Here is a 142,876-nt window from a genome sequence, read left to right on the forward strand (position 1 = left end):
CGTATCGTATTATATCCAGTTTTTACTAATATAAATGTTGTACAATCATAATATTAAGACCAGTTTTGTTAGACCGTGCCTTCGGGATCTCAGGGCTTACAAAACTGGTTTTAATGCGAGAAATAACTATTTAATAAGTTAAAATCCTAAGTTTGCCTATATAACTAGATCATCCTTTCAACTTTACTTTCATAGTAAATATTAAGATTAATAGGTCCTTTCTTTTAAACCTATTTCTTGACAACAACAACACCCTCCCCCCCCCCCTCCCAACCACATTTTTGATATTTTAAGACTTATTTCTTACTCCTGCGGGGGCTCAAACCATAAGCAAGGCCCTATAAGTAATTCATACAAGGTACAGCCGATTATTCGCTATTAGTAACATGTTCACGATTGAAGGACGTTCAAGCTTTTTTTAAGGGGGGGGGGGTTACAAAACTCTAGAACTTAGGTGGGTGGGGCTGGGGATAAAATGGTGTGTAATATTTGTTTTTAGGGAGGGGGATTTCTTTCCTCTCCCACCCCCTCATCCCCTGTACATCCTTGCCACGATGATTTGCTAGAAAGCTTTCCAATTGTCTTAGATAAGTTTTAAGCTGTTTGTCTGGTTTTAAATTTAAAGGTTTGGGGGTGATTATTATTAGTGTAAGTGCTTTAATATTAATTAAATAATAAATAATGATACCTTTTTAATTGCACTTTCATGACCAGTCACATCAAACGGGAGGCACCTTTTGGATACATTGTTGGTAGAATTTTTGTTTGGGTCATTTCTATTTCTTTCTTGGTCACAGCCAATTAGCTCTATATTTCTACTTGATTTTTGCTGCTCATTTTGCGAATTTGTAAAGATTTTGTCATATTTTGTTAAAGATTGGTTCGTTGCTGATTTTGAAGAAAATTGAAAGTTGCTATAATCTAATGCCAAAGATTGTTCATATGCCGCAGGATTAGGAATTTTAGTTGAATTATTTGAACATTGATTGTGTACTGGTACTTGATAATTGTTTGCCAATTGTTGTTGGAAATGATGTGAATTGTATTGTCCTTGTTGTATATAATAGTTTGGCAACATATTAGTGTAGAATGGTGGATATTGAGACGGGAAGGAATATCTTGGTTCATCTAAATATACAAATAAATGTTTTAAAATCAAGCTTACGCCTTTTAGAAGTACGATATTAAATACACAAGAATGACAATATATTTAAAAACGAAAAAATGTAAGTATGTCATAAAACATTATGTTGCATTACAGCAGCTTTTCAATAAATTTGCTCACTTTTTTTCTACTTTTATACATTTATAATCTGATAATTCAGTTTTGACAATCTACAAGTGTTAATGTTCGTTTGTTCTACCGTTTTAGAGTTTCGCTATTATGGATGTTGTCATCCTTGTTGTATAAAAATTTACCTTGTAAACCAGTATTCATGGGGTAGCTGTTCTGGTATTGATGAGGATAATTCACCTTTGAACATTCATAATGATTTATATATTGTTTTTGTCTCAAATATTCGTTTTTATTTAATGATACTGGCTCTACAAAAAACATTTTCTTCATACAAAAATAAATCCAGGAATAAGGTATAACCAACAAGCGAAATAAATTTGGGGGGCAGATGTATAGGTCGTCAATTCAAAAATTTGTTGACCCCCAAGGACAGCTGAAATTACGTGATAGGTTTCGTGATTTTTTCGAATTAATTTTGTTGTTGGTATAAGCTGTAATAAATCTTTAAATTACATTATCTGAGCATTTGTCACATACAATACAACAGAACATACACATGAATACACGAATATTAGCTATAAGTTATTTATCGCATTGTATCAAAGACAGATTTCCGCGGATATTAAAATGAAAAATAAGAGTTAATCCGAAGGCTCAGGCTAACAAGACTGCATGATATTAATTTTATGATTTTTATTTTATTATTCGTAGAAAACTGGATATAATAGATTCTAGATTCTAGTTTTTCAATATGTCTGAGAACCGGTTCTAATTCAGCGGATATTAATCGGATTTGAAGCCATACTGGAAAAATAGTTCTTTATTTATCAAAAAACTTAGTTTAGACAGACATTTTATAATAAAATTTCTTTTTCCTGTATATTTAATTATTCAAATTATTCAAAAAAGGATGACAACATCCATAAAAGCGAAGCTCTGAAACGGTAGGACAAACGAACATTAACACTTGTAGAGTGTCAGAACTGAATAATCAGAATATAAATGTATAAAAATAGTAAGTAAATTTCTTGAAAAACTGCTTAAATACAAGATAATGTTTAAGGACTTACTTACATTTTGAGACTAAAGAGTTGCTTCGCTCATAACATTGTACTTATATCTTTTCCGGACATACGGACGGACGGATACTCCCTAATTATAGAAAAGTTTCGCCTTTAAAAATTATATTACTCAAAATATGAATAATTAATTGAATATTGCTTTAGTCGTGGGCTAAATCTGATGGATACTGTTTTACATTGTAAATAAGTTAAACTGAAACTATAACTAAACTGGAATGTAGCATGTATGAGAGACCTAGATTTAAATCTGTGACAGGCTTTTTTTCAGTTTCATCCTTTTCAACAGATTCTTCACTATATTTTGTTCCAGGGTTAATGTCGTTTTCATGGCTGTCAGTTTGCAGCCAGCTATATTTTTTTCGCGGTTTTTTCCTTTCCATTTTTTTACTCTGAAATTGAAAAATATGAGATTAAGTTTCCAGTATGGCTTCCGAACCGATACTAACCGCTACGGTTTTCAACTATACTAAAATTTTGTATGTATTATATTGTATTACATACAATTTCCCATGAATATTAAAATAAAATTCACGTCTCCCCCAAAACGTTTCAGACAGACATACTGACAGACGGAAATTTCAAATTATAGAGTAGCTTCGCTACTAAAAATTAAAATATGTATGTTATTACATTTTTGAAAACTCCACATTAATCATTCATGTTGCATATTAGTTAATTCACTTTTAGTTCTTAACTCTTTGGCTGTCTCGAGAATACTAACTGCTGAGTCTGATTCATAGGTGTAAATGTTTGAAAATACTCAGAGAGAGAGAAACTTTCAGCGCCCTAAGTTGTTGGTAAAACTGTCTTTTTATCGGTGTTTCTACAGTTTAGATGAATATTAAAATTAGCAAAACTTTTATTCCATCCAACCATTCACCTCACAAATTACTTAATCGAGAATATTTCAACTTTTTAGTAGCGAAGCTACTATATATTTTTTTTACTTTTTAGTAGCAAAGCTACTCTATAATTCACTTTGTCTGTCCGTCCTGCCGTCCGTCAGTCAGTCAGTCAGTTAGTCAGTAATGCTATGGGGGAAACGTGATTTTCTCGGCTCCTATTAGAGATAGACAGCTAAAATTTTTAGTGAAGATTAGTATGACATTTGCGCATCTAATCTGTACATTTTTTTGTCTGTCTGTCTATTAATTGGGGTACTAAATCGATTTCTAGATTTTTACGTTTTTGCAATTTTCTCAATTCCTGTTCAAGATGAATTGCTGGAATTTTTAGGAATTAAATAAATCCAAACTCTACATATTTCCATCCAGTTTTATTACGATACTCTTATTGGTTGGGGTGCTAGATCGATTCCTAGTTTTTAAAGTTTTTGTGGTTTTCTTAACTCCTGTGGAATTTATAGTTGTTATAATAGTCATTATTTTACATATTTTGATCAAGTTTTATAAAGACTTACTATTTGTTTGGGTGCTAAAGCGAATTTTGATTTTAACGTTTTTCTTATTAGCTTACTGCTTCAAAAGACTATCACACATTTTAAAAAGTTTTTGTGTTTTTTATAATAGAAGTTTTTTTTATAACGTACTCTTTTTTTCCCAGATGTCTATTCATAATTTTTGAGCTTCGCTACTTGTGGATGTTGTCATCCTTGTTATGCATATAAATTGCGAAGCTTAAATATTATGAAGGGATATCTAGAAAAAAATTGATATAGATCAGTGTCATACAATAAACATTAAACTTTATAAAATAGGGAAATCATGAAAACCTTAAAATCATGCAACCTTTAAAATCATGAAAACTTAAAAATCTAGGAATCGATCTAGCACCGCAATTGTAGGACCTTCCATGCTTTTATTTAAACTTAACCCGATACAACCAAAATTTAGAAGCAAAGATTCTCAAAAATAAGCTTAGTTTGGTTCAACTTTTCATCAAAAAACTTTCTTTATTTTATATTATTAATCAACCTCGAAATCAAATTTTATAGGTACAATTCTCAAATTCAAATTAAATTAAAATGTCAAATAAGCAATATTTTTCCTTTTCTTTTCTTTTCTTTCTTTCTTTTACTTTTATTTTAGTTGATTTATCACTTTATTTTACACCCTTATGGTGCATAAGCTAACGTCCTTGTTAGCATCTTAAAATCTTGATGTTTATCTAAGAATTCTTAATCCACTAAACGCCACAGGGATGTAAGGAAATGCCGATGAGAGAGAAAGTCACTAGGTACCTACTAAATGGGATGTTATATCCCATGGGATATAAAATAACATTAAAGTATACAGTCAACTAATCCAGGGAAACGTTGGGGCGGGACAAGGGAAAGATCTAAAACGGGAATAGAAGTGTGGAGAAATCCCATGGCATCGGTAACATAAGTGTACTGATCTCATTCTTGGAAACCCCGAAATTAGTTAGGTGGGTCAGTTGTCAAAGGCATTCTTAGCGAATATCATATTATACTGTATTATTTATTTGTATGTAACTATAGCTAATATTCATGCAAAAATCCTATTATAAGCTATGTCACGACTTGGTGGGCGCTGCAATGACACCTCGCAGTTCAACAACCCTGAAGGTTTAAGCCATCCACTCATATCACAGCTGCTCAGTGTTCATAATTAAAATAAAATCATGTAATCTTATATTTTAAATGTATGTGAATATAGGACTAGAAGTAATGTTCAGTACAGCCCTGAGCTGGTACATACTTAAAAATAAATGTGTAAATGAACTAAACTGATTAAACCACATTCCTGAAATGTTAATCTGTAAACTATGATAATATGTAAATATTATATATTATATAAACTGCTATCTTTTTCAGGAAAGAAACCATAGTAAAAAACATTGTAAACCTTATCAGTAACTCGCCCTAGTTGTATGCACCTTAGGAAATAAATCTTATCTTATCTTATCTTATCTTAATAGTAACTTAATTGATAAATTTATTGATTATTTGATGCTCAGTAAAAATAATGTCCAGTTATTTCGCATTAGTTAGATATTATAATTTACAATATTGTATTATCATAACATGATAATTATACCAAATATTAAATGTGTTTAATTTGTTTCATTGAAATAAATTTTAAAACAACAACCACTACATAACTTTAGATTATTTATACATATGTATATATACTACATATGTATAAATTTATGTATGCACCCAAATTAATATTAAATACTCACTTTTGATTTTATAACCAAATGTATGCAAAATCAAAGTCAAAAGAAGACTGCAAAATTAAGCAGTAATATTTTGGCATAGAATTAAAAGAGTGTGGTTGTTGTCTTTTTTCCCCTTTTTATTTACCCCAATGAAGAACAACAATTTAATTTTCCCTTTTTCTTTCTCCAGCACACAACGGAGAACCCCAAACCCATTAAGCTGCTTAATAGCCCTGCAGGCAAGTGTATCCCCATGTGGCCCCCTCAGTTTACCCCATTATGCTAGTGCCAGAGGTATTTGTTTTGGCAGCTGTATTTTTGGCAATCCACCCTTATTTTTGCAATATAGACTAATTAATTACCCATTAGAGATAAGATATTTGCCAATGTTTCAAAACAATGTAATTTTAGAAATACGATTTTTGCCAACGTTTCAAAACAAATTAAATTTTGTTTATTAAACAATTCAAAGTGATTCCACCCCAAAATAGATAAACATAAATATAATTATAATTATAAATATTATTACCCCTTTTTAAAAGCGAAGCTTTTCTATAATTAGGATCGGTCCGTACGTCCGTCCGTCCGTACGTCTGAGACAGATAGCTTTTTTCGTTAATTTAGGCATGTTAGAATTGTCCTATCGATTTCAAACTTTGCATGGTGATTCCTGTAGTAGTTAGGTATGATTTAGAAAGCGAAGCAACTCTATAATCATTACCAAAATGTTCGTACGTCCATTTTAAACATGTTCATTTTTTTACTTTTTTACCAAAATTTTTTGAACACAGTAATAGTGTCTGACTGATTATGACGTAATAAAAAAATTAGCCAATGAGAGGCCGTTATTGACCAATGGTAAAATTTATAGTGGCCTCTCATTGGCTATTTTTTTTTGTTACGTCATAATCAGTCAGACACTATTACTGTGTTCAAATTTTTTATGTGATCTAATTATCCGAATGTTCTGATTTTAGGTATACTGATTCATGGGACAACAAAGTACAATATTATAAGCAAAGCAACTCTATAATCAAGTCCTAAAAATGTAAGTATGTCCATAAACATTATCCTGTATCAAGAGGTTTTTCAACAAATTTACTCACAATTTTGCTTTGACTCTTATTCATTTATATTCTGATTATTCAGTTCTGACACCATACAAGTGTTAATGTTCGTGTGTCCTATCGTTTCAGAGCTTCGCTTTTATAGATGTTGTCATCCTTGTTTAGATATAGTTGTAATATACGTTGGTCCCATTTCTAAAAATATGTTTGTGTTGACACAATATCCTATTAAAGTTGAATAAATGTATTGTAATTTTCCTACGTATATGTCACACCTTTAAATATATTTTCTGTTGTAACAATATTTTGTAAATTAAATATTAAATTCTAATATTAAATTAAATATTAGATTTCCCAGGCCAGCTTATCATGCTAGACGTCAAAATTATAATGTGGACGTATAGCAGATAATCCCTAATTATAGAGTAAACTCGCTATTTTTACCATCAACAAACTTCACTTTATTTAATGTTGATCAACTTTATTGAATATATAAACGTTGTAATAAGCAATGGATAAAACTTATATTATTACTATGATCCTGGGTTGGATATATAAAGTAACTGTGACGTATCCTCACCTAGGGACTCAAGCCTAAAGCTACAGGGGTGCGAACCTAGCAATGCAAGATTCTAAAACCAACTAACCCTTCTAGCTTTGCATATATTTATTTGCAAACCGCAGCTTGAAATATTATAACAGCTCCCCTTTTTAGCCATTATCCTATTTTAGCTGTCTGTTTATATTATTGATAGAAAGGAGCAAAGCTATTCTTTCATTTATCCCACAATACATTAAATATTTAGTAGTAAAAATGCGCGTGAAGCGCGCCTAATTTTTTTTTTTCTTAGTAATTGTTTATTTTTTGGGGGTATTTACCTCCCCCCCCCCAATTTTTTTTGGGGGGGAGGGGTAAATACCCCCTCCTAAATGGTTGAAGGTGCCTACGGCACCCCCAAGGTAGGGGTAAATTTTAAATGGGGGGGGGGGGGGTAATCCTCACTTTAACCCCCCCTCCCCTTGGTACGACAAAGAGGAATAAAAATAAAAGTCATTACCCCTATTAATTTTATCGGTTTAAAAAGTATTTTTATCATTTTATTTACAAAGATGAAAAAATTACACGCCATTTTCAAACTTTTAATCAATTAGATATGTTTTTAATAAATTTGATGTAAATTAAAATTTAGCTTGTGGTCAGGAATAAGGTATAACCATCAAGCAAAATAATCTGAAATAATATTTGAGGGGCAGATGTAAAGGTCGTAAATTCTACTATGTGTTGACCCCCGACAACAGCTGAAAGCATGTATAGGTTTCGTGATTTTTTGGGAATAAATTTCATTGTTGGTATAAGCTGGCTTATCCTACTCTTTAGCTGGGCCCCTAGCCTTTAGGGGCTTTGCCCCAAGAGGTAATTTAAAAAAAAATACCAGTAGTGGTGCGACCACCAAAGTTTTAATTACATGCCTAAAAAAATTGAACTTTTTTTGTATTTTTTTTGGGGGGGGGGGTGGATAAGGGTATAATTGAACAGGCAAAGTTTAACATCGATAGGACAATTCTAAAATGCCCAAATTACCAATAAAATACGTATTAACTGACCCTAATTCTAAAAAAGCTTCGCTTTTAAAAGTTTGTTTAAATTAAGAGCAAGCCAAAAACTAAAATGTTGTAATTGACAAATTAATGATCAATTATAACATTTAATAATGTGTTTAGGCTATTAAGGCATAGTGTTTAAGTTAAGTTTATGAAGTCAAGTGATGATTTAATTAAATATTTTGTTACAATTCCTATAGCGTAGATATTCTCTGACTGTAATGTTTCCGTTTTGGTTAGTGTGACTGAATAATAAACCTATAAACATGAAGGAGGGAGGGGAGGTTAGGGGCTTGTTCGGAGGAATAATCAGGGGGGGGGGGGGGGTAGTGTAGAGTTTTCTGTGAATCTATATTTCATTTTCAAAGATATATTAAATGAAGGTTTGAATAAGTAAACGCAACAAGAGATTGTAGAGTAACTATGCTATATCTATAATACAAAGTAGAACGATATCTATCTGTCTGTCTGTCTGAAGCTTAAGATCTCAGAAACCGCTGAACCGATTGGGTTCTACTCTTCAGGGAATATGTGGTCCTGTTGTAGTTTTAGGCTATATTCTTGGGGGGGGGGGACAACCTCCCAATCCCTCAAAAAAAAAAAAATCCCCCCCCCCCCCCCCGATAATACTATATCTCTGGCCGCGGCGCTCGGGCCCTAGCCTTTAACCTAACCTAATCTAATTCTTTTTCTCGGCCAGAGTCATAGTTTTGTCGAGGGGGGAGGGTTCCCACAGAAACTGATTTTTTTAAAACGCTTATTATTCCCTTAAGATTTGAGCTGCCCTAAAACTTTTAAAATGTTTTGAGAATATTTTTAAACAAGGATGCTAAAACACTAAGTGATAATCCGCTATTTATCAGAAAATCTAGTCCCAAAATGAGCCTTAAGTAACATTAAAGATTGTACCTAATACATCTTTGTGGGGTATGCCTTGGCCCTAAATAGGTGTAACTCTTGCAATTTCCAAACAAAGGATATTAAACCCGTAATAAACTATAATATTTACAAAGGATACAATCATCACCTATATCGTATAAATAAGTTGTTGGTTATCCATTGAAAAAAATATCCTAATTAAAAAATTAGCCCTGTTCATTAGGGTTCAATAGGGTTATTTTAAACCCTATTTTCTTAACCTATATAAAATAACCAACAACAAAAAAAATCTTATAAATGCACGATATAGTGACTTTTATTTAATGCCACTTATAAATTTCAAACCTTAAAAAGCATAAATTACTAACAATAGTAGTTTTAGAGTAGCTGCGATCAAAAAAATATTCCCTTCAATTAAAGAAACCCTTTTATTCTTGTATAAAAGGATGTATAATTATATATAAGATTTGTAGATTATGCATTAAAAACAAGGACAATCATATCATTCATAGCGCAGCAATGAAAATATTTTAACTGATTAATCAGCAATTATAAAGTACTTTGAAAATCTTACGATGTATTCAGGAAATATAATATTTTTAAGAGGGCCCCCCACCAATTTAAATTTTAGTTTTAAAAAGAAAAATCAAAAAGTAAATCAAATTTTTTGGGGTGTCATTTTTTCTAGTGGCGATTTCTCTTGGGATATTTGTAGTACCCTCCCACAAAATAGTCATATACCATCCACGGGCCCATGAGGAGCTATACATACTGTAAAGAAGAACCACACCGGTTCAGCGGTTAAAGAGATCCTCCGGTACAGACAGACACATAGAAAAAGATGCGGTTACTTTTCTATAACGATTATTAATTGATAATAGGACGTACAGATGTAGCCTGATTATAAAGTAGCAGCGCTACTAAAAGTTTTTAAAGGATTTCCGGATATATTTCAAGTATTATAGCTTTTATTTTATAAACAAAGTTATTCTAAAATGTATTACCTATTATTTGATTTTCCAGTATGGCTTCGAAACCGATTAATATCCGGTGGATTAGAATAGGTTATCAGCTATACTGAAAAATCATGTAAAGCATCGTATAGCAGACAATTTTCCACGAATATTAAAAAAATCATTAAATTAACACCAGTTTTGTTAGTCCAGGCCTTCGATCCCCTGGTGCTTAAAAAACTGGCCTAAATCCTTTTATTTTTCTCTTTAATATCCGCGGAAAGCTGTCTATAATACGATGCGACAAATATCTGTTAGATTAATCTTCACAAATTTTAATAGATAAAGGAAGTCTTCTCTCTTATTTAGGCCAGTGCAGTGGGAATACATTAAAGAAACCGACCATATTATTTGTTAAAGAGTATATTTAATTTTTTATTTCATTTATATAATACTAGCAGCTACGCCCCCTAGAAGCCTCTAGGGGCACTCAACGTTCGACTTATCTCATTTTAAATTTGGGTTTTAAAAGAGTAAAATATTTTTTTGGGGGCGGGGGGCGCGAAAGGGTGGTGAAGACACACTCCCCAAAAATAGTTTAAAACCTTCCCAGGACCTATAAGAAGCTTCATTGTAAAGGAGAACAATATCGGTTCAGCGGTTAGCGAGATCCTTCGGGACAGACAAAAAACGCTTACTACTTTATATAATAGGAAGTCAGCCATAGAGCTTTGCTTGGAGAAATTATATCGTCCAAAATTGACTAAATTTTAGTCTGCTAGAAATTTATTTTTTTTAGTTTAATTGTGCTTGATTAACCATTGAATATGTTGATAAATCTAATACTTAAATCAAAATTTAAGTATAGTTTCTTTATTGAGTGATAATGGTATGTTCAAGAGGCGATTATTTGACCGGTAGAAAACTTGAAGGAAAAAAATTCTAATCAATTTCATTCTGTTTGAAGTAAATCCTTTAAATGAATTAATGTTGTCTTTTTTTCAGGGATTTTAAGGGATAAGACAACGGACGATAAATTTATATACCTCCCCAATGAAAATAAATAAAGATTTAGATAGCACTTTTTTAATTATGCGCATTTTTTCATTGTCATTAGACAATTTTCAGGAATGAAAAAGGAATTAGCAATGACTTAATTTTGTAAAAAAGAATCTACTAATTCACGTACAAACAGACAGTCAACGATGAGTGGATTCGCTATTTAAAAAAAAACTTTTTTATTAGTTTTATTTCCTTGATCTCTAAAGAGGCAGCAATTTACAAGATTTTAAATAACAGACAGACCCTAGGATATTTATATAAAAAAAACATTAATTATCATCTACAGTGTGTTTTTTTATGAGAACTTTTTTGAAAGCAATTTTAGCCCACTTCTAGTTATCACAATTTAATGATTAATGGCTTATTTTCTTCGTTTTTTAAGGCAATTTGAAAATCCGCGAAGAAAAATTTAAAAATCTTTTAATTATGCTGTGACAAACACAAACGTCATGGCACCCCAACCTGCATTTTCTCCTGATCAGCATGTATGGATAATTTTTAAGTATGGCGAAGTGAAAAATATCAAATTGCTTCAGACAGCCTTTCAAAAAGAGTTTTATCCTACTAACCTCAAGAAAGTGCCAAACATTAGTTGTTTCAGACGAGTAATTCAGCGTTTTGTAAACAGTGCAGTGGTGGGAATGCCCAGCCTAAGAAACGTCAGGGAAATGGAATACCTGACGATGACATTAAACAAGTTAATGATTACTTTCAATCCAAGGATGATGCACATCTCAGAGATGCAAGCAGAAAGCTAGGTTTTTCTGTTTACAAAAGATGGCTCATTCTAAGAACAAAGCTGAAATGGAGATCATATACACCTACTCAAAGAAGGAGGCAGAAGATTTGAGCACAAGAAAAATGCTCTAAAACCATTTTTAGATGGTGACCACTAAGTTTTGAATTTTGGATTTTACTGTTCTTTTTAAATAAAAACTGAAATATTTTTTTGTTGTTCTATTAATTGCCTTAAAAAACGAAGAAAATAAGCCATTAATCATTAAATTCTGATAACTAGAAGTGGGTTAAAATTTCTTTCAAAAAAGTTCTCATAAAAAAAAACACTGTATATCCTTAAATTATATCTATTTTTTTACCCATTATGAAATGATGAAAAGCTTAAAAATACGTTCTTTACTATTATAGAAAGTGGTTGGGTCCTTTTTTGTCTATCCGCTAACAAAAACCGTGCAAGTTCTTTAAAGGATGCTTCACATAGGTCGCAACGTAGTTTTCAGTTTAAAAAGAAAGAAATCTAGATATGTTTTACAGATATTTTTCTTGTCCTTCTCACACTTTGAAAACAGAGTCCCCAGATCCTAAAGGTGACATTTTCTTCAAAAAATGTTTATTTATATGTCATTTTTAAAAGCGAACCTTGCTATAATTAGGGTCGGTCCGCCCGTCTGTGAAGGATACCTTTTTTTCGATAATTTAGGCACGTTAGAATTATCCTATCGATTTCAAATTTTGCATGGTGATTCCGTTGTAATTAGGTACTATTTAGAAAGCGTAGCAACTCTCTAATCGTTACCAGAATGTCCGTACGTCCATTTTCAACATGTTGATTTTTTCACTTTAACTACAAATTTTTAAATGATCTAATTATCCGATTAATCTGATTTTTGGTATACTGATTCCTGGGACAACAAAGTACAATATTATAACGAAGCAACTCTATAATCAAGTCGTAAAATGTAAGTATGTCCTTAAACATTATCCTGCATCAAGCAATTTTTTAACAAATTTACTTACAACTTTACTTCGACTCTTATACATTATATTCTGATTATTCAGTTCTAACACTATACAAGTGTTAATTGCCTTTTGTCCTACCGTTTTAGAGCTTCGCTTTTATGGATGTCATATTATCACATTTTACTCTTATAACTTTAGTAGATTAAATTAAGTTTGTAATGCACTACTAGTAGTTACTATTTGACAATTTAATCACGAAACCTTGATAAGTATTATACATAATAATCCAAGTTATTATAAACCATAGGTAATGGTTTAAGATTCGCCTATTGTGCGTATACTCGCCGTTGTTTAAAAAAGAGAATGCCAACATCCAAGAATAGCGAAGCAAAAAAAATCTGGGAATGAAATAAAAAGACAGAAATAGACCAGATGTTCAGTAGTCATAAAAAGAGAGTGCAAGAGAAGAAAAAAGAGAGAAAAAATCAAGAAACCTATACACATAAAATATATACATTTCTTTTGTAGCACAACTGAGACTGTAGACTGACAGACTGACAGACCAAGGAAGTTAAATACTGGATGCTCACACACAAAAAATCAGATGTCCATCTTAGATCAAAAATCACATTTCTCCGGACTGTTAAGGTACTGACAAAGTGGTGTAACTAAAAATCTAGGAAAAATGTCAGCTCGGCTGAAGCTACGAAATGTTAAATTCTTGTTAATCTTGTTTTGAATGGTGCTGAACAAAAATTCAATTGAATTTTGCTGTATGCATGCCTCGGCTGGAGTTTTTGGGGCTGATTTTTCAAAATTACGCAGTTGGCATTTAATTTATTTATAACGCGGCTGTGGGTGCCGAGCCCTGCTTAAGTAGATGTTGCACCTGCCTTGTCTTTGGTATGAATGAAGTTGGCCCCCGCCTTGCAGTCTAGCACCACCATATACCGTACTTGCAGCTATATTAGGGACAGACATCCAGGGAGGGATGGGGCCATTGGGCTGTTTATTACATCAATCCCCAATGTTTTAAATGATTTTTTTTATTTGTTATTTGGGGACTTTTACTGAATTTAGATTGGTTGGTTCTTTAGTTTATCGTCTAAATATTGTAATCTACAAAAGGGGTAATTTTGTGTATTAACATTGGGATGTACTTATTCCTAAATATCCCTGGTTTGACCACTATTAATCATGATAAATAGACATTGTTGGGTAACAATCTTGGCTAACAAGAGCTAAATTATCTAAATTATGGAGAAAATTATAGTTAGAAAGATTTGTGTATTTTTGGTAAACCTCTGGTATATTTATCACATATGTATAATAAGTTTAATATATATTAATATATTACAGGTCTATCCTGATTTTAACACACATTCATAAGCTAGATTTATAAGCATATATCTGTTATATACATTATATACACAAAAACATGGAAAAAAGGGAATAAACAAATTTGCCAAAAAATTTTAGGTTTTGCCCAGATAATGTTTTAGCAACTTTAACAGGAGTTGCTAATAAATCATTGAATATGACGTAATTTGGTTATAAGTGATTCATGTCTTTTTTATTTATAAAATTTTCCTGTAGAGAATGTATTTCCTTTTTTGTATGCATATGTTGAAATCTATCTTACTTAGAATGCGCATTACTAATCCCAGAAATAGATAAATATAGTCATTGGGAAACTCAAGTTACAGAAACTGTAAACTCTCATTTTGAAAACGCATAACTTCCTTCAAAAAAGAAAGGCTTGGATTGTGGAAATCAATTAATTGGCACCATTATTTCAGCCTATTTACTTGTCTGCGTATGTATGTGAGATGAATATTGATGTATATTAAAGATATATAAGGCCGTATTCCCACCCTACCTAAACATTTATACCACCACCAACTAACCAACCCCATCTCAAAGTATCCTTCTCAGCAGCGCGGCGCGTAACCAAAAAAATGTTGTTTCTTCTGTGCGTGCTTGGGTTTGTGTGTGTGTGTGTGTGTGTGTGTGGTTGTGAGTTACAACAAGTTACAGTCGAATTCCTTTCCTCAATTGGTCAAGACGCTGCGTCAACATTAAACACCAAAATAAATTGTGATTTTAGTAATATAATATGAAGAAAATGTTAAAATCAACTTAAATTATTAGATATTTAATCATTTTAAGCTTATACAATTATTTATTTAGAGTTGTCATTTTATAAAAGTTGATGGTTTAGATTAATTGTTTTAGTATGTTGTATTGTCAGCTAGACATATTTGAAAGTTTTAACGTTGCATTTTGGTTACCAAGGCCTTTAGGACAACTTACATCTCAATTCTTCTTATCACCCTTCACATTTTTTTGGTCCTTAAAAGTACAATAAATGGCTTAAGGCTGGGATTATGTAATATACAGTTATGTAAATTTACATAGAAATAGAAAGATGAATTTTAAAGATATTTTTGTTTATAAACTTTAAACTAAAGAATTACTGCGTACTGGGCAAAATTTAATCCTTTCTTAATTGTTTTTATTTTTTATATTTAAGCTTTGAGGTTTAAGAATAATCACCTATTTTTAATTATTCTTGGCAACATTTTTTAATCATTTCAACCCTTTCAAAATAAGTCAATTATGTGCATAAATAGCGCAGTGATAACAAGAAATGATAATGTTTAACAGACATTGCCAATAAATTGCCAAGTGTGATTTTTATTTGGGGTTATGAAATTTTTTTAGTTCTTAAAATTTGTTAATAGGCAAGAAATATATTATAATAGGCGATTATTATTCAGGCAGACATTCGGACATACTTAAGATATAACGTAGTCGTAGTTCTAATTATAGGCTTCAGTGAAGAAGGGAGGGGACAATGGACTATAAATCGTACTAGTAATCAATGTTTTATATTAAATAAATTCTCATTCTTTGGCTCAAAAACTTATGGTTCTATTGGTTGGTTTTATTTAGTAGTGGCCAATCTAAAAGAGGGTTAGAGTTTTAACATAATTAGGGCTTATATCAATTTATCATCTATTGTCTTATCCCTTAAGATCCCTGCATTTTAATGACTTTCTTGTAAAATGGGAGGAGTCGGAATTTACATTAAAATAAAAATCTATTTTTAACCCATATTATTTTAGAAATTAATTAGGGATTTCAGTTTAATTTAAAATTTTGTTGTGTACAGTTCCTCAATATTTAGCGCAGCTTATTTAAAACTAGGGTATGTTCGTTAGTCTGTTCATTTGTTGGTGAGATAGAAGCAAAATATAATTAAAACATTACCTATGAAGTTATTTGTTAACCCTTACAGATCGGGGGGGGGGGGTCATATTGACCCCCCCCTCTAGTTTTTTCAATGTCATTTTTTTTGTAGGTAAGATGGAGAGCTGTGACTTCATGACTTTTTAAGTTTAGTAATTATACGTCGGCAAGAGTTGATTTTATTAGGATATCTGGTCTGTGTCGGTCGTGGTGTCCGGTCAAAGTCGGTTGGGTAGCACCAAAATTAAAAAAATATTCTAAATAAATCTTAATTTCTACATTATGACTTTTGTGTATAAGGTAGAAACCTAAATTTTTTTTGGTGAATACTGAGATATCAATGACCTTATGAGAAATGTGGTGTTATGGCCGTTTGACCGCACCCTGACCGACTTTATGACCGATTTTTGTCCGGCTTTTACTACAGACATATATCATGAATATCGTGGCTTCTATTACAGCTAGAGACCTAAAATTTTTTTTGGTAAATCCTTGAGCAACAACAAACAGATAAAAATAATAATTGGCGCCGCCAACCGCCGTTTTACCGCCGTAATCGCCGAAAATGGCGGTTTCCGTTATTTGCCGTTTTTCGGCGATGATCAGAAAAAGTAATTTTTTTGTTATGAAAAATAAAAGTTCGTCCTAAAATTTGGTCATCCTAGCTGCAAAATTGGCCGCTCTACAGCTGTTTTAAAATTTAGCGGCTGGCCGCTAAAAAGCGGCTAAGGAGCGGCCTGGCCGCTATGACTAGAAAAAGTAATTTTCTCTAAAAATACACATGAACCACCAGAAAAAATTTTACGTCTTTATCTGTAACAGAAGCCGAGATAGAGGGGGGGGTCAATATGACCCCCCCCCCCCCCCCCCCCGATCTATTAAGGTGGGAATAGGGGCCCGATCTGTAAGGGTTAATAAGACTGCATAAAAATAATTTTACTATTCTTTTTTCACATCCTTTTAGCTTGTTTTTGCTTTGGTAATGATAATAATATGAACTAGGTCTCCTTTTACGATAAGAATGAGGAAATAAAGTTAAAATTATAATAAAAAGAATTGTTGTGAAGCTTAATCATTTCTTGGAAATTTGGATTTGATTTTGATTGCATGAGATGAAATAATTATATGATTAACATTTTATTTCGTATAACTATCCTTGATTCTAAATTTTGAGGCCAAAAACTCAAGTTAATTAATAAGATAAAAAAGTACTTTTCATTTACATAATAATTAAAAATCATCAAACAATAATATTATTAAAATAACGTCTTATTTTTTTATTTTCAGAAAAATGTATCTACAATTAAGTTTATTGGTGTGTCTTCCAATTCTTTCTTTACAGTTGACTTCAGGTGATTTTTAATTGGGCTATTGGATATAGAATAAGTGGATATTGGCTTAAAACTTGCCCAATTGAATTGTGGATTATGTGTGTTTCGACCTGTTATAAGTCCTTATTTTCTAACATGTAAAGTAGTAAGGGTTTTTGTTTGAAATCTAAGATCTCAATAACTACTTAGGTAACTGATTTGGTTCTCTATTTCATGTAATCATCACATAGGTCCCGTTATAGTTTTAGTCTATTTCATTTTGATATTTAAGTCTTGGGATGGCTTTAAAGTATTTTTCTATGCCCTTTCTGCTCCTTAAAAAACATAGGTCCTTGAGGACAGAGGCGCAGCCGCTAGTAATTATTATTTGTAATTTAATTGTTTCATCTTTGCGTGTTATTACCGTTTTCGGTCTTGTTTCTTTCCGTTCAACCAAAATGAAGGATTTAAAGTCAGATTTTAATTGGGATTTTGTTGATATAGTTTGGAAATCCCTGAAATTTATTTTTTTATTTTTTTTATTGATTTTAAAGTAAGGTCACACTCACAAATACAATTGGGGATGAGAGGTGGGATAGTCTTAAGGGAAAAGACAATGGCCGAAAAACAGTTGTACAATCACATCCCTAATGATGATTCACAAAATTATCTTAAAGAATAAAGTTATTTGTTGAAACGTTTGGACACTCAACTTAATGGACCAACCAATCAAAATTCAATAATAGTCCCCAAAGTTGTTAAGCTAACGAATAAAAAAACTTTATCATAAAACTTTGGTACTGATGTAAAAAAACAGCCCAATGTCCCCTTCCTCCATAAAGTTTGCTAAGGGATGTTTTGTTGTGTGGTATGTCATACGCCCAAAAAGAGTTCCTGCTACTTTTTACACTTTATTTTGTTGCTAACCAGGGAAAAGGGAATGATATTCTGACAAACAATTCTAAAGAAAAATTTCCCAACCACCCCCTTCCCCTTTTCCTCCCCTTCTTACCCAACCCTCTTCAGTTAAATGAAAAAACAAAATATACCCCCACCATACTTTAAAAGGTTTCTTGATTTTTTGTAGAATTGATTGTTAGAATAGCTATCCCTGGTTGCTAACATTTTATACAAATCATTTTTTGTTGTTGCAATTTGACTTCGGGTTTTTGTTTACTACTTTGATGTCTTTTTTTATGTCTGTTTTTTTTGTTTGAAAGATTTTATATGCGTCTTAAATGGATGCAGAATATAAGTGGATATTATGACAGGGGAAAGATTGTCGTTAATTTAGCTTGCTAAAATGGAACTCGTTTATTGGTCAGTTCGTTCATCTAGTAGGAGGGGAGGGGATGGGGTAAAGAGGGTTGATTCGTTATTAAGCCTATTCAAGCTTAACTTTATTAAAGAACATGGCCTGGCCTTGTTCTTTCTTACAATTAAGCTTCATAAACAGATTACTGTAATTGAGTATTTCTATTATCATAAAAATTTATTTAAATCTCAAAATCATAGCTCATTTTACTTGACGGACCAAGATAAAAACAACTGCCTCTATTAAGAATTAGCAGCTTTAAAGATTACCAGCTTGCAATTTTTAGCAAATATATATTTAATATATCAACATTTATCATCATATTTTAAGCTAAGTGTATGTCTGTTTCAAGTATTAAAGGATTATGGCACCTCTAGAAAATTTTGCCGCAAATTTTTCTTCTACACAAAAAATTAAATGCTTGAAGGATCATTTAAAAAAAATAACATATTTTTTATTAAAAAAGCTCTGTTTTATAAAAAAAATCCTGTACTTCTTTAACATAATACCCTGTAAATTCAAAAGTGGGATAATAGATGCCCTTGTGCCTTAACAAACTGTATACATGTATTCTACCTATTTCTTACCGGGTCTTAAGATATTTTCTTTCAGTCATTAATTTTTCTTTATCTTTAAATCCTAGAACCTAATACCAAAAAAAAATTAAAAATTATTGAGTGGGTATTGCTAGGCAGAAATTCAATATCATTCAATAATAAAAATGGAAATAAAACGAAAGTTGTCAATGTTAAGCCAACTTATCTGGCGCACCCTGTACTTATTTCCAGACTTAAAAATGCATTTAATGTCCTTTGAAGACATTAGGGAACAATGAAAAGTGGGAGGGGACTGAGGGGAGCACGGTTCATATGGTCATCATGTTGTTTGCTGTATTAATAATGGGGGAGGATTAAAAAGGGGGCGGAGTTTGGGAAAATAAAAATAATAATCAGTGGAACCATAAAATTAATAAGACTGTCTGGTAGAGTTTTGGGGAGGGATAAATTAAAAATTGGGCGGTGTTGGTTAGAATGATTTAGAGGGGGGGGGGGGGGGAGAGAGAAAAGGTATATTTGTTATTGTTTCCATTGAATATACTAATAATGCCAAGTGGCTACTTTTAAACAACAAATTGCTTCGCTCCACAGGTAATCATTAAAGACTTCCCTTCCCTTTGGATTGTTTATAAGTTTTGTTAAGAAAATTTGAATAAAACAGTTCAAAACTTCTCTAAAACCATTCGGCTTTGCCATTCTACAAAAACAAAGCGATAAACATAGACAACCAGCTGTTTTATTATTTAGTTTATTTCATATGTTCAAAAGACTTTAGTAGAATAAAAATTTTAAAAGTAAAATAAAATTATTTTAAAAAATGAATAAACCAGTTAAGTAAAGAATCACTGTAGATAGAAAGAAAAAGATAGTAAGTAGTATTTTATGTAGCTGTACTTTTTTTATTGCAATGTGAATTCTTATTTGGAGGCTTATACATTATATACATTCAACATAGGCCTTATGCAAAAAAGGTACAAGGGTGTTTTAAAAATACACCACTGAAATAATATAAACAAAAACGCTTCTTTGTTTTCAATGAAAAGAGGGATATTGCAATGCATAAAAAAAAAACATTAGAGCAGGGTTTGGGGGCTTAATATTATTGATATTAATGTTTAGACAAAAAAAATATTTTTAAAGCATCCCCATAGTATAAGAAAGGTAAGCACGTGCAGATTTTGTTGAGTTCTTGTTTTATACTATGTACCATTCATATATGTGTGTGTGTTTATATGTGCTTTTTTGTGTGTATCTGTAGATATACTGGTTTTATCTATACTATAATGCATATACATTATACATATGGGTATGTTATGTTTTTATACCATGGTTTAAGTGATATGAAAACTTTCAACAAAATATATTTTCTATGCTGATTTTTTTTGTAACTCTATTTGGAATACTAGCGGCTCCGCCCCTAGCGACTAGGGACTCTGTAGGATCACGGATGAGGCAATAAATAATACTATAGCCTAATACCACCCCCTAATATAGACTTAACCCTTAACGGTCGGGGGGGGGGGGGGCGTTGAACGCCCCCCTATCCGGTTTTTTCTATCTCATTTTCTGTGTGTGAAAGATAAAGAGCCCAAACTGCTTGACTTTTTAAGTGTGGGTATGAGACATAACTGAGAGTTGAAATTTTTTTAATATCTCCATCCTGGCGGGCACAGGATGCCAGCAAACCTGGCAGGGTCATCCAGGTAAAGAGCAAAAAATTTTTTTTTGACTTAAACAAAGCATTTTATCTTACCAAAATACTAAAATATCCTCTAGTAGTACATCCTCATATTAAATACAGATGTTCAAGTCAATTTTATGTTCCAGGTATGATCCTGCAGGTCCTGATCCTCCAGGTCTCCAGAAATCTTTAAAAGGCTCCTGTGGACGCAATTTTTGACTTAGAGACTTCAAATTTTAAACTTAAGCTCATCTTACATGTCTACATAATGTATTAAAATTTCATAAAGATCTGCCGCCGTTTTCCCGCCGACCGCCGACTGCGGCGGCTGGCAGCTGCCAAGTACAGCTGCGGCAGCTGAAATTATATTTTGATATTTCAAATATAAAATTTACATAAAAATAAACATTTTCTGCAAAAAAAATTTTATTCTAGCTTCAAAAATAAAAAAATTACAGCCTTTTGAAATTTTTAAGTAAAAAAGGACCTAAAAACAAAGGTTGTTAAATAAAAGGGTGAATGAAGCGAAAATTGACCTTGACTTACTTAAGGTCCGAAATTCATCATAACACAGGGGACTTGCACAACATTTTTTAGCCCTCTAGCTCTAATAGAAACTGAGATAATAAGGGGGGGGCGTTGAACGCCATCCCCCCCCCCCCCCGACTGATTAAGGTGCGGCAAGGGGCCCGACTGTAAGGGGTTAAATTTAAAACAAATTGTCTTAAACCATTCAGAGACATATGTCAAGTCTTTGAAAAGAAGAACTTACTAGGTTCATTTTAAATGGAATCTTACACTTATATAAACCTCACTACTATATAAAATAGAATGGAAGCATGGCATACAAGTCAAATACAAATTTCTAAGATTATTTTGAATAAGATTTTATAAGATTGAATAAAAGTGCCCATAGCTGAACAAAATTTAAATCCTTGATACTTACTCGACATAAGATTAACATCATGTGACCCTATTCTAATAATGGCATTAGAGCCAAAGTAAGATTTTATATACAGTATCTTATAAAAGGAGGGCTATTTTACCAGGAATAAGGTATAACCAACAAGCGAAATAAATCTAAAATAATATTTGGGGGGGGGGGGGGGGCAAATGGAGAGGTCGTCAATTTTACGATGTGTTGCCCCCCAACGACAGCTGAAAAACACATATAGGTTTCGTGATTTTTTTCCGAATTAATTTCGTTATTGGTATAAGCTGCTATTTTACATTGAATAATGATAAATAATGGAATAACCAGTGATCGAAAGGTATAAGACAATGGTCGATAAATTGATGTACATCCCCAATGACGACACACAAAATTACCCCTTCTGTAGATGACAATTAGTAGTTGAAACTTTGAATACTCCTTTTAATAAACCAACCCGTCAAAATTTAGTAAAATCCCCAAAGTTGTTAAGTCAACGAATAAGAAAATGTTATTGCAAAACTTTGGGGACTAGTGCAATAAACAGCACATTGTCCCCTTCTCTCTGGGAATAACACAATTTTAATGACTTACTTTTTCCTTTAACCCTAAAGACGAATAAAGTAGTTTCAACAAAATTGTACTTTCAATATAAAGATAAAAAATGCACCTTTGTTTGTAAAATCTGAGCAAGGCAGGGCTGTGGCTAACTGTCAACCCCAAACCTTAAAACATAGATTTCAAAATTATATACAAGAATTTTTTATCACATTGTATTATAGACAACTTCCCGCGGATATTAGCATTAAAAATCATAAGATTATAACCAGTTTTGTTAGCCTCGAAGCAGGGGCGTCCAAGCTTTTTTATTTGGGGGGGGTAATTTTTATTTAGGGGGAGGGGTAAAATGGCTTTACCCCCTTGAACGTCCTTGCCTCGAAGGACAGAAGTCCTGTGCTGTTAAAAACGATATTAATTTTATGATTTTATTTTTATATTCGTTGGAAAATTGTCTGTAATACGATGCTATGCATAATTTTTTATCATGCCTGGGAACCGTATCTAATCCAGCGGATATTAATCGGTTTCGAAGCTATTCTGTAAAAAATATTAAATTCAAACATAAATTTGTAAGAATTTCTTTGTTGATTAGGTTACAAAATTACCCTAAAGCATTGTAAGATAAAATCTAATATTAGTTTAATTATTTTTGACACATAGATTTTTTAATCATATTTTTTTTAGATGGATGTGATACTTCAGAAACCTGTGTTCCAATCAGGTAAGAGGAAAAGATATACACTTAGGGATGAAGGGAGGGTCCCCAATGTTTTCAACACTTTTCTCATTTGATACCTTAAAAAAGTTTGGAATTTTTATTTATTCTTGATTGGGTAGTACAAACTAGCAGTCTCCAAACTTTTCCAAAAATATTGTGATTCATCCCTTGGGGTAATATTGTTTTGTCATAATTGGGGATTGACATCAACTAATCGGCTATTTTTTAAGGACATGTGATCCAATCATCGAGGAGCTTCAAACTGCTAAAGCAACCACTAACAAGTAAAGAGTTTTTTTAATATAAGGTGTTCAAAGTAAATTTTAAAAGATTTATCATAGTAAAATAAAAGTGAATTGGCAGCTTATTGCTCATTGTTTTGTGGGATAATGATGAAAACCCTCCCAAAAGTCAACAAACTAATAAGTCTTACTTAATTTTTTTGGATATAGACAAAAAAACAATGAAATACATACATAAAATGGGTTTCGTGATAATGATAAATATTCTTGCGACTAAATTTGTCACAAGATATTCTTTAGTAAATAGTAAAATAAAACATAATATTTAAGCATGGGCGTGTGGCCTAATGGATAAGGCACCAGACTTCGGATCTGGGGATTGCAGGTTCTAGTCATGTCACGCTCGGTTTCTTTTCATTTCTGATAAAAAAAAATAATTTCCAATAAGCAAGAAGTTTATTCGAATGTCCAAAAGAATATTTGTTGCTGAGCATTGATTGTATTTTTGAAGAAGAATAGTAAATTAAAATCTAAAGCAGTGGCGTGCACAGGGTCTTTCCAGGGGGGTGCACAAAGCATATTGAATATTTGGACACACCTCTTAACCAAAATCTAAAGGACAACCTGTATTTTATGATTGAATTTTTTTTTTTACTTGACTTCTTGAGGCATCTAAGCCTATGTTTACGTTATAGCCATGACTATAAGATTATTTTCAGACTTACCAAAGCTGCAACTAGCCGTTTCATTTTACCAAAGAATAACTTGCAGCTTAAATTTAAAAAAAAAAACAGTTATTAAAGTTCCATACATTTCATTTTTTTTGGTCAAGACACAGTTGTTTTGATTTATATTTTTCTTTTGCTAGGAAATAATCTACAGCCGCCGATTTAACTGTTTAATATGCGGCTGTCGTGCCATGTATTAGATATTATTCTCACTTAATATGATAGTTAACAATTTTTAGAGACAAGAAGAGAGAGATTGTGAATTACGTAAAGAGCAAGATTTGTGGAGCCAGAAAAGACAGGCTCATCTGTTGCCCAGGAAACTTTTTTATCTTTCGGGAATTTTTCATAAGAATTTTGCAGAGATAACCTCATTTAAAAGTATTAAAATACATTTTACTACAGAAGGTAGAAATAGCAAAACATAAGATTTTCCCTCTTCGGCTTTCCTTACATTTTATTTAAAACATTTATCATAGTCTTTACAAAGTTCAAATAACAAATATACCATTTTGTAAGCCAAAATATATGAGCTTTCTAACAAGTTTAAGAAATATAGTTGTTTTTAAGAAATTTTCTATTTAAGATTTTTAAAAAATAAACAGAATTGATATATATTTGAATGCTTTAATTAATTGTCTCAAAAAAATTTTTTAAATGGATTACTAACAACCCATTAGACCAAGATTGTACACAAGTTTTAAAGGTACAATAGCAAATAAATACTAAATATAGCTGTCTAAAGTGCCCTATAAAATGGGGATAGATGTCACTGCTGTTGGCCTACCTATTCCTTAGACGTCAGGAAATACCCTATACCCCATCTCTTTTATAGGAGGTTTCTTTTCCCCTTCCATTTCTCTTTTCCTCTACTATGACGTCAATAGAACAGGTAGGCCAAAAGCTGTGCCATCTATCCCCATTTTTCTAGGGCACTAAACACGTCTACAAATCCCTAAACGTCTAAAAAATATGTTCTTTACAAAATCGCACACCTAGTAAGTCTATCTTCGCAATATGCATTAAAAGATAAAAATGGTTGTTGATCAGATGAAAATGGAGTTGGACAGGTTAATCAGCAGCAACAAGGACAAGCTCAACCACAGCAACCCAGAGGTAAGTAACAACAGCGCAGCTCCTGGTACTACAAACTAGTATACGCATGCAGGGATTTTTCATAAGAGGCAAAGTTTTTCTTAAAATATTTCTACTGATCAAAAATAATTATGTACAGAAGACGTGCACTATTTATAGAATTGCATTAATAAAATTAAATCATCATATATCCACGTGAAAGTAAGATTTTTTTGTTCGATCATTCTCAATAAAAAATAAGTATGTCAACATTAAATAAACCAAAGTTCTGAAATCACAGGGAACAACAAACGAACACGAACTAGAGTGTTAAAACTTAATACGCAGAATATTGATTTAAAGGTAAAGATAACATTTAAATCGATAGCACTAATCTGATATGCCAAAAATAAAGAAAAGAGCTACCGATTATGTCGGACATACAGACCTTTATTATAGAAAAGCTCCGTCTTTAAATGGGAAATTAATAAATGTGGTTGGTTACGAATGTGCTGTAGTTTTGCATTGTTGCTAAATGTTAAATGTGCAAAAAAAAATTATAATTAAATTCAATCTTGGCATTTAGAAAGCTTTTAAAGAATTGGTGCTTTCACTCAAACCTATATCTAACCACCACCAACCCCACCCCCCCTCTTACACTCTACACATTTATTTTTTAAGATAAAAATAATTCCAGCTTCTGTGGGGGGGGGGGGGGGGAAAGGCCTAAGGGGTTAACCAACCTGTAAGTCTTTATCAACCTTTTCTGTACCTACCCAACCTAAAAAAAGAATCATACGTTATTTTTAAAGTTTGTCTTTGGTCCAAATGCAATATGAGGGAAAACCTTACCCTTCCGGGGCCCAAAGAGTATTAACTCTCCTTATCCTCCAAACCATTTTGATTAAAATACATTTTTTTTCTCCATAGTCGTTCTCCCAAAAGTTCTTCTGTGGTCCACATGCAAAATGAGGGAAACCGCCAAAGAAATTTTCCATGATTTTTATTCTCACTGCGCAATTTCTCGCCTGTTAACTTTTTATCTCATGCTAAAGAAATTCCAGAGTCATTTATTTAGTTGCAGGGAGGGAGTGGACTTTGGTCTGTTTATGACACTAGCCCCCAAAATTATTTAATAAGGTTTTCTTATTCGTTGGCTTAACAACTTTGAACACTTTTAATGAATATTAGTTGATTCATCAAGTTGAGTGTCGAAACATTTCAACCACTTATTGTCATCTACAGAATGGTAATTTTATGTATTATCAATTGGGATATACATCAATTTAACGGTTATTGTCTTCTCCCTTTATATCCCCGTTAAGATGTGTTTCTCAAATAATACTGATATTTATCATTATTGCTTTACAATTTTCAAATTGTTAATTAAACATCAAATATTCTATTACGTAGTAATTCGTTTGCTTGTTTATTTGGTCAGGTTAGGTTAGGTTATATTATTAGGTACTTGGAGAAATTCAGGGGTTAGGCATAGAACAAAATACTACTACCTTATTTTCAATTTATTTTAAAGATACGATGGATTCAGTGATCGACAAGTACATTAATGGAAATCGCCGTATAACAACCATAACCTACACAAATGGCTTTGCCTCTAGACTCTAGGAGGTTTCTCTAAGAACCAAAATAGCCTACAACCAATATGTAGCTTATCTTCAGCTTATCTAGAAATCTATATCTTTAGATATAAATTCCTAAAATATCCAATTTATCGTCCATTGTTTTATCCCTTTAGATTCATGCTGTGCATTTTCTTAAATCCCATTTAGAAATTTCTATCTCTACTACGTAGATTCTAGTTGAAATTGTGATATCCCTTTTCATTGTTGAATATTTTCATTCTGGTGTGAGAACTTTCTAAATGTCTAGGTGTGGTTGGAAGACAATAAAAATTAAAATTGAAAAAGAAATTAAGATCATTGTTGCACAAATATTTTAGCAGTTGTTAAATAAGTACTATTATACACAGGGATCTAAAGAGATAAGACAATGGTCGATAAATTAATGTACATCCTTAATGATGATACACAAAATTACCACTTATGTAGATTACAATTAGTGGTTGAAATGTTTGGAAAAATCAACTTAATGAAGCAACCAATCAAAATTATATGAAAGTCCCCTAAGTTGTTAAGTCAATAAATATGAAAACTAGTGTAATGAACAGCCCAATGTCCCCTCCCTTCCGACAATTTTCTAATGCTTAGCTTTTACATGTAATTATATCTTTGGCCGCGGCTGCGCTCCCATTCTCTAGGGGTATCTTAAATTTTAGACGAAAGAAATTCTAACAAAACATTTCCAGTGCCTAAATAAAGCTTCTTTAAATAGTATAACTTTATCGATTCCGTCGTTTTCGAGATCATACACGACTTTAATCTACCTTAAAAATTCTTAAATAGACATTTCTATTTAACACATCTTTAATTAGGATATGAACATAACAAATTTTAATAATATTGTACTTAATTTTCAGAGGAGTTTATGGGCGAGTTTGTCAACATTTTCCATGACATCGCTGGAGAGGTGTATGCTGTTTCTGATAATCAATTATTAATCAAGGTATCTAAATCTATCTATCTAACTATCTATATATCTATCTTTGATCAAATGTTTCAACGATTTTTTCAAAAACGAAAGAGGATATTTCATTACATAATCTAAATTACAAACATTTTTTTAAAAATACTTGAGAGTTTCAGGTTCAATCTTCTTCCAGGTTTTCTCTGTGTCTAAGTTTAATCTCTGATCTCTTATTTAGCAGATTGTTGTCCTTGCTTTGAATGATATTAACTTTCTCATGATAATTTATCGAAGGAAAGCAACAAAATATATATTTACTTTTAGGATTTCACCTATGACGGAGAGGGGCCTGATGCATTTTTCCTGGCGGGAAGAGATGGAAATAAACCTAACCCCAGATCTACAAATGGTAAGTGTAAATATTTCCTAAAGGGGGGGGGGGGGGAGTGTGTATAACAAAAATAACCCTAGAGCTACTAAGGGTAAGTTGAAAATTTCCTGAGGAAGAGGGGGGGGGGGGATAATAAACCTAATCCCAGATATACAAAATGGTAAGTATAAATATTTCCCGAAGGGTTAGTATAAATATTTCCTTGGATGTTGGGTAGTGGGTACCACAGTGTAATTTACAGTTTAATGTTCCCTCCCTGCTATTTTGTAAAATGGTTGCAATATACATATATGAATTCTATACTAATATCATGTCAGGATAGGAGTGGACATTGGATAGTAAATTACAATTGTACCCACTAAACAACGTTATATTATTCATTGGCTCAAAAGTTTTATTGAAATTTTATTGGTTGAATCCAAATCAGTTGTGTCCAATGCAAACAAATAATTTTAATCTACTGAAAGGGTAATTTTGTCTATCATCAATGGGGATGTATATTAATTTTTCATCCTTAAGATTACAAGCTAATCATTGAACCTTTTTTAAGGCGACATATAATTTTTTTATCATCATTGAGGATGTATATCAATTTATCATCCTTAAGATTACAAGCTAATTATTGACCCTTTTTTAAGGCGACATATAATTTTGTTTATCATCAATGGGGATGTATATCAATTTATCATCCTTAAGTTCATTAACTAATCATTAAACCTTGTTTAAGGCGACATAGTGCTGGCCTACCCCGACAACGGTGTGGAGTACGAGTACCTGGACACCAACATCCCCATCCTGCCCAGGTTCAACGGGAACAAGGACATCATCCTCACCCTCCCCAAGGGCATCACTGTCAATGATCTCAAGTAAGTCAATATTTATTAGTCAGGAGATCTAACACTGGCATTGATTGATTGATTGATTAGCCATAGTCTCTTAGGGTTTGGACCTAAGTAGTCATGGAGTAAGCTGAGACACTTTTGTATAGCCACTAGGGATAAGGGTAGTACTGATATTATGTACTTGACTATTAAGTATCCAAACTTACTCAATAATCCCCTTCTTACACAACCAGGGGAAGTTGCGTGATTGTATTCAACTGAGAAATTCGAGTTGCCACATGGGGACTAGAACTCGAACTCTCATCACCGTAACTCAGTGCGTTACCACTGAGCTACGACGCCCCCTGGCATTGTAATAGTAAGCAAAATCCTGTAAAATATTAATGGCTAGCCAAGGAGTTACAAGGTTTCTTAGCCTTTCATAGATAGAATAGAATTTTTTAGACTTAGAAAACCCTAACTTCAAGGCTAGCCCAAGAAAACTTATAGAATTTTGCCCTATATTTAGTGTAGGGAATGCGTTGATTAATAAGCAGGCACCATTCTCTGTGCATGCATAATAAGGACTTTCAGACAAAAGTATTTTTGGTGTATTCATATTCACAAAGTATTCCTTTAGAATGCCACCCCTTTAATTTGAATTAAATTGAAAATAATGGGGTTGGGATAGTTTTCGTGCGCATGTATTTTTACTTTAGGTCAGGTAAAGTTGAATTCTATTTGTTACATGGTAGCACAACAGGTATTGGCCTCGCATGGGTTAGACATCGAAAAAAAAACTACTTCTCCCTTTAATTTATTTCAAAAATAAAGGGATATTGGGGTGGGGGGATTCTGTTCTATAGCCTTTTTAGGGAAAGCACCATATTTGTAACTTATTTTTATTTTCAGGTGGCTTTCAGTATGGTGCAGAGACTACAAAGTTAATTTTGGCCACGCTGCATTCTAAGCATCAATGCTGAAAAAAGTCATTTTAAATTTTGCATTATTATAACAACATATCTGAATTTTACTTTCTGTTAATACTCTCTAAAAGCAAAATTTGCCTTATAAACTTAAAATAAATAATCCATTGTTTTGCTCATACATTATTGTATTTCCTTTTTATGCATTTTTTCATCTTTTTTCGTAATTGTTTTGCTTGTTATTATTCAACTTAAATTTAATATTAAAAAAAACATTATTAAGTTTCATATCTATCATTATAAACATATGTATTTTTCTGCCATTCAATTAAAAAAAGTATATTCATGTAAATAACTTTATTTATATGTCTTTTTTATTAAAATAAATTTAATAAAGTTCTTATATGTGAATTTACAAATATATAATGTTCATGTAATTTATCAAATAAAGACATAATTTGTTTTACATTTAAGTTTTTTATTCAAATTCATAAATTCGGATTAAATAAGGATGATTTTTAGAAGAAATGATATTATACATAAAAAATACTGCTCGACAGCCACTATTTTCACTTTGCACACGCAGCTAGATTACAGCTGGAATATTTGGACAAATTGCAGCGACAGACATGTTATAAAACCGCGGCCTGTATTTTATAGACCAAACCAGTCGAATGAAGCTTTTTATTCAGCACTATTTAATGATGTAAAGCATAAAGTAAAAGAAGCTTCACCCCAATAAAGGTATCCCCCGCCTCCCCCCCCCCCCCACCCCCCAATTAGTGATTTTGTTCCGAAAAATATTTTTATGAAGGGAAAATTTATCTTTTCTCAACTCTTATAGCCATAGGCAAGGGTTGACGCACCTCCTCAACCTCTCACCTACCAAATAGCCTAAAACCTGCCCTGAGCCGATAGTTCAAGTAGTTTCCAAGATCTTAGCAGACAAACATGTCAAACTTAAATCTAAAAAATGTAAACTAGAACCATCCATAAATTAAGACATTCTTCCTTAAAATAGATAATTTAATCGGTTCAGTGGTAAATAATTATATAAAGATTAATTAAAACCATATTATATAAAAAAAGAATGTTTTCAAATTCTTTGTTATTATATAATTTAAACATCGCTGCATATTAATTTTGTCATTCTTGTTCATGATATTAATATATTTAAAAAAGAAAGCTACATTATTATAACACATAAATGAAGAATATAAATAGAAAGACAGGTAGATTACTGAACAACCAGTGCAACCTGCTAAAAAATATAATGCTTTTCAACATTGAATATACCAAAAGGAAAGCTATTAAAACCAAATTCCATTCTAGCTTGTTCAGTTCTTTAAATACTTTAGTGCATTAATAATAAATAAGAAGTTATAAGTAATTCTCGAATATATGTAAATTGTTTTGATATTTTAAAATATGGGCATATGTGCAAATTGGTCACCCTATATAACAGGGGGGGGGGGGCTGTTTATTATACTAGTCCTCAAAGTTTTATAATAACATTATCTTGTTCGTTTGCCTAATAAAGTTTTGAGGACTTTTATTGAATTTTGACTAATTGGTTCATTAAGTTGAGTGTCCAAACGTTACATCCAATAGTCGTGTGCTACAGAAAGGGTATTTTTTGTGTATCATCATTGGGGGTGTACATGAATTTAACGGCCATTGTCTGATCCCTTTAGATCTCTGTCTATTTGTAGTATTTTTGGTTTTAAAACTTTAAAAATTAAAATAACAGCTTTATAACCGACTTAGTAAAAAGCCTTACTTTTTAATTTTACGTAATTCCAAATTTAAATTTTGTAACTTATAAAGGTTATATAGCAGTATTCTACTCTACACTTATAAATAGTATGTATTACATACATATTATAAACTTTAGGTATCTTAAGGGATATGACAATGGCAGATAAATGACTGTATGTCACCTAGAATAAACAAAATTACCCCTTCTGCCGATTAAAAATATTTCTGGAGAAGTTTGGACACAGCTAGTTGCTAGTTTTCACGACCCAATTAAGGTTTAATAAAAGTCCCCCAAAGTTATAATAATCAAACGAATGAGAGATTGTGTTTATAAAACTTTGGAGACCAATATACTCTACCGTCCAATATCCTTTCCATCCCTGAAAATCTTTAAACACCACTTAAGAGCACTGAAACGGCTTGCACGACTGAAATAATCTTCAGATTATGTATTCCAGTATGGCTTCGAAACCGACTAATTTCCGCTGGATTAGAACTGGTTCTTAGCAATGCTGAAAAAGTATGTATAGCATCGTGTTGCAGAAATTTTCTACGAGTATTAGAATAAAAATCATAGAATCAATTCAACTAAAAGCTAACTAAAAAAGATTTTATCTTAAAACTTTTTATCTTAATAAAGGCGGAAATATGACTATAATACGATACGATAGATAACTATTCCTTCCGTGTTTAGAAATAGTAATGTTATTATAATTATGTCGACATCAGCAACTGAGGCCCTGGAAAGGGCTGGCATGTTCTTTGATGATCTTAACAGGGATAATAATTTACAAAGATTATACTTGCGTAGCCCAGAGAGATGGGACAATGGGCTGTTTATTACACTAGTCCCTAACTTTTTATAATAACGTTTTCTTATTCGTTGGCTTAACAACTTTTGGGACTTAAGTGGTTTTTGATTCGTTGGTATATTAAGATGGGTGTTTAAACGTTTCAACCGCTAATTTTTAATCTACAGATTGGTTAATTTTTGTATCATCATTCTACATCAATTTATTTGCCATTGTAGTATATCTTTAGTTCCCTAGCGTAGCGTAGCCGGTGAATTTTTGTCTATTATATAAAATCTTTTTGTCTGTAGCTTAAGAATAACGTATCTTATTGGGTTCGCCTTTTTAAAGAGGCTTCACATAAATAACCGGATGGCCTTAAGCTATTTTATTTTTAGATTTAGTCTTTGGGTGGTTTTAATACAAAGCCCCGTTTCTTGTGTTCGATCGAAGATTTTTTGTCTCACTAACCGATTGACCAGTTAGAATCTTCTTTTGTCAAGTTAGAGTAAAAAATTTTGGCTTTAGAATAATATTTGAAAAGCATTATTATAATTCAAATTCTATATTGTTATCTTTTGTAATAGAATCCGAGTATTAGACGAAGAAACATCATCTCAGGTAAAAAATATTGCCTCTAGGGGCACTTGGGAAAAGAAGAGGATCTCTTTCTTTTCAATTTTAGATTAAGAAAAAGTGAAAACATAATTTCTCTGGACCAATAAGATGCTTCACTGTAAAGGAGAAACCATATTGGTCTTAAGATAGAGACAGACAGATAGATATACAGACATCCTGTTAATTTTATATCAGGATTTTGTCAGGTTTAGGCTAGTTTTTTTCAGTTTAGCTACTTGATTATCATTTCATATCTGGTGGATATTGCATATTATAAGTTTGAAATAAATGAATAGCTCAATTACCTTTAAACTCTGCTAAGTATTAGCAAACAAAAAATTTGACATTTTCAAATAAATCACTTTCTAAATGACACAAAATTACAAGTATAGCTACTCTATAATCATTTAATTTTAGGCATCAGAGTTAAAAGAAGTGTGTGAAGAGTTTCTAGGAGACATTGAAGGATTTCAAAAGATTGCCGACAGTTTCATTGCCATTTTTGATGCCGTCTCTAAGGTAAGTCTAGCAAAAACGAGTATGTTCAAAAGTAACACAGTCCATTTGAAACAAAATAACAACATTTTCAATATAAAATAATTAACACAATTTTAGTAGTTTCCCTCAAAGAGACTAGATAAGCACAGATATAATAAAGTAAAAAATATTTTAATTGAGATAGTTTTTCTTGTGCCTGTTTTAAGGTTAGGTTAGGATATATTGTATACAGGTCACCAAATGTATAGGCCCCGTGGGGTTAGAGTCCTCCGCAGGAATTTGCAAACCACCCGCCCATTGTTTTCAATTCATCTTAATAGTTAGGGGTTCTCTGCAGACCAGGCACTCTGGTGGACGTCAAACTATTATTAAGTTATGAAATTAGTTTGATTTTTATTTTTAAATCTGTCTATCAATGAACACATTACAGCCAACTTTAGTATTCCTTGATAGGAGGCTTAACCATGCAGGGTTTTATCTCACCAAACCTAACCTATCCTTGAATTTAGGAAGTTGAGAGAGAGAAAATGAAAGCCATTGGAAGCAGAAACTTATTGAAATCTTATGCTAAGCAAAGGGAAGCACAACAAGACCAACTCAAAGCTTTAATTGGTAAGAATATTTCTAACTATGATGAATATAAGCAAAAGTAGCGCATAACAGTTTTAAAAAGTACAATACTTGATCTTGAAAGGAAACTGGTAGACAGTCTAAATATTATCCTTTAGGCAAACTTAGAAAATGGGGTATAGTCCCTTTCGTGGCAACGCACCTTATGAAAATGTTAAATTCTTTGGTGTCAAGTAATCTTTGTTAAGTACTGGAAAACTACAAGACGAATGCTACTAATGGACTTATTTTGTTTTTAGTTGAGAAAAGAAGTGAGTTGGATAGGCTTACAGTTCAATACAATGCTTTAGCCAGGTTTTAATTTTTAATAGAGAAGCTACTCCATAAGTGTTTGTATCTTTCCATCTGTCTGTCTGTCGGTAAAATTCCCTGCCCTTCAAGTTAGTTTATTTTTTCTTCCCTCCCCTAAACCTTTTCCTCTCCTCCCCTAAACTAACTCTTCATAACAACATATAAACAATTTTTTTCTTTTTAATTTTTTAAAAATCTTTCTGGACGAAACTGTCCTTGTAGCAAATAGCCGCGAATAATACGAAATTATAAAGTTAATGAAAACACCTTTTTTAAATTGATTATTACTTTTAGAATGGAATCTGAACAGACAGAATTTATGGAACAATTAATGTTACAAAAATAAATTTTAGCATAATAAAAAAAGTGACAAAAAAAGACAATTAAAGTTATGAGTGAAAGAGACAACTTTAGGTGAATCAAATACTAATAAATAAAAATGGCTACTGAATATGAATTATCACATTATGACTTATATGACAAAATCGAGGTAATCAGAAATTTTATTACTCCTAAGAATAACTAACCTATATGAATGAATATAGAAATACGTGGATATTATGACAGGGTAAAATTTTTCGTCAATTTAGGTTGCTAACATGGACATCATTAATTGGTTAGTTCGTTCATCCAGCAGGAGGGGAGGAGATGTGGTAAAGGAAATGGATGAGAGGAGCGTTATTTTAGCAAGCTACAATTTTCACTTGATTATAGTACATGATAATCTGGTGTAAGATCCATGTAATAATAAATACATTCATATATGTACAAAATTTTACAGTACAAAATTTTACAGTACAAAATCGGACACTGAATCAACCCCGTTCGTTCCTTTCCCTGATTTTATTGAATTTAAAATGATTATTATCTGTTCTTCCAAATTACACTGAAACGAGAAAATAACTGAGTTGCATATATTTAGATAGAACTGGGACGAATGCTAGAGTTATCAAAGAAGCATCATTCTAATTCTAATATCAGACACAAACTTCTGGTGATTATTCTATTGTTTACATTTATACTGCGTCATAAAAGATTATTTAAAATGTTTCCTACGTTATGTTATCCTTTTAAAGAGTAGATTGTTGCCATACATCAACGTGTTAGTTGTCAATGGACTAATCAGCTTAAATTCCATTTACCACTATGCCTTATTCAGGTCACATAGTTCATATAAACCCAATAATGTAAGTAACGTGCTGTGAGGGGGGATCTAGGGGTTGTCAACACCCCCCACAAATTTAAATTTTTTTATCCCAATGGTTTCACAACACCTGTTGAATTGCTATACACGCAAATGAATGCAACCCTTTTTATGTCTGCGAATTACCCAAGGTCTTAAAATCCACAATTTTAAATTTATTTTCATTTTGCATAGAATTAAAGAGTTTTTTAAAGAGCTACTATAATACTTAATCCTGTTGGTCTGTAATGAATATAACTGAATTTAGGATGTAAGTAATGCGTGGGAAGCATATTCAAAATCTCAAAGCCAACGCAGAAGAAAAATTCATTCGATGCATAGGTAAGCTACAGTGTTAAGCGACATAAAAAGGCCTAGAAATAATCAGAATAGCCAAGATCCAATTATGCACATGGAAAGCTATACTGAAGAAAAAACGCGTATTTTTGCGCATTTTGGTGCACTGCTAGATAACTGTGCTGCAACATTGAGTAATGACTATTCCAGATTATTTGTAGGTATTGTTTTGTCAGTGCGAGCATAATCTATACGCTCCACCGTTTGGCCGCTAGCAGCATTTAAAGTTCTTAGATTTTTGGAGATATTCGTTACCAGGAACATTCCACTGCACCGTGAACTACACTAGCTCCAAACATTCTTATCTTATGTATAAGATGGCAATTATCAAAGAAACATTTTTACATTGTGCTCTAGAAAGATTAGCATTAACATTAATGGATGTTTTCAACGGAGGATTTTTTTCTCAATGTTTTTCAGTTCGAAGATTTTTCTCTCAATGCTTTTTAAATGTGTGTAAAATAAGAAACTTTTTAACAGGGAATTTGACAGGATAGATGAGTTATCAGGACGAATGGCCATGGAAACTGAAAGACTGCGTTCAATTAAGGTACACTTCAATTATATTTTGTTTTTAGTATTAAGCAAGGCAAAGGAAAGAAATACTTTTGTTTAAGCCTAATTAACATATTAAGTAATTAGTTTTTGTTGTATTTTATCAACCGTGCATTTCATGGAGGCCTTTTTAAAACCATTTTATTGAATTTTACGAACATTTAATATTTAATGTTACTGTCACACTCAAGAATCTAACTCAATTGACAATAGCTCCAAAGTTGACTTCTTTAGCCTATTACATTAAAGTATATGCTAGCTTTTTATAGTTGCTTCGCTTCTTTGTATATTGGTGACCCTACAGTACCTATTGTTCTTGTTAGGACGAGGCAATGATGAGAATAAAGGAGCTGGAACCTGATATCTTTGATAATTCCTACAGATACACAAGGTAAAAAAACTGCATCCCCCGTAATTTCAATTTTTTAAAAAGTAATTGGTGGGGGGGCTATACACAAATAATCGTCTAGGAAAAGCAAATAATAATTATATAGTTCTTGTCAAGTTTGTCAAGTGAAGATTCTCCTGGTTGATAAGTTTCTACTTTTTAATCCACAGCCTTAACTTAATTTCCATATGTCTCAAACTGACCAATTAATTAATTTTTCTTGAAGATCATAATTTTTGTTTTAGATTATCTCCCGAGGTACCCTACACAAATACAGAGGTAGAGGACAGACTTAGGTTTGTAGAAGATCAGCTCTATACGAATCCACACCATGGTCAGTTCAATAGGCAGGACCATTTATACACCAATGAACATTATACTACACAGGAATAGATATTAACTATGAATTTAATTCTGTAGAGAAACATTATTTTAATATACAGTGTGTTTTTTTATGAGAACTTTTTTGAAAGCAATTTTACCCCACTTATAAATATCAGAATTTAATGATTAATGGCTTATTTTCTTTGTTTTTTAATGCAATTAATAGAACACCAAGAAAATATTTCAGTTTTTATTTAAAAAGTACAGTAAAATCTAAAATTCAAAACTTAGGTGTCTCAACCTTATGCTCAAATATTCAACCTTTTGCAAGAATGGCTGCTAAACACTTCAAAGTTGAGATATAGAGCTAAAAATGTATACAGATACTATTAGGGACATGTACTAGAACATATCAAAGTTTGAAGGTCATATCTCAACCAGGGAGGGAGTACTGGCCCCCCAAAGTCGACTACAGAAAATCCAATTTTTTTTCTTGCAAAGGGTAGAAGATTTAGGCATAATAAAAATGCTCTAAAACCATTTTTAGATGTTGACACCTAAGTTTTGAATTTTAGATTTTACTGTACTTTTTAAATAAAAACTGAAATATTTTTTTGGTGTTCTATTAATTGCATTAAAAAACAAAGAAAATAAGCCATTAATCATTAAATTCTGATAACTATAAGTGGGGTAAAATTGCTTTCAAAAAAGTTCTCATAAAAAAAACACACTGTAGAATATACGTGGATAATGTGACAAATGAAAAATTGGCGAATTTAGTTTGCTAAAAAGAACATCATTTATTGGTCAGTTTGTTCCTATAGTAGGAGGAGAGGTTATGGGTTAAAAGGAGGGATGGGGGTTCATTATTTTAGCCAGCTTAAAGTTTCCCTTTGTTATAGCATATGCTAATCTGGTGTCAGATCCAAGTTATATAAATCCATTTTTGTACTGCTTTTTAGGATTAAATAAATTTCAGCAACTCACTTTCTACGGAACGATCTAAATGTAGAGTAGCAGTGCTGATTTAGCCGTGTTTGGTTTAAGAGTAATATGGTTTAAATAAGAATTGAAAAATTGTAAATTGATATCTAACATTAATAGGGTAAAACAGATGGAATGCATCATACACAAGATCATTATAATCCAAAAATTCATGGAACTGGAAAACCAATTAGCCTAACAGAGTTTATGGCGAGGTAATAATCATGTAACCTTTTATAAGCTTTATTGCTAAAAGTCTAACCCTCTTAAACTGTAAAGTTTTTTTCATTCTTTATAAAAGTAAACTTATGGATGTTGTCCATAAGAAGTTAAGCATTCTAAATTTAGAGAGCCAAAAGCAAAGAAAACGTTATATAAAAATGCAAGACTGACACACAGACCGACTGACATATTGGACATGTAGGCATAGTAGCCTTACCACTTAAAATAATGATTATTTTAGGTCTAGAAACAATGAGACATACAAGCATCCTTATTATGATGGACAAGGTTATGAAGATCAAGTGTATGATCAACAAATGTATCATGGAGGTCAACATCAACGCCCTGGTTATCCTCAACAAATGCCTCAGGAATAGATCAATGGCTCAAAAAAAACAATATTTAGTAGCAAAGCGTAAAACTGATTACTCTAGTTGTTTTAATCAAAGATTTCATTAAAATGAGATCAATTGATCAATCTAATGAAGCACCAATAACTATAACATATAATTAATTCAGTTTTAGAGTTATAGCCAAATAATCTAAAAACCAGATTTAACTAAAAAAATTAAAACAATTTAGATATTGCAATCTTGATTAAATTTAGATAATCAGAAAATAAGTATGGTGTCAAAGTTAGCCTAATCTGCTAGGAGTATCACTTTTGTCCCACCGTTCTATGCACTAGTGATCAAAGTAAATAATAGTTGCATTGGTTATAGTCCCAATTCCAAGTCCAAGACAACCAAAAGAATAAATTGTAAATTTCATACCTACATATGTGATAAGACATAAACATAGCATCCTTATTGTGCCATTCTACCAAACAGGAAAGAAATCATGTTGACAGCAGGACTAGGCCAGGCTACAGAGAACATCCACCAAGACCAAGATCTCAAACCCCGTCTAGTGAATCTTCAGCAAGGGAAAAGAACTACCACAGAAAACAGGTGAATCCCAAATTATAATATTTACCTTTTTACAAAAAAAAATATCACAAAACAAAGTTCAGATTTTATAATTAAAGCTAAGTTAGTTAGAAATATTTTTTTAATTCTTTGTGTGATGTTGCTTTTTAATATTAAACTTAGATTTTGTACAAACTGCCAAATGAAAGGTCTAAGATACCCAGTAATCACCTGATACTTTTAACATTATGAGCCATAATTTTATTTTGATATTTAGGATTCTAAAAAGCATTGGCCACAATGGGAACAACATTCAGAACTACCCCCAGGTTCAGAAATAGATAAATTCAAAATTATCAATTGATTAGTGCAGCTGAAATCCTAAATAAAATATGAATTTTTCAACATTTAAAATTTTTTAATATATCAAGGTAGAAAGTATTTTTTACAGTCATTCATCCTTATTTGACAGAATCCAACAATATGCCTAAGGTCACTACTTAAAAGTTGCTTAACATCCCCTTGAACTAAAAATTCATATTTACTTTATTTCTGTCTGCCTTCAGATAATATGGAAAGATATTCATCTAATGTAAACCTAAGACAATTATTAGATTATGAAAATAATCCTCAAAATGAGAGTAATAGAAAGTATAAGCCAAGAAAAAAGAAAGATTATCAACATAATCAAAAACAAAGTGGCAAACATAGAAAAATTGTCCAACAAACAAAAACAGGTGATTAATTATTATTATTTACTTGATGATCCTTAAAATAAAGTAACTGATGAACCGATATGGTTCTCTTTTACAGTGTAGCTTCTCATAGGTCCTGGGGGAGGGTACCCTAAAACTCTTTTTAAAAAATAGCTAAAGATCTAAAAATAAATACAAAGAGCTGATCTTAATATAGATTGAAAAGAAAACATTTTATGTGCCGCTAGAGGCCTCTAGGGTTGTAGCCATTAGTTAAAATAAATTCATGTGTTTTCCTATTATAGTTCCTGCGTTAATAATGAGCAAACAATACTTTGTATATTCATACAAAGGGGGAGGTAGGTTGTGCTAAAATTCCTTAAAGGTATGAGTTTTAAGGCTTAAAAACAGGAGTAGAATGATAATATTCACAAAAATAAATAAATAAAAATTTTTGTTTATGGTTCTATTCAATAAGGAATACACATATTTAGTGAATATTATCGTTCTACTATTGTTTTTAAGCCTTAAAACTCACACCTTGACGGAATTTTAGCACAACCTACCACCCCCTTTTTAAATTAGATTCTGAGATATCTGATGATGATACAAGCCAAGATGCTAACGATTTATCAGAAGTTGAATCTCCGCCAAACAAAAACAAAGCTGAAGTAAGGAATATTAAACACCAGCAAAATAGGCTGGAGAAAGAACCCACAAAAGAGAAACCAGTAGAGACAGTAAAAGAAGTTGCTGATAAAGCTGAGGAATGTAAGGATAAAGAGGATTCTGATATTTCTAACATTGTGGAGCCTGAGGCTAACTATATGATAGGTATGTGTAAAAAATATTCGTGTTTTTAATTTTTAAAAACGTGGGTAGTATAAAGTTATTACAAACTTTATCAATAGGTTATTTTAAAATTGCTTTTGTAATGATTTAAGAAAAATGTACAAGATAAAAAATATGTGGGTTCCCTCAAAATGATAAGAAAAGAACAGAAACCCGCTCCCTACCCATCATTTAAATATCATTCTAGGTTATATTGGATACAGGGTAGCTCTGCTTGGTTATAGCAACTCAGTGGCTAGGCATAAAGAAAAAATATTCCTACCCCCCCCCCCCCTCCCCCTATTTTATTAAGGAGGAAGAAAGGGTTTTATGCTCACTAAGCTCTTTAAGGAAAAAAAAAAAATGGTAATACATCATTTATTTCAAATTTAGGATCAGATGTTGATGTTGACAAACTATATTCTCCCAGAAGTGACACAACCTCAGGCACCAACAAAAAAACTCCTCAGCAAACTAAAAAGTCAATTCCCAATGAACCTCCCAAAACTGCTAACAGACAGGATATACCTACAGAACAAACAAAGCCTACTGTAAGACCACCTGTTAATAAGGATAACTCCTCTAGTGAGTCCTCTAATCATATTGAAGTAAAAGCAACAATTCATAAGCCTGAAGTTAAGGATGATCCTAAAGTACAGAAAAAGACGGATACTGCGACTAAGAATCCTGCAAAGATGAATACAGCTGATTTAAGTCAGAGCCAAGCATACAAGGTATGGAAATATTATGTAATATTGTATTTTGATAATCCTTTAATGACTGCAGTTTTATTATGTGGTTATCTAATTCACTAACATTTGAGATAAACAAGAGTGAGTGAAGTCTAACATTTAAAAATGAATCAGTTAAATAAACAAATTTTAAATAAAAAGTAGAAAAATTTTATTATTCAATTAGTATATTTAATTACATACATGAAAGTTGTTTCTTATTTGGTCTCTTGTTGATTTATTTTGTTTTACAGAATTTGCTAGGTGGAGTGAAACCACAAGGAGCCAAGAGTAACACTGCACCAATTCTTGATGATACTACTACTGAAGATGAATTAGAAATGGCACTTGCCCCAAAACATCATAATAAACATCAACCCATGAAGGTAAAAAAACAAGTCATTAAATCCATGCATAAAAGAAGCAGGATGTCTGTGTGTAGCAAAGTATCTCGGTAACTGCTGGTTTTCCTTTCCTCCACCCTCCCAAGAGAAATCGCCCAGGGAAAAACCACATCTCCCCCCAAACGAACTTCACTGAAGTACCCTTAAAACGTACCTTAAGAAATTGACTTATATATAGCAATTGTAACAAGCTAAAAAAATGTAATTGCAATAAGCAATACATCAAAATATAGATTATTTTGTGGGATATTAGGTAAATGTAATTGTAAATCATTAATTAATGAAGCAAAGTTAATGTGCCTCAACAACCATAGTAACTAAGTTTTCTGCATTATTATGTGCATGTATTAGATGGATTAAGTGGTGGTAACTGCTCTTAGACATAACTTCTAGTCTTTTGTCGGACATACCCTCATCACTGAGAATTCAAATATAAAACCTGTTTTTTTTTAGTTTGGAAATGAAGACTCTGAACAAGATTTTGACGCAACTCCAAAACACAATTACCCAAACAAGCAGGGACAAACCTCGCGCATCAGCGGGGGCATGGGCGGAGTCGGCGGCATGGGTCATCCAATGCCGCTGTTCACAGGTGGTGGTGCCACCGGGAATAATAAGCAAATGAGCAGCGGCGGCGGTGGTGGATTTAGCGGTGGTTTAGGCGCCCGTGGCCGGCTGACGCATCCTGCGGCGCACACAGCCGCCGTTCTGGCCCTGAACTCTGGCTCCGACGGCGGAAACAGCCCGAGTAAGTTGGTAACGGGTGGAGATGGAAATATTTCGGCACCAGAAAAAGATGATGACGACTTTTGGGACTAATTTTTTTAATTAAAACATTATCTAAGTGAGTCAATCTAGAATTGAAAGAACATTTATTAATTAATTTTTAATAAGCAGTTTTATTGGCTAAATATAAATATAAAAACTTAAATCTCAATTAAATTTGTGTTAATACTATGCAAATTCATGTTAATAATAATATATATAATCATGTTTATAATACATTTGTCAATTATTAAGTGTTTTAGTGTTGTTTAAAATTTTGAAATAAAACAAAAAACGAAATTATTTTTTTTTATAATTTCTATGAAACTTCTTAAGGGTAGGTATAGAATTTGTAATCATAACAGAAATTTTTTTATCACATTTAAAATTCAAATCACAATGATATCATATGTAAATTAATTTGTTTAAAACTATTTAACATGTAGGTATAGGCAATTTACAACATGACTTGTGCCTTTTTATCACCGGGAAGATTTTTAACAATAAACATTGAAAAACACAGAAAGGGTTGTCCCAATAATTTTACATTAGATTATTCTTCAGACTACCTATAGGGGTGTATATTCTGCATAGGATTCTGCTAAGGAAGGGGGGGGGGGAATGAAAAATATGTGAGGGATGGGGGAAATGGAAAAATAAAGTGAATCTGACATCAAGTTTGAACATTTTTCGACAGATAAAGGTGAAGAAAAGCTGGTTTACACCCAAATTCTTCAATAGTGAATGACTATTGATTTGTAGCTCTAAGAAGCTATATTCTAAGGTATAAAAGCTATTAAGAAAAGAGAAATAAGAGGGGAAAATAAATATATTTGCAGATGGGAAATAGTGCAGAAAATACACACACCTATTATTCTGGCTAAATATTTTCTATTAGATTCATAAAATGGTCCATTTTACAATATTTCAGCAATTTATCGATTTAAAGTTTTTCTCTAAAATTTATATGTTAAGAGAAAATATTTACGTCAAAGTTAATAAAATATTAAAAAATATTGATTTTTTATACTAATTATGAACAATTTAAGACATATAAAAGATTATTTTTAACAATGAACTAGGATATATTTAATAAAAAAATATGTTTAAAATAACAATAACTTTTTTTAACAAAAATATATGAAAATACTGGTTGAGTTCTCTAATTTTGCATAAAATGGTAATTTTTTTCCTAGATTTTTATTACAGGAGCGAATAAAGGGAAAAGTAGGTTGCGGGTAAAATCCGTAAAGGTTGTGTGTTTCAAGTTAAAAACAGTAGTAGAACGATAAAAATTTATGTTAACTTTTTAAAAAAATTGTTGTCTATAGTTCTTTCAATAAGAAATACACATATTTAGATAATATCATCGTTCTACTACTGTTTTTAAGCCTTAAAACACACACTTTAACGGATTTTACCCGCAACCTTCTTTTCCCTTTTTTTGTGTGCTTGAAGTGCACCATATAATCTCAATAATAATAAATATTGAATCATGGACAAGGGACGGACCAGGATTCTGACAAACAATTCTAAATGAGGGGGGGGGGTGTAAAATATTCCCAAAATTACTTTTGTTTGAGGATTTTCAATATCTTTTGAAAGTATTTCTGTTACTTTTTTCCTTAACAACAAGTTAATTATTTTCTCTTTAAATAATGTGCATTTAAAGGAAGAAAAGGGATATTGGACTGCAAATTACACTGGGGGGGGGGGGGGGGGTATGTGGTGACTCTGTAAAAAAAAAATTTTAGCGACGGCGGAAAATAGCGGTGATCGGCGGGAGCGGCGGTCCCGCCGCCTTTTTATGAAAGATACGAAAAGTTTGGGTAATTAGTGGCACAACAAAAAAGATTTCATTTAATTATCTCTAAAACTAAGGGAGTAGCGCCCAAAACAAAATTGCTGGTATGTCGTGTGAAGAGTTACCACATTTTACCCCGCCCCCCCCCCCCCCCCCCCCACCTTCAACTATAAGTTGGTTAAAATTAGTGAGTGTCCAAACTTTTTCACCAATAGTTTTACTCTTCAGAAACATAATATTGTATATAATCATACATAAATTTATTGTCTTATCCCCTAAGATCCCTGAGTTCTTAATGATAACTTAAGTTAGCGATTATCATCACACAGTGCCCAGTGACCAGGTAATAAAGGTATCCAGATCCCAGTTGTTAACTTTGATTTCTTCACGAAGCATGGCTAGCTCTCTCTCCTACAAAATATGACAGGTTTTAAAAGCGCAGCTTTTCTACATTTAGGGTCGGTATGTCCGTATTAAGGAACAATTTAAAAGGCGAAGTAACTTTATACTTTTTACCAGAAAGTTATTTTGTAACATGATAGTTTTTTTATTTATTAGAATAAAAGATTTTCCACGTTATAATCAGGGCTTTGGCATCTGAACAAAAAGTTTTATCAGTAACATTATTTTTGTATTAAAGCTAAAACTTTTCTTAACAAAGGCACACGAATATATAGCCTCTAATCCAACATAAAAAAAATACAAAGTAACTCTACCTGGATACCCTCCCATCCATCCATTTCTCCAAGAACTCGTAAATTTGGACAACAGGTTATCAGGGACCTTGAAAAAGTTTTAAAAAATTAACAACTGAGAAATGGGGCATAGTAACAAAAGTTTTATGTTCACATTTTCTTATTCGTTGACTTAAAGACGTTAGTTACTATCATTAACTTTTAAAGTTCATTAAGTTCAGTTTACAAGCGTTTCAACCAATAGTTTTGACCTACAGGAATGGTTATTTTGTTTATAATAATTGTGGATGCACATCAATTTATGTTTCATTGTCCTATTTTTTCCAGATCCTTGCTTTTATAAGGGAAGAAATTGACAAATTTTTATTTTCACCTGACAGCGTTCATACTGAGTTCATAGGATCTTAATATTCGGATTTCTTCAACTTTCTTCAAAGCATTCCTACAATTTTGTATTTTCAAAATATCTTAAAACCAAAATTTTACAGGGTATTTATAAATGTACTAGCGCCTACCCCTTGTCTATAGGGGTTCTGTATTCGAAGCGGCACAGAGGGGCGAGAAAAAATAGCTTAAAACCATCCCAATACTTAAATCTGAAAATATAGTGGCCTGAACCCATCACAGGACCTATGTGAAGCTTAAAGAGAACTCAGTCGTTGTTATTGAGACCTTCAGACAACAAAAAGCTTACTACTTTATAAAATAAAATAACTGTTGCAACTTCATGTCATTTTAATTTTTAAAGGAAAAAAAAAATTAACAAAGATTTAATTGCCTCTAATTGTTGATTTAGAAAAGGCATCATGAACAATAAAATTCACCGTTCTAAATATGCATGGTGACAAAGTGGGCAATAAAAGTTTACCTGGCAAGAACATTGGCAACAATATCATCGTTGAACCAAGCTGAGGATCCAAATTGCACCATCTGAATATACAATAAATTTTGAACTATTTTAAACATTAAAGTTGAGAGAGGGTGATATTTTTAACGGAATGTCCGCGGGTAGGAAAATTAAAAATTATAGAAGTAATTCCTTCTTTGAAAGCCTAATTATTTTTATTTTCTTTTTCATGGACAATTGTTTTTAATACGATATGTTTTTCAATTTGTCTTTTAAAAGAAACTATATTAAAAAATTACCTTAAGATTTGGAGCATTTATGAGAAGAAATTCAATGACATTCGGAGCACTCTCCGATACACAAACCAGGGTTTCCAAATATTGGAATGGAGGTTCCCTAAATATTAAATATTATTTCTTGTACTATTGAACACCAATCAGGGTTTCCAAATGTTAGAATTGCGGCTCCTTCAATATTAAACATAAATCAGGGTTTTGAAATAATGAAATGTAGCTTTTCAAATGAAACCATTCTCCGATACAAAAATAGGATTTCCAAATGTTGGGATGGGGATCCCTGAATAATTGAAAAAAAACTGTCTTTACCTGAACGGATAACTGGATTGAGAAGAACCAAAATTTTCTACAAAATCACAACTGAAGAAAACCAACTTCCTAAAAGCAAATTCGTATTAAAAGTTCAAGATTTGTAATTTTGAAAATTTTTCTTTCATAAAATCCTAATGCAATCATGTTATCTATCTATCTATACCTGAGTGAAGGACATGTCTCTGCAATGCTGCACAATGATAGCATATCAAGCTGGTCAACATATTCCAGGTATACAGAGGAATATCTATCTATCTATACCTGAGTGAAGGACATGTCTCTGCAATGCTGCACAATGATATCATATCAAGCTGGTTAACATATTCCAGGTATACAGAGGAATATCTATCTGTCTATACCTGAGTGAAGGACAAGTCTCTGCTATACTACACAGTGAGGGCATATCAAGCTGATCCACGTGTTCCAAGTGAAGAAGGGTCAACCCGCTTCCACGTTCTCTGCAACCAAGAAATTAATATTATCATTTGAGTTTTAGACAAATACGGTAGATATTCAAAATTAGCTCAATAACTCAATTACTGATAGGTAATGATGTTTTTTTATATATATTATTACCTTAAAAGGCGATCCACTCTATCACTGTAAAAGTTGCATGCTGTAATAAAATCAATCAAAATTCATAACATATTTAAAGGTTTGAAAGCTATTATAAGTTCATTGAAGTAGAACATCTGTCATTCACATAAATATAACAATGAATATGCTCAATTATAGGATGGGGGTCTGATATAACTGTATGAATAAAAGTGACTGGTGATAAGAATGTTGATTGATTGATTGCCTAAAAGTTTGAGTTCTTCTAACTTTGTCAGCTTAGTAAGAGGGGTAAGAAGATGACCGTCCTCGTCAACATAAAGATTCACGTGCTTCGTGTCGGGGCAGGTTCTTAACATACAAAAACTGATAAGGTTGATAGTTTACTCATGTTTCTTTTCTTTAAATAATATCATATGGCAAAATTCCTTACTTTGAAAAAGTATCAACAATAAACCCATTTATCAAATGCTTATTATAGTCTAAAGAGCATAAATAAAAAATAATTTAGTGCTTTCTTTTAATGTGCCTATCGAGCACAGAAACCCTCTCTTTCCCCTTATATCTAAAATAATTACAGAAGAGGGGGAGGGGGTATTATTGTCATATGCTTAACAAAGATGCCTTAACCTGCAGGGGTACCCTGTACCCAAAAAAACATAAGCTATACTGACCTAAAAAATAAACAAACAGACGAAAAACTACCCCACCAATAATATTTTCAAATATCTTACTTGACATAAAGTTCTAAATTTTCCAGATTCATATCTCTGCTGTGCAAACTTCTTAGTGGGAGTTGAAGTTCAGAGGTTTTAAACCTATATTAAATACATAGCATTAGGATTTTTATCATTCTCCTTTTCCCTTATATTCCTAACCAAGAAAATTAAACATTGTAGAATTGATGTACATCAACTTGGATAATAAACAAAATTGCACCTTAAAATTATTAGTTGATATGCTTGGAAATTTCTAGTTTAGTTTAAATAAATTAATTAAGATTTTATAAATGTACCCAAAGTTTTAAAGTCAACCAATAAAAAATGGTGTTCATAAAACTTTGGGCACCAGTGTAATGTAAAATGCCCACTCCCTGCCTAAACCTTAGCTTAATTAACCAAGAAATTGTAATCCTATTAAATAAAGTAAGCTTTTTTTTGTCTGTAACGAAGGATCTCACTAACCGCTGAACCGATATAGTTCTCCTTTGCAGTGAAGCTTCTTATCGGTCCAGGGAAGGTTTTTTAACTATTTTGTGGGTGGGTATTTCCACCCTTTCAATGAATATTAACCCCCCCCCCCCAATAAAAAAAAAATATCTTCTTTTAAAATCTTTAATGAATCTTATGTGTCCGCTAGTGACTTTTAAAGAAACATTGCCTTAATCATGATATTATCACCTGTTAAGATAGTCTAGAATCTGACCAAAATTATCACATCTTCCTATACTGTGAAGATTTGGAAGTCCTAGCAGTAACTGGGCATATCCTGGAGAAAATAATTTAGAATTAAAGTGGTTTTGTCCCAAGCCTCGTGGGGAATCTCAAAATGAAGTAAAATAGCCTTCAAAACCTTAAATTCTTAATACTACAAAATTGAAGTGTTATGATTATTATGATATTAATGAAGCAACAGACTAAAAAACATTTCATATTTTAAATTTTTAGATAAATGAATTATTTTATAAATGAAATACAAATAAATTAACCTTGTATAGATGTAGAAGTCTGGAAAAGGTTTAAAATTTCAATATCTTTGCATAACAATAACCAAGCAGTTCCCTGAAAAGTAGAGGGTAATAATCAAAATGGGTATTTAAAGTATCTATAATTTTTAAAAACTAAGTTAATTCAAAACTAAATTGGACATACACAGATTTTTCAAATTGTTATATCTCTGACCAATCATAATTTGTTGTAACTGTTTTTCTGACCAATCATAATTGATTGTAACTGTTATTCTGACCAATCAAAATTGCTTTACCTGAAATTCTGACCAATCACAATTGAATTTTTCCTGATATTTTGACCAATCAAAATTAAGTGTACCTGATCAGTAACAGTACCACTACTTGATATATCCAGATATTTTAATTTGTTACAATTCTGACCAATCACAGCCAGGCTGTCGTTCTGACAATCATTTGTCAAACTCAAACTAAATAAAAATACGATTCTATATTCATAAGCTTAAAAAATATGAGAACTTTTATACATATTCTTAATTTGAAGGTAACTTCTAAAGTTACGAGAGATGACTACCTTTCATGTACAGACATACAAAACCCAAAAAAGGTTAAGAAATGATTTTGTGATACTTTATATGGAAGAAAATATTTTAGATATAATGAAAATTGACTCAAGAAACGAAATATTCTTTATAGACAGGCACACATACATTCTACTACTTTGCCAGATAGACACCAACTGCATAGAACGACTAAAAACTATTCTCTAATAGCAAAAAATTGTAAATTCTAACCTTGTTAAATTGCAAAGATATTTAATTGAGTGAAAACTTCTCTTTCTTGCACTTTCTCCGTTACCAGAGCCCATACTATAAAAAAATTGAATTATTTATCTAAGTGAACTTCTACATACATGAACATATACAGTTGTGTTTATAGGAACAGAACCTTTTATACCTAATCAATAAAATCTTGAAAAAGTATCTTCTTAAATAGTTAAAAGTTAATGGAATTACACCCTTTCAAGATTATGCCCTTTTTACAAAGTAACTATTAATCTATGTTAGGTAACTAGGTTGGATTCTTTAATTCTTTAAAATAGCTTGTTTCCAAACTCATTCAAAAAGGTGGGGGGTTAATGAATCAGTGAGCAAATGGCACTTAAAATTTGAATTTCCATCTGAAATTTTGCATGAGTAATCCTTTGTAGGTCTAATTTTCCTAAATCGAACAAAAAGTTTAAAAAGTAACGGCTAACGGCTAACGGCTGGCGGCTCAGCCGTTTTGCCATTTTTTGGATATCTATATTGCAAATTAGTCACGAAACCTATCTCCACATAATACTCTTTTCCACTCCAAAACGCTATCAAACGGTTCTAGACGGTAGCTGTTGGTACTAGAAGTTTTAAAAATGGTTATTGCTATCATTTAACATGAATTAAACCAAAATATGTGTTTAAAAGTTGATTCCTATGTAATTAATGATGAATTAACCCTGAAAATATGCAAAAAAAAAACGGCTAAACCTTTCCAACTTTTTGTTCGATTTAGGGAAAATAGACCTACCAAGGATTACTCATGCAAAAGTTCAGATGGAAATTCGAATTCTAAGTGCCATTTGCTCACTGGTTACGAGATGGTTGCATTAACCCCCCCCCCCCCTTTTTTTTGAATGTGTTTGAATAATCAAAACAAATTTTAAAGAATTAAAGAATCCAACCTAGTTACCTAACATAGATTAATAGTTACTTTGTAAAAAGGGCATAATCTCGAAAGGGTGTAATTCCATTAACCAAGGATTACTCATGCAAAAGTTCAGATCGAAATTCGAATTCTAAGTGCCAATTGCTCACTGATTACGAGATGGTTGCATTAACCCCCCCCCCCCCCCCCTTATATTTACTTAAGTATCTTATTTCGAGACCGATTCTAAATGCTTGATTAACACCAGGAATCTTTTTAATTAAAAAAGATATTTTCCGTTTTTAAAGCTTTAGAGCTACTTATATCTGTTATTATCCTTTTGTTCTGGTAAGCTACCTTAATACTTGGAGGCCTGAAAATTTATCCAGCTTTTTATACAGCGCGTCTCGTAACATCTAAAATTTATAAAAGATTTTTGAAAACAAGGACGTCAACAATCATAGAAGAACATCTATTTATCTTGAAAATAAAAACTAAACATAACAAAACATCGTGAAAAAAAACTCCTTTTGATTTACATGAAAGTAATAAAAGAATCTTGAGAGATAAGACAATGGACGATAAATTGATGTTCAACAACAATGATGATAAACACAAGAACATAATATATGGAATTAAACTTAACTATGGGTTGAAAAGTTTAGACACTTCTATTTTAGGCCATCCAATAAAATTAAATAAAAGTACCAAGGGTTAAAACTAAAAAATGTAAGAATACGTTTATAAAACTACTGATAAAATTTTTATACTAAACTTCCTAGGTAATTTTCTTTGTGAAGAAGCTGAACTTCAGTATTTTTATAAAAAGAAAATCTCACCTTTGGTAGCTTAGAAAGATCCAAAGATTTCACTTTTTCGTGGATTATCAGGTTTACAAAACGGACTGAAATAAAAAATTAATAGATTATCAAACAAACATAAGTTAATAATATTTTCTTTTTTTTCTTTGACTTAAATCAAAGGCATTAATGCATGACAGTTAAAACCAGTAAATGACCATTAGGCACTTTGCGTGCCTTTCATATAAATGGAATTCAAACTAAAAATGATAGTTAGTTGCGCCTGTTCTATGGGTGAAGGCATTCCCCCCAAATTAATATTATTCCTTACCAATAGTATGAATTTGATGAAAGCTTTCGGGTGGTGAATTTGATCTTCGAAATATTGCTTTGGAATTCAAAACAGCCTAAAAATAAACTAGAATCTATACCAAAATCGTATCTTAATTAGAGTTTATATGCAGGGATCTAAAGGGATAAGACAATGGCCGATAAATTGATATACATTCCCAATGATGATAAACAAAATTATGCCTTCTGTAGAATAAATTTAGTGGTTAAAACATTTGAAAACTCAACTTCATTAACCAAAATTCACTAAGGTCCCCAAAGTTATAATACCAACAAATAAGAAATGTTATTAAAAATGTTGGGGACTAGTGCAATAAACAGCCCATTGTCCCCTCTCTCTCTCTGGTTCATATGTCTGTTCGGCGTCAGAACAATAATAATAATATTATTATTGTCAAAAATTAAGTCAAAATATTTTCTTATTGATTAGAACATAAAACGATTTGTCTTTGGAACTTTGTTTTTGTACTATTTGAACTTATTAAACACAAATGCTGAATAATTAGAATGTTCCAACAAATTTTATATCATCATTACGTAAGACAAGGACAAATATTTAATTATATGGCAAGAAAATGACTTAGTCAAAAAAGGGGGATGTGGAAAATAACCATTTGGGCAGGGGGGGGGGGGGTTTACTCGAGAACCCTTAGAGCTAGAGGGAGCTAATTTTGGATATAAGCTTCTATGGGGCCAAAGTTACTTTTAAAATTATCGTCGACCCCCCACCCCCCCCCAAAATTTTTTTTTTTTGGGGGGGGGGGGCGGGTGGATTATACTATAGGATGTTTCTCATAAACGACTTGAGATAAATGGAGCAAACCTTGGGATACAAGTTTTGTAGGCCTATATTTGATTTTAGAATTATCGTTGACCACCCACCCACCCCAAAACCCCTAATTTGGGGGGGGGGGGGGCGGGTGAATTATACTATAGGGTGTTTCTCATAAACGACTTGAGATAAATGGAGCAAACCTTAGGATACAAGTTTTGTAGGCCTATATTTGATTTTAGAATTTTCGTTGACCACCCACCCACCCCAAAACCCCTAATTTGGGGGGGGGGGGGGGCGGGTGAATTATACTATAGGGTGTTTCTCATAAACGACTTGAGATAAATGGAGCAAACCTTAGGATACAAGTTTTGTAGGCCTATATTTGATTTTATAATTATCATTGACCACCCACTCACCCCCAAACCCCTAATTTTTTTTGGGGGGGGGGCGGGTGGATTATACTATAGGGTGTTTCTCATAAACGACTTGCAGCAATTTTATATTGGGTGCTACTCCCTTAGTTTTAGAGATAATTGGATGAATTCTTTTGGGCTGGGTCACTAATTACCCCAACTATTGGTATCCTTAAAAAAAACGGCTGCGAGACCGCCGCTCCCGCCGCCATCAAAAAAAATTTTTTTATTGCATTTCTCGCTGAATTAGGCAATTTGGAATCATTTGAGACCATGTTATTTTTTTCTAAAATTTTTCGCCTTACAAGCAACCCTGCGGGGGATTTAGTCATTTTTTTCAAATTCTCGAAAAAAATAACATGGTCTCAAATGATTCCAAATTGCCTAATTCGGCGAGAAATGCAATAAAAATTTTTTTTGTGGCAGCTGTAAACGGCTGCGGGCGGCGGGAGCGGCGGTCCCGCCGCCGTTTTTTTTTAAAGATACCAATAGTTGGGGTAATTAGTGACCCAGCCCAAAAGATTTCATCCAATTATCTCTAAAAATAAGGGAGTAGCACCCAAAATAAAAGTCGAAACAAAATTGTAAGTAAAGGGGGGGGGGGGGGAAATGTGGTGACTCGTCACACAACATACCAGCAATTTTATTTTGGGTGCTACGACCTTAGTTTTAGAGATAATTGAATGAAATCTTTTGGACTGGGTCACTAATTACCCCAACTACTGGTATCTTTATAAAAAACGGCTGCGTGACCGCCGCTCCCGCCGCAATTTAACGCCGCCACCAAAAAATTTTTTTTATTGCATTTCTCGCCGAATTAGGCAATTTGGAATCATTTGAGACCATGTCATTTTTTTCTAAAATTTTTCGCCTTACAAGCAACCCTGTGGGGGATTTAGTCGGCGAGAAATGCAATAAAAAAAATTTTTTGTGGTGGCTGTAAACGGCTGCGGGCGACTCGTCACACGACATACCAGCAATTTTATTTTGGGTGCTACGACCTTAGTTTTAGAGATAATTGGATGAAATCTTTTGGGCTGGGTCACTAATTACCCCAACTACTGGTATCTTTAAAAAAAACAGCTGCGTGACCGCCGCTCCCGCCGCCCCCTGCCATTTACCGCCGCCACCAAAAAAAAATTTTTTATTGCATTTCTCGCCGAATTAGGCAAATTGGAATCATTTGAGACCATGTTATTTTTTTCAAAAATTTTTCGCCTTCCAAGCAACCCTGCAGGGGATTTAGTCATTTTTTTCAAATTCTCCAAAAAAATAACAAGGTCTCAAATGATTCCAAATTGCCTAATTCGGCGAGAAAGGCAATAAAAATTTTTTTTTGGTGGCTGCTGTAAACGGCGGCGGGAGCGGCGGTCCCGCTGCCGTTTTTTTTAAAAGATACCAATAGTTGGGGTAATTAGTGACCCAGCCCAAAAGATTTCATCCAATTATCTCTAACACTAAGGGAGTAGCACCCAAAATAAAAGTCAAAACAAAATTGTAAGTTAAGGGGGGGGGGGGGAAATGTGGTGACTCGTCACATGACATACTAGCAATTTTATTTTGGGTGCTACGACCTTAGTTTTAGAGATAATTGGATGAAATGTTTTGGGCTGGGTCACTAATTACCCCAACTACTGGTATCTTTAAAAAAAACGGCTGCCTGACCGCCGCTCCCGCCGCCATTTACTGCCGCCACCAAAAAAAAATTTTTTATTGCAATGTCGCTGAATTAGGCAATTTGGAATCATTTGAGACCATGTTATTTTTTTCAAAAATTTTTCACCTTACAAGCAACCCTGTGGGGGATTTAGTCATTTTTTTCAAATTCTCGAAAAATATAACATGGTCTCAAATGATTCCAAATTGCCTTATTCAGCGAGAAATGCAATAAAAATTTTTTTTTGTGGCGGCTATAAGGCGGCGAATGAAAAAAAGTCGAAACAAAATTGTAATTAAAGGGGGGGGGGGGAAATGTGGTGACTCGTCACACGACATACCAGCAATTTTATTTTGGGTGCTACGACCTTAGTTTTAGAGATAATTGGATGAAATCTTTTGGGCTGGGTCACTCATTACCCCAACTACTGGTATCTTTAAAAAAAACGGCTGCGTGACCGCCGCTCCCGCCGCCCCCCGCCATTTACCGCCGCCACCAAAAAAAATTTTTTTATTGCATTTCTCGCCGAATTAGGCAAATTGGAATCATTTGAGACCATGTTATTTTTTTCAAAAATTTTTCGCCTTCCAAGCAACCCTGCAGGGGATTTAGTCATTTTTTTCAAATTCTCCAAAAAAATAACAAGGTCTCAAATGATTCCAAATTGCCTAATTCGGCGAGAAATGCAATAAAATTTTTTTTTTGTGGCAGCTGTAAACGGCTGCGGGCGGCGGGAGCGGCGGTCCCGCCGCCGTTTTTTTTAAAAGATACCAATAGTTGGGGTAATTAGTGACCCAGCCCAAAAGATTTCATCCAATTATCTCTAAAAATAAGGGAGTAGCACCCAAAATAAAAGTCGAAACAAAATTGTAAGTAAAGGGGGGGGGGAAATGTGGTGACTCGTCACACAACATACCAGCAATTTTATTTTGGGTGCTACGACCTTAGTTTTAGAGATAATTGAATGAAATCTTTTGGACTGGGTCACTAATTACCCCAACTACTGGTATCTTTAAAAAAAACGGCTGCGTGACCGCCGCCATTTACCGCCGCCACCAAAAAAAAATTTTTTATTGCATTTCTCGCCGAATTAGGCAATTTGGAATCATTTGAGACCATGTTATTTGTTTCAAAAATTTTTCGCCTTACAAGCAACCCTGTGGGGGATTTTCAAATTCTCGAAAAAAATAACATGGTCTCAAATGATTCCAAATTGCCTAATTCGGCGAGAAATGCAATAAAAAATTTTTTGTGGCGGCTGTAAACGGCTGCGGGCGGCGGGAGCGGCGGTCCCGCCGCCGTTTTTTTTAAAAGATACCAATAGTTGGGGTAATTAGTGACCCAGCCCAAAAGATTTCATCCAATTATCTCTAAAACTAAGGGAGTAGCACCCAAAATAAAAGTCGAAACAAAATTGTAAGTAAAGGGGGGGGGGGGGGGAAATGTGGTGACTTGTCACACGACATACCAGCAATTTTATTTTGGGTACTACGACCTTAGTTTTAGAGATAATTGGATGAAATCCTTTTGGCTGGGTCACTAATTACCCCAACTACTGGTATCTTTATAAAAAACGGCTGCGTGACCGCCGCTCCCGCCGCAATTTAACGCCGCCACCAAAAAATTTTTTTTATTGCATTTCTCGCCGAATTAGGCAATTTGGAATCATTTGAGACCATGTCATTTTTTTCTAAAATTTTTCACCTTACAAGCAACCCTGTGGGGGATTTAGTCATTTTTTTCAAATTCTCGAAAAAAAATAACATGGTCTCAAATGATTCCAAATTGCCTAATTCAGTGAGAAATGCAATAAAATTTTTTTTTGTGGCGGCTGTAAACGGCGGCGGGCGGCGGGAGCGGCGGTCCCGCCGCCGTTTTTTTTAAAGATACCAATAGTTGGGGTAATTAGTGACCCAGCCCAAAAGATTTCATCCAATTATCTCTAAAACTAAGGGAGTAGCACCCAAAATAAAAGTCGAAACAAAATTGTAAGTAAAGGGGGGGGGGAAATGTGGTGACTCGTCACACGACATACCAGCAATTTTATTTTGGGTGCTACGACCTTAGTTTTAGAGATAATTGGATGAAATCTTTTGGGCTGGGTCACTAATTACCCCAACTACTGGTATCTTTAAAAAAACAGCTGCGTGACCGCCGCTCCCGCCGCCCCCTGCCATTTACCGCCGCCACCAAAAAAAAATTTTTTATTGCATTTCTCGCCGAATTAGGCAAATTGGAATCATTTGAGACCATGTTATTTTTTTCAAAAATTTTTCGCCTTCCAAGCAACCCTGCAGGGGATTTAGTTATTTTTTTCAAATTCTCCAAAAAAATAACAAGGTCTCAAATGATTCCAAATTGCCTAATTCGGCGAGAAATGCAATAAAAATTTTTTTTTGGTGGCTGCTGTAAACGGCGGCGGGAGCGGCGGTCCCGCCGCCGTTTTTTTTAAAAGATACCAATAGTTGGGGTAATTAGTGACCCAGCCCAAAAGATTTCATCCAATTATCTCTAACACTAAGGGAGTAGCACCCAAAATAAAAGTCAAAACAAAATTGTAAGTTAAGGGGGGGGGGGGAAATGTGGTGACTCGTCACATGACATACTAGCAATTTTATTTTGGGTGCTACGACCTTAGTTTTAGAGATAATTGGATGAAATGTTTTGGGCTGGGTCACTAATTACCCCAACTACTGGTATCTTTAAAAAAAACGGCTGCCTGACCGCCGCTCCCGCCGCCATTTACCACCGCCACCAAAAAAAATTTTTTATTGCATTTCTCGCCGAATTAGGCAATTTGGAATCATTTGAGACCATGTTATTTTTTTCGAAAATTTTTTGCCTTACAAGCAACCCTGCGGGGGATTTAGTCATTTCTTTCAAATTCTTGAAAAAAATAACATGGTCTCAAATGATTCCAAATTGCCTAATTCGGCGAGAAATGCAATAAAAATTTTTTTTTTTGTGGCGGCGGTAAATGGCGACGGGCGGCGGGAGCGGCGGTCCCGCCGCCGTTTTTTTTAAAGATACCAATAGTTGGGGTAATTAGTGACCCAGCCCAAAAGATTTCATCCAATTATCTCTAAAACTAGGGGAGTAACACCCAAAATAAAATTGCTGGTATGTCATGTGACGAGTCACCACATTTCCCCCCCCCCCCTTTACTTACAATTTTGTTTCGACTTTTATTTTGGGTGCTACTCCCTTAGTTTTAGAGATAATTGGATGAAATCTTTTGGGCTGGGTCACTAATTACCCCAACTATTGGTCTCTTTTAAAAAAAACGGCGGCGGGACCGCCGCTCCCGCCGCCCGCCGCCGTTTACCGCTGCCACCAAAAAAAATTTTTTTATTGCATTTCTCGCCGAATTAGGCAATTTGGAAGGGTTGCTTGGAAGGCAAAAAATTTTTGAAAAAAATAACATGGTCGCAAATGATTCCAAATTGCCTAATTCGGCGAGTAATGCAATAAAAAAAATTTTTTTGGTGGCGGCGGTAAATAGCGGGGGGCGGCGGGAGCGGCGGTCACGCAGCCGTTTTTTTTAAAGATACCAGTAGTTGGGGTAATTAGTGACCCAGCCCAAAGGATTTCATCAAATTATCTCTAAAACTAAGGTCGTAGTACCCAAAATAAAATTGCTGGTATGTCGTGTGACAAGTCACCACATTTCCCCCCCCCCCCCCCCTTTACTTACAATTTTGTTTCAACTTTTATTTTGGGCAATTTGGAATCATTTGAGACCATGTTATTTTTTTCTAAAATTTTTCGCCTTACAAGCAACCCTGCGGGGGATTTAGTCATTTTTTTCAAATTCTCGAAAAAAATAACATGGTCTCAAATGATTCCAAATTGCCTAATTCAGCGAGAAATGCAATAAAAAATTTTTTTTTGTGGCGGCGGTAAATGGCAGTAGTTGGGGTAATTAGTGACCCAGCCCAAAAGATTTCATCCAATTATCTCTAAAACTAAGGTTGTAGCACCCAAAATAAAATTGCTGGTATGTCGTGTGACGAGTCACCACATTTCCCCCCCCCCCCTTTACTTACAATTTTGTTTAGACTTTTATTTTGGGTGCTACTCCCTTAGTTTTAGAGATAATTGGATGAAATCTTTTGGGCTGGGTCACGAATTACCCCAACTATTGGTATCTTTTAAAAAAAACGGCGGCGGGACCGCCGCTCCCGCCGGCCGCCGCCGTTTACAGCCGCCACAAAAAAAATTTTTATTGCATTTATCGCTGAATTAGGCAATTTGGAATCATTTGAGACCATGTTATTTTTTTCGAGAATTTGAAAAAAATGACTAAATCCCCCACAGGGTTGCTTGTAAGGCGAAAAATTTTTGAAAAAATAACATGGTCTCAAATGATTCCAAATTGCCTAATTCGGCGAGAAATGCAATAAAAAAATTTTTTTTGGTGGCGGCGGTAAATGGCGGCGGGAGCGGCAGTCTCGCAGCCGTTTTTTTTAAAGATACCAGTAGTTGGGGTAATTAGTGACCCAGCCCAAAAGATTTCATCCAATTATCTCTAAAACTAAGGTCGTAGCACCCAAAATAAAATTGCTGGTATGTCGTGTGACAAGTCACCACATTCCCCCCCCCCCCCTTAATTACAATTTTGTTTCGACTTTTATTTTGGGTGCTACTCCCTTAGTTTTAGAGATAATTGGATGAAATCTTTTGGGCTGGGTCACTAATTACCCCAACTAATGGTATCTTTTAAAAAAAACGGCGGCGGGACCGCCGCTCCCGCCGCCCGCCGCCGTTTACAGCCGCCACAAAAAAAAAATTTTATTGCATTTCTCGCTGAATTAGGCAATTTGGAATCATTTGAGACCATGTTATTTTTTTTTGAGAATTTGAAAAAAATGACTAAATCCCCCACAGGGTTGCTTGTAAGGCGAAAAATTTTTGAAAAAAATAACATGGTCTCAAATGATTCCAAATTGCCTAATTCGGCGAGAAATGCAATAAAATTTTTTTTTTGGTGGCGGCGGGCGGCGGGAGCCATTTTTTTAAAAGATACCAGTAGTTGGGGTAATTAGTGACCCAGTCCAAAAGATTTCATCCAATTATCTCTAAAACTAAGGTCGTAGCACCCAAAATAAAATTGCTGGTATGTTATTTTTTTCGAGAATTTGAAAAAAATGACTAAATCCCCCGCAGGGTTGCTTGTAATGCGAAAAATTTTAGAAAAAAATAACATGGTCTCAAATGATTCCAAATTGCCTAATTCAGCGAGAAATGCAATAAAAAAAATTTTTTTGGTGGCGGCGGTAAATGGCGGCGGGAGCGGCGGTCTCGCAGCCGTTTTTTTAAAGATACCAATAGTTGGGGTAATTAGTGACCCAGCCCAAAAGATTTCATCCAATTATCTCTAAAACTAAGGGAGTAGCACCCAAAATAAAATTGCTGCAAGTCGTTTATGAGAAACACCCTATAGTATAATCCACCCGCCCCCCCCCCCCCAAAAAAAAAAATTAAGGGTTTGGGGGTGAGTGGGTGGTCAACGATAATTATAAAAGCAAATATAGGCCTACAAAACTTGTATCCTAAGGTTTGCTCCATTTATCTCAAGTCGTTTATGAGAAACACCCTATAGTATAATTCACCCGCCCCCTCCCCCCCCAAATTAGGGGTTTTGGGGTGGGTGGGTGGTCAACGAAAATTCTAAAATCAAATATAGGCCTACAAAACTTGTATCCTAAGGTTTGCTCCATTTATCTCAAGTCGTTTATGAGAAACACCCTATAGTATAATTCACCCGCCCCCCCCCCAAATTAGGGGTTTTGGGGTGGGTGGGTGGTCAACGATAATTCTAAAATCAAATATAGGCCTACAAAACTTGTATCCCAAGGTTTGCTCCATTTATCTCAAGTCGTTTATGAGAAACATCCTATAGTATAATCCACCCGCCCCCCCCCCAAAAAAAAAAATTTTGGGGGGGGTGGGGGGTCGACGATAATTTTAAAAGTAACTTTGGCCCCATAGAAGCTTATATCCAAAATTAGCTCCCTCTAGCTCTAAGGGTTCTCGAGTAAACCCCCCCCCCCCTGCCCAAATGGTTATTTTCCACATCCCCCTTTCAATTACGTTTTAGTTTCAGAAAAAAAATGCAATTTACTGTGTCATATATTCCAAATAATTAGGTAGGGAATCGGGATCTTAAAGGATAAGACAATGGACAATAAAGTGATATTGTACATTCAAAATGATTATACAAAATTACCCATTCTAAAAACGGCGATTATTGGTTTAATAGTTTGGACACTAATAGCTTGTAAGAACCAATAAAATTCAACAAAAGTAGATACCCTAAGTTTTTAGGCTAACTAATAAATCAAAGTGGTTCAATTTCCACTTTCTACAAGTATATAATAAAAAAAAAAAGAATATAATTGTACCATAAGGAAAAAGGATAAGAGGATGAATACTCACCCCTTTTTCATGGTAAAATACTACTTCCCCAACCCTAAATTTAGAAGCAGACGAAAATCAAAAACCGCCCAGGGCTTTTTGTAAGTCAATCATAAATAATAATGTAAATAAAAAGAAAAGCGATATTTAGCAAACAGCCGTGGGCGGTCAGAATCAGCTGAATGTTCATTATGAAAAAAATTTCCCCCTTTTTAGAAATAGAAGGATTCATCTTTCATGAACAAATTTTTTGAAATAAAAATAAAATTCTATGTAATTTTTAATTAAAACATTAAAACGAAAATATCTAATCTAATTTTCTTGCCCTAAATATGGAAATAGTAAAAAGTAAAAAAATATTTTTTTTTAATAATTTTTAATCCTCCCTTTTGAAAAGTAGTGGAATAGCAATAAATTTTAGCGCGGCAATAGCGCTGAGTAGGCCTCTAGGCCCACTGCCTATTTTCGTCTTCTAGTTGCTTCGATTCCTCTCTTTTATTTTTTTCTCTATGAATTGTACTAAAAGTTGTGGAGTAGCTTTGCTGTAAAAAATAAAATTATCTTAAGTCACGTAGTCAGGAATATTATCGATTACAACAATTGTTTCTAAGTAAGGTTTATTTTCAACATGTTTTTTTTTTAAATAATATCTCGTCAGGTTTTCTAACTTTATTAAAAATTAATTAAATTCCTTTGTAAAGATCATATGAGATTTTTTTTCTATTTAGATAGGTAAAGATGGGTTGAACTGATACCAGGGTTTGTGACTATATATTACCTGACTTAGCCACTGTGTAATATTATCCACAAGTATCTGGAACTGATACCAGGATGTGTGACTGAATATTACCTGACTTAGCCACTGTGTAATATTATCCACAAGTATCTGGAACTAATACCAGGATGTGTGACTGAATATTACCTGACTTAGCCACTGTGTAATATTATCCACAAGTATCTGGAACTGATACCAGGGTGTGTGACTGAATATTACCTGACTTAGCCACTGTGTAATATTATCCACAAGTATCTGGAACTGATACCAGGGTGTGTGACTGAATATTACCTGACTTAGCCACTGTGTAATATTATCCACAAATATCTGGAAATGATACCAGGGTGTGTGACTGAATATTACCTGGCTTAGCCACTGTGTAATATTATCCACAAATATCTGGAAATGATACCAGGGTGTGTGACTGAATATTACCTGGCTTAGCCACTGTGTAATATTATCCACAAATATCTGGAAATGATACCAGGGTGTGTGACTGAATATTACCTGACTTAGCCATGCACTGTGTAATATTATCTACAAGTATCTGGAACTAATACCAGGGTGTGTGACTGAATATTACCTGACTTAGCCACTGTGTAATATTATCCACAAGTATCTGGAACTGATACCAGGGTGTGTGACTAAATATAAGGTTCTGCAACCAATCAACCTAAAATTTGTAACATTTGATGTTTAGTATTGGCTCATATAGTCACTTGAATATGGAATAAAGTGCAAGCTAATTTATAACTAGGGTCGTCGGTCCATCCACCCGAGTAAATTGGATTCTCTCCCCGAGACTATGGAGATTTTCGATCTTTCTAGTGTAGATTCCCCTAACTATGGGGAGTATTTTCCATTTGATAATATTGACAGCCAAACAGCATCTTGACTGTTTTCAAAAATTTCAAAATTTTGCATATTTTTTTTATTATTCTCAACTTCTTTACAAATTATGTCAACTTTCAATGCTGAGCTTGCGATACTTGTTGACATAAATGTCCTTGTTATAATGGAAGGGGAGATTTTGGAAAATATACGCCTCTAAAAAAACAAGAAAACAAATCCAATTACCTGTGCGTCGACCCACTGGGAGGCATGCTTGTCCCCTCCACATTCCTGCCTGCAAATAAATATTTGCATGGGTAAATCCATAGGCATACTAAATTATGTGTGTCTATCTGTCAGTACCAAAGGCTAACCGCTGAACCAATATGGTTCTTTTTTACAATGTAGCTGCTTATAGGTACTGTGAAGGTTTCAAAATTTTTGGGGTCGGGTGCTTTCACCCTTCCAGAGAAAAATAACCCCTTTCCCTCAAGTACATCTAAATGCCTCTATTATCTATCATAGTCGCTAGTAAAAACATAATGAAAAATGCTGAATAATTGCAATCATTTTATATGTAAACCAACCCCTTTTTTAATTTTTTGTATTATAAAAATGAATCCTATATCTATACCTTAATGAAATATTGTAGCTGTGTTTTACAACTCCTTTGCTGTATATGTCCACATAATTTCTTACACCAACTGAAAAAAGTAACAAGTATTGTTTATGAAACTTAATACCTAGGTAACTAATTTCAATTTTAAAGGTACCTCAGGTAAGAATTATATTGTCCCTCCCAAACATTTATCTAACATTTTTTGTATTTAGTTAGACTGTAGGCAGGTTTTAGGCTAAACGTATTGTGGGGAAAGACGAGAGAATGATAGGCCAACTGCCAAAATAACTAGGTACCTATTAACTGCTATAGAAAAAATCAGGTAAAAAACTTACATATTGTTAGCTCGACTAAACTCGGAACCTGTTTTCTACGTGGCATTTTTTATCTAATCACTGAAAAGATATAAAAAATTATAGGTATTAGAACAATATCATCACACATTTATAATATAAAAATTATGAGAAAAAAGGGACTACAATTTGACTAATAAGGCGGGGTTATAATAACATCAACAAAGTCTTTTTATATCTTCGAAAAACTTGGTTAAATCCTGTTTGATTGGACCAGGGGTGGGAACAAAATGTCCTCCATCGTGTTCTATAACCACTGGATTGTTGAAATATTGTAGTAGCTCCTAGATATACAATTACTTAAATAAAATAATAAATAGGAAGAAGCATTGAATAGAAGTAAGCCTCAATACACATTACCATGTAAAAAGTATAGTCTTTAAGTTTACAATCGCGCATTCAATGGGAGGATTGTCTATATTGAGTGAGGGGACATTATCTTATTCGTTGGATTGAATTCCTTGGGCACTATTACTGAATCTTGATTGCTTAGTTTTAAACTCGTAGTATCTTTTCTTTTTAACCAATGATACTAAATACAGAAGGGGTAATAATATATATCAGCATTGAGTATGTACAATATGACAACGGACAGACAGAAAATCTTTTAAATGTAAGTAATCGTTCCTGGCTCATTTCAGACTCAACAACTTTATCATTTTGTCCATAAATGTGAAGAGTTGGAATATTAATCTTCCTCCCAGTGCTTGCTACTCTAGAATATTCTTCCTGATGGTCACCACATCTAAATATTGATGTTCTTTTTATTAAGAAAATGGATCATAGAATGAAAACGAAGTTGCAGGTTTCGTCGTATTTTTACAGTAGCATTTAATAGGCTAATTATAGGTTGGGTTAGGTCAGGTAAATGTAAATGATTGCCCCGCAGGTTTAGAGCCTCCCGCAGGGGCTAGAAATAGGAAAAATGCTACGGTGAAAATACGACGAAACCCGCTTCTTCGTTTTCTTTACATGATCCAAGAAAATCCATATTATTAAAATAATTACAGAAACAAATACAAAATTAACGAATTTGAAGATAGTTTTTTTTAATAAAGGAGTGAATTTACAAATAAAAAGAAATAATGTAAATAGTTCATCCCCCAATCATTTTAAGATAACATTAATATCCTATCCCTTGTAGAGGAAGCATTAACATTCTGAAGCTATCCTAAACCATACAATACCTAACTATGCCTTTATCATTCAAAACCTTGTTACAAAAATATAAGTAAATTATTATACCTGGAAATAAAAGCTGATACCAGGATGCAAAACTTTACACCTCCCAAATCAACTTTACCAAGTTCCTGCTTGGCTAGAAGCAGTCCAGCAAGGGAAGCTCCCTGGGAAAAATAGATTTTTCATTAAATTTTTTTAAAGAGTTTTCGGAAATTTTTAGGTGAAGTTTTGTGACATATGAGTGACTTCGCCCCTAGCATCAAAGGGTACGGAAGGGGGTATAAAGGTAGCATCAAACCTACGTGAAGCTTCCCTAAAATGTGTTCAGCGAGATCTTACCTAACAAAGAAAAAATCTTACTAGGTAGGTATTTGATCTAGAATTTCAAAACAATATTTCAATTCAGTGATATTTTTGATATTACAATTTGAAAGAAATTGTAGATTCATGTACAAGGTTAAATTATATAATTTAAAAAGATCTATTTCCTGTGAAAAGGCAAGTATTCCATCAAAGGGTCCTTCCTCCTAATTAGATGACCAATCTTTGTACAAAAATATAAATTAGGTACATATTTTTTATATTTAATGGCTAAAACTCTGTAGGTAAATAAAATGTATTGTTCATCTACATGTTAGTAAAGATAACAACATTTTGCTGTTATTTTTATTAATTATAATAACTATGATAATTTAAAGGCCAATTGTAAAATAGTTTTTATTATTATCATGAAAGGGGTAGTTTCACGAAATGCATTTGAACTTAATTTAGTGAACCGCATATTTTATCCTGGTTAAATGGTTAAACTACATTTATATGGCATATATTTGAAAAAATTTCAATTTTCTACCACATAGTTTTTGAAATATCAAGACTTAAAAATCATCTTTTTAAATTGCATATATCACAAAAAGACAATTTTCAGGTCTTGATATTTTAAAAACTACACGTGGTAGAAAATTGAATTCATTTCAAATATATGCTATTTAAATGTAGTTTACCCCATTAACTAAGAAAAAATATGCGGTTCACTAAATTAAGTTCAAATGCATTTCGTGAAACTACCCCTTTATTATACTAGTTTTTATGATTACAACAAAATGTACAAAAATATTATTGTTAGCTATTGGTCATTCCTCTATTGTTTTGAGCACTACGTCCAAGCTTTCTGTAAAGCCACAGTCTGTAGGGGACACATGGTGGGCATTGTAGGTTTTCTCGGGGGTGCTGAACCACCAACCATACTGTTCCTGGAGAGTGGTCAAGAATTAATCTTCTAGGATAATTTTTGTTTAGTTTTTAGGTGGGGAAAAAAGATTAGTAATATGTTACACAGTATAAAACATGACTTCTTATTATTCTTGATTATTTAAAATTAATAAATTGGTTACAAAAATCAACGTGCGTCCAAAGAGGGGCACAACGTGCGTTCAAATAGGGGTATTCGCAACCGCCCCCCCCCCCTGTAGCGTCTATAATAACCCAATTTTTGAAAAACTATTTTTTTTATCGATTAATCCATCCCTGATCCTCTTCTATTTCTCCTCCATCCGCAGTATTAAGAACCCTGTGGGGCGCCGTCACAAAGCTATAATCAGCAAACTTTGTAGTGGCCTTCCTAAAGCTTCCAGTCTTGGTCCTAAATCCTTGTCCCGACTGTCTATAGCCATGTAGGCATAATAGCTTTAGTTTTCCGCCGCTGCCACTTTTGCTTTCATTCATGTTTTCATTTTTCTCTTTTCTATCTAATTTTTTGGATTTGTTGTCTTGTGTCAGTAGAGCATCTTTGGGGTTAGGAAGAACAAAGCCCTGCAGGGTTGATCTAGCCCATTTCGAAAGAATTTGATAGTTAGCTTCATTAAATCCCTTTTCTAGGATATAAGAAGCTAGAAAAATATCTTCACATTGAGCAATTTTATTTCCACTAAGATTATTTGTATTTTTTACATGATTTTCAAGAATATCTAACGATTTCAAATAAGGCTTTGACTGGTTGTTATAATGTTTAAGTTCACTTTCCCAGAAGTTGGTCCATCGCAACAGGCTGACTTCTTCCTCCAATTTAGGCTGATTTTGACCAGAATAAAATATTTTGAAAATTAGACCTGGCACGGAGTTTTCAAGGGTTGTTAATTTGCCTGCATCTAGTATAACATTGGATTTACAATATTTTATCAAGTTTTGAAACTTTATTAGGTCCATTTTAATACTTTAAACCTTCAATTATTATTGTTTTCAAGGCAATGGGCCTGAAATCGTTGTATGTCTGCTAGGAAATGAGCCTCTAGAAAAATCAGCTGTTTTTGTTTTGGACACTTTCTCACCCCTCTCCCTCAATGCTCTCCTTGTGCGCTCTCCCTTTCTCACCCTCTCTTTACGCCCTCTCTCTCTCTCTCTCTCCTTTTGTCCTCTTTTTCTCTCTCTCTCTCTCTTGTTCCTTCTCTTTCTCTCTCTCGGTATCTCTTTTAACTCTATTGATCATTTACTCCCTCGATTTTGTGCGTGATTTTTAATGCTTTTATATTCTAATTAGAGATTTATTTTGAAATATTGAAAGAAAAAATATTTATATTTAATTTTGCTTTTTTTCCGGTAACTGTGTTTATTTAATTATTTGGCAACCCTGTCTCTGTGATTATACGTAGTGATACGCGGCATTCTTGAATGAGACCGCGCACGGCACGGCTTTTTTCTTATTTCTCAACAATTTTAACTTTATTTTGCATTTTTCTAACAAATAAACAAAAATAATGACTTAAAGTGATTTTTCAGTGGATAAAATAAGGAAGTTATGGTTGTTTTATAATGTCCGATTATCCAGATTTTAGAAAATCATTTCCTAAAGGTAACTTTTTTGTACATAATATGTTGAACGTATAACAAAAAGCGAAGCTTTCCTATTATTATAGTGGTCCTTACGTATAGGATAGGTTTATTTATGATTTTAGGTCTGTTAACATTGTCCTTTTTATTTTGAACTCTGCATAATTAAAGCTTAACTACTCTATAATTAATGTATATCCGGAAAGTCTGTAGGTCCATTTAAGACACAAATTTGTTTATTAAAGGTGTAATTATGTCCGAAGAATCTTGTATGTGTAATCGAGTTTTGGGGGACGGATTTGGAAAGACAACTTAATTAAAAGTGTTGATTAATATGTGTCGACGTCAAAGTGTTGTTACTCGATCTGTATTTGTCCGATGTTCGCTTTTCTCATTTATTGATCTTTGCTGTTATACGTATGGTTGCTGTTATACGTATGGTGGCATTCATGATCAATGAATGGCTTTAATGTTGAAGTAATTTTATTCATGTAAATATTATATGAAGGTGATCCAGACGGCCCAACTAGCGAAGAATTAAGAGAGAAGTATCGTTTGGTAAGAATTATCTGATAATTTGATTATAATTGTTATATGAGAAGATAATCCTTTAAAGAACTTTCTTAGTCCTTCGGTCTGTCACTCATACTACAAAAGAAATATGTATTTTGTGTAAGGTTTCGAGATTATTTATCATTCATTAAATCGAATAACTTTTCTTTTTATTATAACTGATCACATTTTCTATAATTCACTCTGTCCATTTCTAAATAATATACTTTTGTGTCAAAGCTTTAAAACAACAGTTTGAACTCATCAAAACTTTCGATGATATTGCACCAAACAATGCTTAACATTTGAAAGTTTTTTTATATAAAACCATAGTGAAACCTAACTTTTTAGTCGATAAAGCAAATATTAAACATAAACCTAGTATATTTACTAAAAAAATACTATGGGTCAATGCTGGAAGATGCTTAGAATCACTTGCTCTGGTTCGTGGATAGTCCTCTTTTTCTTTGGTTCATACCACAGCTCCTTATATTTAAGATTTTATAAACTTTAAAACTTTGTCTACCTTGTGTTTATTTTAACTTTTTTTTCAGAAATTTCGAAAGGGCCCCAGTAAGTTTGAAGGACCAGTTGGATTCAGGAATCAAATTATTTCAATATTATACCCAAAAGAAGTAAATCAGTAGCTAAGATGTTTGGATGTTGTAGTTTACATTAAATAAGCTTTCTTCTATTCTTCTGAATTTCACCCTACACCCTTGGGTGGTTTGTATCTATTTTAGAGAAATTAGTGTAATTTGATTTAGCATTCCCTTCTTAATTTTCAGTGATTTTGCTTAATTTGATTAATATCTTGTTTGGAAAACTTTTAAATCTGGTCTAGTGAAACTTTTTTTTTGCAAAATGATGATAATTTGAAAATATTAGGCAAGTTAATTACAAGAGAAAATTCGCTGACAGATATCCTAGATTTGCTATTGCTGCGGGTTCTCTTACGTTTATGTCACTATTTTTTGGGTAAGATTTATTTCTTTTGTTGATTTATCCTAAAAAAAATTTTTTAGAATGATTCATGAATCTCATTGATGCATAAATCTAGTGCAAATGTTTCTTTTAAAGTCGAAAAGTTCGTTAATAGACACTTTATATCAGAGACATACATGCAGTAGTTGGGTTCTTGGAACCCAACTGGAACCCAACTTTTCTCCTCCTTATGAAGGGCCACCCTAGTAAAAGGAGGGGCCAACCTCTTCGCAAGGAGGGGCCAACCCCAAAAAGGAGGGGCCACCCCCCAAAAAAAGAGGGGCCATCCCCTAAAAAGGAGGGGCCACCCCCCTAAAATGAGGGCTAAACCTCTAAAAAAGAGGAGCAACCTCTTATTTTAGTTCTTTTTATGATTCCTAATTAAATAATCAGAATTATGTTCTATTTTAAGGTGTTATAACCCTGAAAACGAGGGGCCACCCCATTAAAAAGGAGGGGCAACCCCCTAAAAAGGTGGGGCAATCCCCTAAAAAGGAGGGGCCACCCCCCTAAAATGAGGGGTCAACCTCTAAAAAAGAGGAGCAACCTCTTATTTTAGTTCTTTATATTATGATTCTTTATTAAATAATCAGAATTATGTTCTATTTTGAGGTGTTTTAACCCTGAAAAAGTGGGGCCACTCCATTAAAAAGGAGGGGCCACCTCCCTAAAATGAGGGGCCAACCTCTAAAAAAGAGGAGCAACCTCTTATTTTAGTTCTTTATATTATGATTCTTTATTACATAACTTACATATTACATATTACATATTTGGGGGGGGGAGACTTTTTTTTTTGGGGGGGGGGGGTAGTCGACCCCACTATTTTTGGGGGGGTTGGGGGTGTCTTACCCCCCAAGAAAATAGTTATAAACCTTCCCAGGACCTATGAGAAGCTACCCTGTAAAGGAATACCCGATCGGTTCAGCGGTTAGCGAGATCCTTCTCTACAAACAAACAGACAGACATCGTTCTAATTTGTATTATAGATTAGAATTATGTTCTATTTTAAGGTGTTATAATCTTGAAAAGGAGGGGCCACCACATTAAAAAGGAGGGGCCAACCTCCAAAAAAGAGGAGCAACCTCTTTAATTTTAGTTCTCTATACTACACATTGCGATCTTTAGACAAAAGTAAACTTCAATATCTAGGCTTGTATTTGAAGAAATGATGTAATTTTTTTGCTTAAGCTCGGAAATAACTTAAATTTGCTTCTGTTAACTTCTAATGTGCATTTGGTAAGCACGTCTGGCTGTTTTGGAGGAGCAAAGCTACCCTATTTTTAAAAAATCTATAAATTATCATAATTTTAGTTAGGATAGGAATATTTTAGCAAAATCAACGTCTATGTAAATATTTCTTATATGCAAACAAAGTTTGTGTTAAAGAATATAGCGTCAGATGCGCCCAGTTCGAGTCCCGGTATTTTTAGGTAGGCCTAGTATAAGTAAAATAGGACACTTATAATGCATGTTTTAAAAGGGGGGAGGCGGATGTGACACTTTTTAAAACCAAAAGTAAAACGTGCATTATCTCAGCCCATAAAAGAGTTACAGCTCTAAAATTCGGCACAGCAGTAACTGGAACCACTTGATGAACCGTGTAAATTTTTTGGACTTTTATGGGTATGATCATCTTATGGTTTCAAAGTCTTCTTCTAGTTTTGTAGTTACCCCCCTGCCGCCAACCACTAGGCCTCCCGGGATCAAAAAAACCCATAAAAATGAACCTAACCTTTATTTTCTCAGAAACCATTTAATCAATAGAGATGATTTCTTAAACTTAAGCTTTTATGCTTATAAACTAACTTTTAGTATAGAAGTCACCCCACCTGCGCCAACCCCTTGCCCTCCGGGGCTCAAAAAACCCTAGAAATTGACCTAACCTTATTTTTCTCAGAAACCATTCGACCAATAGAGATGATTTCTTAAACTTAAGCTGTTATGGTTATAAACTAACTTCTAGTTTAAAAGTTACTCCCATGCCGCCAACCCCTAGCCCTAAGGGACTCAAAAAAAACCTAAAAATGAACCTAACCTTAATTTTCTCTGAAACCATTCGACCAATAGAGATGATTTCATAAACTTAAGCTTTTATGGCTATAAACTAAATTTTGGTTTAGAATCACCCCTCTGCCGCCAACCCATAGCCCTCCGGGAATCAAAAAAAACCTATAAAATGAACCTAACCTTTATTTTCTCAGAAACCATTTGACCAATAGAGATGATTTCTTTAACTTAAGCTTTTATGGGTATAAACTAGCTTTTGGTCTAGAAGTCACCCCCCTGCCGCCAACCCCTAGCCCTCCAGGTCTCAAAAAAAAACCTAAAAATTAACCTAACCTTAATTTTCTCAGAAACCATTTGACCAATTGAGATGATTTCTTAAACTTAAGCTTTTATGGTTATAAACTAAATTTTGGTCTAGAAGTCACCCCCCTGCCGCCAACCCCTAGCCCTCTGGGGATCCAAAAAAAACCTATAAAATGAACCTAACCTTTATTTTCTCAGAAACTATTTGATCAATAGAGATGATTTCTTAAACCTAATCTAAAAAGCTAATAAACTAACTTCTAGTTTAGAAGTCACCCCACTGCCGCCAACCCCTAGCCCTCCGGGGCTCCAAAAAAAACCTAAAAATGAACTTAACCTTAATTTTCTCAGAAACCATTTGATCAATAGAGATAATTGCTTAAAGGAAGCCTGCAAGAAATACCACGCTTTAACTGCTGAAAGACTGCCACAAGTAGTCCAAATACCCCAAATTTGAAGCCTTCAGCTTCTATAACAAAAAAGTTCTAGGCATTTTAAAATGACATTTTATGTACAATAGAAATTTTGAAAGAATTGCAATGCTCATGTTGAAAACTTTGAAATTAAACTACGTGGCCTAGAAACAAAATTATAAGCTTATTTTTGTCATAAATTTAGGTTTCCAGTAACTAATTATATCTTTACAATAAATATACCCATTTTTATAGTCAAATAATTTTTAAAAATTAAGTTTTACTTGCGTTGTACCGAATGTACTGTAGCCAATCAGAAGGCTGAATCAGCTTAACAACCAATCACAGCTAAGATTGTATTAGTTTACCCCTTTGTTTCCGCTATGATTTTCGTTTAAAAATGCAATTTAAATCGAATTTTTTCATAGATTTTGACTATGAAATGTGGTGTTTGTATTGTAAAAAGGCAATCTAAGTTTCTGACAAAGATAAGGTTATAATTTTATGTCTAGGCAACGTAATTTAATATTGTTTTTTCTTTCATGAGCATTGGAAATCTTTCAAAAATTCCATTGTACATAAAATGCTATTTTGAAATGCCTAGAACTTTTTTGTTATTGAAGCTGAAGGCTTTAAATTTGGAGTATTGGGTCTTCTTGTGGCAGTCTTTCAGTAGTTAAAGCATGTTATTTCTTGCAGGCGTCCTTTAAACTTAATCTATAAAGCTAATAAACTAACTTCTAGTTTAGAAGTCACCCCACTGCCGCCAACCCCTAGCCCTGCGGGGCTCCAAAAAAACCCTAAAAATGAACCTAACCTTAGTTTTCTCAGAAACCATTTGATCAATAGAGATGATTTTTCAAACTTAAGCTTTTATGGTTATAAACTAACTTTTGGTTTAGAAGTCACCCCCCTGCCGCCAACCCTTGGCCCTCGGGGGCTCAAAAACCCTAAAAATGAACCTAACCTTAATTTCTCAGAAACCATTTGATCAATAGAGATAATTTTTTATGTGTATAAACTACTTTGTTTGGCAGATATATGGTTATAAACTAAATTTTATTTTAGAAGTCAACCACCCCATAGCCACCCTGGGCTCAAAAACCCCCTAAAAAATATACTTAAGCTTAAATTTCTAGTAAATTTTTTTTAGTAGGATTTCAGAGGAATAACCTTACCTCAGTTTTCTCAGGAACAGCATTATTAAATGTGCAGATATTTTGGACTTTAGTTGTTATGGGAAAAAAAAGTTGGGACTCTATACTTTGTTAATTAAAAATTTTGTTAAAGCAAAGCTACCCCTCTGCCGCCAACACCTAGCCCTCCGGGGATAAAAAAAAACCATAAAATGAACCTAACCTTTATTTTCTCAGATTCTCAGATTTCTTAAAGTTTAAACTGAAACTTTTATGCTTACAAACTAACTTATAGTTAGAAGTCACCAGCCTGCCTCCGACACCTAGCCCTTTGGGGCTCAAAAACCCTAAAAATTGACCTAACCTTATTTTTTTCGGAAACTATTTAATCAAGAGAGATTATTGCTTAAACTTAAGCTATAATGCAAATAAATTAACTTCTAGTTTAGTTGGTCACCTCCCTGCCGCCAATCCCTAGCCCTCCAGGGCTCAAAAAAACCTAAATTGAACCTAACCTTAATTTTCTCAGAAACCATTTGATCAATAGAGATGATTTCTTAAACTTAAGCTTTTATGCTGATAAATTAACTTTTAGGTTAGAAGTCACCCCCTGCCGCCAACCCTTAGCCCTCCGGGGCTCAAAAACCCTAAAAATGAACCTAACCTTAATTACTCAGAAACCATTTGATCAATAGAGATAAATTTTTATGTGTATAAACTACTTTGTTTGGCAGAAATATGGGCTCAAAAACCCCCTAAAAATACACTTTAGCTTAAATTTCTAGTAAATTTTTTTTAGTAGGCTTTCAGAGGAATAACCTAACCTCAGTTTTCTCAGGAACCGCATTATTAAATGCAGATATTTTGGACTTCAGCTGTTATGGGAAAAAGAGTTGGGACTCTATACTTTGTTAATTAAAAATTTTGTTAAAGCAAAGCTTTTCTTTAATAAGGTTTGGTCTGTGAGGGTTAGCTTTTTTTCGTTAATTTGACATTAGACTATTGATTTTAAACTTTGCATGATAAGGAGGGGTTTTTAATGCAACCATCTCGTAATCAATGTATAAATGGCACTTAAAGTTCGAATTTTGATCTGAAATTTTGCATGAGTAATCCTTGGTAGGTCTATTTTCCCTAAATCGAAAAAAAAGTTGAAAAAGTAACGGCTAACGGCTCAGCCGTCTAGCCGTTTTTTGGCTATTTTTAGGGCAAATCTGTCATAAATTACGTAGAAATCAACTTTTTGAAACATATTTTTGCTTTAAATCATGTAAAGTGATACAAAAAAAAAACATTTTTTAGATTTCTAGTACCAGCCGGTAGGCTAGAACCGTTTGAAAACGTTTTGGATCGGAAAAGAGCATTATGTGGAGAGAGGTTTCGTGATGGATTTCGCTTGAAAATACCCAACAAATGGCTAAACGGATGAGCCGCCAGCCGTTAGCCGCTACTTCCAACTTTTTGTTTGATTTAGGGAAAATAGACCTACCAAGGATTACTTATGCAAAATTTTAGATCAAAATTCGAATTTTAAGTGCCATTTATACATTGATTACGAGATGGTTGCATTAAAAAACCCCCCCTTACTATAGCATTTAGGTACAATTTAAAAAACGTAGCTACTCTATAATCATTAACAGAAAGTCCAAATGTCCATTTAAAACATGCTGATTTTTAAAATTAAGGTTAGGTTATTTATAGGGTTTTTTTGGAGCTTCGCAGGGCTAGGGGTTGGTGGCAGTGGGGTGACTTCTAAACTATAAGTTAGTTTATAAGCATAAAAGCTTAAGAAATCATCTCTTTTGATCAAATAGTTTCTGAGAAAATTAAAGTTAGGTTCATTTTTAGGGTTTTTGAGCCCCGGAGGGCTAAGGGTTGGCGGCAGGGGGTTGACTTCTAAACTAAAAGTAAGTTTTTAAGCATAAAAGCATAAGTTTAAGAAATCAACTCTATTGATCAAATGGTTTCTGAGAAAATGAAGTTCATTTGTAGGGTTATTTGAGCCCCGGAGGGCTAGGGGTTTGCGGCAGGGGAGTGACTTCTAAACTATAAGTTAGTTTATAAGCATAAAAGCTTAAGAAATCATCTCTCTTGATTAAATAGTTTCTGAAAAAAATAAGGTTAGGTCAATTTTTAGGTTTTTTTGAGCCCCGGAGGGCTAGGGGTTGGCGCAGGTGGGGTGACTTCTATACTAAAAGTTAGTTTATAAGCATAAAAGCTTAAGTTTAAGAAATCATCTCTATTGATTAAATGGTTTCTGAGAAAATAAAGGTTAGGTTCATTTTTATGGGTTTTTTTTGATCCCGGGAGGCCTAGTGGTTGGCAGCAGGGGGGTAACTACAAAACTAGAAGTTAGTTTATAAGTGTAAAAGCTTAAGTATAAGAAATCATCTCTATTGGTCAAATGGTTTCTGAGAAAATAAAGGTTAGGTTCATTTTTAGGGTTTTTTGGAGCCCCAGAGGGCTAGGGGTTGGGGGCAGGGGGGTGACTTCTAAACCAAAATTTAGTTTATTAGCATTATAGATTAAGTTTAAGCAATGATCTCTATTGATCAAATGGTTTCTGAGAAAATTAAGGTTAGGTTCATTTTTAGGTTTTTTTTTGAGCCCTAGAGGGCTAGGGGTTGGCGGCAAGGGAGTAACTTCTAAACTAGAAGTTAGTTTATAACCATAAAAGCTTAAGTTTAAGAAATCATCTCTATTGGTCAAATGGTTTCTGAGAAAATAAAGGTTAGGTTCATTTTTAGGGTTTTTTGGAGCCCCGGAGGGCTAGGGGTTGGCAGCAGGGGGGTGACTTCTAAACTAGAAGTTAGTTTATAACCATAAATTAAGTTTAAGAAATCATCTCTATTGGTCAAATGGTTTCTGAGAAAATAAAGGTTAGGTTCATTTTTAGGGTTTTTTGGAGCCCCGGAGGGCTAGTGGTTGGCGGCTGGGGGGTGACTTCTAGGCTAAAAGCTAGATTATAACCATAAAAACTTAAGTTAAAGAAATCATCTCTTTAGGTCAAATGGTTTCTGAGAAAATAAAGGATAGGTTCATTTTAGGGTTTTTTGGAGCCAGGGAGGGCTAGGGGTTGGTGGCATGGGAGTAACTTTTAAAATAGAAGTTAGTTTATAACCATAACAGCTTAAGTTTAAGAAATCACCCCTATTGGTCAAATGGTTTCTGAGAAAATTAAGGTTAGGTTCAGTTTTAGGGGGTTTTTGAGCCCTGGGGGGCTAGGGGGTGGGGTTAGGGGGTTGACTTTGAAACCATAATATGTTCATACCCATAAAAGCTTAAGTCCAAAAAATTTACACGGTTCATCAAGTGGTTCCTGAGAAACCCCCCCCCCCCTGCATCAAAAAAGCTTCAGTTACGTCCCCCTTTAATATTCATTATACAAAAATATTTCTTGAAGTCTAAAAAATAACTACCTAAGTAATAATAAGTAAAAAATATCAATCATTTTAATTAACCAATCAAATTGATCAAAATTCAGTTTAAAAAAAAAAATTGTAAATATTTCTTTCTCACAAAAAACTATAAAATTGCTTTAAGATTGTTAAGAAGGGGATTCTTTGACTGTCTTCAGCATAATATCTAATTCTAATAAAAATTAATTACCATTGTATTAGTGTTATTTTAGCGCGAAGCGCCAAAAATTGTTTTTAGTGATTTTTTGGCGCGTAGCGCCAAAAAATTTTTTTAACACCTAAATGCAGACCTATAAGAGGATATTTTTCTATAAGGAGGAGAGGGGCCACCTAGTGGAACTGAGGAGCTGAAAAGTACTGCATGTATGATCAGAGACCATGATATTTCTCTAATGGACCCTTTGGTCCGCATGGAATTATATCAATCAAATTAGAAGTTGCGTAAACTAGAAGTTTTTTGACTCGCTTAAACATTAACTCCCCCCCCCCCCCCCCTCCAACCCCATGTTAATTTAATATAATTCAAAATTAGATTTAAATTTTTTGTCTCTTTCTCGCCATTTTTTGCCATTTGTCTCAGACTAACTGTATATCTGTTTTTTTTTTTATTTTAGTCCAGTTTTGTTCAAAGTTTTCAAAACACCCTCGATTGACGAGCAGTACATCCAGGAGCTTAAGAAACAACGTTTTGTTGACGCTGGCGTGTATCAAAATCCATTTACCAAAGGTTGGAGGACTACAAAAGAAGACAGAGTAGACTAATAAGGTAAACACTTTCTATTTTATTAGGTATATTTTTATTTTATTTAGCCAGTAGTCCAAAATAATCACCCACAACCCTTTCTTTAACTATTTGTTTTTAGGAAAAAGCTATTTTGATGTTTGTTTTACTAGTTTTATTAGATTGGTTATGGTGTTAAATAGAACTTGGCGTTGAAAATATAAGCATCTTAGAAGACGTCCAAGGGTGGGTGTAAAGAGTTCCCCCCCCCCCCCCTAAACTTTGAAACCCCTCAAAATTAAAAGGTTAGACTTCCCTCATATACGTAGTTGGTAAACAAAAATAGATGGCCAGAAAAATTAAAATTTTAACTTTTCCCCTAAAATTATTTACTTCTTGTATTGAGATATTTACATCTTTTTATTTTTTTTATGTAGATCTAAAATATGGAGAGTGTCCGTACAGCAAGAGCTAGATTGGGCAAGTAAGGATTTTTTTAAACTAATTTTGGTTTTACTTTCTACGATCATATTTGTCCTTGCTATTTTTAATTTATCTTATAGTCTCATTTCTGGTTTTAACAGTTTCAATTGTTACTATAAAAAAATAATTCGACAAGATCTTTTAAAATTTTGTTATGATGAGGCATGTAATCTAGGTACCTATACTTCTTCAAATTAAAAAAATTATTTAATGCTTTATCGTAAATTAGCGTCTATTCCCCTAGAACCTTATAAGGCTTTAACTTAAAACACAACCTTTACGGATTTTACCCGCAACCTACTTATCCCTTTCTAGATTTCCTATGGGATATTATCTCTGCAAACGAAAGAATATCTTGTTTTTAATTTCGTAGAGGAATCAGTTTTCATGAAAACTAATCTTGCTTTTATAATATGGTTTCTAAATTATAATTCATTCCAGATATCCGTTGTTAGTGGCTGAATGTGGTCCCCAGACAGTCAAATATGGTCGCTGTGTTGGCAACGCATTCGGTAGGTTCAACTTATTAGGTTCAGTGTAGGCATAAAAGCAAAATCCAGACAATTAAAATTATTATATAATAAACTTGAGCATCTAAATACAATTAGACGAAAAAACAAAATATTCTGTGTATTCAGAATTGCATGTTGCATTAAGAGCAGGGTTCCGGAGCCGGAGCCGGGAGCCGTGAGCGGCAACATTTTTGGTGGAGCCGGAGCCGTATTTTTCGTTAAAAACGGCTCCGGCTCCGGACTAGCTAAAAATGATTTTTAAAAGTAATATTATAATTTGGCAACGGTCTATTTCCATATAATAAACTGAAAAACTATTGTTACTTAACAATTAGACACACATCCTTCTACTTTTATATAGCTTTAATCAAATAAAAGCAAAACATTTTATATTATTTATTTTATTTTATCAAATTTAATAATGAAAAAAAAATTGATATATTAATTTTAAGGTAGGAGCCGGAGCCGCATCAAAATTATACGGCTCCGACAAATTAAGAGTATTTTTTTTATTTAGCTGTCTAAAATCATAATATCCAAAATGTCTTTGTATACCTATTAAGTTTCGGGAACAGTAAATAGTTTCCTTCTTACACAAATGATGAAAAGCATATTACTTTAAAGGTTGACATGCTATTATGGTCAAATTACGTTGAATTTCTAAGTTTATTTACATCATGATTTTCATCAGGTCTACTTGATAAAAACCCTTATGAAAACAATGTTAGTATTCTTTAGTATGATAATATTTATTTTAGATGAGGTCCGCAAGCACCAATGTTCTCAAGAGTTTAAAGAAATGATGGATTGTCTGCGGGCTGCGGCCAAAAATATGAAAACCAAAATATGATTCATACAGTTAGTTATTTATTGCATCGTATTATAAACAGCTTTCCGTGGATATAAAAATGTACAATTATAGGATTAAACCCAGTTTTGATTGTACATTGTTATATTCGTAGAAAACTGGATATGATACGATACGATGATTTTTCAGTGTGGCCGAAAACCGGCTATTACCGACTGGATATTAATCGGTTTCGAAGCCATACTGGAAAAATATTTACATTCATATAATCAGTGACGAGGATGTGGAATCTAAAGAAAAACTATTTGTAAATTGACTTATTTAAAGTGCAAGTTAGTTTGCCTTTAGATAAAATATCCCTCAAATGCAGCCAATTTTACCTCCTTTATTGTATGGTAATAAACTGAAGAAACCAAAACAAAAATTTCACTAACAAGTCATTAAAAATATGTCAAAAACACTAGTAAACATATATTAGTTAATTAGTCAAAAATGATATTACTACAAGAATAATGTTTTTAATAATTTCAGATGTTTAGGTTTATAAAAAGTGTGTTGCCACAATGTAGTAGTGCCAACAGATTGGGGTTACGAGATCTACACACGGTTAGAAAGAAAAGATTTTATAAGAATGTCAGTGTTGTACAGAATAATTCTAAGTTTGAGATTAATCTAGGTTGGTGATTTTTTTTAGTACAATCACAAAACAACAAGGATGACAACATCCATAAAAGCGAAGTTCTGAAAGGTTAGAAAGCTAACATTACCACTTGTAGGTAGAGTCTCAGAACATGTTTTAAATGGACGTAAGGGCATTCTGGTAACGGTAATAGAGTTGCTACGCTTCCTTGATCGTACCTAATTGTTATTGGAATCATCATACAAAGGTTGAAATCGATAGGACAATTCAAACATGTCTAAAATTAACGAAAATAACTTAACATTACGGACGAACCCTAATTACAGAGAAGCATCGCTTTTAATAAGTATAATTAAGCCAATAAGCGATGCAAAGAATAACTAAAAAATAATCAAACCAATGTTTGTTGGGTATTGATGGAAGTTTGATTTTCAAACATGTTTTAATGGCCTTGTAGGATATAAAATACCCTTACCTAAAGATGTTTTGTTTGTCTTTGTCTAAAATTCAATACTTTATTGTTATAAAGGACAACCGTCTTTTATTTTTATTACTTATTTTGTTTAAAACCTCGGTTTATTTGATAATAAAATGAATATTATAATTTATATTAATTAATAATTTAGATAACAAAAAACTAAAGACTCCTTGTGGATCAACGTTTCAGGTTAGAATTTTATTAAAATCTGCATGATTTATATTATAAAGAAGTAAGGTTTTGTGTTTGTTTTGATACATAGGATCTCGGAAATAGCTTTATTATTTGGTATATGTATTTAGGAGAAACTAAGGGTCGTAATAGGATATTGTGAAGCCTTTAGAGGCTGGGGGTGCTATCGCTAGTTATTAATAGTGCAGCTCTTCTATAGCAAGTGTCCGTCTCCTTTCTATAGAAAACATTTTGTAGTAACTAACTTGGTTAAATATTTTAATATATGCCATTTGAATGTTTTTATTATACTATTACAGAGTACCTACAAAAGTTTTTAATACATAATGTTTATTTTGCGCTTTGGTTTGTGAATACTATCAGTGTTACTTGACCTTATCCTAGCGGTTGCGCCGCTAGCATCTAGAAGGGAAGGGTAGAAATAAAACCAATTCAAGACTTTAATCTGAAATACAAATTAGCCTAAAACCATCCCAGGACCTACGTAAAGCTCCCTAAAATAAAAAACTCAATTAGTTCATTAGTTACAGAAATCTTAAGCTAAATACAGAAAATACTTTATGTACTACTTTGTATTATAATTTATAAATGTGTCTATTATTAAGGTTAACAACGAGGCTCTAGCACATATAGTGGCCAACGAATGGCTGTCACAGGATGAGGAAATTTTTCTGAATCAGATGCATGTCACTGGTCTCTGCAATACTAGCATTGATAACCCGGGCAAAGTTGATAATAAAATACTGGTCAGCTCTATTTTAAGTAAGTATTGATGGCATTGGCTACTGATTTAAATGTTTCGTACTGACGAGGCTGTTGTTCAGACAATTCTGCTCATTGGCACTTTTTAAAATTGCAATGGGTTGATTTTTAAATGAATATATCATTGAAACTACTTTGATGAAATTAATCCTTTTTTACCTGTCAATTATTGATTAGGTCAAAAAGACAACCAACTCTTTTATTTTACATTCTTTTTTCTGAACGCCCTACCTGCATGGTAATGATCCTGTTTGTGACATGGCCTTGCCCTTACTATTAACTATTAATGTCGTGCATCTAACATAGCAGCAGTAGAAACTATTTTCATCGTCTTTGGTTATGGCGCGTTGCGGTGTCGAATCAAGGGGGGGGGGGGGGGGAGTTCCGACACATTTGCGTCAACCTTGTATATAGGCTTATCTTTGGACTGAGAGGATAGGTTATTAAAGATAAAATCATTCTGAATTGGTGAATTTTCCCAAATTTTAAGATTTTTTGGAGAGTTAGAGGTCAACTCATAAAACAAAATATGCATCTTTTTGAATGTTATTCACATGTTTGAAGAAAAAACATTCATATTTTGTTTCATAAGCTAACCTCTAACTCTTTTTAAAAACCCAATTTTTTAGTTTTTTCCCGTACAGAGACCTCCTGGAGCTCTGGAGGCCTATCCAAAAAATCTTAAAATAAGAATGATTTTATCTTTTATAACCTATCCTCTCAGTCCAAAGATAAAGCCTATATACCAGGTTTACGCAAATGTGTCAGAACTCCCCCCCCCCCCTTTTTATTCCATTTCATAACCTTACCTCGGTTGATTATTTATCTTAATGTCTTTTTATTGTTTTCTTTTTCAAGTAACTTCTTTCCTTTTATATTTCTATTACTATTGACTGAGCCCCCTACTAATAGATTATAAAACTATCCCAAGACCTAAAATAAAAAATCCTAAAACAACTCTGAAACATATGGATAGCATCCCTAACATCTATTCAGTAGTCATTGAAAACTTAAGCTGCTGTAAACAAAAAAACTTTAGGTATGTAGGATGTTTCATATTCTTTTTTATAGATTTTCTGAATACAGACACAGTGCTATTTTATGCCGATGATCCACCCGCCTTGTTAGAGCTACAGAAATTAAACTGGTCGCCCATTATCAATTGGTTTAACGAAAGGTTAGACTTTAAATTTAAAACCATACAATGAGAATTTTGTCCGATATTAGCTTTTTAAAAATGTGTTGAATAATTGAAAAAATGGACCAAAAAGATAAAAGTGTAAGCAAGATAAAAAAACATATCTTGAATTTGTTTCATATCCCTAAATAAACGTAACATGATGTGTGTTTCAGAAACTGAAGCTTATTATAGGTCCATAAAGGTTTAAAACAATTTTTGAAAAGGGGGCAGAACATTTGAGTACTCTTTCAAGTGACCCCCCCCCCCCCCTTAGGAGACGAAGCCGCTAGTAAAAGAATTTAAAGATCTTAGGATTAAAGATTTAAAAATTGCGCGATTAGTTTTGCTACAAAAGTTCAATATTAAAAAACTTTCTTCAGATATGGTGTTAATGTAGAGCCAACATTGGATATCTCGCCACCCCATGTGTCCCAAGAGCACATTGAAAAGCTAGAGAAGCATTTGCTGTCCTACAATTTCGAGGCCCTGCAGGGGATTTCTTTCGGGTGTGATGCCATCAAATCCTTGATACTCACCTTAGCTGTTATTGATAGAAAATTGACGGTTAGCCAGGCTGTTAAACTTTCTAGATTAGGTAAATGCTTTAGAATATCATATTAGCTAATTTTTTTTGTTTTGCAGATTTTTTATAACTTTGGTATTCACGTTTGTAAGTCTGAACGTAATTTCTACAAATTGTCTATATCCTACTTTTGATGATTTTAGAAATTCCTAAACATGGATTGCTTGAAATTAAATAAAATTTACATCACATTCAGTAAATAAGATTATTCAAATTCCATTTGCCTTAAAAATCAATAATGATATCGAGATACAAAAGACCTTTTTTGATGCGATAATAGTTATATATCGTATCGTATTATAAACATCTATCCACTTTATAAGAATGCACAATTATAAGATAAAAAACTAGTTGTGTTAGCCCCGAGATGCCTAAGGCACGTGGTAACCAAACTGATTTTAATATTATTATCGTACATTTTTATATTCATGGAAAACTGGATATAATATAATACGATACATGTTTTTTTCAGTGTGGCTTAAAACCGGTTCTAATCCATCCGATATTAATTGGTTTCGAAGCCATACTGGAAATATATTATTTATTTAGAGCTTGAGTTCCAAACGGAGAAGTGGGGCAGTGTAGAATGGGCTCACGACCTGGAGGGACATGACACAACCAGCAGGCTCGCGGCTGCTAATATATTCCTCTACTACAATACTGTTATTAACACCAAACGAGAGAAGAACATCCAAGCATAGTTAATAAACAAACAAACAATGTCCTATCAGCCTAAATTCTATAAACCAGTTTTCCTGCAGGATGCCGTTGCTTCCATAAATGACCATGTTAGTTGCTACGGTACTGTTCTTACAATACGATATCCAAGTGCAAGCAATAAACCTGTTGTATTTACCATTGATGATGGAACAAGTTCGATTCCCGCAGTTTTCTTTGATACAAAGCAAATAATGGTTGACAATATTGATATTGGGAATGATGTGATAGTGTACGGGTATGCTCAAATATATAGGGAGGAGTTACAGTTTAAATGTGACAGGGTTAAGTTTGTTCAGGATACAAATATTCAAGCTGCGTGGATTAATCAAGTTTTAATTAATAAGAAAAGATCAAATAATGAGAGATAATATTAAAAAATTAGGTAACATTGATAGTTTGGTGGGTTTCTATTATCATACTACGCAGAAGATTTTAAATGTAAGTTGGAACTAAATAAAAAATAATAGAATTTTTGGAAATATGATTTTATGACGCATAAAACGTCAAGACATTTTCTCTTAAGATTTTTTTCTTCAAATTAACGAGCAAGCAGGTAGAAAATATTGAGACAAAACTTCTACTAAAGAATTTCTCTTTTTAGATTCTGCTCCCCAACACAATGAAATTTTTGCTTCTACAACGGAAATATTTAACAAGTTCATTTTTAGTTCCCACTTCCGTTTCAAATCCACTGTGATCCTCTATCTTGTTTTAATATCTAATGATTGTTGAAATATTTGTTATGCTTTCAGACTTACAAAATATAAACGTTACAAAATGAAGTTGGTCAGGTTTTTGATGAAGCTGAGCCACGAGACAGTTACTATCGAACTAAAAAATGGAACACAGGTATTTAGAATGAGGGAACAAGGCCAATTTGGCCAAAAGTAGATTAGCAATAACAATATCAACTTTTTTTGTATAAGATACAACACTAGTATTTTCATTAAGTGTAAAACTATTGATTATTATTTTTTTAATTCTGACATCGAAAAAAAACTCCTTTTGCTTGGATCTTGAGAGGATAACGAGCAATAAATTGTTGGTTGAAAAGTTTATACACTGATAGTTTGTTTAAAGCAATAAATCAGTATTAAACAAAAGTACCCAAAGGCTTTAAGACAAGGAATGATAGAATGTGTCTATAAAACTGTGAATACTAATTTAATTAACAATCCAATTTTCCCTCCCTCCCTTTCATTTCTTATTTTACATGTTTAACCTGCTGTATCTAATTTTGTAGGTATATGGAAGCATAGTCGGAGTGGATATTGCCATGAATACGCATTTAAGAAATGTCAAGTTAACAATAAAAAACAGAGATCCAGTGTCATTGGATCAATTATCCATCAGAGGAGATAATATCAGGTAAACTAACTAGTATATTATATAGGGATGGCAATCCGTCAAATTTTTGGACCGGATTCGGATTCTTACAAGAATCCGTCCAAAAAAAGGCGGATTCCGGATTCTTATTTTTGGCGGATTCCTGATTCGGATTCCGGATTCTAGCAATAATTTTAATGGCTTTTTTAAAAATAAAAAAAATTTAAGTGTTACATATGCCCTAAAAATTAATGTTTTTGGTGTTCTCTATAATTCACTTCCGAGAATAGAACCAAATTTTAAAAGATATTATATATAATGATGACAATCTTTGCCTTCATAAAGGCGGAGTTGAATGAAAAAACTCAAGACGCTAATTTTAGCCTACCAGTCAAGAATCTCAATCCGCTATTAAAAAGCAGATTCCGGATACGGATTCGGATTCCAAAATTGACCAAAATTTGGGAGGATCCCGGATCCGGATTGCCAACCCTAATATTATACCATGTAGTTTTCAAAATAAAAAAATAGAGTAGGCTATTGGTTATTGGCATGAATTTACTATTCTTATTCAAACTAACTCTGAATGTAATGCCTTATTTATTTTGCTTAAAGATGTTATCCAGTATAGCTTCGAAACCGATTATTATCCGCTGGATTAAAACCGGTTTAAGCCATACTAAAAAATCATGTATCGTATCGTATTATATCCAGTTTTCTACTAATATAAAAATTTACAATCATAATATTTAGGCCTTCGGCATCTCGGGTCTAACAAAACTGGTTTTAATTTAACGATTGGTCATTTTTATATCCGCGGAAAGCTATTTATAATACGTTGCGATAAATAACTATTATCGTTTTCTTGTGATTTATGCTAATAACATTCAACAGCCAAAAAAAAACATTCAATGTTTACTTTTTTTCTTAGATATTACCTGTTGCCCGACACTCTCCCACTTGAGAATCTGCTCATTGACGACGTACCCAGGAAAAAGAAAACTGATAAGCCTGGCAAGGGCGGAGCCGGAGCTCGCGGCGCCCGCGGAGGCAATCCCCGATCAGGCCGTGGACGAGGACGTGGTCGTGGCGGCCCCAGAGGACCTGGAGGTCCACGTGGACCTGGTGGTCCAAGGCGTTAAGTTGGCTGTCACAGTTGGGACCTGATTTAAAACATCATACTGTAATATATTCTGTATTTTCTGATGTATTAATTTTTTTGTAATAACAAATTGAAAGTATAGTGTATACAAATATCGCCCATTTTAATTTTTAAAACAGTACTAAAGTTTTTAACATTAAATCACTAGGTAAGATTAAATACTTCAGAAAATGCTTTATAAATATTTCTGTACAAACTTCTTGTATGGAAGTATAACTCTTGTACTATTTATGTTTCTCTTGTTTTGTTGCATTTTTTAATATTATTTTCCGCAATATTTGATAACTCAGATTTTTGAAAGAAGAGGTAGGTTGTGCAAAAATTCCGTAAATGTGTGAGTTTTAAGAATTTAAATATAAGTAGAACTCTAAAATTTGGCATGTCAGTTGCTTTAATGGGGTATAACGTGGATATGTACTATATTGTACTATTAGAGCAACTGCCATACAAAATTTAGAGTTCTACTTTTCTTTTAGATTCTTAAAACTCACTCATTTACGGAATCTTATCACAACCTACCTCCCCCTTTGTAAATTATGCTGCCCATTTTGATATTATCTGAATATCATAGAATACATTCACACTAAACCTCTGTAAAATATTGTTATTTCAGATGCTTTTCTAAATGGTGATATTCTGTGTAGTCTAAACAATTTAGTAGTCAAGTCAATTAAACCAAAGGTGAAGTTTATGTCCTAATCATTTTTATTATAAATAACTACCTAGTAAAAGAAATTATGTTTTTTTAATTATAATTTTGGATAAAAAAAATTTCATTAAATGAATGCTTAAAGAATTGCTTACTCTAGCTGTTAAAGTTAAAGAAAATATACCTACTTTTTTCAACAACAAAAAAAACTTTCTCTGAAGGGAAAATATCCTTTTTAATCAAATATGAGATAAGCACAAAATTAAATTAAAACATAAACTTCATAATGTTGCACTTTAGTCACAAAATGTCTAGCGGTAAAAAAATGAGACGGCCACCCCCCTTGCCGTTGACCCTGCCCCCGAACGAGGATCAGTGGGGGCCAGGTGGCGCCCCCCTCCAGCCTGGTGATGTCATGGGACCACCCCCTGTTCCCCCACTACAAAGTAATATAGGTAAAATAATAATGAACAAGAGATTTATAACCAAGACATTTACCTGGCTCAAGTGATGGGACCTTTTTCGTCTGCTAGCAAATTTATTTTATATAAGTATCCGAAAATTGCTTTCCTATTTCCGACACTATTGGCGTTTTTTTTGTAAAAGAATACAGTTTAATGCCTAAATACATTTTACCTATCTTTATCATTATTTATATTGTATTTCACTATCTATTCTATTGACAGAAAAAAAATCTTAATTAAGGATTTTCTTTGATGTACATTATTGGTTTTGGTAAAATCAACTTCAGTTTTAACTTAGTATTTTCTATATACCTACTATTCTTTATTTAGGAAGATAATTTAGTGTTTTCTTAAAGTGCCTGTCGACGAGCCATGCCCTCCTCCTCTCTTTCTAAAGATATTATAGGAGTGGGTAGTTTAATTTCCCTATGCTAAAACCCATTGGGGGTTCTACCCAGTACCCAATATAACCTAAACTAATAATCTAACTTTGCTTTTATATTAGTCTTGATATTTTATGATAGTGACTGAAATGATGACAGTTGCCAGTATAAGTGACCTGGCTATCTCAGATGTGGACGAGGAACAGAGGAAAAGATTGGAATTCTTTCTCAATCAAAAGAAACAGCTGGGAGAACTCAAATCAGAGGATGACTTTGAGAAGATTTCTGAATTAGGTAACTTTTTTGACACAAAAAGCCACAGAGGTCGGTAATTGAAACACATAAAAAAACTGATATATTGCACATTTTGGGTTCTTTATATGACCGCTGAAACTAGAAAACTAATATGTGTTGTTGAAAATTGTCGGTGCTTTCACTCAAACCTTCTTTTGACCATCAAAAGCTACTTTAAACCCATATTTATATTTTTTTTCCAAAGAAAAATATTTTCAGTATGGCTTCCAAAATGTTTAATATCCGCTGGATTAAAACCAATTCTCAGCCATACTAAAAAATTATGTTTAGCATCGTATTACAGACAATTTTCCAAGAATATCTAAATGAAAACCTTAAAATTGAAACCAAATTTGTTAGCCCGGGGCTATACAAAAATGGTTTTAATCTATCATATAAATTTTCATTTTAATATCCGTGGAAAGCTCTCTATAAAACGATGCGACAAAAAAAATGATTCTAGGAGCTGGAAATGGCGGTGTAGTGCACTGTGTCCGCCACAAGGAGACAGGAACAGTTATTGCGAAGAAAATGATTCATCTCGAGGTGAAACCCGCCATCAAGAAACAAATTATCACTGAGCTCAAGATTCTTCATGACTGTAACTCTCCTTATATTGTAGGTAAGTAAACTTGAACTGGTATGACTTGTACCGCATAACCCGCGACCGTGGCTCAACACGTAGCGCATCCGCTCGTCGTTGGGAAGGTGATAGGTTCGATTCTCTGTCCGACATCGCGTTAAAAAGACGTTAAAAATGGTTCCTACTGCTGCTATTTCAGATTCGCGACATAAATAGTTAGAGTAGGGGGAATGCCTTGGCCCAAAACAGGCGCAACTCATTACCATGCACAGTTAGGACTTCTCAGACAAAGGTCGTGCAATCAAAGGGTTGGTTGTCTGATGGGTGTTGATACCCTAGGTGATTGAGCGTGTCACACTGCAATTTAAAACGCAGATTATGTTCAAAGGTGACGTGGAGAGGACTTGTGCCCGAAGCGTCACCACGTCCCTAGAGTCCATAGTCAAAAACTTGTACCGCATAATGTCGTCGGTATGATGTGATGGATTAGAAATTGATAGTTAGAGGTGAATGCCTTGGCCTGAAACGTGTCATTACACCATGCTTTTGATTGCTTAGTTTTGGCCTTAGATCTAATGATGAATTGTGAACCACCTACTCTATTTTAGAGGTTATATTATAGAAAAATTTAAGGCAAAATAAATTTTCTTAAAATCAAATAAAAATCAATATATAATGAATCGATAGGTAATCTATTTTACAGTAAAGAAACTTAAATTCTATTTTTAAACAAAAAGTTTGGGAACAAATTACAATCGATTTTATATTTACGTAATACGTATTTATGGAATATTTATTTTTTTGTTTCTAACGGGCAGTAATCTTTACCTTTTCTAACAAATCAAGTAATGCTTTATGTGCTTTCTCGCTATTTGAATGGCCTCAATAACCTCTAAAACAAAGTAGTAGTATGTGTGTTTGGCTGTCTAAATAAAGTTGTGCGTATTCTGCCTGTTTTCTTCGGATTCTATTTTTATTTAGCTTCGGGTCTCAAAAATTCTTTATAGACTTTCTATAAGATTTTTTTTAAAATTCACAAAAAGCACAAGTTTTCATGATAATTAATCTTGTTTTCAAATATTTGTTGTTACCCAGGTTTTTATGGCGCATTTCACTCTGACGGCGAGATCAACATTTGCATGGAGTACATGGACGGTGGCTCTCTGGACCTTGTCATCAAGAAGAACGGCAGGATACCAGAGAAATATCTTCGCAAGATTACATACGCTGTTTTAAGGTTGGTTTCAAACTATTTATTATTATCTTTCATTTATAGTCATTCCTGGCTTTTCACGGAATATTTTAATGTACTTTTCACATGTAATAGGGCAGTTAAAACAACAGATGATAACAATACACAGTTATGGAATCTTGACGAAAAAGATTTTTTTATCCAATCTTGACAAGTGAGGTATTTTTGGAAAGAGGAATATATATAGAAAACGCCTATGAAAATTAGAAAATCCGCAGAAATCATATTTGCAAGTTATTTGCAAAAATCTGCAATGTTAATTTGCAAAATTAATTTCATGCCTTAAATGACTTATTTAGAAAAAATCTTTTTATGAAATGTGTTTATTTATAAGTTTAGAACATACTTAGGGCAAAAAAAATTTCTTTAGTGTTACTTTTTTCACCTTATATATGAAAAAAGCAGTTTTTCACATTTTATGATAAAAAAAGGTATAGGAACAAAAAATATGTTTTTTCTTGATGTAAACACAATAATTGGCATAAAATCTATCATCCTAAATGTAAAAATCAGTTATAGAATCCTTTTTAGAGCAAAAATAGTGCAAAAAGTAACCAAGACATTTTTGCGAAGTATGAAAATCTGAAGAAAATAGTTCTTTTTGATTTTGATATACATATCAGATAAATGTATATAAAATTAGTGATCAAAAACTATAAAACAAGTTAAATTTTTTTCAACCCTATCATTGATTTAAATGAACTTTTAGGTTTACTTATTACCAAAGTAGCACATAAAAACTCTTTTTATTAAGTTATTAAACAAAATAAATTCAAATCAACAATTAGGCGTTTTTTATAATGCAGTAGACCATTTTGTAGTTGGTTTTTTTGGCATTTATTATTTTTAATTACATCTTAAAAAGAGTTTTTATGCACTACTTCGGTAATTCTTATACCTAAAAGTGCAATTTAATCAATGACAGTGTTGAAAAAACTTATGACATGTTTTATAGTTTTTAATCACTAATTTTATATACATTTATCTGGTATGTATATCAAAAGCACAAAGAACTATTTTCTTCAGATTTTCATACTTTGCAAAAATGTCTTGGTTACTTTTTGCACTATATTAGCTCTAAAAAGGATTCTATATCTGATTTTTACATTTAGGATGATAGATTTTATGCCAATTATTGTGTTTACATCAAGAAAAAACATATTTTTTGTTCCTATACCTTTTTTTATCATAAAATGTGAGAAACTGCTTTTTTCATATATAAGGTGAAAAAAGTAACACTAAAGATATTTTTTTTGCCCTAAGTACGTTCTAAACTTATAAATAAACACATTTCATGAAAAGATTTTTTCTAAATAAGTCATTTAAGGCATGAAATTAATTTTGCAAATTAGCATTGCAGATTTTTGCAAATAACTTGCAAATATGATTTCTGCGGATTTTCTAATTTTCATAGGCGTTTTCTATATATATTCCTTTTTCCAAAAATACCTCACTTGTCAAGATTGGATAAAAAAATCTTTGTGGTCGAGATTCCATAACTGTGAATATTTGGATCATGGAAAGAAACCAAAGTAGCGGGTCTCGTCGTATTTTCACAGTAGCTTTTGATAGGTTTTTTTTCAGGTTAAGTAAATGTTAATGATTATTGATTGCCCCTTAAGATTAGAGCCCCCCCCACAGTGGCTAGAAATAGGAGAAACCCTACTGTGAAAATACGACGAAGGCGCCTCTTCGTTTTCTTTCCATAATCCATGATTCCCATATATTTAACTAGCGGCTACGCCCCTAGAGGCCTCTAGGGGCACTTGAGGAGGAGAGCGTCGAATTTGATAATTCAATTTCTTATTTTAGATTTTAAAAGAAAAAGTTAAAAAAAATTTACGTTTGACGTTTATTTTTCGTTGAACTCTCTTTCTAAAATTGGTAAATTTTTAAAAAATTTAATTTCTCTAGGGAGGGTGGTGGTACCCTCCCCCAAAATAGTTATAAACCTTCCCGGGACATATGAGAATCTACCCTGTTAAGGAGAACCCAATCGGTTCAGCGGTTAGCGAGATCCTTCGGTACACACAGACAGACACACAGACAGACAAACATCCTGTTACTTTAGTATAAGGATAGAATACACAGTTAACTATTGGAAAGATAGAAACTGATCAGTTAGGGAAAAGGCTAGAGCGAAAAGTATGCTCTCATTAACTTTCCTTAATTGAAGGAAACTCGGACAAATGGTAGCTATATAGAGAAGCTTTGCAACTTAACAATGATAGTAATCAAGTAGTTTAAATATAAGTTTTACGATGTTTTTTATATACCTTTCGAACTTGTTAAATAAAGAAATTATCATTTTAGAGGGCTTCAGTATCTTAGAGAGAAGCATAAAATAATTCACAGAGATGTCAAACCTTCAAATATTTTAGGTAACTTACTTTAAAGTATTTACATTTAAACTTCTTAGAACTCTGTAATTTAAGGGTAGAAAAAGCAGAAGAAAAAAAACCAAAGAATTAAATAAAGAACTCTAACGGTTCACCAGTTGTCGAAATCAAATATACAGACAAAAAAATACTATTTTAAATACATGGGCTTAAAAAAGGTTTCCAACTGCTGCTATGTTAGAAGCTCATTAAAACTAGTTAGGTATAGTAGATTAATTCCAGGGGTATATATTTTTCATAATCTCATAATACAAAACAAGAAATATTCAGTATTTTTAATACATAAATCTGAAAAAGAAATAGAGGGGGGGGGATGATGAAATTCAAGTATGATAGAATTATACTATTATACACCCTTGAATAACACTTTTATTTATCAAAGAAAAAATTGCACAATATTTGTCCAATATTAACATACAAACTCCTTAAATTGACATATTTGTTTTCAGTCAACTCTGCCGGAGAAATAAAAATCTGTGATTTTGGAGTTTCTGGTCAGCTCATTGATTCCATGGCAAATTCATTCGTCGGTACAAGGAGTTACATGTCGCCAGAGCGGTTACAGGTATTTTATCATATAGCTTTGTTTCAATAAGGATTGTTTTTGATAGGCAGAAAAGTTTCGTATGTAGGGTCTTCTTGAAAAGCAGAGCTTTTAATCACGGCATGCAGGACACTTATAAACTTATCTTTACCGTGTTCTCCTATTTGATTATTAAATGCTTTGTAAAGCTAAAAAATAACATTTAATTAAAATAAAACTTTCATGCCTTGTTACGTCTGTTTTTCGGTAGCTTCTTTAAATGTCTTTCTTTATTGGATGTTGAAATGTCCTACATAACTTAATTACCAGATATTTTTATATTCAAACCTCACTGTATCTGAGATATTTCTTTTTGTTTAGGGATCTCAGTACAGCGTGGCAAGTGATCTCTGGTCCCTTGGATTATCTCTACTAGAAATGGCATTAGGATGTTATCCCATTCCCCCACCTGACCCAAACTATTTAGCCACCATATTTGGACCTGTCTTCACTGAGGATCCAGCAAATATGATGCCTGTGCCATCACCTCGTACTCCTAGGACACCACACACAGGTAGGACCTTAGGACCAGGCTAATATGATGCCTGTTCCATCACCTCGTACTCCTAGGACACCACACACAGGTAAGACCTTAGGACAAGGCTAATATGATGTTTGTTCCATCACCTCGTACTCCTAGGACACCACACACAGGTAGGACCTTAGGACCAGGCTAATATGATGCCTGTTCCATCACCTCGTACTCCTAGGACACCACACACAGGTAGGACCTTAGGACCAGGCTAATATGATGTTTGTTCCATCACCTCGTACTCCTAGGACACCACACACAGGTAGGGCCTTAGGACCAGGCTAATATGATGTTTGTTCCATCACCTCGTACTCCTAGGACACCACACACAGGTAGGGCCTTAGGACCAGGCTAATGTGATGTTTGTTCCATCACCTCGTACTCCTAGGACACCACACACAGGTAGGACCTTAGGACTAGGATAATATGATGTCTGTACTATCACCTCTTAGTCCTAGGACACCACAGACCTTAGTACCATACTAATATCTTGCGAATTTTGGGGACTTCTTTTAAATCTTGATTCCATCGTACAAACCAGGCTTTTTCCAAACTTATCGACTAACAATTTTAATCTACTTAGGTTGTAATTTTGTTTATTATAATTGGGGTTGCACATCAATTTCCTTGTTCCTTACTAACATCGAAAAATGCTCTATATAATATTTGTTAATTAGATTTTTGTTCTAGTTGGAAGTAAACCTATGGCGATATTTGAGTTGTTGGAGTACATAGTGAACCAACCACCCCCGAGGCTGCCCAGCAGAGTTTTCTCTAATCAAATGAGAGATTTTGTTGATACTTGTCTGAAAAAGGTAAACATAATAAATTTTTTAAAGGATAAGACAAAGATTATTTTTTTATATAATATCAAGAAGCAACTTTTACTTAAGAAAATATAACAACAGCCTAAATCTCAAATTCGATTGACTGACATATATCCATTTTCCAGATAAGCCTAATGGATAGATACTTAGACAACAGGAAGGGTGGGAAACATTGGACCTTAAATTACCCTAGAACCCAAATTTTATTTTTAAAATACACTCATTAGGTATGCCTTAAGATCCCTTTATATACGGTGAAAAAAAGTTTTTTGTGGTCATTGGTCTTGATAATATTCCTATCTTTATTATATATTTTAGAATCCGGCTGACAGACCTGATCTTGCTACCCTCATGTCACATCCTTGGTTGAATGGGGTTGATCAGGTAATAAATTAATATCTACTTAAATATACACACCCTGTATTTTCAAAAACAGAGAAAAAAATTTGTTTGTTTTTCTAAAAAAAAATTTTCTATTTTTAAGTTACTTAAAACTGTCATATAGATTCAAATTTTTACACTTTTGGGACACCCTGTGCATGTTTTTAAAAAATTATGGTTTTTGCCCATTTTTGGGGGGAAGGAGTCGTTTTAGGGCCCTAGAATATTTCTTAATTTTTGTATAACTTTTCAAGACACATCATTTGTTATTTATGCAAAAACCGAACCTTTTTGCCGTTATTCACCGCCAAAGCGAAATTTTGACGTTTTTTGCCGTTCCCGAGGTTCTAATGGGCATTTTTGGTAAGAAAACGTTGATTTATCAAGATCACTCTGCAATACTTTTATTTAGGAAATTTAATTTACTAAATTTCATGTGAAGTAAAAATTTTTGTGCAGCTAACCTTTTTTTGTCGAGATGGATTTCAATTGTTAAAACAAGAAAATGAAGTGAATATAATATTGATTGATTGATTGATTGATTAGCCATAGTCTCTTAGGGTTTGGACCTAAGTAGTCATGGAAGTGAATATAATATAAATAATTGCTATAACATAAGTAATAAAAGAAACAAAAATCATGTGCATTCGAAATTACTTTTGACAAAAAGGGGGAGGTCATTTTCTAGTAAATTCCGTAAAAGTGTGTAAAGGTGTGTGTGTTATAAGGCCTAAAAATAGTAGTAGAACGATAAGGTGCTCCCTATTGTTCTATTCAATAGGGAATACAAATATATAGAGCACCTTATCGTTCTACTACTATTTTTAGGCCTTATAACACACACACCTTTACGGAATTTACTAGAAAATGACCTCCCCCTTGGTTGGATATACAAATTTTTTTACTTCACATGAAATTTAGTAAATTAAATTTCCTAAATAAAAGTACTTCACAGTTATCTAGATAAATCAACGTCTTTTTACCAAAAATCCCAATTAGAACCTCGGGAACGGCAAAAAACGTCAAAAATTCCGCATTTGGCGGTAAATAACGGCAAAACGGTTCAGTTTTTGCATAAATAACAAATGATGTGTGTTGTAAAGTTCTACAAAAATGAAGAAATAGTCTAGGGCCGTAAAACGACTCCTTCCCCCAAAAAATGGGTAAATTTAAAAACATGCACAGGGTGTCCCAAAAGTGTAAAAATTTGAAAAATAGGCAAATATTATTGTTATTAGTCAAAATCTGTATCTATATGACAGTTTAAAGTAACTTAAAAATAGAGAGAAAAAATTTAAAAAGAAAACAAATTTTTTTTTCTCTTTTTTTGAAAATACAGGGTGTCCAAAAAATAGGAAAATATTGATCTGGTCAGAAAACACTATGCCCAAACATACTAAGACACATATTAGAGTAATTTGAAAAAATAGCCAATTTGAACCAAGTTTTAGCACTACAGACGCAAAAAAAGGGTGTCCCAAAGTGAAATTTGACAACCTTTTATTCCCGGGTGGTCCGAACCGTTATATACCACATATGCCCACAGATAAAACACAGGATTTAAGCCAAAAAAATGATTTTTTTCGGACAGGTATTTTGGGTATTACGCTAAATATCCAAAATACACTTTTTGTTGGACACCCTGTAAAATTAGAGTTTTGGCCTAAATAACATTATGTGCGCTTTTTACATGAATAAACCATCATTTTGGTGTATAAAATGTATAGGTTGGATGTAAGATTGATGAAAAAATTAATTTTTAAAATTGTGAAAAAATGGGTGTTTTTTTAATTTTTGTCACACACCTTCATAGATAGCTAGATATCTAGACATCCAGGGACTTTGAAACTTTTTTTTGGCCATCCAGCATCCTTGAATCACCCAACGGACCAAAATAAAGAGTATTAACAAAATCGGAGAGGTAGTGCAGAAAAGTGGTACATTTTGTCAAATAATGCACCATTGATATTTGTGCAAAATTGTCTTTAATACGTTGCTATACAATATTTCCATTATGGCTGAGAACTGGTTCTAATCCAGCGGATATTAATCTGTTTCGAATCCATATGGGAAAAGCATTTTATTTTGATTTGATAAAAAACTGACCCATCTATGACACCTTATTTTTTTTTAAAGTAACTGCTTAAACCTTTTTATTTTAGGATGACTGTGATGTAGCTGCTTGGGTTCAAACCATTATCCGCCTTCCCCTTCCTTCACATTAATACGTCCCTGTCATAGTTGAAATCATAATTACCTTGCCGCGCTCCTTATTATTAGATCCAGTAGATACTGTTCACAAGTTTAATTGTTTTAGTTGAATTATAAGTGCTATCATAATGTCAAAAAAATAAATATTTATTAGCCAACCGGGAGTTATCGCACAATAATTTTTCAAAAATAAAACAAAAACATTGGTTTCTATTATATTTGTGGGGCTTATTAATACAGGAAATTTTGGTTCTAATGATGATTTTATTAAAGATTTTTTTAAAAATATATATATTAAAATGATTAAAGTAAATAGCTGTTTAAACAATACCTATATAGGTAACTTACTAATTTTTCATTAATATTACAATCAATTAAATTTTCTACCTACTCAACCCAGTGCTTTTAATTAATCTGAGTTATTTTAAAAGAAATTGTTTTGAAAATAATAATCCCCATATCTACCTATTTATTTATATAGCTACCTAAATAAATTTTTACAATTTCTTTTAAAATAACTCACATGTAATAACTCAATGCTAGAGTCATTGTTACATAGTTTTATCCCAGTGTTTCATAATTCCAACTTCATAAAATACATGTTCTTAAGGTTGAAATTTTATACAATCTCTTATATAAAAAGTCATTTAAAAATATGTTTACAAATGATAAAAATAACTTTTTAATAGAATTAACTTCATGCTATTGTTCTTGCATTTATCAAAACTAAGATGGTGGCATTTTCTCACTAAATTTGTCAAAATCACCTTTGTTATTTATCAGAGATCTTAAGGGATAAGACAATGGATGATATATTAATATTCATTAAGAGATATAAGTTTTCCGAAATTGTAATGTAGGGAGTAGATTTGAAATCTGCATCAAATTTTAAGGATTTTTTATAAAATTCGTTTTTTGTATAATTCTTTATCTAAAAGCGGAAATACAAATTAAGTTAATTAATTTTGGCATCTGTGATTGGTGGATTTTAAAAATCTGCGCTCTGATTGGATGTCGTACATCATTCAACCAATTAGAGCGCAGGTAGTTTAAAATCCACCTATCCTATTGGTCAAAATTAATTAACTTAAAATGTATTTTCGCTTTTAGATAAAGAATTTTACAAAAAACGAATTTTATAAAAAATCCTTAAAATTTGATGCAGATTTCAAATCTACTCCCTACATTAAAATTCCGGAAAACTTATATCTCTTAATATTCATCCCCCCTTTATGATGAATAATTTACTAGAGTTATTGGTTAAAAAGTTTAGACTGAAACCAACTCTTAAAATTCTTAAAACTACCCAGTTTTTTAAAATAATGACGTGTATTTAAAACTTTGGGTACCAGTGTGATTTACAGTCCAATGTTTCCTCCAGCCCAGCAAAACTTAGAATTAGGTTAGAAATCAACAATTACATGGCATGTAAGCTAGTTACAAATTTTGGAACTTGCGCGGGAGGGGGGAGCCTTAAAATTCGCATTTTAATTGTTCTTATAATTACTAGCTAGGTGAATTTGGCATACTTTGTGAAAAAAGTTATCCTTTCTTTAAACAATCATCAATTTAACTACACGTAGCTTTATCCTTTATCTATATTTCATATCCTCAAAGTTTTGCTTGTTTTTCGATATTTATGAAACTTAAGTTGACCTAAGTCTTGCATAAGTTAGACCAAAACAAAACTTAAGCTTAATTTATTTATCTAACAATGTTTAAAATGTTAGTTAAGCTCTACTACTCAAGGCCTAAATCTAATGCTTATTTATCAACTATATAAAAATGAATATTAATTGTTCAAGTTTATTATAATTTGAACTTAAGGTGCCTCATTCTGCTTCTTATACTTCTATAAAAGTAACAGGATGTCTGTATGTCTTTGTAAAATGAAAGATCTCACTGGACCGATATGGTTTTTTTTACAGTGAAATTTCTTATCTATCCAAGGAAGATTATGTAACTATTTCTGGAAGGGTACCTTAACCCTTCAAAGAAAAATCGCCCCTGGAAATAAATTCAACCTTGTTTATTTTTATATCTAAAATTTAAATTTGTGGGTCGACTTACTCCCCTCCTGCCATTTCTAAAAGAGGCGTAGCCATTAGTTAATATTTAAATCTCTAAATGTGGCATTTAAGAATTTAATCATAATTTTCCAATTCCTTCTAATTAAAAATAACCATTATAATAAAGAATATTAAAGAATAAACTTTCTTGTTGAATAATATTTTGTATTATGTGTGTGTGTAATGTTATTAATATTTTGTGTAGTTCACTGTAAAATGTTGCTGGAAATTATTATCTAAAAAATCAACTTTAAAGGCCGCTAACGGCCAAACAGTTGAACGCATAGATTATGCTAGCACTAAATTTTATTAGACAAAAGAAGGCCTACAAATAATCTAGAATGTCATTAATCATTACTTCAGCCGTTTGGCAGCTAGTAGCCTTTAAAGTTCATAGATTTTTGGAGATGGTCGTAACCAGGAACATTTATTGTGAACTGCACTATAGATCAAATATTTTAGTATTGTAATTTATTAGATTTATTTAACCAAAGAGAATCCTGGTTTATAATCATATTACTCTGTGAAGCGACCTATATGAAATCGACGCCATTAAAAAAACACGGGCGCTTCACATCTCTAGTAAGAATCTTAATAAAATTAAGATGGATTTCGCATCAAACAATTTCATTGAATTAAAGTTTTTATTTCAAAACGAAAGATACGTTATTAAATGTTTTAAAAGGTTAATGTTGTGTTTTGTCACATAATTGTTGGTAATTTGTAAATTTTGCAACTTTTTGAACATTATAAATCTATTTTCATCCTCTTTAAAAGTTGTGCATTTTATCCATAGCTATATTAAGTCGGTTTGTTGGTTTTTTGTATTAAAATGGATCAACTTTGAATTAAAATTACTGGAAAATGGGAAAAAAGTTGATCATGAACTAATTACCAAATAAATGTTCTCACAAATTAAACAAGTTATTTTTGAAGTTTTCAATGTGATGGTGTAGATATAAATTATTAATCTATTATTTATGTAGATGTTAGTTTTATCAAATAAATGACAAAAATTTTAGTTTTATTTCTTTATTTCGTACAAAACAGTTCATTTCTAAATTTTGTTGTGTTGGCTCAAAGAGATTTCATACACAGGAATGAGCTACATCCAAACATCGGATCTTGACGGGTTTAATTTTCACTTCAATTGATGAACCAGCTTCACAAAGATTTTTCAGCTTCTGTCCACCAAAGCGACTGTGTTAAAACCTGTTTTACCAAAAAAGATAACACTTAATTCAGCAATAGATGATTATGCAAGGATAAATAAAAATATACATGAAAGTTTAAAAATAGATGCTCTCATGGGAAAAAGGAATCTCAACAAAAACAAGCGCCATACTGAATGACAACATGGGTTATAGAGTAGCTGTGTTACTGAATAGAAGCTATATTCGGATGCGCAGCCATCTACAAGGGATATGACTACGAACAACCACTCTAAAAAAATATTAGATATTTTAAAAGTGACTGCATAATTAATTTTAAGGAGAGCGAAATATCATAAAACCATTCCAAAGCTTACGTGGGGGTTACAACCATGTGTGGAGAGGGAGGGTGGTAAGGAGGTATTTCTCCCCTCCTAAAACTTTAAAACCCTAAATTTTATCCGCCTCAAAAATTTTTCAATTAGTTCATTACCCCCTCAAATCTTTAAAACTCCTCATGTATTCCTTAAAAAAACTTGGTTCCGTAACTATTCGTCCTACTTATTAGAAAGCTTGGATGTCCGCGATAATAGTGCAAGTTGAAGAAAACCAACAAGTTTATTCAAAAAATATCAGTCATAAAAAACGCTGCAAGAAACAAATCTTACTCTAATTACAACGAAATAATTGCTTAATTAGTGGTCTTTTGACTTTAACATAACATTCGATATTTAAAGAACGAGAGTTCTTTTTAAAGCGAAGATTTTATACATTTTTAGTTGTGAATTTTTCCAAGTATAGCTTTCATTGTAAATTGATGCATATTATTTTTTATTTTCAAACCTTTCATTAGGATTCCCAGCACACCTGATCTGAAGGCTAAATTGGTCCTGCGGAAGATCACACGACAAGTTGATGAAAACTAGTAAAATATGATGCCCAGGGAACCCAGAACTGGTTTTGGTTAAACTGTATGAGTAGCTACCTTACTATGATTATTTTTTAAATTACCTTTTTCACATTTTTTAACTCTAATTTGAATTATTTTGTTATTTTTTCAGTTCATAAGTCACTTGGGGAGGATCATATGCATTATGACTCCTCTTTAGGGGTTCCCCCTTCCTTTCCCCAAGGGTACCCGGCCCTCCCCCCTCCAACCATTACTATATAAAATTTTCTCTATTTAACACTAATTTTCAAAGTAGTAGGAGTATATTTGTATTTATATTTATTATTTGGTAAATTCACTCACATTTTCAGGGGCATGTGGCCCACAGATAAGAAAAGATAGTTCCTTATCTGACATGTTTAATTTTTTTTCTTCAAATCCCACACCATGATAGTCCTTTTTTTGAAACTTTACAGCTTGCTCTCTACCCCCAACAACTTTATCATAACCATCCCTAAAGGTGTGATTTACAAACCCCATCATAGCATGCAACTCTTCATCAGGACACTTGTCAAGAACTTTGACATCAGTTTCTTCATTCAGAATTGAAGCTTCAACTGGTCTATAGAAGTTTCTGGCAAGGTTCCTGTTGGAATCATAAATTGTGGTATATATATCATGACTTTCCTTTAAGTTTCCAAATGTTCTTTCCCCCCCCCCCCCCATAGATCTTTAGGTATTTTCAGCAGAATCATTAACTGTAGATGTGATCTCGCTGAGAGGAACATGACAAGGGCAAGGAAATAGTGCTGACAATGTCTGACAACCCAGACGTATTAACAAAAGACATATTATCAGCAACAAATAGAAAGCTGATTCTGTTAAGCTTTGTAATTTCAAACAAAATTGACATATTAGCATACGTTTCTTTGCAATCAGGAAGAACTGCTATAATCAAGAGTCTTTTAACAAAGGTTAGTTTAAATGCACTTATACCTCCTCCTTCCTTATAAGTTGACCTTTTACCATCAAGATCAGCTATAATCTCATCATCTTATTCATTAGAAGCTCTATTTAACTCTGGATTGTAGTTCCCTGGAAGTACAGTCATACAACAAGCAACAGCACCATTTTTAAGTTTATAACAAACTTTTATCATTCAGAAGCCATCCAGCACTTGGCAGCAACCAGAGAGAGCATGCAAAGAATAAATTTTTATAACCCCTGTGAAGTTAAGAATTTAATTATTGTTTCATTTCACTAATAATCTGAGAACATTAACACAATGCTTAAATTTCTATCTAAAAGAAATCCTAAATATCCTAAATTTGAAGAAAAATTTAGGATATAGTAATCATGTTTATCTGTGGGTCACAAGCCCCTATAAATGTGAGTGAATTTAACAAATAATAAATACAAAAAAATCCTTGAAAATTAGCATCAAATAAAGAAAAAATTCAGGATTGCGGGGCGGGGGGGGGGGGGGGGGGGTTGCAGGGTTACCCTCAAGAGTAGTCAGAATACACATGATCCTCCTTAAATGATTCATGAACTTAGAAAAATAAAAAAATAATCCAATTCAGAATAAAAAAAATCTGAAATATCCCAAATTCGATGAAAAAGTAATTTGAAAAAAATCATAGTAAGGTAGCTACTCATACAGTTTAACCAAAACCAGTTCTGGGTTCCCTGGGCATCATATTTTACTAGTTTTCATCAACTTGTCGTGTGATCTTCCGCAGGACCCATTTATCCTTTAGATCAGCTGTGCCAGAACAATGAAGTATAGTTTTTAAAGCTTAAAAGTCGACACCACCCCCTCCCCCCATTTTAATTTTAGTTTAAAAAGAAAAACTTTTTCAGGGAGAGTCATTTTTTTCTAAGGCGATTCTCTTAGAAGGGTTGTGGAACCCCCCTCAAAATAGTTATAAACTTCCCCAGGACATTTGAGAAGCTACAATGTAAAGGAGAACCGTACCGGTTTAGTAGTTAGCAATATCACACAGACATCCTGTTACTTTTATATCAGGAATAAGGTATAACCAACAAGCAAACTAAATCTAAAATAATATTTGGGGGGTAAATGGAGAGGTCGTCAATTTTATGATGTGTTGCCCCCCAACGACAGCTGAAAAACACGTATAGGTTTCGTGATTTTCTTCCGAATTAATTTCGTTATTGGTATGAGCTGCTTTTATAAATGTGGATTAAAGTTCTTTTGACCTACTAACTTACATTTAAAGCTTAGCTACAAATGCTGTTGTTCTTGACTTAATAAATTCTTAGGCAGAAAACAAATTATACAATATTTTATGCAATTAAAATAAATATTATTTACATAAAAATCAAATTTCACGAAAACAAATAAAAGATATTTTTTACAACAATATTTTCATACATATATACAAAAGGTATTTTAATTGCGTTTTTTTATTGAAATAATTTTTTGAAGCAGCTTATAGTCATACAATACAAATGAACAATGATAGGCCAGTATACATTTTACCATTGATCAATTATAATGTATGCTGTCCTAGCCTTGGTCATTGTCATTGTATGACTTCATTTTTTATTTGGCACTATAAACTGCTTCATTTTTTATTTACTGTTGTCCTGGTGTAGTGTTTTTACTCTCCTCTTGCTGTTCTTTCAACGGATCTTGGTAGGTAAGATCTCCGAACCAAACCTGTTTCCGTGGCGCCACTTTGGGACCCTCGGGGTATTTATCCAAGTTGTGCGCAACAGTTGGGGAACCAGAGTTCATTTCGTTTATTATCGGCAATATTTCACCAAAAGATTTTGATTCAATTTTTGTGTCTGTTGGTTCTTGTCTGTTGTTCTCTGACCCTTGAAAGAGAGGAATTATAAATTATTTGTTACAAAATAATGCAAGTCATATTAAAAAAATAGTAGCATGCAAAAACTGGTTTGAGGTGGGTGTAAGGATATCAAATTGATCCAAGATATAAATTATAGATTATAAAATTTTTATATGAACAACAATATTGGAATTATGTCAAAAAGGACAAATGTATACACCTTCATAATATTTAAACAATTTATATGTTTGCGACTTCTTAAAAATAAAGACTAATGGCCTTTACATCTCATGTTATATCTAAAAGCTTGATTTTATGGTTAACAACAACAAATTATACAAATAAATTAATTAAAAGTCTATAGTTATTTCTCACATCATATTATAAACAGGTTTCCGTGGATATAGAATGTACAATTATAAGATTAAAACCAGTTTTTTTAGCCCTGAGGAGCCAAAGGCATGGGCTAAAAAAACTGGTCTTAATCTTATGATTGTACATTTCTATATTTGTAGAAAACTGGATATAATACAATGCTAGACATAGCTTAATTGTATTGATGAGATTTGGTTCCTATCCACCGGATAGGAATGAATATGAGAAAAAGAATATTTACTGGTAATTCTATCAAACTTAAATTTTTGCTTATTATTTGGATTACCTGATTTATGATGATTATTCTCTTTTTCTTCATATTTCTGCTCATATGGTTGGTGTGATGGTTCATATGATTTAGTCGCTGGTATAATTGTCTCTTTGTAAATTTTTCTGGTTGTATGATAAGGTGTTGTATTTTTTTTAGTTGGGTAAGAATAAGGTGTTGTGTAATAAATCTCTTTGTGGATATTTGTAGAATCTGTCTTTTCAAGTGAATTGTGTACCATTGTATCATGTAAACTGGGTACCATTGGATCATGGTCTGTTTGATATTTGTTATATGGCACAACTTCAAGAGGATTTGCTTGTGGAGCAGTTGGAACTATGGGAACTTTGAAAGGTACATAAGTTGCCTTTGTTGTCACATGCACTGCTTTTGGGTATGTTTTATAATCTGATTGTGGCTCTGTAGGTCTTACAGTTTTGGTCTCCTTATAATTGTCATGGTTGTATAATTGTGGTGTTGTAATTTTTGTTGTTGTTTTATAGGGTTTTGTATATGTTGTTTTTGTAGTTGTAGTAGTGTAAGTTGTTGTAGAGGTTGTGTAAGTAGTTGTTTTTGGATAAGGTTCAGTTTTTCTTAGGTATGAAGCAGATGTTTTTGGATATGTTTTGGTTGATTTTGGGTATGGTGTTGTTGTTTTTGGATAAGTTGTTGTTGTTTTTGGGTATACCTTAGTTGTTCTTGGATATGTTTCAGTTGGTTTTGGATGATAAACTACTGTAGTAGGTTTTTCTGTAGCCTTTGAAGAATAATATGATTTGTTTGTTGTTTTGTAAGTGGGTTTGTAAGTTTCCTTTTTTACTGGTTGATATGTTAGGTAGTTATTATTGTAATTTTCAGTTGTCACATAATTATCCTGAGAAGGTTCATAATTGTTGGTTTTTTCTTCGTAAATTTTAGGAATTTCATAAATTTTATCATCTAGATCTTTTGGTATTTCATATGGTTCAACATTCCATGCAATAGTTTCTTCTTGAGCATTAATTTCATCGAATTCAATTATATCACCAGCCATCTCTCCATAAGACTTTGGCATCTAGATAAAAATATATGTACATAATTACATGAGAAAAAACACACAAAAGTATATTCATAATGTATGTATGTTAGAGATATTGTACAGTATTTACAGCAAAGATACATATATACAGAAAAATCTAAAATTATAAAGAAAAGAATCTGTTTATTAATATGAATAGATATGAATTACAAATGATTTAACAAAAATGTTAGGAAAGCTAATTTTGAGTTTATTTCACCCCACATCCATCCTAACCCTTTTATTTCTTATATGTTGGTGCTTCATACTTTGGCTCTTCATACTTTGGTTCCTCATATTTTGGTTCTTCATACTTTGGTTCCTCATACTTTGGCTCTTCATACTTTGGTTCTTCATACTTTGGTTCTTCATATTTTGGCTCTTCATACTTTGGCTCTTCATACTTTGGTTCCTCATATTTTGGCTCTTCATATTTTGGCTCTTCATACTTTGGTTCCTCGTACTTTGGCTCTTCATATGTTGTAGTATAAGTAGTTGTTGTTGTATATGTGGTGGTAGTTGTATACGTTGTAGTAGTTGTTGTATATGTTGTAGTTGTAGTGGTAGTTGTATAAGTAGTTGTTGTGGTGTAAGTTGTAGTTGTTGGATAGGTTTTGTATGTCTTATAATAATTATAGTAAGGAATATTTGGTGGATCTGTTTTGTCATAGACAGTTCTGAATGGTATATTAGGGTCATGTTCAGCATCGTATTTTTTATAAGGTAGGAGTGGTAGTGGGTTTGCAGGTGGTGCAGTTGGTAAATAAGGAGTAGTGTATGGGACATAGGGGATATCCTTTGTAGTTTCTGTTGTCATGTAGTATGGTTTATAATATGTCTTGTAATTAGGCATAGGTAATGGTTCTGCTGGAGGGATAGGTGGTGTCTGCCTATACTTGACTGGTTTGTAAGGTCTTGGTGTGGTGGTTGTATAAGTTGTTGTTGTGTAAGTTGTTGTGTAGGTGGTAGTGTATGTTGTAGTGGTTGTGTAGGTTGTAGTGTAAGTTGTAGTGGTTGTTGTGTAGGTAGTTGTGGTTGTGTATGTAGTGGTTGATGTTGTGTAGTAGGTTGTTGTAGATGTTGTGTATGTAGTGGTGTAAACTTGATTTTCATGGTAGTATGGCTTGTAGGTTGGTTTATAAGTAGGTTTGTAATATGCCTTTTTAGTTGCATAGGTTTGGTACTTCTTTTTATAATCTGTAGTTGTTGTGTATGGTTCAGTAGTTGTTTCATATGTAGTTGTCACTTCATAATATTTGTCTGTTGTTGGCTTTTTATAACTGTCATAAGCAGGGGGTGGTGCTTCATACTTTACCTCTGGTTTGTAATCATCTTTAACTTCAGCTGCTGGCTCATAACCTTTTTCTTCATAAGCCTATTGGATAATATGATGGAATTTATGGTTTTAAATCAATAGATGTCACTTAAGTTAATTAGGTCTTTATCTTATTAATTATCATTTCAAACCCCCCTGCCAAAAATCAGTTCTAATGTGGTTTATGATTTATGTAATTTCTGCGTAATAATAACTAAATTAACCTAAACTAAACTAAACTAACCTACTTTAAGATTGATTCTATTGTTACTATTGTAAATGGTGATACTTACTTCCTGTGATTCATATTCAGTCAAAACCCCACTGGAAAATAATTGTTATGAGTGTTTAGAAATTTATATTAAAGAATTGTATTCAGATTGTAAATGATTACCTGAAACAAGCCAGGAAGGGGAAAATTAGGAAGGAGAGGTGCATTTGAAGGTTTATCTACTTGGTTATTACAATTGGATTAATTTAAAAATAAAATGATTTCTGTCAATATTAGATTTATTCTTGACAGAATTACAATTGGAAGAAAATCTGACAATAATTTATGATAAAATCTGAAAACTGTTTTACATGTCTATTAATTTGGCAGTCTCATATGATTATCTCTTACAAACTAGAATATAAAATCTAGAAATATAGATTTTTTGTAAATATAAATTATGAATTGTAATATTTTTCCTAAACGTGTTATCCAATTATTTCTTTATCACACTCTCCTCCTGTGTAAAATTGTAAATGAACTGTTTCCAACTATAGTATCATGTTACTTCTTCTTGTAAACTTTGTTTTAGTTTACATTTTTTATGCTCTTTTATTCCAACATTTTACCTTAATTAATCATTTTTTGTCATTTTCAAGATCATGAAGTTTTTTCTGACATTATCGGGCAGGAAGTGGATGTTGTCACTGATATTGCCTCTTTGGGTGAGGGTACTGTTTACATCAGGTCCAACAAGCATGAAAAATGAGGAAAGTAATGTCTTTTTATATTTAATCATCTAGGGTATGGCAACAGACAACCAACCCTTTGATAGTAGGACCTTTGTCCAAAAGTCCTGACAGTGAATAGCAATGAGTTTTTCCTGCTTAAGGGCTAAGGCATTTACCCTACTATTATAATTTGGCTGACAGCAGCAGTGGGTATAATTTTTAATGTTTTAAGTATGGAAGGGTTTGGTATAAAACCTAACGTCTTATTGAGAGCAAGCCTTTGCATTTTATATGTTGAAAAAAAATTTTTCTGGTGGTTCATGTGTATTTTTAGAGAAAATTACTTTTTCTAGTCATAGCAGTCAGACCGCTCCTTAACCGCTTTTTAGTGGCCAGCCGCTAAATATTAAAACAGCTGTAGAGCAGCCAATTTTAAAGCTAGGATAACAAAATTTTTGAACAAAGTTTTATTTTTCATAACAAAAAAATTACTTTTTCTTACCATCGCCAAAAAACGACAAATAACAGAAACCGCCATTTTCTTATCACAATAAAAGACTAGATAAAAAATTTGGCTGGTAAAGAGCAGTTTTGAAATTTGGCAGCTGGCAGCTTATAAACGGCAAAATTACAGGAAGGAAATAGAAAATCGGTCAAGGAGTGGTCGAATGGTCATGACTTTACTATTGACAGAAGTTCATTATTGCTCAAGGATTTACCAAAAAAAATTATAGGTCTCTAGCTGTAATATGAGCCAAGATATTCATGATATATGTCTACAGTAAAAGCTGGACAAAAATCATCCATAAAATTGGTCAGGGAGCAGTCAAATGGTCATAACACCACTTTTTGCAGATGTTCATTGATATCTAAGCATTCACCAAAATAAATTTAGGTCTCTACCTTACACACAAAAGTCATAATGTAGAAATTAAGATTTATTTAATTTTTTTTCTAATTTTGGTGCTACCTAATCAACTTTGACCGGACACCATGACCAACACAGACCAGATATCCTTATAAAATCAACTCTTGCCGATGTATAATTACTAAACTTAAAGTCATGAAGTCACAGCTCTCTATCTTGCCTACAAAAAAAAAATGACATGGAAAAAACTAAGGGTTAATTTGACTTCTTTTTTCGGACACTTTTACCAACTTCTTCATGTTTAGAAGACAAATTCTCATTAAAATCCCCAACTGATGTTATTAAAGTTAGTTAGTTAGGGCGGAATTCTTCTTTAATTCCGCCGCTAACGCCCACTGTGAGATATTAGGTTAAGTAACAGACAACCAATCCTTTGATTTCGCAACCTTTGTCTGAAATGTCCTAACTGTGCATGGAAATGATTTGCGCCTGTTTGTGGGCCAAGGCATCCCCCTACTTCAACTATTCATGTTGCGCACCTGACATAGCAGCAGTAAAAACCATTTTAACGTCTTTAGTCATGACGCGGTGTCGGGCCAAGATTGAAACTAATCAGCTCCCCGACGACGAGCGGATGCACCAAGTGTTGAGCCTCGGTCTTGGGTTAAGTTAGGTAAAACACTGTTGACCAACTCATTACTACTGAAAGACAAGGGGCATGCAATCAAAGAACATTGGAAATATTTAAAGAATAAAGACATAATATATAATTTTATATTTATTCGATTTTCATATAAATCTTCCATAAAGAGTTTAATAACATGAAATAATTTACATTAACATGCTTAATTTACATTTAAACATTTTAAATAATCCTTTGTACTTTTACAATCTTTTTATGCATTACATTTTTTATAAATTATACATATTATTAAATGCTTTAATTATGATCAAAGAACTTTATTTTTTCAGGATCAGAGGGATAAGGGACTAATAGTTATTTGTTGCATCGTGTAAAAGACAGCTTTCTGTGGACATTAAAAAAAATTATAAGATTTAAACCTGTTTTGTTAGACCTGAGGAACTGATGGCCCGAGCTAACAAAACTGTTTTATGATTTTTATTTTGACATCCATGAAAAATTGTCTGTAATTCCATTCTATATGTGTTTTTTTAGAATGCCTGAATCCAGCGGTTATCAATCGGTTTCGAAGCCATACTGAAAATAATCTTCCAAATCAAATATTAAAATAGTGCCTTTGGAAACTTTTGTGGAGAGAATGTTGATTTTTACCATATCCTTTTTCTCTCTGAATGTAAAATTTCAAACTATTATTAAAAGTGGCTCGATAGCATAAAAAGCAATTTTAAAATCTTGTTCTCATAGATTATTGATACAGACTAACATTCTCTGTACAGAAAGGCACAATTGATCTAGCCGTTGTAGAGATCCTAAGTATAATTCATCTATAACCTTGCAATCTATAAGATATATATATATATAAGTATATCTATCTCTAGGTTAACTAAGATACAACATATAGATTATCCTTATTTCAAGGATCTAAAGGCTAGGGATAAAAGAGTGGCCGATAAATTGGTGTACATCCCTAATGAAGATACACAAAATTATCCCTTCTGTAGATTACAATTAGTAAAACCAATAAGAATCCACTAATGTCCCCAAAGTTGTTAAGCAAATAACCTATGTAAAGAAAAAAAATATATTATCGTCAATTTTTATGCGCTTTAAATGTAATTCATAAAAAAACAAGTGTTTAAAAAAATTAAATTCCCTAGTGTTGCCGCCAAATTTTGACTAATGAGAAGGCTGCATTGAGATAAAGGAATGGTTGGAGTGTGACGTAGGGGAATATTTTGGACCAATAGGAAGACGCGGCGGCTAAATGAGCAACCATATTTATCTTAAGTTTATTGTGTGTGTGTGTGTGTGTGAGTGTGTAAAAAGGCCAGTATAGAAGCATATTCCCTAGGGACATGATGTACAGACAATATGTGGCCGCTAATAACAATCAAATACAGGAAAATCAAATTTTATTAAAAGTTTTTTTTTTTAAACGAAGGGAATTTTCATTGAGAATAGTTTTTCAGCACATGTATTATAGACAGGTTTCCTCGGATATTTAAATGAAAAAAGGTTATTTTACGGTATTCTGTTGTAAGAATCAATTACAAAGAAAATCATATTCATTTAAATGTGTTATAATTAACAGGTTTTTTTCTTCATTCGCCGTGAAATAAACAGAAAAATATTTATATTGTGAAAAAAAGTTATTTGAATTTTGATGGAACTATTAATTGTTTAGATTATTTTTGCTAAAACTGTAAAGAGATCTGTCCGCATGTCCCTGAAAATGATTCAAGAAAGCGTAAATTCTTTTTTTTTATCGGATTAAACAAAAACCAAATATTCTCCAATAATCCCGAAAAGGACACAACCCAATCTTTCCAGATTTTGTATAATTTTTTGAGGAACACGACTCCAGTGACGTCATATTTTTCTTTCCCGAAAAAGGGAAGGGGGGAAGAAAATCTCTTCAAAAGAGATGGGGAAACCCCCTTTTCTCCCATCTCTTTTTTTCTTCCCCCCTTCCCTTTTTCGGGAAAGAAAAATATGACGTCACTGGAGTCGCGTTCCTCAAAAAATTATACAAAATCTATAAAGATTGGGTTGTGTCCCGAAAAGATTTAATATTAGAATAAAATTTGATTAAAATTGTTATAGAATGACTTTAATTCACCTGCGTCTTTAAGAAATCAGTTTGCAAGATCACAAGGCTATCAGGTAAAAAGTTTAAGAAGCCTTGCGGGGATACAGCATAAAATAATTTATTTAATATGATACATAAATCAGGGATCCAAAGGGATAAGACAATGGCCAATAAATTGACGTACATTCCCAATGATAATATACAAAAAAATATTTATTATTATTTTAGGCATTTTTAGACTCTCACATTGTTCCTGATTTAGGCATTTCTAGACTGTCACATTAATTTGATTTGGGTATTTCTAGACTTTGACATTATTATTTATTTAGGGATTTCTAGACTTTCATAATTTTCTTGATGTATGTATTTCTAGACTGTCACATTTTTCTTGTTTTAGGTATTTCTAGATTGTCACATTATTCTTGTTTTAGGCAATACTAGACTGTCACATTATTCTTGATTTAGGCATTTCTAGACTGTCATATTGATGATGATGACTCTTCTTCCGATAATGGTGACAATAGTGTGGATTTGGGACAGGCTAGTATTCATATTTCTTCAATTCTAATTATAATGACAACAGTGTGGATTTGGGACAGTCTAGTATTCATATTTCTTTAACTCTATAATTATTGTGTAGATTGGGACAGGCTAGTATTTATATTTCTTCAATTCTAATTATATTGACAATAGTGTGGATTTGGGACGGGCTAGTATTCATATTTCTTCAATTCTAATTATATTGACAACAGTGTGGATTTAGGACAGGCTAGTATTCATATTTCTTCAATTCTAATTATAATGACAACAGTGTGGATTTGGGACAGTCTAGTATTCATATTTCTTTAACTCTATAATTATTGTGTAGATTGGGACAGGCTAGTATTTATATTTCTTCAATTCTAATTATATTGACAATAGTGTGGATTTGGGACGGGCTAGTATTCATATTTCTTCAATTCTAATTATATTGACAACAGTGTGGATTTAGGACAGGCTAGTATTCATATTTCTTCAATTCTAATTATAATGACAACAGTGTGGATTTGGGACGGGCTAGTATTCATATTTCTTCAATTCTAATTATATTGACAACAGTGTGGATTTAGGACAGACTAGTATTTATATTTCTTTAGCTCTATAACTATTGTGTAGATTGGGACAGGCTAGTATTCATTTTTTAGTATTATAGTCTTATTAGATTATAAATTACTTTAAATCTAATTATGGTGAAAAAAGTTTTGATTTTGGAAAGGCTAGCATTTATTTTTATATAAGTATAGTCTTGTTAGATTATATGTATATTATTCAATTATAATTTTGATGAAAACCTTATAGATTTGGGACAGGCTAGTATTTAACTGGGAGTGTTAATAAACAGTTTTGTGTGTTTAACCAATTTTGCAACAAATACACGTAAAATTTTGTTTATAGTTATAAATTTACATTCTGCTTTATTAATTTTAAAACTGTACGAGTGGTAATGCTCGTTTGTCCTATCGTCCAATTTTTTATAGCTTTGCTTTAAATATGTTTTCACCCTTGTTTATTTTAATTCTTATTTAGGACAAGTTGGATGGTATAGGACTGTTTAGAACCTCAGTAGGACAGGACAGGACTGGTAAACAGGATTATCAGAACAGGTACACACTTATTACAGATATAAAGTAGTAGGAGGAGTGTATGTGTGTGTATATGTGTATAGGACTGTTTAGATCCGTAACAGGACAGGACAGGACTGGTAAACAAGATTATCAGAACAGGTACACACTTATTACAGATATAAAGTAGTAGGGGGTGTGTGTGTGTATAGGACTGTTTAGATCCTCAGCAGGACAGGACTGGTAAACAGGATTATCAGAACAGGTACACAATTATTTTAACTATAAAGTATTAGGGTGTGTGTGTGTATAGGACTGTTTAGATCCTCAGCAGGACAGGACAGGACTGGTAAACAGGATTATCAGAACAGGTACACACTTATTACATCTGTATAAAGTAGTAGGGTGTGTGTGTGTGTGTGTGTATAGAACTGTTTAGATCCTCAACAGGACAGGACAGGACTGGTAAACAGGATTATCAGAACAGGTACACACTTATTACATCTGTATAAAGTAGTAGGGTGTGTGTGTGTGTGTGTGTATAGAACTGTTTAGATCCTCAACAGGACAGGACAGGACTGGTAAACAGGATTATCAGAACAGGTACACACTTATTACATCTGTATAAAGTAGTAGGGTGTGTGTGTGTGTGTGTGTATAGAACTGTTTAGATCCTCAACAGGACAGGACAGGACTGGTAAACAGGATTATCAGAACAGGTACACAATTATTACAGATATAAAGTAGTAGGGTATGTGTGTGTGTGTGTGTGTATAGAACTGTTTAGATCCTCAACAGGACAGGACAGGACTGGTAAACAGGATTATCAGAACAGGTACACACTTATTACAGATATAAAGTAGTAGGGTATGTGTGTGTGTGTGTGTGTATAGAACTGTTTAGATCCTCAACAGGACAGGACAGGACTGGTAAACAGGATTATCAGAACAGGTACACACTTATTACAGAAATAAAGTAGTAGGGTGTGTGTGTGTGTGGTTGTGAGTGTGTGTGTTTGTATGTAATTCAGTATATCTATATATTTAGCAATGTTCATTTATTAATGCCGTAATTTTTGTTCATGTACCACATCCCTATGGCATTGTAAAACCTAACAAGGATTTCAACATCCATGAGTAGCCAAGCACAAAAAGTCATAGATTGACAAACCGACAAAGGGAGTTTCAGATCAGATGTTCAGAGGTCACAAAGAAAATTAAAGTAAATTGTGATGAAACCTTATTGCATTATAGGTCTTTTATAGCAAGACTGACTGACTGACGGACAAAGTAAATTATAAACTTGAATCTTATAGGTAAAAAGTATCTTTACAAAATATCTTAAATAACAGACAAGAAAATCACATTTCCTTACAGCGGTACCGACTGACGGACAAACGAACAGACACGTTAAATTATATATCAGCTAAGTTACTAGAAAGTGATGTTAAAGTGAAAATTTATTTATTTGTTATTTATGAAGTCTAAACTAAAGAAAACTTAATGGTTTAATAGTATAACAAAAGACTTGTGTTTATAAATGGAAAATATTAAAAGTTAATTATTGCATAACCTAATTAATCTTTCAGTTTAAAACTCAATAGGAACTTCCTGTTTATTACATCCTTTAGGGATAGGACAATGGACACTAAATTAATCCTATCCCAATTTTCAGCCTTAGCACCAGGAGAATGACATGGTTTATAGATTAATCTTACAGTCAAATATCTCATATCCTTCTTAATTATCTAAAATAATTGGTTTCCGTCCATATATATTATTTGAGATCTCAAAAACCGCTGGGATGGTAGGTCAAAATTTCCACAAAGCTTTGTGTTGGTTATTAATAAGCCATAAGATATTAAATGGCCATGTTTATTTTATATAAGGATTTTAACTAAAATTTAATGATAACATTAAAGATTTGTTAAAAGAGTCTTCTATAGATTAGCCAATTTAAAAAATCTATCAACTCATTTCAAAACATTTGCTGTATCTAATTTAATATTTAAGTAAGTACCGATAAAAAGTAATCATTTTGTTATTTTTCTGATTATTAAGTAACAGCGGTTTCTTAAAATAATACATTAAATGAAATCACTCATAAATAAAAGTGTTTTCAGAAGTTAACTCTGATGTAATTACTGTAACTGAACCGACTATAACCCCATCCCTAATGTTAAAGTCAACACCTGTCCTAAATTGGTTTTATTAGGCTGGGCCAAATTATTTATTTTTACTCGTAGCTTACATAGCCAAAATTAATCACAAATTTATAGCTATGAAACTAAATTAATTATTAAGTATTTCACTGGAGTTTATATTTTGGAAAGCACATTTTATCGTTTATTGTAGATTAGGCTAGGTTAAGTAACTTTTTTGTAGCCTTAAATTCAAGTTTTTTTTTAGATTTTGGACCAACCTATTATAAATGTATATTATAGCACTCCATGATAACAAATTTTTTACCCATCACTCTTTTACTTAATTACGGGAGAGTCTTAATTTCTGGCTTATAAGTAAAATTGTTTTTCAATGTTTTGATTAAAAGCTTTTTGTAAAGAAAAAAGACATTTATAATTTTGTGTATATTGTTAAACTGTTGTTTTTGATTTATTGAATACCCTTTTAAACAAGCATTAAAAGCAATTTGATATTTATTTTCTAACAAATAACGTGAAGCTGCCAAGTTTCTTTTGAAACATAGTTATATATTATGGGACAAGCCATGTGCTTCCTTGTATTAAATCACATATGGCCACACCAATTTAAATACCTAAAAACAATACATAGATAATCAGTTAACAAGGATGATTCAGTTTGAAATCCCCGAAGATTGCTCATTAAAACAAATTTAGCACAATTACATTTTAAAGAGGAGGGGGGAAGGATAAAAGAGAGGATAAAAATGGAAATGGGCGGGGTTAGAATGGACTTCGGCCGGGTTAGATTGACCTCTTAAACCTTATAATTTTAGATTATTTGTAAATGGGCGGAGCTAAAGACTTGTCAGGAATAGAAGAAGACCACTTCAACCTTATGATTTAGGTTATCTGTAAATGGACGGAGCTATGGACTTGTATCAGACTGGTCAGGAATGGAAGATGACCTCTCATACCTTACTATTTCAGGTTATCTGTAAATGGGCGGAGCTATGGACTTGGATCAGACTGGTCAGGAATAGAAGATGACCTCTCGAGCATTATTATTTCAGGTTATCTGTAAATGGGTGGAGCTATGAACTTGGAATAGACTAATGGGAAATGGAAAATGACTTCTCAAACATTTTTATTTCAGGTTATCTGTAAATGGGCGGAGCTATGGACTTGGATCGGACTGGTCAGGAATGGAGGATGACCTCTCAAACCAGGCACGGTTACAGGGATCTAAGAAAGGATTTTTTACTGAGAATTAAAAAACAAAATATTTAGATACAAATTTAAGTAAAACCTTTTTCACTTTTTCATATATCCATTACAATCAAAATTATCTAAATTTTTCACATAAAAATAACTGTCTTTAAATTATTGAATATTGTTTTCATTATTTTTCCATTTCTTATCTTTATAACCGTGTGATTCAAGGAGACGAGTGACCATAATCTGGATGATTCCAGGGATAGAAGGATAGGAGGAGGCTGTAAACAAGAGGATACAGATATTTCCAGGTTTCATATAATTCCTAAAAAATTTGTCGAAAAAATATTTCTTTTCAGTATGTATGTCCACCAAACCAGGGTTTTTAAGGCATAAATGGATAAGATCATAGCCGATAAATTGATACACATCCTCTATAATGATACACAAAATTACCCCATCAGTATATTACAATTAGTGGTTGAAACGTTTTGACACTTAATGAACCACCAGGGTTTTTAAGGCATAAATGGATAAGATCATAGCCCATAAATTGATGCACATCCCAATGATGATACACAAAATTACCCCATCATTAGATTACAATAAGTGGTTAAAACGTTTGGACACTCAACTGAATGAACCAATTAATCAAAATTCAATTTAAGTTTCCAAAGTTGTTAATCCTTTAATACGAAAACGTTATTTAAAACTTTGGGGACTAGTGTAATAAACAGACCAATGTCCCCTCTCTTCCTGATATTTTATTCAGTTTTGATTTATGAATAAAGTTTTTCTTGTTTTTTTCTTCAGGTTAGACCGACAGGATCTTAGCACCAGAAGTCCAGATTGCCTGCAGGATCATTTCAATAGGTAAAATTTTTTGAATTTTTTGAAAATAACACAATACAACAAGAAAATTAAAGGAATTAAAATGACAAGGATGATTATGTCAATATATGTAAAGTGAATAGTTAGAAATCCGGAAGATCTTTATAGTGCCTGTAAAAAATGACGCCAGGCAAAACAAATGACCAATGACAGGCCATACCACAGACAAAATTACCAATGGCAGGTTAGTATTTATTTGAATTGACCAATGGTAGGCCAGTTTGAAGTAATTTTTTATAGGCACTAGAAGAAGCTTCAGAAATAAGACCAATCATTTTATCCCTTTTCATCTGGAAATAAATTTTTAACCCTTTGTAGACGACGGAGAAAGAATCAGCTTCCACAAGTACAACAAAGACAGGCAGCTAACATGAGAGAAAGGTAATATTTTATTATGTCATTGTTTTAATGTAGTTTAGATCAGGGTTCTAAAGGGATAAGACAATGGCCGATAAATTGATCTACATCTCCAATGATGTTACACAAAATTACCTCTTCTGTAGATTGCAATTAGTGGTTAAAATGTTTGGACAACTAACTTAATAAACCAACCAAACAAAGTTCAATAAAAGTCCCAAAAGATGTTAAGCCAACGAATAGGAAAACGTTATTATTAAACTTTGTAAGCAACAGAAATTACGAAATTTGTCGGGGTAAACATTTGGCTAAACTAATTTTACAATGCAATGTAAACAAATGGAATTGGGAGATAAAGAGAGAAATGAAGGAAGTGATTTTGATAAAAATATTTTCTCGTATTTAGTCGAATCCAGTGGATAGGAACCGGTTCTCATCTATACGTAAAAACTATGTCTAGCATCGTATTATATCCAGCTTTCTACGAATATAAAAATGTACAATCATAAGATTAAAATCAGTTTTTTTAGCCGGTGCCTACGGAATTTTAATCTCATAATTGTACATTATATATCCGCGGAAAGCCGTTTATAATACGATGCGAGAAATAACTGTTAATTAGAAATGCTGGTTCCTTATGCCTATAAGTAATTGTTTTTTTTTATCTTTTCTGTTTCTGGAAAGAACTTATGTATTATTGAAATATAGATAGCTACATAATCAAATATGTAATAAGACGTTAAAGGTTTAAAAAAGAGCAATATTAAACAAATACTTGTATAATTTAGACGAAGAATGCAGAGTATAAACGATGCTTTTGAGAGTTTGAGACAACATATACCAACCCTTCCTTATGAAAAGAGATTGAGTAAAGTAGATACACTCAGACTTACTATTGGGTAAGTTTTTAGTTTTTTTATGAAAAGTTGAGTTGAAAACCTACTATTTTATTTCATTTTTTTTGTGTGGAGATACTGTAATTTAAAAGGTATATTTAAACCTAAGAATTCTTTAGATTTAGACACTGCTAGTTCTTGCAACCTTATTAAGAATAATCTAAAGTCTTCATAGTTTTGAATCCAACGAATGAGAGAAATTGTTTATAGAACTTATTGGACCAGTAAAATTTATGTTGTTCTTGTTGTGCCACTTTTGAATATTTTTGTCCTTGTTTTTTATTTATTTAAGATTATCACAAACACATAACATAAGATCATCATAATAGAAATATTGTAAATTGGATTCAGGAGGATTAATAATAATTTTTTATGGATCACTTAAATCCAATTATATTAGATGATATAATATTGTTGTTTATGTAGTGTTAATATTAGAATAAAACACTAGAGGGAGAAAGGATTAAATAACTGTATCTCCCCATCGCAACCACCTTGTGCAACCTTTCTATGCAACCTTTTTATTTTTTAATTATTTAGTTTTTAGTTTGTTTGTTTATTACTTAGGTTATAGTGGGTACTGGGTAGCCTGCTGGGGTTGGACATAGGAAAAAAACTAACCTCTCTAATATTTTTTCTTATTGCAAAGATTTAATTAAATTTCTATATAGAACCATCCCTTTTCAAGATTAAGTTAAAACTCTTTATAGTGGTTTTTGAAGCTTTGCTAATCTCATTAGAACCCTTTTCAAATTTTCAATGATAAAATCTAAAATCTTATAAATCCCTTAAAATGAATAAATCGCAAAGATTTATAACATCTGGATTTATAAAACGCTAAATTTATTAATTATATAACTATCAAGGATGAAATTTTTTAAAAAGATCAGAAAATCCGATTAAAAAACAATGACATAAAAGCATGATATCTTGCCTTATTATCCTAGAAATCACCACCAATAGAAACGAATAGGACTATTTTAACGCTAGTACAGCTGAATTAACGTATTTCGAGAACTATTATAAAAGGTTTGAATTCGATAAGATGTTTCTAACAGCTAACCTTCGTGATAACACAAACATACGGGCGTGCGGACGTGCAATTTACATGTCATTTTATTTCAGACTAGCAGAAATTTTAAGGGCCAAATAGTTTTTCATGTGGATGGTATATACCTCCCTGGAATTTGAACATGTGTAGAATGTTTTGAATGGTAATCCTCGATTATGTTAATTGTTTCTCAATATACCACACATCAAAATATAGTGGGATACAAAATATCCATTCTGCACCAGCTTGTCTCAGCAAAATAATTGCTATTTAAATCAGGGTTCTTTTGTATACCATCTAATTATGATAAATAAAATTACCCCCCATGTAGATTAAAATTATTATTGTAAAAGTTTGGTCGATGTTTTTGTTACAATGTTAACAAATAAGTTTCTAAAACACAACGAATGACAGAACAGTTTGAAAACTTTGTAAGCAGTGTAATGTAAAAAGTGTTGATCTAAAAGGTCATATTTAGTGATTTAAAAAAAATATTGGTTAAATTTCAATTAAGACTAAATACATATTGTTTCGGAACGCATGCCTTGCCGTTCTCGAAATCTTATCTCCAAGCCCTCCGAATGACCAACATAGCGAAGTTTACAAATGTGTATTTATTACCATGAAAACAGTGAGTCTAAAACAAAAATATAAAAATTAATTACATAATATTAATGGTTTATTATTTTTGTAAGATCGAGGTTGCGTGATTTCAATTTAATTAAAAATATAAAATTTCTAAAAAACTTTAAATTGGCACGAAACATATTAAATCGCATCAGAAATTGATAATTTTAGATTCAAATGATTCATAAAATTAAGGAAAATATTCGTATGTCAAAAGTTAGCAATTAAATGGTCTATTTGTTGAAAAATTAATGTTTTAAATTTCTTCGTAAAAATATACCATTCTACACTTATTATTAAGAATTAAAGATAAATTCTTACCACATATGATGTCAAACTAAGCAGGAAGGCTTATTTGAGATCTTCCACGGATTAGAGCGCATGTATATTCAACCAATACATTATTTTCATTCACGTAGCTCTTCACATGGGAATCATCAAAGGAAAAATGCGCGTCTTTTTGTTTGTTTACAAGCGACGCGCGGAGATAGTTAGGAATGCCACGTAACACACTCATTCTCTGGTGTAAGGAAAAGGGAATTAATGGGTTCGAACTTGCCAGGGAATACAAGAAAATACATTCCAACACACACCCGTCTAGTCACTGGGAATCGAACACAATAACTCATCTTAGCATCATGCGTGCAGACAGTGTCCACAAAATCACAATCTCATAACGCATAAATTACAAGAGTTTAAAATGGCATGGCCATCAGGCCTAAAATTAATTATGGTAACTTACGAACACCACAATAACTCAAACCGACTCCACTACCACATAAGGATAGGAATAAGGAATGGGAAAAGCATTCAACATTCAAGAAATGCACATTTACCACTCACACATCTCATTATATCATGGCCTCATAATCTCAATTAAATTTAGAATTACAGACCATGTAATTGCGAATACATGAATTAATATTCAATAGTACCTAAACTTTGATTAGGTACCTACATAATAATAGGCAAATGATTTTTATATTAAAAATCGCATCAAAAATTAAATAATCAACTCAAACTTTTAAATCAAAAGAAAGAAAGATTAAATAATGACATTTTTTCTACTAAATCCTTTTGCTAGAAAAGAAAAGTAAAATTTCATAAAAAACTTCTCAATAATTAGCATTTTCCAGCGGAAAAATACTCGGGCTTACATCTAAACATTTTTAAGATAAGATAGGTAAGATCCTTAAATCTAACATGTTTTAATAAAATAGATACTTAAATCTAAATAAAATATGACTGTAAAAATCATCAAACATCGGAAAATTAAAATTTCATAATTTTAAATCTTCGTGAATCAAAATTGCGTAAAATTAAAAATGCAATTAAATATGCAAATTAAAATTACCAAATAAAACAAAAGCTCAATATAAGAAAAGAACTTCTCTAAATGCTGAATTTGCAATTTCTCTCTGTTTTAAGAAGAAAGCAACTTGTACATATTCATACAGTCAAAATTAAGGCAATTTGGGGCCTCAGTTAGAATGAACCCCTCAAGATACAAACTAACCAATCTTTCAAATATTAATAATGCCATGTTCCAGCTATCCTGACGGACGTTATGTCTTTCCATCACAATTTTTTGATACTGCATAATTTCCGACAGGATTTCTGGCGCAGGGCTGCATCAACTGAAATAAAACATAATTAGTGATGTTTAAATCAAATCAAAAATTAAAAGAATCATGAATAATTCAGGAAACTTTTCAAAATCATCAATCAAAGCAATCGAAATAAAATTATCTTATGCTTTAGTTTTGCCGTTCTGTGGTATGTCTGGCCGAGGAAACAGAGCTAAGATACACCATAGAGCGGTCTTATTAAGCTTAAATCTTCGAACTCAAAGAATCTACTTAATTCAAGGCGAAAAAAAATCTGCATTTTTTCTTTAGGTACATCGGTTAAAAGGTAAATAGTAATAATTTTAATATGCATGTAATATTAAATTATTTATGTGATTATAATAAATCTTAAAGAAATATTTGTATGATGTAAAAAAATCTCATTGTGTTAATTTTTTATCATATCGAATTTCAATTAAACAAGGATAAAATTGTTCGTATTTGCGTAGGTACCTAGGAAAATTTCCGCGAAAAAAAAATCCCTGGTCCCGGAAAGACTTAAATCATTGAAAAAACTTGCGTGAACATATAAATAACTTAAGTTTGCATTTCAAATGAAAAAATCTTGCGTCGATTTGAAAGTTTAAACGAAATTGCGTCAAAATTTGCGTTTTTTGTCTTTCGAAAAAAAATATCTGATAAATCTACCGTAAAAATAAAATTCAAAGTTAAACAAGAACGATACTTATACTAAACTTTGGGTAGATTGATCTTGAGCAGACGTCTTGCGGAAGTCTCGTTACTCGTGGCGGCTGCGTCATCTGATAATTTGTACTTGCAAACCACGGTCCTCCCACCTGGGCGCACTTCTTCCACACGCCCCAATCTGAACTTCTTCATCAAACTTGTGCTATCGTCGATCAGCACCACGTCTCCCGGCTCGAGCAGCACCTCGTTGCGGCGCCACTTGACGGACTTGAGTAGCTCAGGCATGAGCTGCTCCTTGTACACCTGATGGAACTGACGGGTCAACTCCTCCAAGTTCTCCAGCCTCCTGGTGATGGGCTCCTTGCAACCTGTCTCGAAGGTGCAGATTGCATCGTTGGTCCTGCCGCCTAACAGATCAGCAGGTGAAATTATTCTCCAGCAATTGACGTCATCTCCTTGGGTGGCATAGGCCAATGGCTTAGAATTCAAGACTCTTGCAGTCTCAGCACACAACACCAATAAATCATTGAAGGTTACAGTAGCACCAGCCAACTTCTTGTTCAACACACGCTTGACCAGCCCAACCTGCCTCTCCACAGTACCTACGAACGAGTGTGCTGCAGTGGGCACAAGATGCCATTCAAAATGCATCCTGGTATCCTTCAAAAGTTCATCCATAATTCGTTTGGCACCAGCCATATTGGTGCCTCTGTCTGTAGTAACCCTTCTAGGCATATTGTAAAACGCCTGAAGTTTTCTCAAGCCGACCAGCACGGCTTCAGTTGAATAATCGGTCAACACGTCAACAAACACAGCCTGTGTGAATCTACAGGCCACAATCAACAACCAAACTTTGTACTTGGTCTTGGAACTCCTGGTGCCAACGCCAGGCTTCACCACTTCTATCGGCCCCGCAAGGTCCATATGCACCTCCTTGAAGGGCATTGAGGGCTCAACACGATCTGGCAGAATATTAGCAATTGCGGGACTCGAACGCTTGGCATATTCAATGGAACATGCAGCACAACTCTTGACCACTTTCATAGCCTCCATGCGGCCATGTGTGATCCATGCATACCTGCGGCTTTGCGCCAACGTTTTACGATGGCCTCCATGCCCCAATTCATCGTGGGACTGTTGAAGGATGAGCCGCGCCAGCCTGTTGTGGCGGCTGAGCAAGACAACACCTGGGCTATCCTTCATAACTTTCCTGGGGCCTCCAGCAGCGGCCTCAAGAGCCTCATCTCCCCTCCCGGCCATTTTCAATATTGTGAATGACCTAAGAGGAAAACATCCATCATGGGCCAACAAACCTGGACCTTGTGATGATAGGGTTGAAGGGAGTCGGCGTTCCCCTCGGCGTCCATGGTCATCTCCTTCTCTTGGTTGAAGGAAGTCAAAAACAAGTCACAAACAGAATCCATGTATGTATTTGTGAAAGTATAGTTCTCATAATACCTAGAACTATCATTGTTGCTAACACCATCCTCATTTGTTGCAACGGCACGTTTCTTGACAAGCAACATTTTAAAGCAGTTGGCAGCCTTAAGAACTGCTGCCACAGTCCTCCTTGCCTGCCTGTAGGTCCTTCTTGCCAGGGACCTCCAGAAATCATTGTCCACCACCTGTGTGAACATTACCTTGAGCTTCGCCATCTTGGGATTTAGCTCGCTCTCGGGAATGGATGCATTTACCTCACCCGCCGTCTTAACGGGCCACTGGTCCTGTTCCAGGCGCAACCAGCTTGGACCTTCCTGGTATGTAGATCCAGGTTGTACATCCTCAATCGTACACAAACCACGCGTCGCCAGGTCGGCGATGTTGTGTTGGGTTGGAACCCATCTCCAATCTTCAGGGCTCGTCAACTGTTGTATCTCGGAAACACAATGACTGTTGAAAACATTTAGCATAACACTGTCACTGGATAGCTGAGCCAGGGCACAGCTGCTATCACTAAAAAATACTTTGCCAGAAATGTTGAAAGGTAGGGCTCTGACAACAGTATCCACAAGCCTTGCCAAAATTAGACAACTAAGCATTTCTAACCTTGGTATAGACTCTATCTTCACTGGTGCGACACGTGACTTGGCGCAACACAAAACTACATCATATCCTCCAGGAACTGGCCATCTCAGGTAGGTGATGGCTGCATAGGCCTGGTTAGATGCATCGCAGAAACCAACAACCATTGGAAGCCCCAATGGCTTATCAGGAACCATCGAACGTCTGAACGACACATTTCCAAGTGCCGAACGGTCCTGGAGGCTGGACACGAGCTCCGACCTCAACTCTCCAGGTATGGCATCATCCCAGTTGCATCCATGTATGCAAACTGAGCGCAGACAAAGCTTGGATTTAAGCAGCAATGGCGCTGCTAGACCCATTGGGTCATACAATTGTTGCACAATTCTCCAAACTTCTCGTTTAGTTATCAACTCAGGTAGACTTCTCCAGAGATCCTCCAGGTCCAGATCCTCTAGTAACTTTCTACCCTTAATCTTCTCGCCGTGGTTGGCTCTGACAGGTAGGAACAACTTATCCTGTTTAGGGTCCCAAACAAGGCCCAAAACTTTTACACTGTCAACATCATCTCCAGAATAAACAACAGATTTAAATCTGAAATTGCCAGGTGCAATCATATCTTCCAGCTCTTGGACCAGCTGGACAGCTTCAGGTTTACTGTTATGACCGCTCAAACAGTCATCCACGTAAGTACAAGTCTCCAATTTGACTGAAGGAGGATCTTGATACAAAATAAATTCAGAACTGAGTGGTTGCTGAACATCTCTCCACACATCCTGCTGGGCTACAACGTCACAACCTCTAATCTTCTCAGATCCATAAACATCTTGAACATCCTGCTGGGAACGTCCACCAAAAATACGACCAGTGAGTCTGAGGGCGGTCACGGCCATATCGCCGGCCAAGGCCTCACCAAAGTTGATGGTTTTGGTGAGGTAGACCTCCGGCTCTCCATCAACTGTATCAGCGAAAAAAACACGTTTCAGCTGAGAATCTTCATAGGTAGCTAACAATGAATTGTAGAACTTCTGAATATCAGCCACGAATGCACACTTATAACTTCTGAACCGAATAAGATTGTGCATCAGAGTATATAATGGAACTGGCCCGTCCATCATAATACTATTGAGGCTTAGCCCCTTGCAGCAGAGGCTAGAATTGGCGCATATCCTCAACGGCGTGGAAATAGACTCTTTATATGCGCAGACTAGGCTCGAATAATACACGGGCTTAGTATAAGCTAGATCTTCTGGCGAAGCTTTCTGATACACTCCACGAGACACAGCTTCTTGGAACACCTGGCAGAAGGTGTCATATTCACCTTTTTTGACCATCCTCTGCCGGTCACGTAAGCAGATTTTGTACGCCTGCTCAGAATTATCAAACAACACACTTGGCGGATGCTTGTAAGGATATGAGGCCGTCCAGATACGGTTCTCAAGATCCAACGTCAAACCTTCTTCAATCAGCTGCCGCTTACGCACGTCCAAGGCGGACTGCCCGGCGGCAATGGCGGCGCAATGACGGCAGTTCTTACAACCGCTGCACATTGATGGCGGCTGTATCCCCAAACTTTCTGTACTCAGGAACTCCATCTTGCTGACCTCCAACTTAACAGCTTTACAAGCGACAGGATTAGCAACAGTCCTGCCATCTGCAGACACAACTAAATAGCCTGTACCAAATAAGCTTCTGTACAGTCTAGAATCACCAACCATTTTATCTGCACACGGGAACATAGCTGGTGTTAAATGGCCGATAAGAACATCAATCTTACCGTCGACCATAGAAAAATTATCAGGCTTCATGTTGAAAATGTCGGCGGCGGCTGCAGGATCAATAGAACGCAACCCTTCTTCAGTACCAATGCTGGGCACTACCGCCGCCTCCAGAATATGTGAATTCCGGTTGCGGTCAACCAAACAAATCTTGACTGTAGGACATGCTTGGCTCTTTCCATCTGCCAGAGAAATAGTAGCTGTGCGACCAGTTGATGGCAACTCTAACTTCTTGGCAATACTTCTAGAAATCAACGTCAAATTTGCTCCAGAGTCCCACATAGCATTGACGGTGACTTGACGTTTGTCAGCCGCCAATGCTGGGAGCTGCTGCAACATTAGCATAAAATTGTTCTTGCTAAACAATTGTGATTCATACACTGCCGCAACTTGTCCAGCCACAGTCTCATGAATTAAGCTATTATGGGGCTGATTGCAGCTGTCAATGGTACAGCTGCCAAGTTTATCGGCTCTGGGACAATCGGCCACCCGATGCCCTTTTTGTAAGCAGAGCAAACAGGCGCCTATCTTCTTGATGAAGACTTTACGTTCAGGAACAGACATATCCCTAAACTTGGAGCACTTAAACAACAGGTGATCAGAACTACAACCTTCCGACGGGCAAGGCTGTTTCTTCTTGGTCTTAGCTGGAGACCCAGGTTTACCAACGGCTGTAGCTGCGGCCGCAGGATTACCTTTCTTCTTGGAGGGGGTGTCTACATCGATTGAACACCTCATCAAAATGGCGCCCCTCTGTTCCTCTATAATCTTCAACAGCTTAGGAATATTTGGGGTATCCATCGAGCCCAACGCTAGGTTGAGCTTATCTTGAAAATCACGTGGCAACTTCTTGGATAACATCTCCAGAAGGATCACGGTCAACCACTGGCTTGTGGTGACTTCCTCATCATCATCATCTTTAGTCAGCTGCTCGAGCTGGCTAACTGCACCACCAAACTCTGCTAAGACTGTCACAATCTGGTTGGAGTCCGACGGTTTAGGCTTCTTCTCCCATTGGTTGAAAAGGCAGAGCATCTGACGTGTTTTGGACTTAAAACGTGCATCAAGGTAAGCCCATTGAGATTCATGCGATTGAATCTGAATTAACTGAAGTCTCAACTCTTTATTTTTACAGACCTTTTCACTGCTTAACAATAACTGTAAATATGACGGGTCCTGTCCTACGGTAAGCTTTTTAAAATTGTCCTTGAAACTTACGTAGGCTGCCTCTGAGCCGTCAAAGCTTGGAAGAAGGCGTTCGTCGACACGATTCATATATCCTGGCGTGAATATAGAACCGGTGCCGAACTGTGGTGTGCCAAATGGTGACACAAATGGCGATGCTGTCGAGGCACCCGCCGTCGTTGTGGGCGGCTTCACAGGTTCAAGCTTAACCTCAGCCAGCCGTTTCATCAAAGCAGACAAAGTGTTTATAATTGGTTCTGGTAAGGGAAAGTATGACCCTTTAATAACTTTCACGATCTTTAAGCATCGATCATATAGTTCAGCCTTATGGTCAGGCAAATTATCACCAACTAAATCAACAACACTTTGAATGTCACTAAGCTCTTCTATAGCATCTAGAGCATCTTTCAGAGCACTATAATCCTTTTGCACAGTAACTATATTAGAATAAATGTCACTAAACTCCTCAAGCTCTTGGATTCTCACACCAAGCTTGCTAAAACCGACCATGATGCTATCGAATGTCTCGAACTTGTCATGGACAAGGATTGACTCCTTAGTGAAATGTCTAACGTCAAGTTCTGAAGATTCACTGACCAACTTCATCACTTTATTTAGTTCACTGGTTAGGGCCTCGACGGCTGGGCGCAGCCGCAATCCCAGTTGAGCGCCTTTATTCTTTTTAGGACCCATGATTGTCACAAAAGTTAACTGTACTGATTACGATTATAATAATGCGTGGTAAGGTATCACAACCAACACATTCACAAAACTTCACAGATATTTTCTTAGCCGCATCTGTTCTGTCTTGTTTTCATTGTTTCGGAACGCATGCCTTGCCGTTCTCGAAATCTTATCTCCAAGCCCTCCGAATGACCAACATAGCGAAGTTTACAAATGTGTATTTATTACCATGAAAACAGTGAGTCTAAAACAAAAATATAAAAATTAATTACATAATATTAATGGTTTATTATTTTTGTAAGATCGAGGTTGCGTGATTTCAATTTAATTAAAAATATAAAATTTCTAAAAAACTTTAAATTGGCACGAAACATATTAAATCGCATCAGAAATTGATAATTTTAGATTCAAATGATTCATAAAATTAAGGAAAATATTCGTATGTCAAAAGTTAGCAATTAAATGGTCTATTTGTTGAAAAATTAATGTTTTAAATTTCTTCGTAAAAATATACCATTCTACACTTATTATTAAGAATTAAAGATAAATTCTTACCACATATGATGTCAAACTAAGCAGGAAGGCTTATTTGAGATCTTCCACGGATTAGAGCGCATGTATATTCAACCAATACATTATTTTCATTCACGTAGCTCTTCACATGGGAATCATCAAAGGAAAAATGCGCGTCTTTTTGTTTGTTTACAAGCGACGCGCGGAGATAGTTAGGAATGCCGCGTAACACACTCATTCTCTGGTGTAAGGAAAAGGGAATTAATGGGTTCGAACTTGCCAGGGAATACAAGAAAATACATTCCAACACACATATCAAAATATCTTCAAATAGGATAACTTTTCTTAGATTTCAAAATCGTATTATTGAAATTAAGAATTGTATCTACACTCTTATTAAAAAAATTTCTGTTTCTCTTTATGTTGCGCTTTTTTATGGACATAATTGTAGATTACAATTAGTGGTTGAAACGTTTGGACACTCAACTAAATGAACCAACCAATAAAAGTCCCCAATGTTATTTGGCTAACGAATAAGAAAACGTTATTATATGCCTTTGGAGACGAGTGTAATAAAGAGGCTAATGTCCGCTCCCTATCTTATGTTATGCACTATTCCTTGCAATATATATATTGTTATTTTGTATCCACATTTGATATGAAGATTAAATATGGTTGAGCAATTTCATAACATTTTTATATATTTCTTATCCCATTTATACCCCCCTCCCCCATGTAAGACTAGGATAAGGGATACAGTTTCTCAAAATTGATGATTTTATCTAAAACTAATACTTAAAAAACAGTAATGTTATACAGTAAAGAAGTTATTCTTGCACATTCAGTAAATGTTAAATGATAATGAGTAAATTCTTTAAAAGTTTTATCAATGCTTATCATTTTTATAGTATAACTTTCTTGAATCTTTATCCTAACTCTAAACCGCCCCCCCCCCCCTATCCACTCAAAAAATACATAACATTGCTATTAAAAGATTGTTTACCTTTATATTTAAGTTTTTGCAAATTTTCAATTTTTAAATCTTTCTTAAAGTATTGCTTTTCTGTAATTATTGTTAAAGTAAGTCTTCCACAAATTTAAATAAGAATTAATTAAATCCTTTTGATTTGAAGCTATAGCAAATTTTCTTTTTCAAGAAGTGACGTTACATTGGAATATAAATTATTCTAAATAGTATCTAACGTTTTATAAAGTTCTCTTATTTGTTTGCTAAAAATTTTTGTACTTTGTTCATTAAATCTTCATAGCTGGTTCAAACTAGCAGTGTCATAATAATTTCAATATACAGAAGGGTTAATTATGTTTGGCGTTATTGGGGATGTACATCAATTGTACAGGATCGAAGATAAATAGACAAACATCCAAGTACTATTATAAAATATTGGCAAATATAAAATTAATATATAGACAACTGCAATGTCAATAAATTAATGACCTCCTTGATGACAAGTGTCAATAATTAGTTTATATACATACAACTTTTGTTTAAATTTTGTAATAATTGGGGAATAAATGTAAATATTAGAATAGCATAGATAATTAGTGCGCGCAATTTGTCATGGTGTTTTAACAATTTAACCAAAAATAATGATAGTTGGCCTTATGAAAGTATATTTTTAAAGTTTAATATTGATGCTATATGAACATATGGACATGTTTAAATTGAATAAATGGTAATTAAAGGTTTTTAATATAAATAATTATTGAAATATTGAATCTTTTACATCAAAAGTTGGCTATATTTGTTTAGCGCAAATGTATGGCTACTAATTTGTTCCGGGATATAAGGTGACAAAATTGCTGTAACATCCAGGGGGTATGCAGGGATAGGACTATTGACAATAAATTTATTTACTATAAATTTAGTTCTGCTTTGATTTCTTTAACATATAAAAATGTTTTTGTTGACAGTATGGAATTTTATATTTTTCAATTTTAGTATAAAACTGGGGGGTTTATTTTTTTATTACCGATTTCACTTGGAAGTTGTTATCCATTTCCAAAATAGTTTAAAACCTTCGAAGGACCTATGAAAAACTTAACTGTAAAGAAGAATCATGTCGGTTCATCGGTTAGTGAGTACACACAGACAGAAAAACATCCTATTACTTTTATTGAGGTTGTTAGCATTCTTCTATAGGAGCTAACTTGCCTGGTATTCATAAGAACTTACTGTCTAAAATTAAGATTACTTATTGAAACATATATCTTTCTCTAAGACTTTATGTCCAAAATTGGGACTACTTTTAGAAACCTATATCTTCCTTTCTCCCTGAGTATGACACATGCCACTAATAATTAATATTACTTCTAGAAACATATATCTTCCTTTCTCCCTGAGTATGACACATTCCACTAGTAATTAATATTACTTCTAGAAACATATATCTTCCTTTCTCCCTGGTTATGGCACATGCCACTAGTAATTAATATTACTTCTAGAAACATATATCTTCCTTTCTCCCTGGTTATGACACATGCCACTAGTAATTAGTATTACTTCTAGAAACATATATCTTCCTTTCTCCCTGGTTATGACACATGCCACTAGTAATTAATATTACTTCTAGAAACCTATATCTTCCTGTATAACTGAGTATTACACTGCCATCAGTAATTAATATTACTTCTAGAAACATATATCTTCCTTTATCCCTCGTTATGACACATGCCACTAGTAATTAGTATTACTTCTAGAAACCTATATCTTCCTTTCTCCCTGGTTATGACACATGCCACTAGTAATTAATATTACTTCTAGAAACCTATATCTTCCTGTATAACTGAGTATTACACTGCCATCAGTAATTAATATTACTTCTAGAAACCTATATCTTCCTGTATAACTGAGAATTACACTGCCATCAGTAATTAATATTACTTCTAGAAACCTATATCTTCCTGTATAACTGAGAATTACACTGCCATCAGTTATTAATATTACTTCTAGAAACCTATATCTTCCTTTCTCCCTGGTTATGGCACATGCCACTAGTAATTAGTATTACTTCTAGAAACCTATATCTTCCTTTCTCCCTGGTTATGACACATGCCACTAGTAATTAATATTACTTCTAGAAACCTATATCTTCCTGTATAACTGAGTATTACACTGCCATCAGTAATTAATATTACTTAGAAACCTATATCTTCCTGTATAACTGAGAATTACACTGCCATCAGTAATTAATATTACTTCTAGAAACATATATCTTCCTTTCTCCCTGAGTATGACACATGCCACTAGTTTACATAGAAAACAAAAACTTATGTTATGGTATGTTCTAAATTGGACATGGTTTCTTCAACTAATTTCCTATATTCAAAATATCCCCATTTTTCAAACCCCTTCCCCTTCCTTTCTTAAATCAATGTATGTAACCATTGATTATGTACAAAATTTACTCTGCTGTAGATGAAAATTATTATTAAAAAGTTTTGACACAAGTATATTAAAACTAAACAATCAAAATTTAATAAAATTATCCAGAGTTTTTGAGCTAACAAATGACATAACGTGTTTATATTATCTACATAAGAACAGCAAAGAAAGAAAAAGGGGTTTTATTGAAGTTTCTATCAAAGATTTATGGGAAATTGATTATTTTTATTCCCCATTAAAAAATTTTGGAATAAATGACATCTTACATTTTTATGGCCCTTAATTGCTTACTGTATACATAATTTCTTTTGATTGAAATTTATCTCTTTTTTATGTAGGATTTTTAAATTGGAAAAGTAAATGCTGTAGAAACAAGGAATACATTATCCACAAAAGCGAAACATTAAAATGGTAGGACAAATGAACATTTGCACTTGTATAGTGTCAGAACTGAATAATTAAAATATAGATATATAAGTTTAAACAAAATTTGTTGCAAAACTGCTTAAATACAGGAAACTGAATAAGGAAATACTTACATTTTAAGGACTTGATTACAGAGAAGCTTCGCTTATAAAATTGAACTACATTGTCGTAGGAATCAGTATTCCAAAATTAGATGAATATGACATAAAAAAGTTTAAAAATCAGTATGCCAACCTACAATCCATTTAACACTATTCTAATAAAACCTTATGAATAATGTAACAAGTGTACAATTAGCTTCATGACTCTTAGAATATGGTAATCTATATGTTAATAAACACCACCTATTCATCTTAATTGTAATTGTCCATATTGTCCGTAACAATATTATTAGGTTCAAGTGTTTATTCTGACATTTTAGACAATTGTAATAGAGACATATGCAGGGAAATTTATGCTTTCAACAGAATTTTTATTAGATAGTAAGTTTGAATTACCTTTAATAATATAGGTACACGTATTTCCACCCAGGTGTACCAATCTTAAATAGATATACATACCTATTTAATACCTTTTTTATAATTAAAGTGAAAATTTTGTATTTATCCCTGAATTTAAATTCCCCATTCTTGCTATGTGTTTCTTTTAGCCCAGATGGTTATAATTGCTGTTTTTACAAAAGGACTTAAAAATTTATATGAAACTAGCATTTCTAAAATTTCTTTCCCAAAATTCCTTCAATTATCAAGAAATCTCTGTAATGATAATGGTTTAGCTATTTAATTTTTGAAAAAGATTAACAAAATTTTAACCTCTAGATAGAATAATACTATAGTTTAGTAAATTTTGCCTTTTTTGTTTAAATTGGTTAATTTGTATGAGCACTATTGAACTTGGATATAATATGAAGTATCCTCCTATAGTGACTTGCTAATATGTCAACAATTCAATAATAATAACCATAATCAATACAAAATTATTTGCAGGGATGTAGGAAATGTTTAAAAATATTTTTTTTTAAATACATATCCTTTGATATAAGTAAGTTTTAGTTGTTTGCCCCTTAAGATATTGCAAATCACTGAACCGATTGAGTTCTCCATTTTAGAGAAAGCTTCATACAAGCTCCGTGATGGTTTAAAGTAATTATTTTATTGATTTAAGTCTTAGGATGGTTTAGGCTATTTTTCTACCCACATTTAGTGTATATTTACTTTTTCTTTTATGTACAAGTTGACTGTACCATTTGTTCAACTTATTAAAATCCAACACATTTTTAAAAGCGAAGCTTTTCTATGATCAGGGTTTGTCCTTCCGTACATCCGTCACGGATAGCTTTTATCTTTAATTTAAACACATTAGAATAGCCTATTGATTTAAAACTTGTTATGGTAATTCCTTTTTGTATGATATAATAATCTTTTTAAACGGACCATTTGAATAATAATTTCTAGGACAACAGGGTACAATATCATAAGAGAAGCATCTGTATAATCCTATAAGCGTAATTATGTCCTTAAACAGAAAATGTTTTGTACTACTTTTTGATATCATTTTAGCTTCGCTTTTCTTTCTCTTACAAAATATTTATACATTGACCGTCATTATAGAGTATTAAAATGATTTAAAGATCCAGCTTAGGATAAACAATTAATATGAATTATTTATCAGATATTGTCTTATCACTTATATCCCTGAATAATTGACTTGTAAAAAGAACAGTAGGATAAACAATTATTATGAATTATTTATCAGATATTGTATTATCAAATATTTTATTACACTCACGAATAAAATGGATTGGTAGGTATAAATATTTTTTTATCCTTATATAAAGATAACAGTCTGTACCGAAGGATCTCGCTAACGGCTGAACCGATATGGTTCCCCTTTACAATGTAGCTTCTAATAGGTCCAGTGAAGATTTATAACAAATATACAGGAGGGTACCAACACTCTCCCGATAGAAAAAAACATCAAAAAAATTATAAAATTTCCCTCAGTTCAGGTTGCACTTTTACAGAGGCTTCATTTTAGTCTTAAATGGTTTCATATTGTGGAAAAGGTGTCACCACACCTACCAAGACAAAATTATTCATTCGAAATTTATAGATTTACCAAATAATGTTTCTTTGGGGTGTTTTTATCTACCGTTAGCTCAAAACTTTTATTTTGTTATTGTTCTTCCTTTGATCCCTGATGCATGATAATATAAAATTAAGTGTAACCTTTTTGTTACATATGTCTATTAGAACCAGGGATTATGTATAGGTCAATGGATTATAGATTATACTCCTTCCTTGTCCAACAAGTGTCTTTGGTAGCTTGTAAATTTAGAGAAAGAAGGGTTAAAGAATCATTTATAGGCTATAGTCCTTTCCCTCCCTGAATGAACCTGTTCATATGTTGACTTTTTTGTATTTCAAGGATATGTACAAAATTTTGTGTTTCTATATGTAGATAATTTGTATTAATTCTCTTTAAAAAAAACAAGTATAATTACGTCCATGTGTTATTTTTTAATAATTATGTTTCAAAAAGTTTCTTGCATATAAAGGTCCGAAAGTTGTTAACTCACTTATTATAATTACCCCTTAAAATTTTCTGCCATTCTATTTAAACATTAAAATCTTTATATTGAAATAAGCATAGTATACTTACAAACTGAAACCCACATAAGAGCTATACCTAACTAATGAAATATGTATGTCTAAAGTAATCTGATATTGTTTATTACAGGAGATACGGAAAGTGTCATGTATGACGTCATAAAAATACGTGTAAATCCATCCCTTTTTATGGGTTTCCTTTCTCAATTCTTTTATCCTTCCTTTTTAGACGCATTTTAATGACGTCACACATGACACTTATGTATCTTTTAAATTACAAATATCCAGGTATATAAATTTCCTGGCAGAGATGGTATCCACAGAAATCCCAGATCAGAGAAATACCTAACTAATGAGATAATTATAACTAAATAGATATGATATTTTAAACTTCTGATTTCCAGGTATATAAATTTCCTGGCAGAGATGGTATCCACAGAAACCCCAGATCAGAGATACACAAGAGATCCTAACAAGAAAATTTATCTCAAATCAAATAAAGGTAAATTCATTTAAAGCTTGAAAATTAAATTTTTTTTTAGAAAAAGCTTTAATAAAGAGATACGATATGTTGATCCCTGGGAGGAAGGGAACGTAAATTATACTGGTACCCAAAGTTTTTTTCTTCGCATTCTCTTATTTGTTGGCAACTTTTGGATATTTTAATTAATTCCTAATTGGTCTGATTGAACAAAACAAAAGTTAAAAGATAATTAAAGTCCCTCCACAGATTATGACGTCATACGATAGAATAACCAATGAGAGGCCAGCATAAATTTTACCATTAGTAAATTACAGTGTATACTGGCCTCTCATTGGCTATTCTATTGTATGACGTCATAATCTGTAGAGGAACTTTAATCATCTTCCCCTGATGAATAATTCACAACATCTAGACTTTAGAAAAACCTGTAATAAAGTTATTAGATAATATTATATTTGTTATTAGTATAATTAGAAAACAATTTATTTTCTCATAGGTCGATTTTTCTTTGTTAAGCTGCTTATTTCTGTAAGCTAATGATTAACTAATTCAGGGTTGATGCTCCATTCTCTAAGCTGGGCTAGCAGCCGTGATTATATTATAAATGGAATAGCCCACACAAAACTATGGACCCCAGACGACGCTGCAACTGCTAAATTAAATGGTTATTATCCCATTGATGCATAAATATTGAAATTTTGTTGGTATTATTCTTATTCTTTTTTGTTAACGTTTGATTTTTATGCAAAATATAGCAAAATAGTTATAAAGCTTCCTAGAACCATATGAAAAGCTACACTGTAAAGGAGAATCATATCGGTTCATCAGGAAGCGAGATTATTTTGTACAAACAGACAAACATCCTCTTATTTTAACATAAAGATTACTTTATAATTAGAACCTTAATTTATTATTTTCAACCTAAAAATAAATTTTTACTATTAATTTGCATTAAGTTGAAACTATATGTGATAAAAATTTAAGTTGTAAATAAAATATTGTAATAAAATATCAGTCATAAAATTTAAAAATCTTTCCAGTATGGCTTCGAAACCAATTAATATCCGCTGGATTAGAACCGATTATCAGCCATACTGAAAAATCATGTATTGCATCGTATTACAGACAATTTTTCCCAAATATTATAATAAAATTAATTCCCCTTTTTGTCAGTCCGGGCTAACAAAATAGTTTTAATCTTATAATTTTTCATTTTAATATCCGCCGAAAGCTGTCTATAATACGATGCGTTAAAAAACTATTATCTTATATCTTTTTCATTTTATATCTTGAAAATATTAGTTATTGTTCCTAATTGTACATTATTTGTAGCAAAGCTACTCTATATATAACTATTGGTTGCCTGTAAGAATGCCAGTACGTTGATATACTTCCCAAATTATGATACACAAATCATCCCTTCTGTACACCGAACCTGATGAACCAACCAATAAAAATTTAATATAAAAGTCCCCAAAGTTATTGATTATAAAACTTTGGGGGCTAGTGTAATAAACAGCCAAATGTCCCCTCACTCCCTAGACTTATAGTTACTTGTTTATCACAGGATTTTTGTATTGAAAACCAAAATTGATCAAATTAAAAGAGTTTTTTAAATGTTTATTTTGGAATGTATTGAAAATTTAGTTTTAAAATATTGTTTATCTTCTATTGCTGCGCTAATTATGTTCGTACTTATTCTTGTTCTATAAAATAAATCTAGTCAAAACTAAATTTTAAAAGTATCAATCTTAGTTTAAATTAAAACAAAATTTGTTTTATGATTTTGTTTGATAATACTGAAATTTGAAACTTTTACATTTTAATTTAATTAATTTGTTTAATCAAACTTCAATATTTTTGCTTAAATTGTAGTAAGAAAATAAAAGAAAATATGAATCATTTATTTAATTTATTGTAATCTTTACCATGAAAAATCATCAATAAATTTACAGATATGACTTTATGCTTTTTTTAATCATTCTAAAAAAAACATTCTAATGTAATAGTTTTTATTCATAACCAGCATTTTCTTTTAGGAGGGTTAAGGTACCCTCTACCAAAATAATTATAAAACTTTCCAGGACTTATGAGAAGCTTCACTGTAAAGGAATGCCATATCGTTCCATCGGCTAGTGAGATCTTAAGCTACAAACAGACTGGCATCCTTTTACTTTAATTAAGGGATATTTAGCTTCATTTACAATGCAATTGATATAAAACTTAGAAACTAGCGGCTACGCACCTAGAGACCGCTAGAGACACTTTAAGAAAGAGGTGAGGGGGGGGGGAGAACCTCCTCTTAAAATTTTAATTTCTCTTTGGAGGGTGGTGGTACCCTCCCCAAAATTGTAGTAATAAACCATCTCAGGAATTATGAGAAGCTTCACAGTAAAGGAGAACCATAGCAATTAGAGCGATCCTTCGTATAGACAGACACACATCCTATTACTTTTTTATATAAGGATAACAAAGAAGGATATAAAGAGATAAGACATTGGCCAATAAATTGATGTACATCCTCAATGATTATACACAAAAGTACCTCTTCTGTAGATTACAACTAAACTTAAAACTTTTGAACACTCAACTTAATTAAACAACCAATATAAATTCACTTAAGTTTCCAATGATGTTAATCCAACAAATAAGAAAGCGTTATTATAAAACTTTGGGGACTAGTGTAATCTAACAGCCCAAAGTCCCCTCACTCTCTGATAATACAACAGTTCGCCATCTGGTAGCAGATAATTGGTTTAACACCATGATATAAATTTTAGTAGATTTTTATATTCCCCATGTTTAAGTAATATTTTACATACCTTTACACTTAAATACCAGGGATTGAGGGATTTATATATAACCCCTTCATTGTCTCGAATTAATGCTCATGTGATATTTAGATGCACCTGTTGTTTAGCCAATCCAATACCCAAAATCACAAAAGAGTTAAATCTTTTAATAATAAGGCTAAGACTTGAACCTGTAAACTACTTGATAACTAGCGGATGGGTTTACACTTTGCTCTAAAGTAATGATTTTTTAGTATTCCTTATTCCTATATTACACATTAACCACCTACACACACATCTAAATAGACAGACACACGGATATCCTGCAAAAACATACTTATTTCGACCATGAAAGCAACCACCCCCCCCCCCCATCCCCCTACCTAAAACTTTTATAGTCCCAACGGGAGGCTTTAATTTATTTACTTATTTAAAGACTATAATTAAGTTAAAAGAGAAATTTATAAATGTACTTTTTCCTTAAAAGTGTAAATCTTTGTCGAGTGTCGGGTGGGGGGGGGGGGGGATAATGGGTTTTCTACTCTCAATATGAGTGATACTCTTATTGGTACACTTGAAAGCACATTGCGTGTAAATGGTCCATGTGTATTAATACATTGTAACCATACACACAGTGGTATCAAAGTGGTCATAATTACGTGTAAATAGTCCAAGTGTATTACTATATTGTACCATACACACAATGGTATCAAAGTGGCTATAATTGTGTGTAAATGGTCCATGTGTATTAATACATTGTACCATACACACAGTGGTATTAAAGTGGTCATAATTACGTGTAAATGGTCCATGTGTATTAATACATAGGAACCATACACACAGTGGTATTAAAGTGGTCATAATTACGTGTAAATGGTCCATGTGTATTAATACATAGGAACCATACACACAGTGGTATTAAAGTGGTCATAATTACGTGTAAATGGTCCATGTGTATTAATACATAGGAACCATACACACAGTGGTATTAAAGTGGTCATAATTACGTGTAAATGGTCCATGTGTATTAATACATAGGAACCATACACACAGTGGTATTAAAGTGGTCATAATTACGTGTAAATGGTCCATGTGTATTAATACATTGTAACCATACACACAGTGGTATCAAAGTGGACATAATTACGTGTAAATAGTCCATGTGTATTAATACATTGTAACCATACACACAGTGGTATCATTGACATGTTTTCAACATTTGTCAGAACTTTTCAGTGGACTCTAAAAAGCAATACAAAATCCTCTTAACGCTTCTCAAAAAAAATGACTAAAGGTGGAATAATAGTCATTTTAACACTACTCTTAAAATGTCTAAAGTTGAAATCAAATATGTTAACGTTAACCTGTCGGCTTGAATAGGTAAACCTATGTGAAGATTTTAAAGTTTTCATTATGCAGATGCTTCGCTTATAACAGTGTACTTTGTTGTTCTAGGAATCAATATTCCAGAAATCAGATGAACAAGATAATTAAATCATACAAAAAATGTTGTCAATAAAGTTGAAGAAAAGATTCGCTTATTAAAATATAAAATTATTTTTGTTTTGAAAACCTTAAAACTGTTGTAAACCAACGTGCTTTATCCCTAATCTATCACAGAAGAAAAAAAAGAGAAGGAGAGAAACAAAATTAGAAAAAAAGGGAATTTTATGAAGAGGGCGTGGGTGAAGGAGTGAGGGGGGTGCCTGGGAAAATGTATATGTGCACACCTGCTAGTTTCACAGAGGATGCTAGAGCTACACAGTTTCATATACATAGAGTGATGGAAACTATAATGTATATGTGCACACCTGCTAGTTTCACGGAGGATGCTAGAGCTACACAGTTTCATATACATAGAGTGATGGAAACTATAATGTATATGTGCACACCTGCTAGTTTCACGGAGGATGCTAGAGCTACACAGTTTCATATACATAGAGTGATGGAAACTATAATGTATATGTGTATACCTGTTAAATTCACGGAGGATGCTAGAGCTACACAGTTTCATATACATAGAGTGATGAAAACTATAATGTATATGTGTATACCTGTTAAATTCACGGAGGATGCTAGAGCTACACAGTTTCATATACATAGAGTGATGGAAACTATAATGTATATGTGCACACTCCTGCTAGTTTCACGGAGGATGCTAGAGCTACACAGTTCCATATACATAGAGTAATGGAAACTATAATGTATATGTGTACACTCCTGCTAGTTTCACGGAGGATGCTAGAGCTACATAGTTTCATATACATAGAGTGATGGAAACTATAATGTATATGTGTATTGTGTACACCCTCTATTCCTTGAGAAAAAATCAAAGCTTGTTATATCGAAACTTTAACCCTCTAGCACAGTAAAAGGGATTCTATGGTTCTACTTTTTCAAAAAAGGTGTTCAAATAAATCTCAAACTAATGGTTTTTGAAGATGCTTATAACGAAGAAAAATTTCTAGATTTAGTCCTTATAGTTTTCAAAAATATTTTATCTGACTGTTTATTTAAAAATTCAATAAAATTAAATCATTTTGGATTAACATAAAACATCTACTATTAGAGATTGCATTCTAAAGTAAATAGGTAGAATTGTTAAGCAGATAGGTATGTCCATGTAAAGCTAGGTATAGCTATATATTTTTTAGCATTTATGGTGCAACACCCCTGTCATCATGAGGTTTTAGGTGAATAAAGGATAAAGCTTCAAGGAAGGGGGGGGGGGATGTTTTGGTAGGGCCATTTATTTCTATCCCGTGGGGGGGGGGGGTGTATTCATCCAGCAATTAGGCTGGAAACACATTTTATCTTTGTATGTGTGTGCGTGCGTGTGTGTGTGTGTGTGTGTAGGTGTGTGTATAAAACTTGAGAGATTTATGATATGGTTCACCCCTTATAGAAATTTCCCCTATTACACACATTGTAAAAAAAATCCCCCACCCCTCCATCCCTTTTTTTGTAGCAAAGCTACTTCACAATTTACTTTGTCTGTCCATACGCCTTGGTAAATTGTATTTTTCTTGGCTGCTATTTAAGATATAAGACTGCTTATTTTTGTGAAGATAACCCTTACCAGAAAGCATCTAGTATAGAGATTACTTGTTTCGTCAGTCTGTTGGTTATGCTACTAAAGACATTTTTTATTGATATGTAAAGGTTTCGTGATTTTCTATTATTTATCCTAACCTTCCCTTTTTTCTATTCCTACTCCTTATTTTTTTATGAATGATAAACATCTTCTCTATTTTGTCCGTTTGTCCATCCATGATTTATTGTGCTTCGCTACTTACGGATGTTGCCATCCTTGTTAGAACAATCATTTTTTATAAAATGGCGCTATTTCATTTTTTATTCATATTTAATTTCTTTTTTTATGGTTAAGTTCAATTTCATATTTAATGTACTAAAATCTTCATTTTTTAAAAGGTCATATTTGATCTACAGCGTTTGAAATTGATGTAAGGATTTGTTACTTTAGAGTCAGAAAATAGTGTTTTTTTTTCATTAAATTAATATTTTATTGGTGGGTGTATTTTGATTAATTTGAAGAATAAGGACATGGTTTATTAAATCCTAATACATAAAGTAGTAAGGTTTTTATTTATCAGTAGCTTAAGATTTCATAAATTGCTGAACTGATTGAGTTCTACATTTAAAGGAATCTTCACTTAGGCCCAGGGTTGAATTTAGGCTATTTCATTTTTTAGATTTACGTCTTGGGATAGTTTTATACACTTCAAAATATAGCACCTTGATGGAGCAATATAAGATGAGTTGTATTCCCCATTCTAAATAAAATTTTGTCTTTGGAAGCTTATAAATACTAAAGAGAAAGTAAACTTAAATCTTCCATTTTCCTGCCCCTCCCTAAGAAGATTATATGAGATGCTCTAAAGAGTTTTGTATAGAATTAAAAATTCTTTGAAAACTTAATTCGGGTTCTTAAGTTTTAATCTTATTATAGGAGTGAAAAGTGTTGCTCTAAAAATGTAAGATTTCAATACCAAAGGTTTTTGTTAACATTATTTCGTTAATGTTTCGAATTATTGCGTTATTGAAATATATGTTACAAGTGAATAGCACCCAGATGCCTCTAGGGACACTTAAGAGTAGAGGGAGGGGGAGGGAGGTTACGTCGACCCTTTACTTTTAATTTTGTAAGGAAAAGGTGAAAAAATGTCATTTCTCTTGGGAAGCTGGATGTACCCTCCCTAAAATTGTTTTAAACCTTAAACTTTTCCAGGACCTCCACTGTAATCGAGAACCATATTAGTCTATCAGTTAACGATTTCTTAAGCTACAGACACACAAAAGACATATATCCTGTTACTTTTGTATAAGGATTGAGTACTCCAATCCAAGAGAGTAGCCTAAAACTTTACCAGGTCTAATACAAAGTTTCCCTAAAAATAGTTGCTTAATCTCAAACAATCTATCTGTCTATCTTTTTCCAATAAACATGTTGAGCACTTAATGGATTTGCATTTTAAATTTATTAATCCATACAACTTCTTATTTACAAACAAGAAACAAAATTAATTGTAAGTAGCGAAGCTAGGAAATAACAAAAAAAAGAAATAACCTTAATGCGGAACACAGTAATAGTGTCTGACTGATTATGACGTAACAAAAAAATAGCTAATGAGAGGCCGTTATTGACCAATGGTAAAATTTATATTGGCCTCTCATTGGCTAATTTTTTTTGTTACGTCATAATCAGTCAGACACTGTTACTGTGTTCCTTAATGCGGCCTTAATGGATATATAATACGGTGATATTGTGACAGGGTTAAATTTGTGGTCAATTTAGTTTGCTACTATAGCCCTCACTTATTGGTCAGCACTGCATGGTCCTCCTGCAAGAGGAGAGGGGATGGGATAAACGGGGTGAATGGGGGGGGGGGGAGTATCAC

General features: G+C 33.2%; 11 protein-coding genes and 2 long non-coding RNA genes across 17 annotated transcripts; 10 read left to right on the forward strand and 3 right to left on the reverse strand.

Annotated features, from left to right (window-relative positions):
- Positions 1–17,266: 17,266 nt before the first annotated feature.
- LOC145321852 (uncharacterized) lies at positions 17,267–30,241 on the forward strand. The gene is made up of 9 exons (XM_080163484.1): positions 17,267–17,328; positions 23,016–23,052; positions 23,280–23,333; positions 24,259–24,335; positions 25,067–25,135; positions 27,591–27,676; positions 27,962–28,046; positions 28,756–28,894; positions 29,762–30,241. The coding sequence occupies exons 1-9, from the start codon at positions 17,268–17,270 to the stop codon at positions 29,817–29,819; spliced, it is 666 nt and encodes a 221-aa protein (XP_080019610.1). The 5' UTR covers position 17,267; the 3' UTR covers positions 29,820–30,241.
- A 2,008-nt stretch (positions 30,242–32,249) lies between these two features.
- IFT20 (intraflagellar transport 20) lies at positions 32,250–34,783 on the forward strand. Its single transcript, XM_080165352.1, has 6 exons — positions 32,250–32,368; positions 32,912–32,945; positions 33,360–33,461; positions 33,950–34,052; positions 34,310–34,364; positions 34,656–34,783. The coding sequence occupies exons 1-6, from the start codon at positions 32,250–32,252 to the stop codon at positions 34,705–34,707; spliced, it is 465 nt and encodes a 154-aa protein (XP_080021478.1). The 3' UTR covers positions 34,708–34,783.
- LOC145322963 (uncharacterized) lies at positions 34,713–37,237 on the forward strand. The gene is made up of 6 exons (XM_080165354.1): positions 34,713–34,851; positions 35,284–35,355; positions 35,813–35,886; positions 36,382–36,451; positions 36,780–36,847; positions 37,090–37,237. The coding sequence occupies exons 1-6, from the start codon at positions 34,801–34,803 to the stop codon at positions 37,235–37,237; spliced, it is 483 nt and encodes a 160-aa protein (XP_080021480.1). The 5' UTR covers positions 34,713–34,800.
- Positions 37,238–38,265: 1,028 nt separating this feature from the next.
- LOC145322964 (uncharacterized) lies at positions 38,266–38,751 on the forward strand. Its single transcript, XR_013880852.1, has 2 exons — positions 38,266–38,367; positions 38,616–38,751. It is a non-coding gene; the product is annotated as an uncharacterized LOC145322964 (long non-coding RNA).
- Positions 38,752–39,207: 456 nt separating this feature from the next.
- On the forward strand, positions 39,208–43,008 carry LOC145321853 (uncharacterized). The gene is made up of 7 exons (XM_080163485.1): positions 39,208–39,324; positions 39,560–39,611; positions 39,849–40,019; positions 40,563–40,811; positions 41,202–41,542; positions 41,794–41,925; positions 42,397–43,008. Exons 3-7 carry the CDS (start codon positions 39,854–39,856, stop codon positions 42,760–42,762), a joined length of 1,254 nt encoding a protein of 417 aa, XP_080019611.1. The 5' UTR covers positions 39,208–39,324; positions 39,560–39,611; positions 39,849–39,853; the 3' UTR covers positions 42,763–43,008.
- Positions 43,009–44,673: 1,665 nt separating this feature from the next.
- LOC145321854 (uncharacterized) lies at positions 44,674–63,649 on the reverse strand. The gene is made up of 21 exons (XM_080163486.1): positions 63,561–63,649; positions 63,241–63,310; positions 62,853–62,901; positions 62,359–62,448; positions 51,719–51,794; positions 51,427–51,491; positions 50,945–51,003; positions 49,699–49,773; positions 49,266–49,374; positions 48,926–48,998; positions 48,618–48,705; positions 47,952–48,035; positions 47,465–47,568; positions 47,239–47,278; positions 47,022–47,120; positions 46,660–46,728; positions 46,354–46,450; positions 46,076–46,137; positions 45,581–45,649; positions 45,229–45,295; positions 44,674–44,923 (listed from the first exon to the last, which is right to left on the reverse strand). The coding sequence occupies exons 1-21, from the start codon at positions 63,604–63,606 to the stop codon at positions 44,834–44,836; spliced, it is 1,581 nt and encodes a 526-aa protein (XP_080019612.1). The 5' UTR covers positions 63,607–63,649; the 3' UTR covers positions 44,674–44,833.
- LOC145322965 (esterase CBG03338) lies at positions 63,621–67,099 on the reverse strand. The gene is made up of 6 exons (XM_080165355.1): positions 66,282–67,099; positions 65,895–66,010; positions 65,248–65,285; positions 64,824–64,923; positions 64,204–64,323; positions 63,621–63,860 (listed from the first exon to the last, which is right to left on the reverse strand). The coding sequence occupies exons 1-6, from the start codon at positions 66,960–66,962 to the stop codon at positions 63,737–63,739; spliced, it is 1,179 nt and encodes a 392-aa protein (XP_080021481.1). The 5' UTR covers positions 66,963–67,099; the 3' UTR covers positions 63,621–63,736.
- A 9,912-nt stretch (positions 67,100–77,011) lies between these two features.
- l(2)k14505 (ATP synthase mitochondrial F1 complex assembly factor 2 homolog l(2)k14505) lies at positions 77,012–84,229 on the forward strand. 2 transcript variants are annotated; one of them, XR_013880430.1, is made up of 10 exons: positions 77,012–77,163; positions 77,556–77,602; positions 78,043–78,113; positions 78,872–79,597; positions 80,188–80,228; positions 80,837–80,993; positions 82,065–82,170; positions 82,554–82,768; positions 83,306–83,914; positions 84,145–84,229. XR_013880430.1 is itself a non-coding variant. In XM_080163488.1 (9 exons), exons 4-9 carry the CDS (start codon positions 79,453–79,455, stop codon positions 83,455–83,457), a joined length of 816 nt encoding a protein of 271 aa, XP_080019614.1. In that variant the 5' UTR covers positions 77,012–77,163; positions 77,556–77,602; positions 78,043–78,113; positions 78,872–79,452; the 3' UTR covers positions 83,458–84,229. The 2 variants fall into 2 exon arrangements, 1 of the variants encoding a protein (XP_080019614.1); XM_080163488.1 differs by having other exon boundaries at positions 83,306–84,229.
- On the forward strand, positions 84,178–86,578 carry LOC145321857 (putative small nuclear ribonucleoprotein Sm D1). Of its 2 annotated transcripts, XR_013880431.1 has the most exons (4): positions 84,178–84,325; positions 84,720–84,844; positions 85,734–86,009; positions 86,132–86,578. XR_013880431.1 is itself a non-coding variant. In XM_080163489.1 (3 exons), the coding sequence occupies exons 1-3, from the start codon at positions 84,254–84,256 to the stop codon at positions 85,942–85,944; spliced, it is 408 nt and encodes a 135-aa protein (XP_080019615.1). In that variant the 5' UTR covers positions 84,178–84,253; the 3' UTR covers positions 85,945–86,578. The 2 variants fall into 2 exon arrangements, 1 of the variants encoding a protein (XP_080019615.1); XM_080163489.1 differs by having other exon boundaries at positions 85,734–86,578.
- On the forward strand, positions 86,511–96,666 carry LOC145321855 (dual specificity mitogen-activated protein kinase kinase 1-like). The gene is made up of 11 exons (XM_080163487.1): positions 86,511–86,645; positions 86,914–87,068; positions 87,602–87,754; positions 88,218–88,376; positions 89,433–89,574; positions 91,903–91,970; positions 92,438–92,553; positions 92,893–93,085; positions 93,794–93,918; positions 94,249–94,314; positions 96,474–96,666. The coding sequence occupies exons 2-11, from the start codon at positions 86,921–86,923 to the stop codon at positions 96,534–96,536; spliced, it is 1,233 nt and encodes a 410-aa protein (XP_080019613.1). The 5' UTR covers positions 86,511–86,645; positions 86,914–86,920; the 3' UTR covers positions 96,537–96,666.
- A 399-nt stretch (positions 96,667–97,065) lies between these two features.
- LOC145321859 (uncharacterized) lies at positions 97,066–99,612 on the forward strand. Of its 2 annotated transcripts, none has more exons than XR_013880433.1 (3): positions 97,066–97,278; positions 98,065–98,349; positions 98,664–98,802. It is a non-coding gene; the product is annotated as an uncharacterized LOC145321859 (long non-coding RNA). The 2 variants fall into 2 exon arrangements; XR_013880432.1 differs by lacking the exon at positions 97,066–97,278 and adding an exon at positions 99,040–99,612 and having other exon boundaries at positions 98,035–98,349.
- Positions 99,613–102,933: 3,321 nt separating this feature from the next.
- Positions 102,934–107,238, reverse strand: LOC145321860 (uncharacterized). 2 transcript variants are annotated; one of them, XM_080163490.1, is made up of 6 exons: positions 107,156–107,238; positions 106,860–106,915; positions 106,759–106,789; positions 106,466–106,525; positions 104,112–105,147; positions 102,934–103,478 (listed from the first exon to the last, which is right to left on the reverse strand). In XM_080163490.1, the coding sequence occupies exons 2-6, from the start codon at positions 106,901–106,903 to the stop codon at positions 103,234–103,236; spliced, it is 1,416 nt and encodes a 471-aa protein (XP_080019616.1). In that variant the 5' UTR covers positions 106,904–106,915; positions 107,156–107,238; the 3' UTR covers positions 102,934–103,233. The 2 variants fall into 2 exon arrangements, with proteins under 2 accessions (XP_080019616.1, XP_080019617.1); XM_080163491.1 differs by lacking the exons at positions 102,934–103,478; positions 104,112–105,147; positions 107,156–107,238 and having other exon boundaries at positions 105,275–106,525; positions 106,860–107,136.
- Positions 107,239–113,505: 6,267 nt separating this feature from the next.
- Positions 113,506–136,586, forward strand: LOC145321862 (pancreas transcription factor 1 subunit alpha-like). The gene is made up of 8 exons (XM_080163493.1): positions 113,506–113,559; positions 115,905–115,977; positions 116,192–116,274; positions 116,777–116,836; positions 117,173–117,235; positions 118,000–118,110; positions 135,086–135,183; positions 135,719–136,586. Exons 2-8 carry the CDS (start codon positions 115,954–115,956, stop codon positions 135,850–135,852), a joined length of 573 nt encoding a protein of 190 aa, XP_080019619.1. The 5' UTR covers positions 113,506–113,559; positions 115,905–115,953; the 3' UTR covers positions 135,853–136,586.
- The last annotated feature ends 6,290 nt before the right edge of the window (positions 136,587–142,876 follow it).

Source organism: Acartia tonsa, chromosome 6 (assembly GCF_053477335.1).
Source record: "Acartia tonsa isolate MP-2025a chromosome 6, ASM5347733v1, whole genome shotgun sequence".
Classification (NCBI taxonomy): Eukaryota; Metazoa; Arthropoda; class Copepoda; order Calanoida; family Acartiidae; genus Acartia; species Acartia tonsa.

Bases quoted from the DNA above. Each gene is read 5' to 3' on its own strand.
- LOC145321852 (XM_080163484.1), top strand. From the start codon at position 17,268: ATGTATCTACAATTAAGTTTATTGGTGTGTCTTCCAATTCTTTCTTTA. The intron at 23,053-23,279 runs GTAAGAGGAAAA...CTATTTTTTAAG, and splicing joins GAAACCTGTGTTCCAATCAG to GACATGTGATCCAATCATCG. The intron at 28,895-29,761 runs GTAAGTCAATAT...TTTTATTTTCAG, and splicing joins ATCACTGTCAATGATCTCAA to GTGGCTTTCAGTATGGTGCA.
- IFT20 (XM_080165352.1), top strand. From the start codon at position 32,250: ATGTCGACATCAGCAACTGAGGCCCTGGAAAGGGCTGGCATGTTCTTT. The intron at 32,946-33,359 runs GTAAAAAATATT...ATTTAATTTTAG, and splicing joins ACGAAGAAACATCATCTCAG to GCATCAGAGTTAAAAGAAGT. The intron at 34,053-34,309 runs GTAAGAATATTT...TTTTGTTTTTAG, and splicing joins CCAACTCAAAGCTTTAATTG to TTGAGAAAAGAAGTGAGTTG.
- LOC145322963 (XM_080165354.1), top strand. From the start codon at position 34,801: ATGGCTACTGAATATGAATTATCACATTATGACTTATATGACAAAATC. The intron at 35,887-36,381 runs GTAAGCTACAGT...ACTTTTTAACAG, and splicing joins AAAATTCATTCGATGCATAG to GGAATTTGACAGGATAGATG. The intron at 36,452-36,779 runs GTACACTTCAAT...TGTTCTTGTTAG, and splicing joins AAAGACTGCGTTCAATTAAG to GACGAGGCAATGATGAGAAT.
- LOC145321853 (XM_080163485.1), top strand. From the start codon at position 39,854: ATGGAAAGATATTCATCTAATGTAAACCTAAGACAATTATTAGATTAT. The intron at 40,020-40,562 runs GTGATTAATTAT...TTTTTAAATTAG, and splicing joins TGTCCAACAAACAAAAACAG to ATTCTGAGATATCTGATGAT. The intron at 40,812-41,201 runs GTATGTGTAAAA...TTTCAAATTTAG, and splicing joins TGAGGCTAACTATATGATAG to GATCAGATGTTGATGTTGAC.
- LOC145321854 (XM_080163486.1), bottom strand. From the start codon at position 63,606: ATGCCACGTAGAAAACAGGTTCCGAGTTTAGTCGAGCTAACAATAT. The intron at 48,706-48,925 runs GTTAATTTATTT...TATTTTCTCCAG, and splicing joins GACTTCTACATCTATACAAG to GATATGCCCAGTTACTGCTA. The intron at 45,296-45,580 runs GTGAAAATAAAA...AACTTTTTCAAG, and splicing joins CTCAGTATGAACGCTGTCAG to GTCCCTGATAACCTGTTGTC.
- LOC145322965 (XM_080165355.1), bottom strand. From the start codon at position 66,962: ATGGACCTAATAAAGTTTCAAAACTTGATAAAATATTGTAAATCCAAT. The intron at 65,286-65,894 runs ATGACCAATAGC...ATCTAATTAGGA, and splicing joins GTGCTCAAAACAATAGAGGA to GGAAGGACCCTTTGATGGAA. The intron at 63,861-64,203 runs ACGATTACTTAC...GTATATCTAGGA, and splicing joins GAGTCTGAAATGAGCCAGGA to GCTACTACAATATTTCAACA.
- LOC145321857 (XM_080163489.1), top strand. From the start codon at position 84,254: ATGAAGTTGGTCAGGTTTTTGATGAAGCTGAGCCACGAGACAGTTACT. The intron at 84,326-84,719 runs GTATTTAGAATG...CTAATTTTGTAG, and splicing joins AACTAAAAAATGGAACACAG to GTATATGGAAGCATAGTCGG. The intron at 84,845-85,733 runs GTAAACTAACTA...TTTTTTTCTTAG, and splicing joins ATCAGAGGAGATAATATCAG to ATATTACCTGTTGCCCGACA.
- LOC145321855 (XM_080163487.1), top strand. From the start codon at position 86,921: ATGTCTAGCGGTAAAAAAATGAGACGGCCACCCCCCTTGCCGTTGACC. The intron at 87,069-87,601 runs GTAAAATAATAA...ATTTTATGATAG, and splicing joins CCCACTACAAAGTAATATAG to TGACTGAAATGATGACAGTT. The intron at 91,971-92,437 runs GTAACTTACTTT...ATTTGTTTTCAG, and splicing joins CAAACCTTCAAATATTTTAG to TCAACTCTGCCGGAGAAATA.
- LOC145321860 (XM_080163490.1), bottom strand. From the start codon at position 106,903: ATGCACCTCTCCTTCCTAATTTTCCCCTTCCTGGCTTGTTTCAG. The intron at 106,790-106,859 runs GTAATCATTTAC...ATTATTTTCCAG, and splicing joins CCCTTCCTGGCTTGTTTCAG to TGGGGTTTTGACTGAATATG. The intron at 103,479-104,111 runs GTAATCCAAATA...CTCTCTTTCAAG, and splicing joins GAATAATCATCATAAATCAG to GGTCAGAGAACAACAGACAA.
- LOC145321862 (XM_080163493.1), top strand. From the start codon at position 115,954: ATGGAGGATGACCTCTCAAACCAG. The intron at 117,236-117,999 runs GTAATATTTTAT...TGTATAATTTAG, and splicing joins GCAGCTAACATGAGAGAAAG to ACGAAGAATGCAGAGTATAA. The intron at 118,111-135,085 runs GTAAGTTTTTAG...TCTGATTTCCAG, and splicing joins ACACTCAGACTTACTATTGG to GTATATAAATTTCCTGGCAG.